Source organism: Phacochoerus africanus, chromosome 8, assembly GCF_016906955.1.
Source record: "Phacochoerus africanus isolate WHEZ1 chromosome 8, ROS_Pafr_v1, whole genome shotgun sequence".
Taxonomy (NCBI): Eukaryota; Metazoa; Chordata; class Mammalia; order Artiodactyla; family Suidae; genus Phacochoerus; species Phacochoerus africanus.
The window spans coordinates 158990607-159113325 of record NC_062551.1 but is presented as its reverse complement, the minus strand read 5'-3'; the positions used below and the strand labels follow the sequence as shown (position 1 = coordinate 159113325).

Here is a 122719-nt window from a genome sequence, read left to right as displayed (position 1 = left end):
CTCATTCTGTAACTTACTTTTGCACAACACACCATATTTTTCCAGATCTACCTCTGCTACTATGTGTATCTTTAGTTAGTTTTCTCTAACAGTTCCCTAGGATTAAAGAACTGGATTGACAATCCAATGCCATAGAAAGTGCTCTACCACGGACTGGAGAGACTTCAGCTATCGCCTCTGCCTCTCTGCTAACTTGGACATGAATTTGGGCAAGCCCCTTCCCCTAGTTGAGTCTTAGCTCCCCCACTTATAAAATCGGAGGTGCCTTCTACCTCTAACCCTCCATGCAATCTGCCTTATTTTACACACAAGAAACTCTGGTCCTGAGAGTGAGAGTGACTTGATCAAAGTCACACAACAGTTATCAAGAGTTCGATTCAGTTTGGCCCACATTTATTGAGTGCCAGGCATGATACTAAGTGCTTTGGATACTTAAATAAGTAAGCCCTATTGCGTCCCTCCTCCCAAGGCCTTTAAACAGAGCCGTGTTAATTTTCTAAGAGCAGGTGCAAAGATAGCCTGTGGGCACCAGTCAGATGCAGTTGAGATATTAATAGGACATAGCCTCAGCTAGAATCTAAGGCAGTACCTCTACCACTCCAAACAGGCCCCACAACATTCCTGGCCTCTAGAAAAGGAAAGAGGTTGGGTACCCAGCTTCCTATTCATAAAAGGTTATTTATTGCCATAGCATTAACCAACAAAAACCTGATCTGAAAGAGTAAGACAAAAAGCCCTTATCTGTATGTCTAACATTATACAACAGTAATCACAGGATAAACAAAATTTTATATTCTGCTCTTTAAAAATACTTTTGTTGGGAGGCTCTCCTCCCCTCTTCCAGCACACATAGGAGCTATTTGCTTTTCTTTAAAAAAAGACTTTGCAGAGTTCCCCTCGTGGCGCAGTGGTTAACGAATCCAACTGGGAACCATGAGGGTTCAATCCTTGGCCTTGCTCAGTGGGCTAAGGATCCGGGGTTGCCGCGAGCTGTGTCGTAGGTTGCAGACACAGCTCGGATCCCGCGTTGCTGTGGCTGTGGCATAGGCCGGGCGGCTATAGCTCAGATTAGACCCTTCCCTCCATATGCCGAGGGAAGTGGCCCTAGAAAAAGGCAAAAAGACAAAAAGACAAGGAAAGAAAAAAAAAAGACTTTGCTTGCTTGCAAAAAATAATAATAACAATACTTTTGTTGTTGAACAATAAAACAGCTGGTTTTTATAACTGTGTATTAGCACTTTATATATGTCAGTTTATTTAATCTTCATTACAATCCCAAGAGGTAGGAGTACTATTATTATCCCCATTTTATTTTCATGGCCACACCCATGGCATATGGAAGTTCCTGGGCCAGGGACTGAATCTGAGCCAGATCAATTTACTGCAGGATCCTTTAAACCACTGCACTGGGCCAGGGATTGAACCTGTGCCTCCACAGCGACCGGATCCACTGCAGTCAGACTCCCACCCACCATGCCATGGCAGGAACTCCTTATTATCCCCATTTTAAAGATAAAACAGGAGTTCTCTTGTGGCTTAGCAGGTGAAGGATCCAGCACTGTCACTGTAGCAGCTTGCGTCACTGCTGTGGTGCAGATTTGATCCTTGGCCGGGGAAATTCCACATGCTGCCAGTGCAGCCCAAAAAAAGTCCTGAGATAATAACACACTGTAATAAATTTAATAACTTTATTTATTTATTTTGTCTTTTTGCTATTTCTTTGGGCCACTCCCGCAGCATATGGAGGTTCCCAGGCTAGGGGTCGAATCGGAGCTGTAGCCACCGGCCTACGCCAGAGCCACAGCAACGCGGGATCCGAGCCGCGTCTGCAACCTACACCACAGCTCACGGCAACGCCGGATCGTTAACCTACCGAGCAAGGCCAGGGATTGAACCCGCAACCTCATGGTTCCGAGTCGGATTCATTAACTTTATTTTTAAAAGATAGGAGTTCCTGTCGTGGCTCAGTGGTTAACGAATCCGACTAGGAACCATGAGGTTGCGGGTTCAGTCCCTGCGCTTGCTCAGTGGGTTAACGATCCGGCGTTGCCGTGAGCTGTGGTGTAGGTTGCAGACGCGGCTCGGATCCCGCGTTGCTGTGGCTCTGGTGTAGGCCGGTGGCTACAGCTCCGATTCGACCCCTAGCCTGGGAACCTCTATATGCCTCAGATGCGGCCCCAGAAAAGACAAAAAAATAAAAAATAAAAAGATAAAACAGAAGCCCAGGAGTTCTATTACTTGTCCTAGGTCAGTAGATTTCAAGCACTTTGAATGCAACCCATAGTAGAAACATGGTTTCCACTGTAATTTGGATCACACACACCTGTTTCACAATATTATATTAACCCTTACTATATGGGACCCATTCTGATATTTTCAATTCAGTTCTCTTTTTTCCCATGCTGCTCTGAGACCCTATATTGATTCTATGACCTACTAATGAATTCCAACACAGAGCCTAAAAAAAAAAAAGCCCTATGTAGAGAAAAGGGAACCCTTCTAAACTGTTGGTGGAAATGTAAATTGGTCCAGCCACCATGTAGAACGGTATGGAGGTTCCTTAAAAAACTAAAATTAGAACTACTCTATGATCCAGCAATCCCACTCCTGGGCATATATCCAGAGAAAACCATAACTTGAAAAGACATATGCACCCCAGTGTTCATTGCAGCACTATTTATAACAGCCAAGACATGGACGTAACCTAAGTGTCCATTGACAGAAACGGATAAAGCAGATGTGGTACATATATACAATGGAAGCTTACTCAGCCATAAAGAGAATGAAATAATGCTATTAGCGGGAACATGGGTGGTCCTAAAGATTATCATCCTAAGTGAAGACAGAAAAAGACAAATATATGATATCACTTACATGTGAAATCCAAAAAAAAGATACCAATGAACTTGCTTTACAAGTCAGAAACAGACTCACAGCCTTCAAAAATAAACTTATGGTTACCAAAGCAAAAAGGTGGGTGGAGTGATAAATTAGAAGCTTCAGATTAACATATATACAGTGCTATATATAAAACAGATAATCAACAGGGACCTACTGTATAGCACAGGGAACTCGACTTGGTATTCCGTAATTACCTCCATGGGTAAAGAATCTGAAAACGAATAGATATATGAATATGTATGACTGAATCACTTTGCTGTACCCTTCAAACTAACACCACATTGTAAATCAATTATACCTCAATAAAAAATAAAAATTAAAAAAGCAAACAAGGCCCTCACTGGTGTATATACCACAATCCTAACAAGACTACATACAATGTGAAGTCCTCATGCTCTTTAAGGCCCTGGGTCAGGTTCCGTACTCCATGAAGACGTGGGTTTGAGTCGGACATAGTCCTGCACTCAAAGCGCTCATACGCCTCAAGGACACACAGGTGGGCAGGCACTGAGAGCACAGCAGTGGTTCTCAATCCTGCCTGCATCTTAGAATCACCTGGAGGATGCTTTTGCTTTTTTTAGGGCCGCACTTGCGGCATTTGGAGGTTCCCAGGCAAGGGGTCAAATTGGAGCTACAGCTGCTGGCCAACGCCACAGCCACAGCAACGCAGGATCTGAGCTGCGTCTGCGACCTACACCACAGCTCACGGCAACGCCAGATCCTTAACTCACTGAGCGAGGCTAGGGATTGAACCTGAAACCTCATGGTTCCTAGTCAGATTTGTTTCCACTGCACCACAGTGGGAACTCCTGGAGGATTTTTTTAAGCACTAATTATTGTTGAGGCCCTATTTCCAGACTTTCTGATTCCATTGGTCTAGGATGGAACCTGGATATTAGCATTTTTTAGAAGTTCCCAGGTGATTCTCAGATGCAGCAGAGACTGAGGATCACTGCTATACAGCATAAGTGCTTCGTTAAAGGGAAGCATAAATTAGGGGTACCTGACTAACTAGATGTGTTGAGAAAAACCTCAGAGAGAAGCTGTTTTTGGAGCTGGGTTTGTGTGCTACAGACCTTCTGTTTGGTCCTTTGTTTATTTTATTATTATTATTTGTCTTTTTAGGACTGCACCCAAGGCATAGTTTCCAGGCTAGGGGTTGAATCGGAGCTGCAGCTGCCAGCCTATACCACAGCGACAGCAATGCCAGTTCTGAGCCACATCCGAGCTTGCAGCAATGCCAGATCCTTATTGAACCTACATCCTCGTGGGTACCAGTTGGGTTCTTAACCCGCTAAGCCACAACAGGAACTCTTGTTTGGTCCTTCAGATCCACGGTCCACCCACTATGGGCCCAGTACACTGAAGGCCTGCAGAGTAAGTCAATGTACTCCTTTGCAGAGTTCCCGTCGTGGCTCAGTGGTTAACGAATCTGACTAGGAACCATGAGGTTTCGGGTTCTATCCCTAGCCTTGCTCAGTGGGTTAAGGATCCGGTGTTGCCATGAGCTGTGGGGTAGGTTGCAGACTTGGCATGGATCCTGCATTGCTGTGGCTCTGGTGTAGGCCAGCGGCTACAGCTCCGATTAGACCCATCCCCTGTCTTCCTCTACACTCCACCCATATGTTTGAAATTAGTCCCCTTATAAATAAACCTTTGTCTAATTATCCTGATCTGAGTGTGTCATCTGTTTCCTTTTGAGGCGCTGACTGACAAAGCCTAGAAGCAGGATGGAAGCTTGCTATCAGGATAAAGAAGGGGGGAAAAAAAAAAAGCAAAACCCAGGCAGCGGGAGCAGTGTAAGTAAAGGCAAAGAGGCATGAAAATACTGTATTTTTGTTTGTTTAGCTTCTTTTATTGGCGGAGGACAAACTGCTAAATCCAGTGTTCCCGTTGCCCGTCCTGATCTTGCTGGATTTATCAGCAACATCTAATCTATGCACGGCTCTCTTCTTGGAACACATTTGCCACTTGGCCTCCAGAACACTGCCCTCTTTTGGTTCTTGTTCTTCCTCTGGCTACTCTTTTTCAGTCTCCTCTTCTGGTTCCCTCTCATTTTCCTGATGTCTTCATCGCCCTGAAGCTGAATGTGGAGTTCAGGGAATGGCTGTGGTTTCCCTGTCTACACCAATTCTCCATCATCATCCAGTATCATGGCTTTACATGCTGTCCACTCCTAAATTTCTATCTTCGAGCTAGATTTCTCCTCCAAGCCCAGACTCAGATATCCAACCTAGCTAGAGATAGGAGTGATGTCTGGAGTTGGCTCTTAGGGCCAATCATTACATCTTCAGAAAATCTGTCAGCCTCTTGTTAAAAACATCCATCACTAAAATGGGTGAAAGAGTTGTATGATTTGAAGAAGGCCCAGGTGTTAAACATAGCCATTACTTACAATTAAATTATGTAAACTCAAATTATATTTTTAAAAAGCAACATTAAAAACTCATCACTTTCTAACTATTTTACTCGATTTTATTATCTTTATACTCTTGGAGTTACATCTATTCTGCCTGTATCATGGAAATACTGTATAATGGTATAATGCTACTCCTGCATCCCTTCCTAACTCCGTGTTCTGTGACATCGTGTTGGTAGCTTGAAATCAGTCACAGTGAGACTAATTCACCACAGAAATTGGCTCACCACAGAAATTGACAAATGCTATCAGTAAGTTTGATTTACTATTTATTGATTGCCTAGACTTAAGAAAGTGAAGGAGAAATATTAATAATGCAGAATAAATTTACAGTGTATTGTATCATAGCTATTACCTCACAAATAACATTAAAAACTTGAGGAAATACTCTTCCAGTATTGGAAAACTACTGTCCAATTCAGCAAAGAAGTCACTTCTGTCATTGACTAGTGAAGTTCCCACCTATGTCTTTATTGTTTCACGTTCATCTTTCTATTAATGTAAATGAAAATATCAACCAACATTCATCCTGAAACTATACTTGTTCAGCAATTGCAACCAAGAGTTGGCTACTGATACAAGTTTGACAAAAATTGATTAAAGCATTCTGTGAGAATAAATTGGCCATGTGGAATTTACAGGGAGACTAGTGTATGTTTTATTATTATTTGCGATCATGTGCTATACATCAGTAAACTTTATGATAAACTTATGTGGGTACACACACACACACACACACACACACACACACACACCTTTTTTTCCTTAGAGAGCCAGTTGTTAACCATTTACCAGGATACCACTGCTAACAGGCAACTCAAACTTAGCATGTCCAAAACTGAACTCTCTATTTCCCATTCCAAACTGGGTGTCCCTGCTAAATGAAGATGGGGTCTTCATCTCAATTAATCGCAACTTCATTCTTCAAGTTACTCTGGCCAAAAGCTTAGAAGTCATCCATGACTCCTCTACTTCCCTCATACCCTACATCCAACACAGCAGGAAACCCCTTTGCCTCTACTTTCAAAATATGTTCAGAATCTGACTACATCCCACCACTTCCTCTGCCATCACTTTGGTCTAAGCCTACATGTTCCCTCACGTGGATTATTGCAGTAGCCTTCTGAGTGGTCTCCTGATTTCACTACTGAAGTCAGAGTGATTCTGTTAAAATATAAATTAGTGGGGTTAAGGTTGGGTTGCTGGGAAGGTGTGGGTTTGATCCCTTGCTTGGGACCTTCCACATGTCAGGTGTGGGGCTGAGGGGGAATATATATATATAATTAGAAATGTCATTCCCCTGCTTAAAATTCTTCAGTGGTGGAGTTCCTGCTGTGGCACAACAGGATCAGGGGTGTCTCTGCAGTGCCAGGACACAGGTTCCATCCCTGGCCAGGCACAAAAGGATAAAGCATCCAGCACTGCTACCACTTTGGTGTAGGTCACAACTGCAGCCTGGATCCGATCCCTGGCCCTGGCCTGAGCACTCCATGTGCCATGGAGTGGCCAAAAAACAAAAACAAAAAACAACCTCTTCATTGGCTTCCCACCTTACTCAGATCCAAGCCTATGTCGTAACAATGGCTTCTAAGTCTCTGCTCCTACCCTCCCAGCCATTACCTCTTTAAGGTCCTGCTACCCCCCCACACACACCTTTTTTTTTGGTCTGCTCACAGCAAGCAGAAGTTCCCGGGCCAGGGAGTGAACCCATGCTGCAGCAGTGACGAAACCAAATCTCCTTTAGCGCTGGACCACCAGAGAACTACATTCCCTTCCGCTCTTCCCCTCACTCACCCCTGCAGCTACCCACTGCCTCCTTGCTGCTCTCCAAACACATCACTTTCTGCCTCCGGCCTCTGACTTATTTCCTCTACCTGGAATGTACTTTTCTCTCAGTTTTCCCCATTGTCTGCTTGCTTTCTTTTGAGCTTTGCGCAAATGCCACCATCTCGGGGAGGTTTCTTTTTGTTTCGTTTTGTTTTGGGGGGTTTTGGGGGGGCTTTTTTGGTCACACCAAACCTGTGCCACAGTAATGACCCAGGCCACAGCAGTGACAACACCAGATCCTTAACGGCTAGGCCACCAGGGCCTCCTCAGTGAGGATTCTTGGCCATTTGAATTAAGGTCGCAATCCCCACCCCCACCACATTCTCTAGCCTTCTCTCTTGGTTACCCCTAGCTAACATACTATATATTCCATATTATAAATTTTAGTTATTATCCTTTCCTGCCCCCACTAGAATGTAAGTTCAAGAATTTTTGTCTGTTTTATTAACTACTACATTCTTGGCCTTTAAATTAGTGTCTTGTACACAGTAGATGCTCAATAATTTGTTGAATGGACAAAACATTAATAGGTGTTCTAAATGCCCACAAAAGGCTTCTCTGAGCTTACTATGGGAAAGAGGCGTATGAGGGATCCAGGACTGAGTCTTCTATTCCAGGTGCTTAGCTGAGAATAGTGTGTATTTGTCTGTGCCTAGAGGTCTTATCTCTGTGTGGATGGACCATCTGGAAAGAGCTGTGCTCTTTCAGAAACATCAAAAATTCATAGTTCAGTTCCCATTGTGCCTCAGCAGAAACAAATCTGACTAGCACCCATGAGGACACAGGTTCAATCCCTGGCCACGATCAGTGGGTTAAGGATCCAGCGTTGCTGTGAGCTATGGTGTAGGTCACAGACTTGGCTAGGATCTGGCATTGCTGTGGCTGTGGGGTAGGCCAGTGGCTACAGCTTTGATTCCACCCCTAGCCTAAGAACTTCCATATGCCGTGGCTGCAGCCCTGAAAACAGAAAAGAAGAGAAGAGAAGAGAAAAGAAAAGAAAGAAAGAAAGAAAGAAAGAAAGAAAGAAAGAAAGAAAAGAAAGATCATAGTGGACCGAAAATTAAATGACAGAATATGCACTGCTGGCTAATATCACCATTTCGTATTAGATTCTGGCATAGACAAGTCTTAAGAGCCACTAAAACGCTGAAGGAGAATGAGAATTACAGAGCAGCTAGTGTGTGCCAGGGGGCACACAAATGATTCGGGTACAGTCCTGCCCGCCCCCAGGGAGCTCACAGTATGGTGGGGGAGACAGGGCACGGAAACAGACAACTATGCAGTATTATCATCAGCTCCCTAAGAGGAAACCGTACTGAGGACAAAGGCAACCAAGGGGAGCGAGTGATTTCGTGGAGCAGCAGAGGGGCGACATCTGAGCTGGGTTCTGAAGCATGAAGAGGGAGGAGGGAAGGGCCCAGTGAGAAATGCACAAGTGGGAGACACTCCACTGCAGTATTTCCCCCTGTTTACTAGAAATGCCTGCCTGTCCGGATGTTAACAAGAAATAGCTTGGCCAAGCTTGCAAAACTCCACGTGGTGTGGAGCAGAATCTGAGAACCCCTGATTATTGGGGCTCACAAGGAATGGCTGAGTGAAAGGGACAGATGGCAGGAAGGGAGGCCAAAAAGTTCATGAGAGCAGAGCGGAGAAGGAATCATTTAATTCCACAGGACCCGTCACAGGCTCAAGACTCGCACAGGAGAGGTGGGAGGAAGGAGTCTGAAGGGCAGGAGCCCTGTATTTCGGCCTTGGTCCTTTGCCCAGAGCGCCCTTCTTCCTGTTCTCCATCTCGCCTTAAGAAAAGAGAGGCTGCCTTGGTAGCACAGAAAGATCTTATATTCTGGATCTGAAGGCCTGGCTTTGAGTCCTACTAACTGTAGGACTTGCGTCCAGCTTCAAGACCTTTGCTCACCACAGTCTAGAGAGGGAAGTCCAGGCTCCTTGACTTGGCCCTCAACATCCTTCTCCATCTGGCCTCACCTACCCGCTACCCCTTCTCACCCCACAGCCAAGCACTTCTCTTGGGCTCTGTGTCTTCACACTGTTCCCTCACCTGACATCTTTGCCCTCCTCCTTCCCAAACTAGAGAATTCCCACTTCTCTTCCAAGACATGACTTTGGTGTTACCACCTCAGAGAGGCTTTTTCTGATGGCTAGTTAGCTATGGCCTCACAACCCCAGAGCATCCTCTACCCCAGCATCTGGAGCACATTTGCTCTTGCCCCTTCCTATCTGCTATCTACAGAACAGCCGGAGGAATCATAGGACTCACCGCCTCTTCCTCACTGTAAAAAAGAAAGAAGCTTCATTTCTTGCCTTAAGGACCATAGTCTTTACCATGGCCTGCCAGGTCTCTGTGACTTCCCTCCTGCCTGCCTCTCTACCCCCCCTCACTCTGCTCTCTCTGCTTCACCCAAACTAGCCGCCTTTGTTTCTCAGCGCACCATGTCTCTCTCCCAGAGTCTTTGCACTTGCTTAAAGCTGGCTAATTTCTACTCGTTCTTCAAAGCTCACCTCAAACATTCTTTCTTCTGGAAAACGCTTCTTGTGTCTTGCTCGCCCAAGGCGAGTTTAGGTGATACCACGATTGCAATTTTAGAGCTATTTAGGAGTTATGTGATAACTGTCCCCCCTGCTGCCTTGTTCCTCACTGCCCGAGGGGCACCTAGAGCAGGACTTGGTGCAGAACAGATGCTCAAGAAGTGTTTGCTGAATTCCTATAGAAGTGCTTAGCCCTTGGGGCACTACATGAGAGTTCCAGTTTTCTCATGCCAGCCTGTGAGGTCCTGGAGAACTAGTACATGCTGGGCACTTAGTGGGGCTCCACAGGGGTTTTCTGAATTTGGGAGATGCTGTGATGTGTGGTCCAGACCCCCTGTCAGTGAAGACTTGGAGCACCAGCTGCTGGGAAAGCTATCAGTGAAGAGCCTTTAACGTCAGCTCCCCCACCCCCACCGCCCCAAGACACGGCCACCTTGGCTCCTGTCCTACCCCTTCCCAGATGGCCCATATCCAATGAAAGATGAAGGCAGGGATATAAAGGCCTGGTCATCTTTTCATCTGGGGCCAACTCTGATGGGCCATTCTAGCTCTAAAGTCCCTGTGGGGCCCGCCAAGACTGTCCTGGAGTCTGCCTGGAGCTCTGGACTTTTCTGGGCCACTCCTGTTTCTTCCCCTCCCTCCCACAGGTGTTGATGGCAAGGGCACTCCCTCATAAGCACCCTGCACGGCAGTCTCCATCTCAGAACCTGCTTTCCTCAGGGACCCAACCTGAAATAGGCCCTCCCTACTCTCTCCTTCTTGCTCCCATCCCTTTCAGACAACGTGCATTCATTCACCTAAGGTTCACAGGCACCATTCAGCTGACCACACATTTCACCTTCAATTTGCTATTACTCCCATTCTATACTGTCTAGGCGCATCAGGAAAAGCCCAGATGGAGAAAGGGAGGCCCGGAGAGACGGGCCAGGCTAAGTGCACTGCACTCATTAGAAAGCTGAGTTCTCAGATGCAGTTTTCCCCTCCCTTTCTTTTCCCAGTCGCTGCATCCTGGAACAAGAGGGAGTCTCACTGAAACGAGTTCTGCTCTCAGTGGTCAGAATCCTGAAACCACGGCTGGGGCGCGGAGTGCAACAGGCCCGCACTGCAGATGGGGAGACTGAGGTCCACAGCCGGCGCTCCACCGCCCGCAGAGAAGAAGGGGGCGCGTCCGGCCCCGCGGGCTGCGCGGCGCCAGGGCCGCCCCCTCCCGCCCCCGGCGCGCGGGCCTCCCGCCTGGTCTTCGCCGTCGCCACGCCGTCCGCTCTCCGGCGAGTCATGGTGGCTGCACTCGTGGCGGCGTGGCTGCTCCTGGCGGCGGCGGCCCGCGCGCAGCGGGAGCAGGACTTCTACGACTTCAAGGCGGTCAACATCCGGGGCAAGTTGGTGTCGCTGGAGAAGTACCGCGGCTCGGTGAGTGCCGGCCCGCGGGGCCTCGGCGCCGCCGGGCCAGGGCCTAACGGGCGCGCCCGGCGGCCCAGCACCCTGCCGTGTGTGGCTCCGAGGGTCTCGGGCCGCCCGGCCACCCTGTCCCGGCTCCCGATCCCCACCCCGCATCCGCCCGGGCGCCTAGCCCCCCAGATCCTGAGCCGGGTCTGTCGCGCGACTACGTGGCACGGCCAGGCACGCAGTGAAACCCGAAACTCTCGCTGCTGCCGCTAATTTCCCGCCCAGCGATTTGGAGCACTGAGGCCCGGACCTTTCCCAGAGGCTGGACGCCCAGGCCCAGCCGCTCACGCTCCGGTGTAAAAAGTAACCCTAGCGTCCTGAGGCCATTGCCTGTCCCATCCCCAGTTTCCACGGCTGGAACAGAGGAGTTGCTGATATTAAGTCCAGTGAGAACATTGTGGGAATGTATGTTCGGTGCAGAGACAGTTATCATTTCAGATGCACGGGGATCTTACGCAGATCATCCTTTAGAGCTTACACTAAGGCCCAGAGAGGGAAGGTCAGTAGCGCTAGAAAGCACAGCGCCTGGAGGAGAACCTCCCCTGCACCTCTGGCCTACTCTAGGCAAACCCCCAAGGTGGCAGAGTTTGCTGAGATAGAAAAGCCATCCACCTAACTGCTACCTCCTTACCGAGAGGCAGTCTCAGCTCAGAGAGGACCTGAGAGAGGAAGTGTCCCTGGAGGAGTCTTTGAAACAAGCCTGAGTTTTATCAAGACCAAGCAGAGCGTTCCAGGCAAAGAAAACTGTCACTGCCAAGGCTCAGGAGTCAACAGCAAGAAGGGTGGGGAGAGGAGGGGAGGTCTTGGAGCAGTTGCCCTTGGAGGAATATAAGCATGAGGCTGAGAGTGGTGGAAAGTGACGCTGAGGAGGGTAGAGAGGGACCCTGAACACTACACTCAGACCTAGATGGCCCCCTCTGTGTGATGAAGAGCCCTCCAAGTTCACTTTGCAAGGTGGACCTGGGGCTGTGGTTTGGAAAGGGTGAGGAGTTAGTCTCTAATGGACAGGGAGCCCTGCATCCAGATTTGGATGGACCACACACAAAAATGACTGTTAGCGTTCTTTCCCCAGGAGCGAGGCCATCTTTAGTGAAGAAAGTACTAAGCCTTGAACTTCTCAACTATGCTGGGAGTATGGGAGACAGCAATTCATGTCCTGATTGTCCCCCAAGGTACTGTGAGTTTCAAAGAGATGACAGTGTGGAGGCACTAGGCAGAGTGCTCTGAGCTTCTGTTTGTTGGACTCCAGCAGGAGCCTCATCCAGGACTCAAAGCAAAGAGCCAATAAGAGCAGGGCCCATTCCCCTCAGCCTTTGCTTTCCTCCAGGGCAGCTCACCAGAGAGCCCCAGGTGTAGCACTGGACCAGTTCTGCTACTCAATAATTCATTATTATTGAGCACCTCTTGTATACTAAGTACTATGCCAGCCTTGGGGATACAACTGTGCTCAAAGCTGATGTTTCCACTGTAACAGAGCTTATATGAGATGGCGAGGAGAGAGACAATAAACAAGGAACAGAGAAACGATTAAGGTAATTCCTAATAGTAATAGGTGCTAAGACAAAAAGAAAACAAAGGCTATTTGTTTTTAGAAGTAATAAGGCATCCAGGATGTGAGGATCAGAAATCTTGAAGAAAAATTACCTGGAACGTAATCCCAAAATTCTGAGTGTTTTCATGCTCTAGGTCATTGGTAAATCCTAAAAAGCACTGCAGTGAGAGGCCAGGAAATCAATCAGAAAGAAACTGAGGAGCTCCCTGGTGGCTTGGCAGTGATCGAGTCAGTGTTGTCGCTACTGTAGCTCAGGTCACTGCTGTGGCGGGGGTTCGAAACCTGGCCAGGGACTTTCTACATGCTGCAGGTGTGGGCCCCCAAAAGAAAGAAATTAAAAAAAAAAGAAGGAATAAAGTCACACAGCTACTAAGAGATAAGAGTTAGCAGTTGAACCCAGGCAGTCCAGCTCCAGAGCCCACATCTTAATTTCCAGCTTTGGAGAGAAGCCAGGAACAGTCATTCCAGGGAAACTGTAAATGATACTGTGAGTTAACCCACCTTGGTCTGCCACTTGGGCAGTATGGCCATTCATTCACCTGCAGATAGTTGCTGGCTCATTCTGTGCAGTTTACCACAAGTGTTTTTCAAATTGGAGGGGGAAAAAAAGCACTGACTTCACAGACATCACATGCCTGCCACTGGGTCTAGGCCTGGAGACATAGCCATGACAAAATTGCATGGTTTGTGCCCTCAGGCTAGCTGGGAAGACAGTCATTTAGACCAGTGTTGAGTGTGGAGGCATGGGTGACCCTTGGGAAAGTCCTTGCTTGTACTTGTAGGCCTGAGTGTAGTGTGTGTGTGAGTGGTTTGTCGGCTTCTGTGTACACATCTGAGTCTGCCTCTCTGCTGATATATGTGCATATGGAAGTTAACTGTATGTTCTGCATTTTAGTCACTTTAACGATAAGCTTTTTGGATTCAAGCATGAAACTAGGAGGATTTCCCTCCTTCCAAAAGTATGGGCAGACACTCAAGATGTAGGCTTAAAAATAAACAACCTTTAGTGTTCTCAATGCCCAGGGATCCAGCAGAGAAAAGGAAGACCCCTACCTATAAAGGGAGTTAAGGGTCCCAGTTTCTCACTGCCACAGGCACAGTGGGCATATGCTGACGAAATGGGGGAGGTTGTTCTAACAGCCTGTGGCCCCAAGGAATGGGTGAAGGAGTTACAGCTCAGTGATTCTCATTATCTAGCCCAGTGGTTCCCAGCTAGCTGTGATCTTTCTCCCCAGGGGCCACCTGACAAAATATCCCCTGAGACATTTTTGATTGTTAAGACTAGGCATCTAGTGGGTAGAGGCCAGGGATGCTGCTGAATATTCTACAATGAACGGGATAGCCACCTCACAACAAAGAATTGCTCAGCCCCAAATGTCAATAGCGCTGAGGTTGAGAAGTTGGTGGCTGTGCATGTCCAGTGCCCCAGGCTGCCCCTTGGAGGTGGCCCTCTTTATGGAGCCAGCCGGTATAATCCCGCCTCTTCTAAAAAAGTGGCCAGCGAGATACGGCTGGGCTGCCCAGACACAGGTAAGATTTTAAATCCTTTAATAATATGTAACTAGAAGCTAAAATCATAGCATTGGTGCCAAAATTGTAATTGCAGTAATATAATAGAGTTCCATCAGCCAGCTTTATATTTATCACCTAAAGGCAATAAATACATTCATTATAAAGCAATAATAATTTGAGTGAGTCTAGTGGTAGAAGAGAATGGTATTTCCTGGAGAGTGAAGGGCAAAAAGGGATTGCCCTGAGGTTCTTGGGATCCCTTTATCAAGAAAACCATTTCTGGGAGTTCCCTGGTGGCCTAGTGCTTAAGGACTCGGTGTTGTCACTGCTGTGGTTTGGGTCACCTCTGTGGCTTGGGTTCAGGAGCTTCCCATTGCTGCGGGCATAGCCAAAAAAGAAAAACCCCCCAAAAACAAGAAAAGAAAACCATGTCAGGGAGTTCCTGCTGTGGCTCAGCAGTAACGAACCCAGCTAGTATCCTGAGGAAGTTGTAATGAACACATGCACACACACAAAAACATCCAGTATTAACAAGAACAGGAGCTCCCGTCATGGCCCAGCAGTAATGAACCCGACTGGTATCCATGAGGACGCAGGTTCGATCCCTGGCCTTGCTCAGTGGGCGAAGGATCCAGCGTTGCTCTGAGTTGTGGTGTAGGTTGCAGACTCGGCTCAGGTCTGGTGTGGCTGTGGCTGTGGTGTAGGCCAGTTCCCATTTAATCCCTCGCCCGGGAACTTCCATGTGCCCCGGGTGCGGCCCTAAAAAGACAAACAACAACAACAAAACCCCATGTCTGTCTGTGTACCCAGTCAGGTGATCACATACACGTGGACACTCCCTCACTCATTCAGCACATGACTGTCTAAGACTTTTCCATACGTCAGACCTAGCAGTGAAGTGGACACAGCTCCCGCGCTCATCCCAGAAGGGAGAGCCACACGCATATAGGCAACTTGGGTGTCGAATGACGAGTGCTAGTTGACTGAGCCAGCAATTGAACCCAGGCCTGCCGTTTCCCTCTCCTGTGTCACCTCCTGATGTGAGCGCATCAGTATGTGTGCCTCTCTCTGTGCCTTGTGTTCTGTGTTTGTGGGCATGTGTGATGTGTGCTAATGTGTCTCTGAATCATGGGGCAGAGGCATAACCCCTGATGTGTATCATATGCTTATTCTCATGAGTCTCATAAGCCCCTGCACACCTGACTTCATTTGTGCCTGTGTGCATGTGTTCGTGTGGATGTGAGAGCATTGTACACACGTTTGCATGTGTGTCCATTGCGTTCTTAACTGTTGTGGGGAGTCACACATGTGGGCTTGTCAGGACACGTACAAGGGCGTGCCTCTTCCCGGGGTTGTGTATGTGTCTGGGTTTTGCTTCTGTCACCCAGGTGTCCCTTGTGGTGAATGTGGCTAGCGAGTGTGGCTTCACAGACCAGCACTACCGCGCCCTGCAGCAGCTGCAGCGGGACCTGGGGCCCCACCACTTCAACGTGCTCGCCTTCCCCTGCAACCAGTTTGGTCAGCAGGAGCCGGACAGCAACAAGGAGATCGAGAGCTTCGCCCGTCGCACCTACAGTGTCTCTTTCCCCATGTTCAGCAAGATCGCAGTCACAGGCACAGGGGCCCACCCTGCCTTCAAGTACCTGACCCGTGAGTCCCGAGCCTTCCCTCCCCTCCCCTCTGCTGGCTGAGGCCTGGGCTCCCTGGGCGGTGGAAGCTTCTGGCTGGCTGGGTGACCTGGGGCCCCGTCCAGACCCCGCACGTGGGTCGATGGTCTGTTCTCGCGCTCATCTTCGAGGATGGGCCGCCTAAGAACATCGCCACCCCTGCTGCCTCGCGGTTCTCCCTCAGAGTCACTCTAGTAGACTTCTCTGGGCTCTCCTTTCCCTCTGGGGGAGCTCCTAGAAGGAGACTGGGCCCTCAGATTTTAGGCAAAATGGAGGGGTTGAGTTTGTGGACTTAGCTGCAGACAGGGGACACCACATGCCTGGAGAAGACTGGCAGGTATCACCTGTCCTGAGTCAGAGGCAACATCTACAGGCCACAGGAGGTAAACCTTCTGAGCCAGGATACCAGATCTTTTCTTTTTTCTTTTTAGGGCCACACCTGCAGCATATGAAGCTCTCCGTCTAGGGGGCGAATTGGAGCTGCATCTGCCAGCCTACCCACAGCCACAAGCAATGCCCGATCCGAGCCTCATCTGTGACCTATGCCTGCAGCTCACGGCAACACCCAGATGCTTAACCCACTGAGCAAGCCCTATGGATTGAATCTGCGTCCTCATGGATACTGGTTGGGTTCTTAACCCACTGAGCCAAAACAGGAACTCCACCAGATCTTTTTTTCTTTTTAGGGTCCCACCCATGGCATATAGAAGTTCCCAGGCTTGGGGCCGAATCGGAGCTATAGCTGCCGGCCTACGCCATAGCCACAGCAACGTGGGATCCAAGCAGCATCTGCATTGTACACCACAGCTCATGGCAACACCAGATCCTTAATCCCCTGAGCGAGGCCAGGGATCAAATCTGTGTCCTCAGGGATATTATTTGGGTTCGTTACCACTGAGCCATGATGGGAACTCCTGACCAGGGCTTAATATTTAAGAAATAGATCCCTTCTCCAGAAGCCTCAAAACCACGAAATGGGGTCACTGGCCAAGCTTATCATTAAGTCCTATTTCCCTTCTCAAGCCTTTCCCTTCCTTTCGGGGTCCATTTTTGCCCTCTCTCACCTCCCACTCCGTGCTTCTGGTTGCTGTCATACCCCTCACCCCTATCACCAGCCCATTCACCTGGGAGAGTAAACGACGGCAGTGTAGCAAACAAAAGGTCCCTTACTGAGGCAATTTGAATTTTGCTCTGTGGGTCAACCCTAATATTTGCTTTTTTTTCTCTGTGTGTTTTTATTAGTTCCTTCCCAGTTATAGATCAAACCTGGCCGTGCTTCAGAAGCACCTGGGGAGCTCTTTAAAATGCATTAGCCTGAGACCTACTGAAGCAGAGCCCGAGAATCTATTTTAGGCACACCCTCCACCAGCACCAGCACCACCACCACCAGCACAATTCAGATGCAATTAGTTCATGAACTAACGTCTGGAAACCATTAGCAAAGAATAGGGCACAGACTGTTCAGTAATTTGAGGTCATTAATAAAGGAAATCTGATATTGCCTTATCAAGCACTTCACAGAATCCTAAAAAAGTAGTTCTCAGCGTTGGCAACAGATTGGAATCTCCAGGAAGCTTTTGAAAAATACTGATACCTGAGTCTTACCCCAGAGATGCTTACATAAGTGGTCTAGGGGTATGGACTGGGCATTGGGATTTTAAAAAGTTCTCCAGTTCATTCTAACTAATAGAACTACTACTTCAAGGGAGGGATGGACACCAATGGTGGGATTCCAGGAGAGGGGACACAGAGAAGCACACTTTGCTCTCCTTCTTCCTTTTCTCTAGAGACTTCCGGGAAGGAGCCCACCTGGAACTTCTGGAAGTACCTCGTGGCCCCAGATGGAAAGGTAGTAGGGGCTTGGGACCCAACCGTGTCGGTGGAGGAGATCAGGCCTCAGATTACGGCGCTCGTGAGGAAGCTCATCCTGAAGAAGCGAGAAGACTTGTAACCACTTTCCCTTCCTCTCCCACTGCCCCCTACCCCATGCACAAGTGACCAAAGCAAACGCAAATGGTGCTACAAAGGGAGAGACTACTGACTCTCCTTTCTCCTCTCTTATCCCCCCACCCCATCACTCCCGTGGGCGGAAAAGTCTAGCAGTTGGATTGCTTGCATCTTGGAGCACCGTCTCGGAACTCCTGACCAGTGAGAGCTCTTGACCAGTGATTCACCAGCCAATAAGAACCTCTAGCGCATGAACACATGTGCCTAACAAGTCTTTCAAGCAATCATCTCCTACCTGTTAAGAACTCTGCAAAATGAAGCCGACTCCTACCTCACAGGGCTGTTGTGAGGATGAGGTTGAAAGACCTGTGAAAGTGCCAGGGGCAGGGCCAGCTAACTAGAAGGAATTCAATAAATGTTCTGCATATGAACCAAAAAATAACTTGTGATCAAAAAAACCTTGCACCCAACATGAATTTCTAGCCATAATGATCCGGGCCAACCATTTATTTGTTGTTAGTATGTTCCTGTGTATTTTTTTAAAATTACAGAAGTCATACAATGTCATTATAAAAGATGCTACAAAATAAAAATGAAAGAATCCCCCCTCATTGTCTATACTCTCACTCCCTGAAGGTAAACACTGTTAGAAATTTCGTACGAAATCTTCCCAGACTTTTTTTTCATCAAGCCAGTCATTATTGCCCACTAAGAATTCAATGACCGAAAGTACACTACAGTTACAAACAAGCAGAAGAATATAGATGGATAATAAGAATATGAAAAGATGTCCAGCCTCATTCAGTTGGGAAGATTGTTTTAAAATGATAATACCTATTGTTGGTAAGGGTTGTAGGGAAATGGGTATTCACTTCGACTGTTGTCAGGACAGTAAACTGGCACAAGTTTTTAGAGGATGATTTGTCACTATCTTTTAAAACAAAATATTTATATTCTTTGATCCATCATTCCTCCTTTAAAAGACTCCCAAACTGTGCAAATATGTGGGTATAATAATATGTATGTACATTGTTCATAATAGTGAAAATTCAAAACAACCTTTGTGTCCACGTTGATCATTATGGTTTGGTTAATAAATTATGGTACAAATCCCAGTGATACACTAATACAGTTATTTTCAATGAATTAATTAACTTCTGTATTACCATAGAAAGTTGTCCAAAAGTGAAAAAAGGGCAAGTTGTAATGGACACCTGCACACACACAAAAGCATCCAGTTTTAACAAGAACAGGAGTTCCCATCATGGCCCAGCGGTAATGAACCCGGCTAGTATCCATGAGGATGCAGGTTCCATCCCTGGCCTTGCTTAGTGGCTTAAGGATCCAGCATTGCTGTGAGCTGTGGTGTAGGTTACAGACGTGGCTCAGATCCCACAGTGTGGCTGTGGCTCTGGTGTAGGCTGGCAGCTGCAGCTCCAATCAGACCCTTAGCCTGAGAACTTCCATATGCCATGGGTGTAGGCCCTAAAAAGCAAAAAAAAAAAAAAAAAAAAGAATTTACAATGTTAGAAGGAGAGAGAAAGGGAGAGAGAGAGATGAAATTTAATGGTGGTTGTCTATGGGGTGAATGGGGTAGGATAACAGGGTTATTCACTTTGTTATTTCTGTAATGTTTGAATTTTATATGTAAAATATGTATTTCACTTTTATATAAATATAAAGAGAGGCAGCTAAAAACTGAGGTGATAAGCAAAGTCACTGATAATTCATTTGCCAATGAGAATTTCATGTCTGCTTTTCTCAGGGTCACTCTCTAGAAGAAGGAGATTCAGATTCAAGTCCTGACTATGCCCTTGACTCGGACTTTGCAAATTGTTCCCTCTCTGCTGTCTACTGCTTTCCCACTGGACAGTGAAAGGGTTGAAATGTGCTCACGATTCTCAAAGCCGCCCTTAATGGTCTCTCCTAAAAGCTGCCAGAGTAAATGGAGGCTCTTTGCAAGGTGACCACAAACCACAGTGGCCTCCAGCCTGTCTGTGCACGCCCTGCTCCCAGCTCTAGTTCTGCACATGTTCATTTGCACATGTGCACACATGCGTGTCCCCCACACACACACACAATGAAACGCAGCTATCGCAGACATTATTGTGATAGACATCTGGGAACCACATTCTCAATGGCCAGCTCTCCCGCCTCATCCTGCTTGACCTGTCGGCCACATCTGCCCTTGCTGACCATGCTCTTCTCCCTGGCACAGTCTCTTCCCTTAGCTTTCACGCCCCTGTCTTCCTGGGTTCCCCCCATCTCTCTGAGTGCTCCTTCCTCCTCAGTGTCTCTCGATGTCTCTTCCTCCTCTTCCCACTCCTTCCCTGTTGGGCTTCTTGGGCTTCTAGGCTGGTCCGTTTTCTCACTCCATATACCCTGCTGCAACCATCTCGTTCTTTTTCATGGCTCTGACCACCACCTGCACCCTGATGACACCCAAATCTCTACCTTGTATCTATGCCAGACCCACATCCACCTGCCTGTTGGGCAGGACTAGAGACACCTCAATTCAGGGTCCCCAGAACGAACTCATCCCCTCTCCCTGACACACCTGCACACACACTTCTACCCAGCCTTCGCAAACCCCCAAGCCTCTCCTTTCACACGCCTCTCACTCACTCATGACGCCATTCTCACTGTTGAAGCAACTGCTTTCCCCTCTCTGCGGTCAGCACAGGGCCTGGCCGGGAGCAGATTAAACTTAATTATATGGGAACTGGGCACTGGCTCCATGCCGTCCCTGCCTGGACCCGACCTGGAAAGCCAAAGACAAGCAAACGGTTCCCCCCAGAAGTGCAGAGTCCAGCTGAGGAGTTTGCGCTCCCAACGAGATCTGCATTCCTAGGCTTTGCGAGCTGTCTGCTGTTCCCAATCCCCTCTAAGGTACAAGAGTCCCACTAGGAGAAATCTCACCTTAAACTGTTATCAACTCTTATCCCAGTCATTGGTTAAGAAGTATCTGCCAACAACTTAGTTTTAAATTAATCTCTTGGTTATCAGCTAACACTTGAATAGTCTACTAATGTCTTAATTAGCTTTTAACAATTTACTTATAGGCCAGCTACTTTATTTATTAGGTTATATCTTAGTAGTTTAGCTATTTGCCAACCCTTAATTATTAATCAATATTTTAGTTGTCTGCTTAAATCATATCACTGATCCCCTAGCTCTTTGCTATTAGAGTTGATTAGCAAGCCAGGGACCACCAGTCAGGAGTTTGGGGAAGGGCTCATCTCTCACTGCAGATATGATAAAGCCCTTTGTCTTTTGCTGAGCTCTCTTTTTACCCTTAGATGATTCTCATTCACTATCAACTGATCCCAGGTCCTCAGAGAAAGGGCGAGCCCATCCTAACTGCTTATTCACGTCTCTGAGCTGAGCTGGAGTGTGGAGGGAGGAGAACATGACTATGGGGGACTTTCTGGGAAATTATGGTTGGAAGAGACATTCATTCATCAACAAATATTTCTGGAGCATTGCCAATGTGTCAGGTTCTCCATTAGGTTCTAGGGATACATCAGTGAACAAAACACACGTTCCAAGATGTCATGGTGCCCACAGAGACTGAGAAAGCCAAATAATAAAGAAATAATTACACCAATTATTATATGATTACAATTATGATAAGCACCAGCAAGAAGTGTGAGGAACCAGGAGCATGTTTTTGGTTTTTTTGTTTTGTTATTGTCTTTTTGCCTTTTCTAGGGCCGCTCCTGCAGCATATGGAGGTTCCCAGGCTAGGGGTCTAATAGGAGCTGTAGCTGCCAGCCTACACCAGAGCCACAGCAACGCGGGATCCGAGCCGCATCTGCAACCTACACCACAGCTCATGGCAACGCTGGATCCTTAACCCACTGAGCAAGGCCAGGGACCGAACCCGAAACCTCATGGTTCCTAGTCAGATTCGTTAACCACTGCACCATGATGGGAACTCCAGGTGCATGTTTATTTTTATTTTTTCTGTCTTTTTGCTATTTCTTGGGCCGCTCCCGTGGCATATGGAAGTTTCCAGGCTAGGGGTCTAATCGGAGCTGTGGCCACAGGCCTACGCCAGAACCACAGCAACGCGGGATCCGAGCCGAGTCTGCAACCTACACCACAGCTCATGGCAACGCCGGATCCTTAACCCACTGAGCAAGGCCAGGGACTGAACCCGCCACCTCATGGTTCCTAGTCGGATTCGTTAACCACTGCGCCACGACGGGAACTCCCCAGGTGCATGTTTAAAAGTGGCATTGGACATATTCTGGAGTTCAGAGGAGGCGTCCCTGAGAAAGGACATTCAAGCTGAGAGCTCAAATTTTAACAAGAGTTAGGGGAAAGATGTTGTGGGTGGGGAATGGTTCCTAAACAGAAGCAGTGGTTTGAACAAAGGCCCTAACAAGAGAAGATGCTCAAAAGGATGGAGCCAGTATGGAGCAAAGTATTTAGGAGAAGGGCCCAAGAGGTAGGCAGGGGCCAGATCCTTCAGGGTCTTGTGAGGTCCAGGTAAGGAATGATAGAGACCTGACCTAGCATGAGAGTTTGTTTTCAGTCCTAAATATGAAGGCCAGAAGTAAACCCTGGGGCAGAGGTAGACACTGAACTAATTGGAGAAGTAGATGGCTCTGGGGCTACCTGGAGCTCCAGTCACATGGAGACACCTGTAGAATGCAAGCAGCTCCAGCAGGGCCAGCCTGGGGTTGCTGGAGGGAACTGCTGAGGACTGGATTGCTACACATCCCCAAGCTGCCTGCCCAGATTCCTGGGTCCCAGAGAGATTACATTGCAGGGAATCCATAGGCCACATTTCACGAAACAAACACTGCCTTGAGTATCACAAAAAACTCTGCAGCTTCCTCACCTTCCCACGTCTCCTTCAGTCCCTACACCTTAGCTCTCACCTGTGATTTTTACCACTTTTGTGTCAGGATAGAGATCTGACAGCTAGAAGAGGAACCCAAAGTAAACATGGCCTCAAAAAAAGTTTTTACTCTCCCACGTAAAAGCTGGACCTTTACTGTGCTCCACGAGTGAGTCAGGGGCCACTCTTACGGCTCTGCCATCCCTAAGGTGTTATCACCATCTGCATGACCCAAGATAGCTCATCGCCTCAACTCTATTCCTTTAAGGGCAATATATCATATTCTATAAGTCAGAAGAACTTGATCTTATAGCCACACCCAAGTTATTTCCATAAGGAAATCAAGTTTTTATTCTGTATGGCCATGGGCCTATATGAAAATTAGGAGTTCTATTAGCCTAAAAGGAAAGAAGAGATGTTGGAGGGGCAGAGACAAAGAGCCATCTCTGTTCCACATCTTCATATTTTTCTTTCTTTCTTTTTTTTTTTTTGGTCTTTTTGCCTTTTCTAGGGCCTCTTCCGCGGCATATGGAGATTCCCAGGCTAGGGGTCAAATCGGAGCCGTAGCCACCGGCCTACACCAGAGCCACAGCAATGCGGGATCTGAGCCGCATCTGCGACCTACACCACAGCTCACGGCAACAGTGGATCCTTAACCCACTGAGCAAGGCCAGGGATTGAACCTGCAACCTCATGGTTCCTAGTCGGATTCGTTAACCACTGCGCCACGGCGGGAACTCCTCATATTTTTCAAATCTCTATCCGCTCCTTCTTTCTGCTGTGACTATGCTAACTCAGGATTTATCATCTTTCTGGCTCATATACTTGGCCCCAATCCCCCTTTAACCCTCCTTCATGTCACAAGCTGAATGATATTCCAAAAAGCAGACCTGAGCATATCACCTTCTGCTTCAGGGCGCCCCGAACCCTTATCCTCAGAATAAAGGCCCGGCTCCTTAACCTGCCATTCAGAATCCTGTGCCTCATCCTCCTCCATCTCTAACCTTTGGTGTTGCTGTATTCTCTTTCACTCCTTCCTCCCACTTGTCCAGTTTCTTCCTTTCCCTGATAGTGCTGGGTACCTTCCCTCTGCTGTAATCTTTGAGCACAAGAAGTGCCTGGCCCATAGTAGGTGTGCAGAAGGCACATATTGACTGACTGACCTCGATGTCATCATCTGTGTCTGTTTCTGAATGTCCTAGAGACTATCTCAGCCCCTGCTATCAGCTAGTTTTCCCCTGAAAGGCTCAAATCCTCCCATGGAAGGGGTGACCAGTCTCTGTGAGTGGGAGAGCAGAGTCAGAAGGCCCTTCCTCTAACCCCCTGGAATATAAGTGCTCCCCTCTGATCACATGGCCAACTGAGCCCTGCTGCTCATTCTCCAGAGGGAGTCCCAGGGCCACTGTCATCCCTGGCATTTGGGACAACTGGATGGGATATACTTATATTTTAAAAATTACTCCTTGTTTATCTGTCATTCAAATTTAAATAGCCATCCTGCATTTTATCTGGCAACTCTAAACTGGGGATTGAATGCCATGCAGTAGGGAGTTGAACTAGATGGCCTCTAGGATTCTTTCAACTCTAGGAAACAAAGATTCTAACTCTTCTGATTCACCCTGCAACTCCCAGTGAAAGCAGAGACCCAGGATTAAAGCAGAAGAGCTGAGAACAATAATTATCAGGCTAATCAACATGACAGTTGACAAAATCCCTGTACTAGCTGTGTAACTTTGGGACAGTCACTTAATCTTCCTGAACCTCCATCACTTCACCTAGCCAATAAAAGGAAGCCAAGATTTCACCCAATAGGTGTCAGGCGCTATGCTGGATACTTCTGTGTATGTGCTATCTCCCCTGGAGTGTTCAGACAAGCTCATGTGTGCAAAGGCACTTTGAAAGTGGAAGTGGGCTAAAACACATACGAAACAGTGTTAGCATCAGTACCTCTCTGCAGTTGATTTCCTTTACTGAAACCTTGAGGAGAACGGCTTCCTAGCTTGGCCACATGGTAGAGGAAAAATTGCCTAGGACTCTTGTGTCCAGAGCAACAATTTTTTTTGGGGGGGGGTCTTTTTAGGGCCACATCCACAGCATATGGACGTTCCTAGACTAGGGTCAAATCAGAGCTGCAGCTGCCGGTCTACACCACAGCCACGCAATGTCAGATCTGAGCTGCTTCTGCGAACTACACCACAGCTCATGGCAAGGCCAGGGATTGAAACTTCATCCTCATGGATACGAGTCAGATTCGTTTCCACTGAGCCATGACGGGAACTCTTAGAGCAGCAAGTCTTAATTCAGGATGATTTTGCTCACCAGGGGACATTTGGCAATGTCTGGGGACATTTTTGGTTGTCAGAACTGGGTAATGGGTACTACTGGCATCTAGTTGATAGAAGCCAGGGATGCTGCTAAACACCCTACAGTCCACAGCACTGTCCCCTCCAACAAAGAATTACCTGGCTTAAAATGTCAGCAGGTTGAAGAGTTCCTGTCGTGGCGCAGCAGAAACAAATCCGACTAGGAACCATGAGGTTGCGTGTTCGATCCCTGGCCTCACTCAGTGGGTTAAGGATCTGACGTTGCTGTGGGCTGTGGTATAGGTTGCAGAGGCGGCTCAGTTCTGTTGTTCTGTGGCTGTGGTGCAGGCTGGCAGCTATAGCTCCAACTGGACCCCTGGCCTGGGGAAAAAAAAAAAAAAAAAGTCAGTAGATTAAGAAATCTGCCATCTAGATTTATGTCTAGTAAATCTACCTCCAGTAAATCTAGTGCATCTAGATGGTCTAGAGTGTAGCAAAGCAGGATTTATATCCCAGCTCTGCCACTTAGCAGCTGGTTGGCTCATGGCTTTTATTCATTTGTTGTTTCTAATTTTTTTCTATAAGTGGGTTTGTTGTTTTTGTTTGCTTTTTTAGGGCTGTACCCATGGTATATGGAGTTTTCCAGGCTGGGGGTTGAATCAGAGCTACAACTGCCAGCCTACACTACAGCCACTGCAACTTGGGATCCAGCCGTGTCTGCAACCTACACCACAGCTCACGGCTACACTGGATCCCTGACCCACTGAGGCAAGGGATCAAACCCAGGTCCTCATGGATAGTAGCTGGATTCGTTTCCGCTGCATCCACAACGGGAACTCCTCTATAAGTTTTTTTGGTTTTTTTTTTTTTTGTCTTTTGTCTTGTTGTTGTTGTTGTTGCTATTTCTTGGGCCGCATCCACGGCATATGGAGGTTCCCAGGCTAGGGGTTGAATCGGAGCTGTAGCCACCGGCCTACGCCAGAGCCACAGCAACGTGGGATCCGAGCCGCGTCTGCAACCTACACCACAGCTCACGGCAACGCCGGATCCTTAACCCACTGAGCAAGGCCAGGGATCTAACCCGCCACCTCATGGTTCCTAGTCGGATTCGTTAACCACTGCGCCACGACGGGAACTCCTATAAGTTTTTAATTTAAATCACAGACTCATGGACTTTACCTCTTTGGGCCTTGCTGTCTTCTTCTGGGACATCAGAGATGTTAACTTACCTCATATAGGCCTATTATGAAGATTAAATAAAAATACACCCATGAAGTACTGGGATACCTGATACATAGGAAGCATTCAGTAAATGATGGCTCTTTTTGTAGTTATTTAAGTATTACTGTTCTCACTTAAAAAAGTAGGAAACTGATGCTCAGAGAGGGGGACAGACGTGCCCAAGGTCAAGAGAAAAAGTAGTTCTAGTCATGGGCTTGACATACTTCACCCAGAATCTTCTGTAGCAAAGGCTGCAGTTTTCTTGTGTGTGGACCTAACAGGAGACACCATCCTTGCTCTTAGCAAAGTGGAAGGAAAAGGGGAACTAATTCTACTGACTGCTCACATAACTGTATCTCATCCCTACCAGGTCAGTATTATGACTTCCATTTTACAGATGAGACTAAGTGAGAAGTTCAAAGTCTCCCAACAAGTCAACTGTCAAGTAGCGACTGACATCCAGGCTGATCTGGTACCAAAGTCCTCGCCCCTCCCTCTATTCTCTGCTTCCTGGACGCTAGTAACACTCCAGCAGGGACAGAGAGGGTTTAGGGTTGGAGACACTGATCCTGAGAGAAAGCCATTCACTCCAGGGTGCAGAAGTCTTGGAGCAAATTCCAGAAGGGGCTGATGTGAGGCTGAAAAAGAACGGTGAGTATGAAAAATGCTTAATGACCAATAAAGTGCTGGACTCATGTTGAGACCAGAGAAGGAGGTAGGAAAAGGCAGTGTTTCCTTGAACATAAGGTACTGGCAGACTCAGCACAAATTCCAGTCTTTGCTATTTCTGGCTGGGTCCTTGAGTGAAAAACTTAACCTGAGCCTCAATACCTTTATATAAAATATCTATATTTCAGAATAATTTGCTCAATTCTTAATTCTTTCTCCTCCTTTGACCCATATGGCTATGCAGATTTTGAAGGTGTCCAACAGAAGGGACAATGAGGAATTGAAATCTAGCCTGAACTCTACTTACCCAGCCTTGCCTTTGGCAAAGAGCTACCTCTGGCCAGAGCAAGGGGCATTTTTTTTCTGATTTGCACAAAAGCATACAAAGGAAAAAAGGTGACACAAAGCAGCAGCCTTGCCTTGGAGAACCAGGCACTAGGCTGAGTATGTGGTAAAACCAGCACCAAAGCAGGTACAACTTCTGTCCTAGAGGAGCCCATAGTCTGAAGCTGTGATTCTTAAGTGAGACGATGGCAGCTGGAAATGGTCAATGAATGGTACATGTACACAGAACAGCAGGTGCTACAAGAAAGAATGATGCCCTGAGTGTTGGTCAGAGAATGGCTTCCTGCAGGAGGGGTTTCTTCAAGATGGAGCTTGAAGAGTACAGAGGATTTAGATAAGCAGAATGAGGGAACTGCATGGGCAGAAACTTAGGAGAGGAGGCTCCATTCCCAGGTCAGATTGGCTGAATCAGAGGCTTCCTTCAGGAAAGAAGCAGCAGATATAGTTGGAGAGGTATAGAGAGTTCAGATTTTAGAAGGCAGCCTGTAACCACGAGGGCTACTTCAACAGCTCAGGTCAAGCCTTCAGAGGATCTCTCTGTTGATAAGCGCCTGATGGAAAAGAATCAGGTGCAGAGAAAAAAGAAGCTGACTCTGCTTCAAAAGTCAGAATTCTCTTCAACATTATACTGGAAATCCTAGACAATGTAACAAAGCAAGAAAAAAAAAAGGCATTAACTGGAAAGGAAAAGTAAAGCCACCTTTATTCAGGAAATTTGTTTTTTATGTTAATATAAAAAAATCAGAGTTCCTGTCATGGCTCAGTGGAAACAAATCTGACCAGAATCCATGAGGACACAGGTCGATCCCTGGCCTCCCTCAGTGGGTTAAGGATCTGGCATTGCCATGAGCGGACGCAGCTCAGATCTGGCGTTGCTGTGGCTGTGGTGTAGGCCTGCGACTATAGCTCTGATTCTCAACCCCTAGCCCGGGAATCTCCACAAGCATGGGGTAAGGTCCTAAAAAGACAAAAGACAGAAGACAAAAAAAATTCCTAAGTAATCTATTAAAAAAGCTACTAGAATTTAACAAGATCTCAGGAGTTCCCATCGTGGCACAGACGAATCTGACTAAGAACCATGAGGTTGCGGGTTCGATCCCTGGCCTTGCTTAGTGGATTAAGGATCCGGCTTGGATCCCGCGTTGCTGTGGCTCTGGCGTAGGCCGGTGGCTACAGCTCCGATTCAACCCCTAGCCTGGGAATCTCCATATGCTGTGAGAGCGGCCCAAGAAATGGCAAAAAGACCAAAAAAAAAAAAAGAATTTAACAAGATCTCAGAAAAGAAGGACAATACACAAAAAAATAAGTTGTATTTCTATATATTGGCAACAAAAATTGGAAAATTAAGAGCTTCCGTCGTGGCACAGTGGTTAACGAATATGACTAGGAACCACGAGGTTTCGGGTTCAGTCCTTGGTCTTGCTCAGTGAGTTAAGGACTCAGATGTGGTGTAGGTTGCAGACACAGCTCAGATCCCACGTTGCTGTGGCTCTGACATAGGCTAGCAGCTATAGCTCCGATTAGACCCCTAGCCTGGGAACCTCTATATGCCTCAGATGTGGCCCTAGAAAAGACAAAAAGACAAAAAATATATATATTAAAAATTTCATTTAGAGTTCCTGTTCTGGTTCAGCAGGTTAAGAAACGGATGTGGGTTTGATCCCCAGCCTCACTCAGTGGGTTAAGGATCTGGCATTGCCACAAGCTGTGAGCTGCAGTGTAGGTCACAGATGCAGCTCAGATCTGGTGTTGCTGTGGCTGTGGTTTAGGCAGGTGGCTGCAGCTCCAATTTAACCCCTAGACTGGGAACTTCCATACGCCACAGGTGCAGCCCCAAAAAGAAAAATAAAAAGAATTTCATTATAATAGCAAAAACTAAGAAAAAACAGATAAATTTTATAAAATGTGTATAAGACCTGCACACAGAGTAGTATAAAACATTGCTGAGAGAAATTAACAACTAAACAAATGATGAGATATAATATATTCATGGATTGGGAAACTTAATATTAAGATGTTAAGTTTCTCCAAATTAACCTATTGATTCAATGCAATCCTAAGCAAAATCCAAGCAAGATTTTGGGAGGCAGAAATTGACAAGCAGATTCTAAAATGTATATGGAAATGTAAAGGACCTAGAACCACTAAAACAATTTTGAAAAATAAGAACAAAGTTAGAGGACTTATACTACCTGATTTCAAGACTTACTTCTGAAGCCACAGTAATTAAGACAGAGTGGAACTAGTGTAAGGATGCAGATCAGGTCAATGAAACAGAACAGAGAATCCAGAAATAAATCCACACACACATGGTTAATTAAGTTTTGCCAAAGGTGTCAAGTTAATTGGATTGAGAAAGGATAGTCCTTTCAAAGGATAGTTTTGAAACAACTTCTGCTTCACACTTGACACAAATTAACTGAAAATGGATCAGAGGCATAAATGTTAAAGCTAAAGCTATAAAACTTTTGGAAGAACAAGTGTGAAAATCTTTGTGATCACGGAATATGCAGTTTTTTGTTTTTTGGGTTTCTTTTAGGGCCACACCTTCAGCATATGGAGGTTCCCAGGCTAGGGGTCGAATCCAAGCTGTAGCCGCTGACCTACGCCACAGCCACAGCAATGCCAGATCTGAGCTGCGTCTGCGACCTACGCCACAGCTCGCGGCAATGCTGGATTCTTAACCCACTGAGCAAGGCCAGGGATTGAACCTGTGTCCTCATGGATGCTAGTCAGATTAGTTTCTGCTGAGCCACGACAGGAACTCCCTGAACTATCAAATTTTTAAATTTCTGCTTTTCAAAAAACATCTTTAGGGAGTTCCCATCGTGGCACAGTGGTTAATGAATCCAACTAGGAATCCCTGAGGTTGCAGGTTCAATCCCTGGCCTTGCTCAGTGGGTTAAGGATCCAGGGTTGCCATGAGCTGTGGTGTAGGTCGCAGACGCAGCTCGGATCTGCTGTTGCTGTGGCTGCGGTGTAGGCTGGCAGCAAGCGCTTTGATTCAACCCCTAGCCTGGAAACCTCCATATGTTGTGGGAGCTGCCCTAAAAAGAAAAAAGACAAAAAAAAAAGGCAAAACAGACATTTTGCCGAAGATACTATGAATGGTTAATGAGCACATGAAAAGATATTCATCATTAGTCATTAGGAAAAAAAACAATATTAAAGCCACAATGAGATACTACTTCACACCTATAAGAACAACCAAAATAAAAAATACTGGCAATACCAAGTGCTGGTGGGGGTGCAAAATGGTACAGACACTCTGGAAAACAGTTTGGCAACTTATAAAGTTAAACACACATCTACCCTATTACCCAAAAATTCTACTCCTAGGATTCACCCAAGGAAAATGAGAACCTAGTCATGAAAAAAGCATATATGCAAAAATCTTTAGAGCAACTTCATTCCTGACAGTCCCCAACTGGAAGCAACCCAAATTCCTATTAACAGCTAAATGTACAAAATTGTAGTATTTCATAAAATGAGTATATTTCCACGTACTCAGCAATAGAAAGGAAGGAACTGCTTGTACACACAACAACTTCTGTGTATCTCAAAGGCATTGTGAGCCAAAGAAGTCAGGCACAAAAGAGGACATATTATCTGATTCCATTAAGACAAAAATTCAAGAACAGGCAGAACTAATCTATAAGGAGGGAGAACAGAAGCAAGACTAGGCAAGACCCGCCTAAGGCAAAATTAGGGGTGGAGAGGAGAGCTGATTATAAAGGCACACAAAGAATGGTGATAGGTCATAGAAATGTGTGACATCTTGACGGTTGTGGTGGTTATATAAGTATAAATTCACCAAGCTGTACACTTACTCGATTTTAAAAGAAAAAAAACTTGAGAAACAACACTGTATAGCAATAAAAGAAATTGGAAAGCATCTAAACATCAAAGAAAATGGATAAAAAATCATCACATACCTACTGTGTAGCACAGGGAAATATACCGAGTCTCTTGGAATAGACCATGATGTGTATATACACACGCACACATTCTTTGGTCACTTTGCTATACAGCAGAAATTGGATCAACACTATAAATCAACCATTGTTTGATAAACATTTTTTAAAAATCATCATAAATTCACTAGGTGGGAAACTATGTAGCAGTAAAAATGAATGAACCAGACTGAGCATACACATCAGTATAGACAAAGCTCAAAAACATAAGCCTGAGTGAAAAACAAAAACAAACAAAAATGCAGGCTCCAGAAGAATACAGGTAGTATGATGCTATTTATTTAAGATGTAATCACATATAAAGCAATTCCACACATTGTTCAAAGATCCATACATATGTGACAAAAGCACAAATAAGAGTATGGGAATGATAAACACCAAATTCAGAAGAATGGTTGTGCGGGGAGGTGAGCTGAAAGGAATACCAAGCACAGATTGATCAAATTTTTTTATTTCTTAAATTTGAGTAGAGAGTACATAGCTGGTTCCTGTATAATCCTTTATGTCATTTGTGTGTTTTAAAGATTTCATTGGAAAACAAACAACAAACTAACGAAACATTTAAACCAAAAGGGTGATCACCTAGAGTTGGAGGAAAATCTGACTGGTATCAAGGGATCTGAGCCTCAGTCCGATTTGTCCCTGGATTCCATGTTCCAACATGGCAAAGGCACTTCTTGCAGGATGAGACGCAAGGGCATCATCCTGGAAAAGAAGGGAAAGAATCCATCTTGGGCATCAGGAGAGAGACCGACCGACCTGTCGACCGACCGTGCAAGGAACCGGCACTTAGAGCAACTTCATGCACGTGGTCGGTATAATTTTCTTGCTTCTCCAGCCACGGCGGGGGGCCTGGGGGAGGGGAGTCAGGGGGGCACAGCTGGCGACAGTAAGGTCGTGGGCCAGGGGACTGTGTTCAGAGTCCAGGGCCTCGGGGGCGGACCACCCAGTAAGCAGAATGGAGCCTTCACCGCAGATGTTCAGCACCCCTGGGCTGCAGCGTTTCTTTCTACACCCTGAGGCCCCCGCTCCCTCCCAGAGCAAGTCTGCCGAGGTCCAGAGCATGGTTTTGAGGGCAGAAGCGTCTTCCAGTCACTCAGGTCTTTGAGGGCAGAAGCATCTTCCAGTGGCTCACAGGTGCCAGGCTTCCTGCTCTTCCATCTTAACTACTGTCCTAACGCAGAGAGGGAAAGTGACAGCCTGAGGCCACACCGCAGGTGACTGGAGCTTAACTACTTGTATATCCTTGGGCAAGTTACCTAATCTCTGTCCAGTTTTCCTGTGGGCAGAAGGGGTGCAAAATTGTGTGTGTGTGTGCGTATCTGGAAGATGCCACGCTGAAGTATTAATAGACATTTCTGTGTGGTGAGGTTATGGGTGATTATTATTTTTTCTTTTGGTTTATCTGGGTTTTCTAGTTTGTTGTTTTATAATGAACATGCACATATTTAGTTAAATTTTTTTTTGCCTTTTTAGGGCCGCACCTTCGGCATATAGGGGTTCCAGGCTAAGGGTCAAATCGGAGCCGTAGCCACTGGCCTACACCACAGCCACAGCAACGCAGGATCTGAGCCGATTCTGCGACCTACACCACAGCTCACAGCAATACTGGATCCTTAGCCACCTGGACGAGGCCAAGGATGGAACCTGCGTCCTCATGGATGCTAGTCAGATTTGTTTCTGCTGAGCCACGACCGGAATGCCCTAGTTAATTTCTTGAAGAGAGTAACACTGCGCAGAGTTGTGAGGAATGAAGGAGATAATGGAAAGCACAGAGCACAATTTCTATTTCACGGTGTGTTCTCCATAAACGTAAGTCCTCCCGCCCTACTCTTCCCTCCTATATGTTCCTTCCCTTCTGGTGTTGGAGACTCTAGTCCTCAGACCTCGGGTAAGGAGGAAGTAATTGGTGGTACAGGACTCTGACCACTTACTGGCTGTGTGGCTTTGGGTAAATCACTTAACCTCTCTGAATCTCAGTTACCCTGTCTTCAAAATGGGAAGAAAAATCCCTACCTCAAAGGAAGTTTTCAAGGACTATATGACGTACAAAATGGGAAACTGCCTGGCACATAATAGGTCTGCAGCGTCTGTAGGAAGAAACGTGGTGCACATGATGAAGGAACAAACATTACAGTAGATGCTAGAGCAGAAGTGGTAGAAGGTTTTCACATAGATTCCATAGAGCCTCAGGGGTCCACCGATAGAGTACAATCTGGAGGAGGTCCATGTATTTGGATTGAAAAAACTGACATCCTTGTTTTCACCAACCACTAACTCAAATGGAGCACTTCCTCTCTCATGCAGGTAAGCAACAAGTCACAGTAGTGTTAGCAGAACCTGTGACAGTCCCCAATAGAAACCAGTTATTTTTTATTGCTTTACAGTAGCAATATCCTGAAACACTGTTTACACTCATTCACCACCTCAAAATTACCATAGTTAATAGACGAATCTCTAAAGCTCGTTATTTAATGTTTTAAAAGGACTAATTCATAAAATATTTTTATAATGATTCTACATAACTGGTATCTTTCATAATCCTCAGCAATTTACTTTTTGTAGTTAAAAATATTCTTCTGGGAGTTCCTGTTCGTGGCTCAGCGATTAGCGAACCTGACTAGCATTCATGAGGATGTGGGTTTGCTCCATGGCCTCGCTCAGTGGGTTGGGGATCCCGTGTTGCCATGAGCTATGGTGTGGGTCGCAGATCCCGCGTTGCTGTGGCTGTGGCTGTGGTGTAGGCCAGCGGCTACAGTTTCTATTGGACCCCTAGCCTGGGAACCTCCATATGCCAGCAGGTGCAGTCTTAAAAGACAAAAAGACCAAAAAAAACCCAAAATCTTCTGAATAGGGGTCAATAATCTTTATCAGACTGCCAAGGGGGACCCTTGGCTAGACACACCTGGGTACCAGTCCTGTCCTGGGCCATTGGCTGCTTTGTGACATTGGGCTTGTTATTTCTCAGGGGCACAGTCATCTCTGCTTGTTCACCCCACAGTGTTGCTGAAAGGAACAAATTAATTCTTGGCTTGGAAACTGTTGGCAGGTTCCCCGTTTTGCCAGAAGCCAGAGCAGAGTGCTTTGTCCTCACAACTAAACCCCATGTCTCCAAAACACCTCTCTCCTTTCCACAGGATTCCACCTTCTTCTTTACTCTTCATCTGATAATTCAAGAGACCAAACTGCACCTCCATTAGAGTATGTCATCCAGTTCCCAGTTTGCAGAGACCACAGCTCAGGGGAGAGATTTTCTGGAGGATAATAGTGGTTCCTCCCAGGTTTCATATTGGACCTTACAGTGACCCTTGAAGAGACTACCCCTTAAAACTCTTTCCTGCTCCTTCGTGGTGATCCCTCTCTGGCCATGATGACGCTTTTTCCCCCTTCACTGCCCTAGTCTGTCTAACTCCCCCATCATACTGTGTTTCTCAAAGGCAGACCCAGATCTGACCTCTGTCAGGGAGCCTGGTGCTCTGGTCAAGGGTACGGTACCTACTAGGATCTGAGAAGCTAGCCTGGATAAAGAAAAGGAGCTTGAAGCACAGAGAGAAAAAGCAGAGAAAGGGTAAGGCTCATAGGGCTTCAGTCCAGATCCCCTGATGCCCATGATTTATCCCATACACACTGAAAGCAAGGGATGGAGGAATAGGGAGTCCCAGGGCATCCCATTAACTATTTCCCATTCTACCCACTGCTGTGAGAAATGAGGAGAGCTAAAGATTTTGTAATCTTGAGCTAGTCCCTGCCCATCTGTACAATGGGAGGTGTTAGATGCAGTGGCTTTCAAACCTATCTGACCTGACTCAAAGGAAGAAATGCATTTCACATTGTGCTCTGGTCCACATAATACATACGTACATAACTGAAACAAATATTTTATGAACGAATACTTGGCTTTAGTATTTGCAGTGCACTTTTTCTATTCCATTTTATTATTATTATTATTATTATTATTATTATTAAATACTAGCTGTAACTCAGTAACTCATTACATGACCCACAGTTCCCTTTCAGCCCCAGCACCCTATGATTGGCCAAATGGGAATCACTGACCAGGGAAGGACAGTAGTCCCTGGTCCTAACTCAATCAGTGTAATTGGGCCAAACTGCGCACCTCTCAGAGCCTGGGTTTTCCCAGCATACCCTGAAAACAGAGACGGGCTTCATTCAGCTCCTTCAGACTGTGGTCCTCTGATCCTAGTGAGAACACTGACCTTGAGATCTGGAAGTGATGTCTGGGAATACAGAGGTATGCTGGGTTGGCTTCCCGGTGGGTGGAATTACCATCTGGACATCCCAGTGGCCCCTGAGTCCTAGGCCATTGCTGCAGGGAGTGTGAAGAAAGGAGTGTGTGGTCGGGAGTGTGAGTGCATGAGCTAGCTGCTCAGGAAAGGAAGTGGCCGGCAAGGAAGCCAGCAGATGAGAACACTTAAGTCACTGGAAAAGAGGCCATGTGGGAGCAAGGGCTTGGGAACAAAACAGACCCAGCTAGGTTAAAATCCCATGCGCTAAGAGCCCAGGAAAATGACTTTCATCTGACCCTTAGCTCTCATCTATAAAATGAGTTAAGATGGTCCTGCGTTGCTGTGAAGGTTAAGTGAGGGCGTGTATGAATCATCCCCGTAGCGACCCTACTGCGTGCTCAATGGCAGGTCCCTCATCAGTGTCCCGCACTAGCCGGAACTGCCCTGAGGTTCCCGGCGTCCTCACAGCGCCTAGCACCACGGCTGGGGCTCAACGCAAGTGTGGAATCCAAAGTGGTGGCTTTAATTCCCGCTCTGCCATCCTGGACCTGGGCTGTCTCTCTGAGCACCCAGCGCCCTCGTGCACAAACGGGTAACGCAGTGGGGCGGGCGGAGGGCCGGGGCCAAGACGCGCGCCCGGCTGCTCCTCGGCTCCCTCCTCCCGGTTCCGCCGGCCGCCCCCCGCCCCGCGCTCCGGCGCCGCGCCGGCTCCCGCCCGTTTTCCCGCCGCTCTCCACGCTCCCCGGCCCTCCTCCTCCCTCCTCCCCCTCCCCGGCTCCCCTCCCGCCCAGCCCAGTCCGCGTACCTGGTCGCCTCCCTCGGGGACGCCAGGTCTCTAACCGCGGCGTCTCCGCGCCTCTTGTGTCTTTCTCCGTCTCTGCGTCAATCTCGGTCTCTCTGCTTAGCTCTGCTTCGCGCTCTTCCTCGGGCTTCGTTCTGTCTCCGTCCGGCCGTCTCTCGCCGGCCGTCTGGTGGCCCGAGGTGGCGGCGGGCCCGACGCGGGACACGATGAGCGGCGCCTGCACGAGCTACGTGAGCGCCGAGCAGGAGGTGGTGCGCGGCTTCAGCTGCCCGCGGCCGGGGGGCGAAGCGGCCGCCGTCTTCTGCTGCGGCTTCCGCGACCACAAGTACTGCTGCGACGATCCGCACAGCTTCTTCCCCTACGAGCACAGCTACATGTGGTGGCTCAGGTACCGGCCCTGGCCCTCACCCCACCTGGAACCCCACTCCGTCTTAGGCCCCTCGCCCCATCCTCGGCCCGACCCGGTACTGAACCCTCAGTCCTCCCCCAGGTGCCCGGCCAATGTCAGCAGCGACCCCCGCCCAGCCTTGACCCGCCCGGGCTCTGGCGGCCGGCCACCAACCGGCTCTGCGGCTGCCGCTTCGCAGCTCCAGTCCCCCATCCTGACCCAACCATTATTCAAATCCATCCTTGACCCTCACCCCAACTCCACCCTGAAAAACCTTCACTCACCCTAACCCAACCTCAGATTGCATAACCACCCCCACCCTCACAGCAAACTCCCATCTTGTAACATTCGCAGGACTCCGGAACTCCTCCCTTGTGAGAGTGTTCTCCAGGGCCCCTTTCCAGTAGCGACCTCATCCCTGACCTTACCCACTCCCCAGTGCTGCTCCCGGCCCTTACTCTCTCACCAGCCCCAACCTCCCCCTCGGTCCTCCCTGCAAGCCCACCTCAGCTCTCCTTGCTCACCTGGACTGCAAACATTATCCAGACCTACATTCAAACCTCACCCTCAAGCCTTAATACCCCACCTGATGCTACACCCCAGCCGCAGCCCAACCAAAGTTATTTTCTTCCCCCTCATATTTAGTTATTATTTCAGCCACCCCTTCCCCAGAACTTAGCAATGCCAGGCCCTGGAGTGAGTTCCAAGCAAAGGCAGAAGACCAAAGATGCACAGTTGCCTCCAAGCTCATCCTGAGACAATGACATAATCCCACAGCAGAAGCCAGATCAGTGTAATGTGGGTGAATCCCTACCCACCAGACCTCAGTTTCCCCAGCAGTTCACAGAAGAGGGTGGTCAAGCCAGTGCTGACATTCCTGGACCCTAGAGCAGGACTGACAAGGCAATGGGTCTCATTCTCTCTGGGTCTCCGAAGTCCCCACCCAGAAAACAGGGCCTGAGCCTGAGCCTGCTCTGGGAAACAGGCATCAGCAAAAATGGAGTGGGCTCTCTCCATAGACAATGCTCTTCCTGCCCCCGGAGGTATGTGACCAGAGACTGCATGCCCTGTAGGTGGGGAGGCACAGCCTAGCTCTAAAACCTCTCTGAGCCTCTGTCTCTCCATCTATCAAATGGGGAGGATGATTTCTGACTGGGACAAGTTCCAAATGAGATCACGAGGTAGAATCAACTCAGCACATCCATTAGCAATTAGAGATATTACTGCTTTTTCCAGACTGCTTCATCTGTAATTCCAAAGGATTTTCAGATGGCCAGGTTTTCAGATCCTCTGCATTTGACTTATGATACCTGGGGAATGACATTAATTTATTCTCTGTTCATCTATATTTTCATTCATTCATTCATTGATTATGGCCTTTGCTTTGTGCCAAATGCTATGCTAGGTACTAGAGACACTGAAATCAATTATTCCCTCCTTGAAGGGAGCTCACAGTCCATTTAAAGAGATATGACATGCATCTAAAGAATAACAATGGAGGAGTTCCCGTCGTGGCGCAGTGGTTAACGAATCCGACTAGGAACCATGAGGTTGCGGGTTCGGTCCCTGCCCTTGCTCAGTGGGTTAACGATCCGGCGATGCCGTGAGCTGTGGTGTAGGTTGCAGACACGGCTCGGATCCCGCATTGCTGTGGCTCTGGCGTAGGCTGGTGGCTCCAGCTCCGATTTGACCCCTAGCCTGGGAACCTCCATGTGCCGCGGGAGCGGCCCAAGAAATAGCAACAAAAACAACAACAACAACAAAAGACAAAAGACAAAAAAAAAAAAAAGAATAACAATGGAGTATTTGTTGAAGACCCACTGTGTACTTAGTACTGAGCTGAATACTGAAATATGATAGGGCTGATCTTTGAGTTATGCAGTGTGGAGTTTGGAGGCTGGTTAGAACCTAGTCCAAACTTTAGCTCTGTCACTTACTAGCTATGTGAATTTGGAAAAATCTCCAAGTCTCTTTTGTCTTTCAAATGGCAATAGCAATACCTGTCTCATGGAATTGGTATGAGGATTAAGTGCAATAATGCATGTGGAAGGGACTAGTGCATATGGTTTGTGCTCAGTAAAAGGGAGTTCCCATTCCTTGGTTCATAGATGGGGAAAGTGAATCTCAGAATACGGAAGTGAACTGTCCAAGATCTTCCAGCAATGTCATGGCAGACTGAGAGTCAAAGAACTTTACCTAGCACCATCCAAGGGCTGGATGCAGTCACACATTCCCAGCTCTGGCCTGTCTTCCCTCCATTTTACAGATAAGAAAACTTGAAAATGGGTCAGTTACTATCTAGGAGTACCCTAGTGAGAGCAAGTGGCAGAACTGGGATGAAAACTCAAGCCTGTCTGGTTCCAAGCCCAGGCTTGACCTGCTGCACAACTGTCTAAATCTAGCCTGGCTGGCTCTCTTATAATCTGTTCTACTCAGACCACTTGAAAAAATATTCACTGGGAGTTCCCGCTGTGGCTCAGCTTGCTGTTGGAGGGATGGGTTCAATCCCCAGCCTGGCAATGGGTTAAAGAATCTGATGATGCCACAGCTGCAGCATAAGTCACAGCTGCAGTTTGATTCAATCCCTGGCCCAGGAATTTCCATATGCCACGAGTATAAACAAAAACAAAAGCAACAACAGAAAAACACTCACTGGGAGTTCCCATTGTGGCGCAGAGGAAATAAATCCAACTAGGAACCATGAGGATGCGGGTTCAATCCCTGGCCTCATTCAGTGGGTTGGGGATCCAGCACTGCCGTGAGCTGTGGTGCAGGTTGCAGATGCGACTCGGATCCCACGTTGCTGTGCCTGTGGTGTAGGCTGGCAGCTGTAGCTCCGAATCGACCCCTAGCCTGGGAACCTCCATATGCTGCCGGTATGGCCCTCCCCCCAAAACAAAACACTTACCCTCTACTGTCTTCAAAGCACACACAGATGAGTAAACCCCTCAGCCAGGATCCAGTCCTGCTCCTACCACCTCCTTTCCTATATACCACTTGTGGCTTCTCTCCTTGCTTCGGACCCTCCCGAGGCATGGGCTGCTTTGGTGGCTCAGACAATGAGGTACAGGGTTGGATGGGGTCACCTCTGAGGCCACACTGCATGTCAATTTACTTCCATTCTAGAACCCCAAGGACTGCTGAAAGGTTCTAGCCCACAGGGCTGACTCCTCCCAGGCTTGGATATAACTGTCTACCTAAACATCACAGACAACTGCAAAGTAGAAGAGGGGAACCGGGGTCCTCAGCACATCCAGGTGGTCAGTGTATCCCAAACCCTGAAGCAACGCTTCTGGCACGTACCTGTCAGAGCCCTGCTATGGCCGTGGGGGAGACTGTTTCGCCCGGGACTCCATTTGGCCCGTTTCATGAAAGCCGGTCCTGAAAAACATAAAAATCTGCAGGTAAACACTGTCTCCTTGGATAGGGCTCAAGGAGAATTGCTGTCTTTAAAACCTGCCTCAGGAAATGAAGACTCCCTGGGGAGAAGCAGCTGGTGCTCTCACAGGTCTGGTCAACTTTCCCAACACCCTTTTCAGGACTTCTGTTTCTTATCAGGATGTGAGCCAAAAGGCAGCAGCCCTGCTGGAGGGTGGAACCGGCGGGTCAAGCGCTGTGTATACACTATCTCATTTAGTCTTATGGACACCTGGTGAGACAGGACCTTTTATGAATGAAGAAAATGAAGATCAAAAGGTGAAAGATTTTTCAACCTCTATCTGAGAGAACCAGGATTCAGACTTAGAATTGCCTGATTCAAAAACCCTAACAAATAACAGACCACCCCTACAGTTTCCTAGATGTCACAGTGAGTTAGCTATCTTTCAGAGTCATAGATCTGTGAAATCCTAGGCTAGTGGCTCTTTAATCCAACTTCCCACTGGAGGCAGGAGTCTCTTCATTGAAAGGTGGAGTCATTCAAGTATTCTGTGCAAACCTGTCCAATAATAGAAAACACACCACCTCTTGAGGCAGTACATCCGCTGTGGGACAACTCTGATCTTTTCAAGTTCATCTTGTACTACGGACAGATTTTCCTCCCGGACGCTCCCCTGTTGTTCCCAGCTGTCCTTGGGAGCTGGTTCCTCTGTCCCCAGAGACACTACCAGGGTAGTGCCCACTCCCTGACTGACTGCTGATCTGGAATATATCTCCCCCCACTACTCCAAGGACCCTACTTTTATTTAATTAATTATTTAATCTTTATATGGCCGCACCAGCAGCATATGGAAGTTTCCAGGCCAAGGATTGAATCCAAGCCGCAGCTGTGACCCACACCACAGGTGTGGCAACATTGGATCCTTAACCCACTGTGCTGAGCCAGGAATCAAACATGTGTCTCCACTGCAACTCGAGCTGCTGCAGTCGGATTCTTAACCCACTGTGCCACAGTGGGAACTCCAGGACCCTACTTTTATTTTTATTTTATTTATTTATTTTTTTGTCTTTTTAGAGCCGCACCCACTGCACATGGAGGTTCCCAGGCTAGGGGTTGCCGGGCTACACCACAGCCACAGCCACGGCAATGCTGGATCTGAGCCACATCTGCGACCTACACCACAGCTCATGGCAACGCCAGATCCTTAACCCACTTGGCAAGGCCAGGGATCTAACCCACGTCCTCATGGATGCCAGCCAGGTTCGTTAACCACTGAGCCACGACGGGAACTCCCAGGACCCTACTTTTAGAGGGCCCTTTCCATCCAGATGCTTATAGATGTCCCTTGTAAAGAGTGTAGTCCCAACCTGAGCCCCACTCTTCCAGATAACAGCCTTAGAAACAAGGATTTCAGGGCAAGTAGTTTATGTGGCAAGTGATCCTAGAAAACACTGGCAGACGGCGGGCAAGTGAGAAGGGGAAGGAAGGGCGCTAGTGCTGGTGTGCACCAAACAAGTCATCACAGAGGCCACCCGAGCTTAACCCTGCTGAACCCCGCCTGCCAGGGAGTGCAGAATGGACCTCGCAGAGTCATCCCGCCTGAGGACCAAAAAGCTGGGCATTTACACACCCATTTCTGTCAGTCACTGGCTGTGGGCTGGTTGGAGAATCAAGGCACTGATTTTCCTGCCCTTTTGACCTGCTCTGTGCAGACTCTTCTGGGTCCCCTCAGGCAAAGAGATACTGATGCTGGCATTTAAAACTCCGCCCAGAATACTCCACAGTTTTAAGACCCAACGGGACGCAGACTGTGTTACACCCAGAGACAGCCTGTGTTACACCCAGAGACAGCCCTTTAGCATTGTAGTATATTTCCATCCCACCTACCTGTGTTGTATTATGTGTGTATGTGTGTGTGTGTGTGTGTGTGTGTGTGTGTGTGTGTGTGTGTGTGTGTGTGTATATATATATATGTATATGTATGTATATGTTGTGTTTATGTTTATTTAAGTTAGGGTTAAACTATATTTACTAGTGTGTCCTGCTTTGTTCACTTAACATTATCTCATCAGAATTTATTCTTGGGGAGTTCCTCTTGTGGCTCAGCAGTAAGCCAACTAGTATTCAAACCTAACTAGTATCCATGAGGATTCAGGTTCCATCCCTGTCCTCGCTCAGTGGGTTGAGGAACCAGACGTGGCTCAGATCCTGAGTTTCTGTGGCTCTGCTGCAGCTCCAATTTGACCCCTAGCCTGGGAACTTCTATAAGCCATTGGTATGGCTCTTAAAAAAAAAAAAAAAAGGAAGAATCCAGCACTGTAACTGCTGTGGCTCAGGTTCGATCCTTGGCCCAGGAAATTTCTGCATGCCTTCAGATACAGCCAAAAAAGAAAAAAAAAGAACCTTATCTTTGATCTTAAATATTATTTGAAAACATGTTTTTAACGGCTCCACACTATTCCATTGCAGGGATAGCCAATAACTTACTTAACCATGGGGAAAAAACCTTAGAGCTCCAAAGCTCTGAGGTGTTTGTATTTAGCGGAAATTAGCCATCAGCTAGCTGGGAGTGAAATCCATCAGAAATGGCAAAGACAGGAGTCTGAGGCTGAGGTCAGAGTTGAGGGGTGGTGGGCAGAAAAGCTGCAGAAGGAGTTGTAGGCAGAAAGGGCACATAAACACACCCGGCGCTACCTATCCCCTGCTATTGGAAGAACATCCCATGGTGTCTGACACAAAACAGGTACTCAGTAATAGGTCCTCTTGTGTGCTGGGGCTTGTACGAGGGGAGAGCAAAGCCACCTAAACCTGGTCGGGGTCTGCCGGCAAGGAGCAGGTGAGCAATGTGTTGACTACCACGTGCCAAGAATGTTACATGTATCATTCGTCCTCACTGCCACCTGTTCTGCTCATTCCCACTTTTCAGACAAAGAAGCTGAGGCTCAAAAGGATAAGTAATTCCATCAAGATCTCACACTGAGTTAGTCACAGACCTGGGTCCCAAAGCAGGCAGGTCTGTTACGAGTTCCAAAGCTCTTTGCTCTTTCCCTACCACACTGGGCTGTGTGACCAAGCGGGAAGTGCTAACGTCTCTGAGTTAGGTGTCCTGGCTGCGTTGGCCTGGCGTGGAGAAGAGAGAGACGACCAAGGAAAGCAGCGAGGAGGTGGCCTTAGAGATGGGCCTTCAAGAACCACTAAAATTCTGATGTGGGAGCTGATAGGAGGGATTATGGGAAACAGGAAAGACAGCGGCCCCTCAAAAGAGCCAGGAGGTAGTTGTCTGGAGACCAGGTGACCAAGACCTGCCATGGAGCAGAGGCAGAGGTCCACACTGGCCTGAGGACCCACTAGAGACTAGGTCAGAAAGTCCTTGAGACTGGGAAGGACAGCTGGTGTTCACCTAAGGCCTGATATGTGTCTTGATTTCTAAGAAACAGCAGTGTGGGGAGGGCTTTTTAAGGTCATCTCAGGAGTTCCCGTTGTGGCTCCGTGGGTTAAGAACCAGACACAGTGTCCATGAGGATGCAGGTTCCATCCCTGGCCTTGTTCAGGGGGTTAAGGATCCGGTGTTGCCACAAGCTGTGGCGTAGGTCACAGATGCAGCTTGGATCCAGTGTTACCTTGGCTGTGGTGTAGGCGGGCAGCTGCAGCTCCTATTCAACCCCAAGCCTGGGAACTTCCATGTGCTGCAGGTGCAGCCCCAAAAAGGAAAAAAAAAAGGATCATCTCTATCATCTTAGAGTGGGAGCAGGCTGAAGAAAGGAGAGGAGAAAAAAGGGAACGTACACTGCATCCCAACTACATGGTGGCATCAACTCATGCCAAGTCATGTATGTAGTGTGTGTGCCAAACACACGCTGAGGCTCAGAAAGCCTATTTAAGGCAAGTAGAGAGAGAACAAAAGTTCGAGCCAGCTGATTCCTAGAACATGTACAGAACTTCTCCTATAACATGCTGCTCCCTGTGGTCTTCTGTCTGCAGTATTGGCGCTCTCCTGGGCCTGTCCATAGCAGCCGTGGTCCTCCTGGCCTTCATTGTCACTAGCTGTGTGCTTTGCTACCTGTTCATCAGCTCAAAACCCCACACAAGGTTGGACCCAGGCTTAAGCCTACAGATCACAGGTAAGAAAGAGGTCACATGATTTCCTTGTATTCAGCAGCACCTCGCACCTTTTCTGAGGGAAGATATTTAGAAATGATCTTTGGAACATTTGCTTCGGGAGTGTGCCTGGAATACTGAGAAGCAGTAGCACATTTCTCAGGAGGATTATGATCTGAACATTTCCATCCCAAACTCTTCATGTGCTCACTGTTAATCAAAATAATTAGACATAGTCATCATTCTGTTACACAAAGATGTTATTGGAGTTCCCGTCGTGGCACAGTGGTTAACAAATCCGACTAGGAACCATGAGGTTGCGGGTTCGGTCCCTGCCCTTGCTCAGTGGGTTAACGATCCGGCGTTGCCATGAGCTGTGGTGTAGGTTGCAGATGCGGCTCGGATCCCGCATTGCTGTGGCTCTGGCGTAGGCCAGTGGCTACAGCTCCGATTCAACCCCTAGCCTGGGAACCTCCATATGCCGCGGGAGCGGCCCAAGAAATAGCAACAACAACAACAACAACAACAACAACAAAAGATGTTATTAAACATCTTATGATACAGAGAATAGCACCCTACAATAAAGAACTATTCGGAATTTCCTGGTGGCCTCGCAGTTAAGGACTCAGCATTGTCACTACTGTGGCTTGGGTTCGATCCCTGGCCAGCGAACTTCTGCATGTTGTGGGTGCAGCCAAAAAAAAAAAAAAGAATTAAGAATTATCTAACCCAGAATGTCACTAGTGCCGATGGTGAGAAACCCTAGAATAGAGTCCAGAAACAGACTAAAGTATGTTAACATGAATAAAATGTTTAATTTTAGACCTTTTTTTTTTTTGGCCATGCCCACAGCATGCAGAAGTTCCTGGGCCAGGGATGGAACGGACATCACAGCAGCAGCGACAACACTGGATCCTTAACCCACTGAGCCACCAAGGAACTCCAAAATATTTAATTTTAAAAACAAGTGAAATACTGGTACATTTGCCTACATCAAATACAAATAGGAGTTCCCATCATGGCTCAGCAGTTGATGAACCCAACTAGTATCCATGAGGATGCGGGTTCAAGCCCTGGCCTTGCTCAGTGGGTTAAGGATCTGGGCGTTGCGATGAGCTGTGGTGTAGTCGCAGACAAGGCTCAGATCCAGCGTTGCTGTGGCTGTGGTGTAGGCTGGCTGCTACAGCTCTGATTCGACCCCTAGCCTGAGAACCTCCATATGCCTCAGATGCGGCCCTAAAAAGACAAATAATAATAATAATACAAATAGACATCAAATACAAGTAATACAAAAGATACCATACATAAAGTTAAAAAATAAATGGTAGACTGCAAAGATATTATAAATACACATAGTCAAACCTCATTACTCACAGATCTCCATATTTGTGAATTTTCCTACTAGGTAGAATTAATTGGTAACCTTGAAAATCAATACTTGCAGTGTTTTTGAGGTCATTTGCAGATATAGACGTGCACAAAGCAACAAAAGCTTGAGTTGCCCTGTCAAATGCACTGCCAGCTGAGGTTAAACAAGGCTATGCTCTGCCTTCTTTTTTCTGCAGCAGGCAGTAGCTTGATGCGGGACCTCAGTTCCCAGACCAGGGATCGAACCCGGGCTGTAGCACTGAAAGCACTGAGGCCTAACCACTAGACCACCAGGGAACTCCCATCTGCCTTCTTGTTTCAGCTCTCATACTGTAAACAAGAGTCCTTTACATGGTATATTTAGTGCCATATTTTTGCATTTTTATGATTTTCGTTGGTGATTTCATTATTGAAAATGACCCTCAAATCTAGTGCTGAAGTGTTATCTAGTATTCCTCAGCACAAAAAGGCTGTCTTATGCCTTGTGGGAAAAATATATGGGCCAGATACACTTTGTTCAGGCACGGGTTGTAGTGCCATGAGTTAAATGTTAATGAATTAGCAATATATATTAAATAAGGTGTCTTTAAGGAGAAATACAAAACACAGTTATGAAACAAGAAGGTCCTACTGTACAGCACAGGAAACGATATCCAATCTCCTGGGATAGACCATGATGGAAAAGAATATAGAAAAGAATAAATCTATACACACGTACACACACACACATACACACACATATATACAAAACTGAGGCACTTTGCTATACTGCAGAAATTGGCACAACATTTAAATCAACTATTGTCATTTAAAAATTTAAATTAAAAAAAAAAACACAGTTTTTAATTGATCAGTTAACAAAATGTTGTGACCAGAAGCTGACAGGAACCTAACTTTGTATTTCCCGGAGGAGCAATGATTCCGTATTCACTAATTCAGTGTCTGTAGTGACTTCATAGAACAACATAATTACTGCGAATAATAAGAATCAACTGTATACAAAATAGAGACAGGCTTAATATCTAGAACATATAAGCACACCTTTGAACAAATGAGAAAAATAATCTGCTAAAAAACACAAATGCCCAACACGCGTGAAAAGATCTTCAACCTTACTAATAATCAGGAGAATGCAATTTCACAATGATATACCTGGTGTTCTCTTGTGGTTTAGAGGGTTAAGGATCTGGTGTTGTCACTGCTTGGATCACTGCCGTGGCGTGGGTTCAATCCCTGGACCGTGAACTTCCACATGCCATGGATATGGCCAAAAAAAAAAAAAAAAAAGAACGATATATCTTAAAAAAAAAATTGCATTGGCAAAAGTCCCAAAATGAATCATATGAATAGTGAGATGTTTCGGTGGGGAATGGATACTCTCATAGACCACGGGTAAGAGTAAGCGGATAGAAACCAGTCTGTAGAGCACCTGGGACTCTCCACTTAAACTAAAAATGTACACACCCTAGAACTCAGTAATTCCACTTCTTAATTATCTGCCTCAAAGATACAGTTGCACTCGGAGAGGATTTGTAAAGACGGATACCACGACCACCTGTCACACTGGAAACAAGCTAAATGTCCATCCATAGAGGAATGATGAAACGTGATACTGCACTTAAAAGGAATGAACGAGCTCTAAATGGACCATCTCATTTGCTCTTCACACTTACCAGGCAGAGTATAGATCTTATTACTGTCCATTGTACAGAGGAGGAAACTGAGGCCTACGTCCCCTAATGAGTAAGTGACAGAACCAACTCCACCTCCACCTTCCTTCCTTTCCCTGTCCCTACGCTGAGAAAAGGAAGGCCCTCCCACATGGCAGACACTGTTTGAAGTCATCTAACTTTCCAAACTACTGCAGTGAGGTAGGTGTTATTATCACCCATTTTACAGGTGTGAAAACCAAGTTTCAGAGCAGTTAGATGTCTTGCCCAAGGGGGTCACAGTTTGTAAACCGCAAAGCAGGAATTCAAATACGTGTTTTTTAAGGATGGGCCAGTGGCACGATGGATAACGCATCTGACTACAGATCATAAGATTCAAATACGTGTGTTCTTCAAAGTCCTACTCCTTCTGCCTTGCCAGGAGGGTGTGGGGGGTCTCTCCCCACCGATCCCTGGCAGCCTAACTCAAGGGGACGCACTTTATCTGCTGGCCCTGTGAATGAAAATGCCACCCTCCTTCACTGCTCAGCCACCAGCTAGATTATTCAGTCACCAGAGCTTGACACGGCTTGTGTTCTTGCTTTTTGCTTTTTAAGATAGAAAATACAGTTTCCTGATTTTTTTTTTTTAACTAAATGACAGCTTTCGGCTCTCTGCCTCTTGCTCAAACTCAGCTCTTCGTTCCGCCCTTTCTTCTTCATTAAGGGCTGTCCTCTCCTTCCTCTGAACCCACAGCATCAACCCAGGAGCCTCTTGTCTCCCCTGCATCTGAGACATTCACAGAGCTTTCCCTTTGCCACAGACTTTCATGTTTCTGTCTCCCTTTGCAGTAGGACATGTAAAGAGGTCATTAGCCCCATTTTATAGGAGAGAAAATCAAGGCTCAGCCAAGGGGAGTGACTTGGCTAAGTCCACACAGCTAGTGATCATGCTGCTGACGCTAAAGCCTATAATCACTGCACTGTACCTGGGGTCCTATTCTCTGAGTCTGGGGGAAAGGGTGAGAATTCTGCAAGAGCAGAATGGAATTAGCACTGAGTTTCTGAAAATAGGCTCCTTCTACTGCCCAGGTGCTCTGTACTGTCTCATCACCACCCTTCCCTCAATCCCCCAAACTTGGGATGCGACAAAGACCATAACTTTCTTATTCTTGTACTTTGTGAGGAACTGGCTTAAACAGAAGACTGACCAAGTTGCTACTTCTGTGCTAGATGCTTTGCCAAGAACTTGACATTATCCCATTTAACTTTTCAGACCTCGCCTCTTCCAGGTGGTCATTATCAACTCTATTTTGCAGATGAGGTGAGTGAGTTAAGTGTGGAGTTGATATTCCAACTTAGGTACATTTTATAAGAGGCTAAAAAGTGAGGGAGAAAAAATAAAGACAAGAGTTCAGTTCTCATCCTCCTCTGAAAAGTATTGGTGGTGATACCATTAATCAGCCATTCTCACTGACTCACAAGCTCCTAGGAATCAAGTCTGATGTTCTCACTGTATCAGTGGGGAGCTGAGCCCCAGAAAGGGAGGTTTCTTGTGCCCAAGATCACCCAGCCAACTAGCCAAGCCTTCGCCTTCTGAGCCAAGTCAATCCACCTCAATTTACTCTGTAAAATGTGCACCCACTAAGACAGCTGTAAAAACTAGAGGTGATGCTTATATAGGAGCTAATTAGCCTCTGATACACAGTAGGCTTTTAACAATGAGGAATCCTCATTTTCATTATTATTAGGCACTCAAAAATTTTTTTTTCTTCTTCTTTTTAGGGCTGTACCTGTGGCATATAGAAGTTCCTGGGCTAGGGGTTAAATCGGAGCTGCAGGTGCCAGCCTATACCACAGCCACAGCCACACAGGATCCGAGCCAAATCTGCTATCTACACCACAGTTTGTGGCAACACCGAATCCTTAACAGACTGAGGGAGGCCAGGGATCGAACTTGAATCCTCATGAATACTAGTCGGGTTCTTAACCTGCTGAGCCGTGACGGGAACTCCTTAGGCACTTAGATTTTTATATGTTAGTCTCCTCAAATAGTCTGTTAATATCTCAAAGATAGGAGCCATGTCTTAAATGCCTTTATACCTCCAGAACCTAGCAAAGTTTCTAACCTATACTAAGGGTATGCTTGCTCTATGGAAAGAGCCCAAACTTTGGAATCAAGCAGAATGAAAAGTATATCCTGGATCCAATACTTAATAGCTGTGTCAGTGTTACCTTTCTCTGTCTGAGCTTCAGCTATTTATCTACAACATGGAATAACAACACCCACCTCAGAGAGTTGTTAGAAGAATCAGGTAAGATTGTTGTACCAGCATGTTTCAGCCAAACATGAATCTTCTTTGTGTGTGTGTGTGTGTGTGTCTTTTTGCCTTTTCTAGGGCCGCTCCCGTGGCATATGGAGGTTCCCAGGCTAGGGGTTGAATCGGAGTTGTAGCCACCGGCCTACACCAGAGCCACAGCAACGCGGGGATCCGAGCCGCGTCTGCGACCCACAACACAGCTCACAGCAATGCCAGATCCTTAACCCACTAAGCAAGGCCAGGGATCGAACCCACAATCTCATGGTTGCTAGTCGGATTCATTAACCACTGAGCCATGATGGGAACTCCAAACATGAATCTTCGTATTGTAACTTGAAAATTGAAATTTTTTTCTCTTTATGGTCACATCTGCAGCATAATGGAAGTTCCTGGGCTAGGGGTCAAATTGGAGTTGCAGTTGCCAGCCTACGCCACAGCCACAGCAACACTGGATCCGAGGTGCATCTGTGAACTACACTGCAACTTGTGACAACGCCAGATCCTTAACCCACTAAGGAAGGCCAGCGATCGAATCTGCATCCTCACAGAGACAACCTCAGGTCCTTAACCCACTGAGCCACAAGGGAAACTCAGACAATTGAATCTTTTTTTTTTTGTCCTTTTTTTTTTTTCTTTTTTGCCTTTTCTGGAGCCACTCCTGTGGCATATGGAGGTTCCCAGGCTAGGGGTCGAATCAGAACTGTAGCCACTGGCCTATGCCAGAGCCACAGCAACACAGGATCGGAGCCGCGTCTGTGACCTATACCACAGCTCACAGCAACGCCGGATCCTTAACCCACTGAGCAAGGCCAGGGATCGAACCCACAACCTCATGGTTCCTAGTCGGATTTGTTAACCATTGAGCCATGACAGGAACGCCTGAACTTTTTATATTTACCGCTTGGACATCCTCCTCTTCAAGTGTCTCTTGGCTATAGCACTTTTATAAGACGGAGCCCCCTCCTCCAGGCTTCAGGCACCATTGAGGGACTTTTTTTTTTTTTTTTGTCAGGCTTGCAACATGTGCAAGTTCCAGGCCGGGGATCAAACCTACACCACAGCAGCAACCCAAGCCACTGCAGTGACAATGCTGGTCCTTAACCTTAACCTTAACTTTCATCATGTATTAGAGGAAGAGGCAGAAATATGTGTAAGCAGGAGTTGGACCACTGCCTATTCTGCTGGTTTCCCTGGAAGGCTAGGGTGGTGGAAGTGAAAGCCCTGGGATACACATGTGAGGGGATCCCTGGAGTCTGGGAAAGAGAGTTGTAAAAAAAGACATGGGTCCACAAGCTCAGTGGGAACCAACACTGTGATGTGTCTGCCCCGAAAAAGGGGGCGGGGGGGGGGCATGAGTGGAATCTCAGGTTGCGTTAACAGAATGATAGAGTCTGGAAATGAGAGTGATGGTCCTTCTTTACTTCCAACTGAATAGAACACACCAGCCATCACATCTCAGAGGGACCATTTCAGCATCCACTCCACAGGTTCCCAATTCTGGATTCCAAAGATATCATCAAGGGCCCCCAAATACAGCAATGAAGATTCCTGAGCAATTCCCAGTATTTCAAAGGTTTTTACCAGGACCAAGTTTCTTTGCTTTGAGCTAGAATTATCTTTGTCCAAGAGGGGTAATTAGCACAAGCTCTTTCCAGCTAATCAGAACTCTGATGAATAGAACATGGGGTGGAGGGTGTTAGTACCTAATAAATGCAGTCTATTATACAGACAGAATCCTTTACAATTTATCTATCAAGGGAAAGGAAATAGACAAATGAGACCAGTCCTACTTTCTACCCCTTTTTATGGAATAGTGACTGAGATCTAGAGAGGTGAAAGGGTTAGCAAAAGATAGCACAATGATTTAATATCAGAATGAGGATCTGAGTCAAGGTTTTACAGCTCCTAGAAGCCAAAGGATTAGCCCTGAGCCCTGCCTATTGTTGTTCCTCCCCACAATTCAAGGGGAGCTTAGACCAGTCAGAAGGTGATGAGAGGAAGGTAACCAGCTAGGTCTGAAAACTAGATTATGTGAATATCAGCTGAAGAGTGTGGGGATATTTGGTCTTGAGCAAAGGATTCTCAGGAATCACAGCTTAGGGCATCAGGTCTCTGCAGGGCTGTCCTAGGGCACAAGGAAGAGACATTTTGTGAGAGAATAGTGTTCCCCCAGTGGGGGAAGCCACAGGGAGGCAGATGTTGATTCCATAAAAATAGGTCTTTCTTGGAATAAGATCTGAAGTACTCTTAAAAGAGCACCTTCATCACTGTGGGTGACATTTGGTCATCAGTCTGTAACTCTTCATTTAAAAAAAGAGCACTGGAGTTCCCGTGTGGCTCAGCAGGTTAAGGATCCAGCACTGTCACTGCAGTGGCTTAGGTTGCTGCTGTGGTTCGGGCTGGACAGTGTGGTACTGGAGGAGAGACAGACACATAGATCAAGAGAGAGCAACAGGAGACCCACACCATACATATGTCCCACAGATTTTTGACAGAAGTATAAAAGCAATTCAATGGGGGAAGAATAGTCTTGTCTTTTCTTTCTTTCTTTCTTTCTTTCTTTCTTTCTTTCTTTCTTTCTTTCTTTCTTTCTTTCTTTCTTTCTTTCTTTCTTTCTCTTTCTTTCTTTTAAAGAATAGTCTTTTCTTTTTATCTTTTTCTTTTCCATATGGCTGAGCCTGTGGCATATGGAAGTTCCCAGGCCAGGGACTGAATCCGAGCCACAGCTGCAACCTATGTCACAGCTGCAGCAACACAAGATCCTTTTACCACTGCACCGGGCTGGGGATCAAACCTGAACCTCCGCAGCGACCAAAGTCACTGCAGTCCGGATCTTAACCTACTGTGCCACAGCAGGAACTCCAAGAATATTCTTTTTAATAAAGGGTGTTCCCTGGTGACCTAACAGTTAAGGACTTGGTGTTGTCACTGCTATGGCTTGGGTTCAATCCCTGGCTTGGAAACTGCCACATGCCACAATGTGGCCAAAAAATAAAAATAAAATTTTACCTAAACCTCACATTTTATATAAACATTAAATCGAGTTCCCTAGTGGCTTAGTGGGTTGAGGATCCAGCATTGTCACTGCTGTGGCTTGGGTCACTGCTGTGGTACAGGTTTGATCCCTGGCCACTGAACTTTCATATGCCACAGGCACAGACCCAAAAAAAAGGAAGAAAATTCTGCAGTATGCTACAACATGGATGAACCTTGAGGGAATTATGCTAAGTGAAATGAACTAGTTCTAGAAAGACAAATATTGCATAACTATAAGAGGTATCTAGAATTGTCAGAGTTCCCACTGTGCCACGGTGGGTTAAGGATCCAGCATTGTCTCTGCAGCAGCACAGATTTGATCCCCAGCCTGGCTCATTGGGTTGAGGATCCAGCATTGCTGCAGATGTGGTGTAGGTCACAGCTGCGGCTTGGATTTGACCCCTGGCCTGGGAACTTCCATATGATGCCGGTATGGCTGAAAAAGAAAATAAACAAACAAGTAAATAAAACTGTCAAATCTGTAGAATGAGAGAGAAGAATGATTAATTGCCAGGGGCTGGGCAGTAGGAACAACTGGGAGTTACTAACCAAGGGCATAAAGTTTCAGTATGCAAGATTAATAAGCTCTTAGAAATCTGCTGTACAGCACTGCACATTGTACCTATGGTCAATAATATATCTGTACCCTTAAAAATTTGTTAAGAGGGAGCTCCCTTCATGGCTTAGCAGTTAGCGAGCCCGACTAGGAACTGTGAGGATGTGGGTTTGATCCCTGGCCTTGCTCAGAGGATTAAGCCTCTGGCGTTGCCATGAGCTGTGGTATAGATCACCGGTGTGGCTCAGACCCCACATTGCTGTGGCTGTAGCATAGGCTGGCAGCAGTAGCTACGATTCGGTCCCTAGTCTGGGAACTTTCATATGCGGTGGGTGTGGCCCTAAAAAGCAAAAAAAAAAAAATCGTTAAAGGGTAAATCTCATCTATACATGTGATAAACTTTCATAGTACTATACACCAAAAAAAAAAAATCCATATTAAAAATGGGTAAAATTGAATAGGATTCCAAAGTTTGGTCAATTGTACTCTATCACTGTCAGTCTCCTAGTTTCAAAATTACTCCATCGTTAGGTAAGATGTTATCACTGGGGAAAGCTAGGTGAAGGGTACAGTGGAAATCTCTGTACCTTTTTTGTAACATCTTCTGAGCCTTAAATTATTAAAAAATAGAAAGTTCAAAATAAAACAAAACAAAAAAGGAAATGCATTGGCTCTGTTGGTTCAAAGTCCAAAAGTAGGGTGAGCTTTAGGAATGGTTTCAGTAAAGTTCACAACGTCCTCAGGCTTGTGGCTCCACTGTCTGAAATCCTCTCAGCTCTGCCCTCTATCCTGTGTTGCCTTTCTCCTCTGACTGATTTTTCCCGTGGTAGTAGGTTGGCTGCCGGCAGGTCCTGGGACTGTGTGTTTTTCACTCCCATCTAGCTAGGAGGAGAAAGAGGGAGCTCTTTCTCCAACCAAGGGGGAAAAAAAAGCCTGAGCTGGAGTTCCCGTCGTGGCACAGTGGTTAACCGAATCCGACTAGGAACCATGAGGTTGCGGGTTCGGTCCCTGCCCTTGCTCAGTGGGTTAACGATCCAGCGTTGCCATGAGCTGTGGTGTAGGTTGCAGACGCGGCTCGGATCCCGCGTTGCTGTGGCTCTGGCGTAGGCCGGTGGCTACAGCTCCGATTGGACCCCTAGCCTGGGAACCTCCATATGCCGCGGGAGCGGTCAAAGAAATAGCAACAACAAAAAAAGACAAAAAAAAAAAAGCCTGAGCTGTACTCTGATTGGACCTCCTTAGGTCATGTGCCCAACCTAAACCATCACTGTACCCAGGAAAATGCTAAGTATTGACTGCCCATTCCTGTAGCAAAGGAACAAGACTACTTGATGGGCTCAGATCAATCAGGACCCATTCCTGGAGCTGAGATGGGACCAATTTTACCCAAACATAATTGCTATTACTGGGTGGGACAAGGTGGATGGATGTTGTTTAGCCAATTCCAATGTCCAGTACAACTTGATTCTTGAAATTCACTCTTCCCTTGGTTTCAGAAGCACCATTCTTCCTGGGTAGCTTCCATCAATGGGTTTTAAAGCCTAGGAATTTTCTAGACAAGAAGGTATAAAATTTATTCCAAGAGTTCCCGCCATGGCACAAAGGGATCTGTGGTATCTCTGTAGTGCCAGGATGTAGGTTCAATCCCCGGCCAGCACGTGGGTTAAAGGATCTGGTGCTGATGCAGCTGCGGCTTAGTCTGCAATTGCAACTCAGATCTAATCCCTGCCCTGGGAATTCCACATGCCTCGGGGTAGCCAAAAAATAAAAAATAAAACGATAGGTAAAATGTCATTCTCTGCAGAACCAATCAGTAACAGCAGAGACCCAAAGACGTGAAGGAATGGACGCATCCAGGGAACAATGAAATGTTGGTGCAATAAAACAGAGTTCTTGAGGGAAGAGCAGTAGTTAGCAGTTTCAGAATTAAAGAGAAGCAATGGGGCTAGTACTTGAAGAACCTTGAATATCACCTCAAGGATCAGGAATGGGAAGGCAGAAAGAGCAGTACAGGGACTCATTTGACCTGAGAAAGATTTCTGGCTATAGCTTGGAAGATGGACTGGAGGGGCCCCAACTGTTTTGTCTGGACAGAAGGAAATGAAAGCCTGACCCAGTGGGGTGGCCCTGAGGATGGAGAGAATGCATGGATACGCAGATGGTGATTTGGTGGAATCAACAGGACCTGGTGAGGAGTTCCTGTCATGGCACAGTGGTTAATGAACCCGACTAGCATCCATGAGGACGGAGGTTCAATCCCTGGCCTCACTCAGTGGGTTAAGGATCCGGCATTGCTGTGAGCTGTGGTGTAGGTTGCAAACATGGCTCGGATCTAGCATTGCTGTGGCTGTGGTGTAGGCCGGCAGCTACAGCTCTGATTGGGCCTGGGAATCTCCATATGCCACAGGAGCAGCCCTTAAAAACAAAACAAAAACAAAAACAAAACAAAACAAAAAACAGGATCTGGTGAATTGCTTGATTTTGGAAAGAGATGGGGGGAGGAGACGTGAGAGTTGACTTACATTTTTGGCTTGAACACTTGATAGACACACTTTTTTTTGTTTTTGTTTTTTGGTTTCATGTTCCTCTTGATGTGACCTCCTCTTTGTCTTCTGGAGTAGGATGACAGACACACTTTTTATCCAAAAAGGCAGGAATTGTGTCCAACGCTCCTGAAAAGCCAAGGGAGACAATGATTTATAAGTAACCATGGGATTTAGTGTCCAAAAGCTTCAAGTTCTCTTGGGGGCAGAAACTGAGTAAATTGCAGCAGAATAAGTCATGAATGGGAAGAGGGAAATAATAAGGACAAGGGAGCTTCCTATCATGCTCAGATATAAAAGGAGGAGAGGATAAACCATTATGTGAAGAGAGTCATGGAATCTATTCTTTTCTTCATGTCCATTGTTTTTATTATTTTTTATTTTATTGAAGCATAGTTGATTTGCAATATCATATTAGTCTCAGATGTACAGCACAGTGATTCAGTTATACATACATATATTTATGTATATATGTATATTCTTTTTAGATTATTTTCCCTCACAGGATTATTGCAAAGTATTGAGTAGAGTTCCTTGTGCTCCCCAGTGGGTCCTTACTGGTTATCTATTTTATATGTAGTCATGTGTATGTGTTAATCCCAACCTCCTAACTGTCCCTCCCACTCTTCCCCTTTAGGAACCATTAAGCTTGTTTTCTATGTCTGTGGATCTATTTCTGTTTTTTAAACAAGTTCATTTGCATGGAATCTATTCTTTTTTTTTTGTCTTTTGTCTTTTGTCTTTTTGAGGGCTGCAAGGCATAGGGAGGCTCCCAGGCTAGGGGTCTAATAGGAGCTACAGCTGCCAGCCTACACCACAGCCACAGCCACATCAGATCCGAGCCATGTCTGCCACCTACACCACAGCTCACGGCAACGCCAGATCCTTAACCCACTGAGCAAGGCCAGGGATTGAACCCACGACCTCATGGTTCCTAGTTGGATTCATTTCCACTATGCCACGATGGGAACTCCTGGAATCTATTCTTAAAGAAGAGAATAATATGATTTTAAGATTTCCAGCACTTTCCTACGGGCTAGCTGTGTGGTAAGCCTGTATCTTCATCTATAAAATGTGGGGGGGGGGGGTTGGCCACATGTGGAAGCTCCCGGGCTAGGGACCTGAGCTGCTGCAGTGACAATGCTGGATCCTTAACCTGCTGCACCACAAGGGAACTCCTATAAAATGAGTTTTTAACAGTATCTACTGTATAGGTTTCTGAGGAAGGTGAAGTCTTCATATCACCTAACAACTGTTTATCTCCCCAAGCTCATGAGCACACTGAGTTCATGAGTTCAAGTTCATGAGAAAGACTGACCGCTCCTAGTTCACAATGGTGTATATTGTTAACGAATATTTGTTAAATGAATGATGCATTTAAGACTCTGAGCACAACCTTGCCCAAGGCAAGTGCTCAGGGAAGTCAGCCAAGGTGGGTGATCCTGATGGAAGAAAGGGCTGCGGGAGGAAGCCCCACACCCTTGGCTTTTCGTTTTCCAGCCCCCGATGAAGTACCCCCTGACTGTCAAGGTGGGAACACTGGCGATTCAGTGGAGGTGCCAGGAGTGAGCCCTCTCGGGCAGGGTCACCCCTTCTTGAACCCATGGCTGGACTGCAATGAGAAGCAGGCTATGGACTCCAAATGCCTCCTCTAGCACCACGTCATGGCTACAGTGACTGCCAGTGACATTCCGGGCAGCCCTGAGGAGCCCCCGTCCCCAAACTAGATGTATCCCCATAAACATCCAATAAATGTCTCTACATCATCCTCTTCTGGACACTCCTTTTGGTAAAAACACAGGGGTGGGAATAATTAAGGGAACTTTGGAGCCCAGCAGCATAAATGAGGGCTTTTCCTAGCAAACCCACTCGGATCCCATTGCAGACCCAGCTACAGTGCTCTGCCTGGCTCACTGAGGGCCAAAAGGAGTTGGGACATGGGCCCCAGTAAAATGGTCCTAAGAGCTCCATGTGGTCGAGGGAGAAGCCTGGGGCCTCTAGAGACTCAGAGGAGCTCCTGGCCCAAACTGCAGAGTCAGAGGATTCTGACTTGGTTCCTGCCATGGAGCAGATGTACTTAGGAAACCTGGGGAAGATGACTAGGACCCAGGGCAGGCGACTCCTGCCTCTCCAGCAGCGCTGTGTCCCTCCTGGAGTGAGCCCCTTGCCAAGGAGCAGAATGAGAGGGAGCGTGGAGCACACACACGGGGCCCAGCCGTGTTTAATATCATTCAGTTTCTCAGGAGAATGAGTGATCAAGTGAGTGAGGGAATGAATGGTTAACAGACCGAACACAAGCTCCACAGTGTGGACTCCTGGTCCTGTGTGGCCTTGACAAAGTCCCTTAGTCTCCCTGAGCTTCAGTTCCCTTGGAAGGTTATGGTGAATGTTCAATGAGATGATGGATATAGACTTTCTTCCTAAACATGAAAATACTACAAAGACTTTTATTTTGTCTTTTTAGGGCCACACCTGCGAAATATGGAAGTTCCCGGGCTAGGGGTCGAATCAGAGCTGCAGTTGCCAGTCTACACCACAGCCACAGCAACACACGGTCCGAGTCTTGTCTTCGACCTACAACACAGCTCACAGCAATGCTGGATCCTTAACCCACTGAGCGAGGCCAGGGATTGAACTCACAATCTAATGGTTACTAGTCGGGTTCATTTCCACCGCACCACAACGGGAACTCCCTACAGAGACTTCTAAAAAATTACAGATGGGGGAGTTCCTGTTGTGGCTCAGTGGGTTAAGAACCCAACGTAGTGTCCGTGAGGATGTGGGTTTGATCCCTGGTTAAGGATCCAGCATTGCCACAAGCTGCGGTGTAGGTCGCAGATGTGGCTCGGATCTGGTATGGGCTGTGGTATAGCTGTGGTTTGGGCATCCAATTTGGACCCCTAGCTTGGAAACTCCCCTATGCTACAGGTGGGGCCACAAAAAGAATTTTTTAAAAATGCAGATGAGGGAGTTCCCGTCGTGGCGCAGTGGTTAACGAATCCGACCAGGAACCATGAGGTTGCGGGTTCGGTCCCTGCCCTTGCTCAATGGGTTAACGATCCGGCGTTGCCGTGAGCTGTGGTGTAGGTTGCAGACGCGGCTCGGATCCCGCGTTGCTGTGGCTCTGGCGTAGGCCGGTGGCTACAGCTCCAATTCAACCCCTAGCCTGGGAACCTCCATATGCCGCGGGAGCGGCCCAAGAAATAGCAATAACAACAACAACAAAAAAGACAAAAAGACAAAAAAAATGCAGATGAGTGTTTCTTGATATGACTTAGGGATTAAGAGATTCTGGAGCCAAATGCCTGGTTCAAATCCTATTCCTGCCCTTACTTGCTAAGTAACATCTGCGTTTAATCATCTGTATGAGCAGGGGTAGTGGTAATACCTACCTCTGAAAGTTTAGGGGAGGATTACTTAGAACAGTGTCAGCAAATGGAAAGCACTGTTTTAGCTAAGTTTTTTTTTTCTTTTTTGGACCGCACCTGTGGCATATGAAAGTTCCCTGGCTAGGGGTTGAATAGGAGCTACAGCTGCCAACCTACACCACAGCCACAATGGGAACTTCCCGTTTTAGCTACTAAGTTTTTGAAATATTATTAATCCGATAGCAGAGGAATCTTAGGGCAGGATGCTGGCACCCTCTCTCCCAGCTGCTCTCCTTAACTTTGGCAATAGCTTTAGGCTTTGACTTGGGGGCGCAAGGCAAGGATGAGGAGACTCAGTAGCCACTGAAAGCAGTTCTTGACATTTATGGCAATGATATGACCCACTGCTGGATTTGGCAACAGTGAAATGGTCACTCTTAGATATTTGTGTATGGGGCCTGAACTAGCCAAGGCCACATGGTGGGGATGACAAGACAGGGTGAATCACCCTCAGAAGAGCCCTAGGCTGCAAATCAAGAGACCTCAGTTCTGGCCTTGCTATATTTGTAGTCGCACCCGCATGCGCGTGTGTGTGTGTGTGTGTGTGTGTGTGTGTGTGTTTGTGTGTGTGTGCTTTCAGCACTCTCTACCCGGCACCTCTGTCCCCTTATTGTACATTCAGTGCTGCCTATCCTGTGCCAGGATCTGTGCAGGTGACCAGAAACAAGAGGGAATTAGCCACAGCTCCTGTCCTCCAGGCACTCATATGGAGGATGAGGTGGGCACACAAAAGGACAGTCAGCCCAAAGGTGGCCTTTCATGCAGCTTGAAGGAGGAATAAGTGATGTCTGAGCTGAATCATCAAAGATGAGTCAAAGTTTCCAGGTGAGAGAGAGTCAGAAGAAATTATGGCCAGAGTACAATCTGTACAAAAACAGAACCTAGCACAGCCCAGAAACCGCAAGTCATTTGTTGTAAAGAGAGCTTAGGGTGTGTGTGTGTGTGTGTGTGTGTGTGTGTGTGTGTGTGTGTTAGGGTGTGTGTGTGTGTGTGTGTGTGTGTGTGTGTGTGAGAGAGAGAGAGATATGACAGGCAAGTTTTGTCACTGATGCTCTACATGACCTTTCACAGGACACATCCTCAGTATTCCAATCAGTAAAATTCAGCTTTTCTCTGAACACTTTCTGTGCTGGCCTTCTGGCAGGTTACAGGAAGAATTCTCTAAGGACCTTACCTGCAGGCTGCTCATGGTCTGTTACAGGGAGACGATCCGTAAATTTCAAAAAACTCAAGTGGTCAGTGGCCTAAGGCCATGGTTCTCAAACTTCAGCCTACACCAGAATCAGGTCGAGGCTTGTTTAACACACAGATTGCTGGGCTCCCCTCTCTCTGCCCTCAGAGAGTCTGATAGGGCAGGTCTGGAGGAAGTCCCCAGAATGTGCATTTCTAACTAGTTCCAGGTGACGCTGAGCTGCTGGCCCGGGGACCACCATTTGAGCATGACAGGCCAGGAAGAAGAAAGAGAATCCAGAGCTGGGCAAGTTAGGAGACCTCCCACTGAGCAGGGCCCCAGACTTGGTAGATTTTCCCCAACCAGAGCCTGTGGGGATACGGTGGGGAAAGATGGAAACAGACTCACGTGCTGCATTTGCGGACCAACACTTCCCGAGGCCCATAAAGCTCCTCCCATTCCCCTTGTTTGGCTTCCCTCCTTTTAATTCAGTCAGTCCTCAGAGCTGGCTCGCACTGGGGTTGGTTTGCCTCCGTCTAGGTCAGAAACAAACTGCCAGCCCTGTGCAGTGGGAACCCCCCTCCCTGGGGGCAGCCAAGGAGGAAGGAAGCAGGGCGGGCTGACGCACAGAAAGAAAGAATCTGAGCTCACCGCTGCGCCCAACACACATCGACCAGCAATTATTTCTTGTAAATTGCTTTCTTGGTTATGTTCAGAACATGCACACGTGCCAGCGAGGGCACTGAGTGGAGGTGGCTTGCTGGGGAGTGGACTCCCAATGGAGTAGAGCCCAAGTCTGAATCTTCAGCCAAGGATTAGGGAACCGGTGAATCTTAGAAATATTAGAACTTCCCACTCGCCTTTATAGGACTCCTGTCGGTGGTTTTCCAGGCCTTCCTTAAACAAGCCTGTTTGTTTGTTCCTTCGACATCGCTTAACAATGATGCTCTGCCTGGATCTGGACTAAATGAGGTCCCAGCGCCCATCCTCAAGGATCTTGTCGATATGACGTCTGCAGGAGAGCCCTAAGCCAGCCAAGAGCTTCAGGGAAGGCTGCTTGGAGGAGTGATGCCTGAATTAAGTCGTGAATAACCCACGGATGCAGAAAAGGGGGTTTGTGGTATCAGATGGGGAACCAACACACAAAGACCCAGAAATGAGACGGCATATGGTGATTGTGAAGACAAATCAGTAGTTTAGTTTGGGGGACTTTGGTCAAGGTGAGGGATGAAGCTGGAGAGGTATTCGGGCCAAATCCTGAAGCCTTTGTCACATCAAGGGGCTTGGGCTTTATCCTCCAGGCAAGAGAGAGCCATGGGAAAGGGTTTATTTTATTTATTTATTTATTTATTTAGTCTTTTTGCTATTTCTTTGGGCAGCTCCCGCGGCATATGGAGGTTCCCAGGCTAGGGGTCGAATCGGAGCTGTAGCCACTAGCCAACACCAGAGCCACAGCAACGCGGGATCCGAGCTGTGTCTGCAACCTACACCACAGCTCACGGCAACGCTGGATCGTTAACCCACTGAGCAAGGGCAGGGACCGAACCCGCAACCTCATGGTTCCTAGTCAGATTCGTTAACCACTGCGCCACAACGGGAACTCCAGGAAAGGGTTTAAAGGAACTCGGCACCTTGTGTGATAGCTTTTCCTTGTGTTCTTCATGACACTGAAGTGAAATGTGCCACACGGGAGCTCTGTGTTTGGGGCCTATTCAACACCCATCCCTCTGATTCCTGAAAAGTCAGAAGTGTGACAGATAGCAACGGCTCCTGTGCCCACAAGAAATGGCTCAAGCCAGGGACATCTCCTCTCAGGGGACACCACTGCACTGCCATTTAGGACACTGCCCTTCCTGGTCTATGTCCAGTCAGCTCAGTGGCCAGGGTACAGGCAGCCAAGGCTTGGGCCATAGGCCCAGGAGAACAACGTGCCTCGCTCTGTCCTAAGACCCGGGAGGCTCTCCTGTGCAGAGCACTCACGAGGGTGTGAATGGCTCCCACACGCCTTCTACATACCTCATGGGACCAAGGCCACCCAGAGCGCGTGGTCCATTCAGGGAGTGTTGTACTGTGGGCCCAGCACTGTGACAAGCCCTTAGGGACAAAAGATGTAGCCCTGCCCTTAGGGACTTAGGGATGAAAAGTCGGTTTGACCCGTGAAACCCCTAGACAGCAATTAGAGTTCAAAAGCCAATGACAAGCTGCTAAGAGTTGCAGAGATTCTAAAACAGGCGAAAAGAAGTAGGCTGCAAGCCTTTGAGGAAGTGGGGGTTGAATTTGACTTTGATGGGCCATGGCAATATCTGAGGGGTCTCAGTGAAGTAGAGAAAGGGCTCTATTAACGCCAACTTTATATGTAAAGAGAGTACCACTTGTGGCTCCAAGGGCTCCGGACAAGTAGACCATTCATCAGCCCCACCCCTGGCCACAGTCATTCAACAAACATACACTTAATGTTTTGTGTGTCAGGCCTTGCCCTAAGCTCCAGGAACAGAACACAGTGTCACCATGTAAGGAAGCCTGAGCCTGCCTGCTGGCAGATGAGACCATGTAGGACATGCGTGAACTCTCCACTGAGGCCCCCAGGCCAACCAGCTCCCAGACAAGCTACCAGATGACTGCAGCTACTCAGTGACCCCCGGTGAGATCAGCAGAAGAACCACCCGCTACACCAATCGACAGACTCATGAGCAAGTAAATGGTTATGTTTCAAGCCAAATGTTTGGGGGTAGTTTGTCACACAGCAATAGATTACTGGTATAGCTCTTTTCACATAATGTCATTACAGTTGTGAATATACCTGTCTTCATTCGTTGGTGAGCTCCTCCTTAGGGGAAAGAAACATCTTTGTGCTGAATATCTTGTTTACCACTCCTAACCTTGCTCTGAATCTTGGAAGGATGATTTGTGTAATTTGCAACAAGGGGCTACTATGCCCTTTGGATTTTGGTAGGGTTTGGTCACAAGTCCCAGCAGAGTATAAATTCCCCTAGTTCCCTCCCACATGGGCTAACCTCATGGGCTAGCTGCATCTCTGTTCCAAGGACATCAGGCTGTCCTTACCACTGTTCTGACTCCAGATTCTGGTAATTGCTTCCTCCTTGTTCCTTTAGGCCCAAGGGTAGTGACAAGTGCCCTAACATTACTTGCCTTAGAGTGTTGCCTTATTCCTTGTCCCTATAACTCATAATCCCTTCATTAAACACTTCTCAAATTGCCCAGGTGGAGAAAGGCCATCTATTTCCTCCTGACACCCTGATTGATAGTATCTTATCAGTTAATCTAGCCCAGCGGCCACCTAGCTCATGCTATATGCTTCATAAACATCACTTGGTGAAGGAATGGACATTCCAAGGGATGTGCCATTGAGGTTATACTTTGGTCAAAAAGACTTGGGTCTGGACCTTGGCTCTGTGGCTTCCTAGCTGTGTGGCCTCAGGTGAATTTCTTCACTCCCCTGAGCCTCAGTTCCCTCTTAAGTAACAAATACCAACACTGCAGGACTGTTGTTCAGATTATAGATGTTTGTGAAATGCGTGGATCACAGTAAATGATTCATATGACTTTAGTGAAGAGGTAGGAAGGATTTCATAACCATTTTCCCATTTGATTCTCACTATACCACTACGAATATCACTATCTCTAGTTTTTGTGTTTTTTGTTTTGTTTTGTTTTGTTTTTTTAGAGTCTGATCTCCTGGGATCAAATCCAAGCTATACCACATTAGTAAGTTAATCACACACAGCCTGTTTCCTGAGAACAAGGATACCTACATTTTACAGCCTAGGTTTTTTGTTTTTTTGTTTTTTTGTCTTTTTGCTATTTTTTTGTCTTTTTGCTATTTTTTTGCTATTCTTGGGCTGCTCGCGTGCGGCATATGGAGGTTCCCAGGCTAGGGGTCGAATTGGAGCTGTAGCCACTGGCCTACGCTAGAGCCACAGCAACTCGGGATCCAAGCCGCGTCTGCAACCTACACCACAGCTCACGGCAACACCCGGATCGTTAACCCACTGAGCAAGGACAAGGGCAGGGACCGAACCCGCAACCTCATGGTTCCTAGTCAGATTCGTTAACCACTGCGCCACAACAGGAACTCCCTGTTTTTGTTTTTTTTAAGCAAAGAAAGACCAGGGAAGAAAAACAACATGCTCGAGGCCACACACGGAGCTGGAGGTAGAGTCAGAATTTGAATCCAGGCCTTGGTCTCCCAGTTCAGTGCTGGTTTTACCATACCAAGTGAGGAAGAAGCGTGACCTCAACACCTCTTCCCTCCTATAAGTCGGCTGGGAAAGAAAACAAAAAACAAAGTGGGCCCTCCCAGCAGGGGCCACCTGCCCCACCCTCTTCTGCAACGGAACTTTTTGAGCTTTTCCAAGAAAAGGTTTTGGCCCAGCTGCCTGCCTCGCTGCCCAGCAGGAGCCTTGAGAATGTCCTTCTGGAGACCAGGCTGGGGAGAACTCATGCTTAGCAGGAAGTGCCAGGATGGGAATGCGGCACAAGGCACTAGAGTTCTCTCTTGGACCTGCGCCCACCTAGGCACCCCCTTCCCTCACCCTGGGCTTCCTCCTCCTGCCAGGCTGAAGCCCTCAGTGAGTGAGCCTTTCTCTGAACTATCATAGTACCTGGCACATAGTAGGTGCCCTTTAAACCTTGTCGAACAGAAGAATGAGTGGGTTCATTTGCATAAACATTCCTTCCACAAATACCAAATGTCCCTTCTGTGCCTCCCCCGCGTTGGGTGGGGGACCAAGAGACAAACCAGCCAAGCCTCACAAACTGTGTGACCCTCATCTTAGTGTTCACCATCTCTGGTGCATTTGCTAGGAGTCTGACCCAACACTGTCAGAGCTCAGAGGACCCTTGGAAACCCACTCCTTTCAACTGTCACATTGTACAGATGGGGAGACCAAGGTTCCGAGAAACAGCATTCTGGTACAGAAAGGAGCCTGGATCAGGGGTCAGGACAGCTCAATTAGAAGGTCTGCCCTTCCAGTGACTTGCTGGGGACCCGGATCTCTCTCTGGACCTGTCCCCCGGGGCTGTAACATGGGGTAAGAAACTAAGTGCCCTCGGCCCTGAGGGCTGTTTGAGTGTAGAGCTCCGTCTCCAAGAAGGCCTTTCTCCAGGGAACGGGGAGCTCTCTTTGTGAAACCTTCATTTTCAAAATCTCCTGCTGAGGATTCTCAAACCCCGCCTCCTCTCCTGGCTGCCGGGTGTTACCACGGAGACCACAAGCCCCTAGCAGCTCCCTGCTGCTCCTCTCCCCTCCCCCTCCCCCCTCTCTTCGCTCCTTCTCTGGTGGCTGCAGATCTCCCCCAGGGCTGATACATTCCCCCACTTTCCCAGGACATGAATTATTCTCCCCATGTAAAATGGGGGGCAAGCTGCGACCCAGAGAAGGCAGGGTTTTGCCCCAAGTTACCGACCAACAGCCTCTTCGCCGTGGAATCATAAACACAGCTTTCCTCTGCAAGCGAGCACACCCCTCCCTCCCCGCGACCATCCTTCTGGGTGGCCTTATGTGCTCCTACCCAGGGAGGTTTACGTCCTCTTTTCTCTTCTTTCTGCATTTTTGGTAGTTTAACTTTTTATTCTAAGAAGATCAGAACACGTTCTGACTAAACCTAGAGTGACGTGAAGTTCAGTCTTTACATTAGCGACTTTAAATCTATTCTTGGATATGTTGTTTAAGTCCTTTGTTCACTGAAAATAGTGCTGGATGATAAAACCTGCCAAAAAGCTATCGCAGAATGTACCAGCCCTGATTATGCTGATGCAACAAGGATAATCACATTTGAGAGCAATGCAGCATGCCAGAATGCATTAAGAAAAACGGTACGTGACCGTGCAGAATTTACACAACAAACCTCCAAAAATTTGGACACATTATACCAATAGTTAAAAGTGTTTCTACAACTCTTGAAGACAAGGGTATCAAAACTTTGGCATATGAAAAATAGAATTTATTCTGCAAAGCTGGATTCCAGTCCCAACTGGCTCGGTTTGATCTTCTGCACATGACTTAACTTGAAGGTAGAATACCACCCACTGCAGGGTGATGGCTGCCCTGATGGGAAAGGGCTTTGGAAGCTGTGATATGTTCAACAGATGTTATTTATTGTTATTAAAAGGAGGTTGGAGAAGGATCGCCTAAATTTTCTCCAAGGGTCTCCAATTGTCAAACAATTAGGTTCCAAAATTTTCTATGACTAACATATGTGAGGCTAAACGTCTATGATTCTAGAATCCTGAGCTTGACACTAATCCTAGAATCCTGTGGTTCTGACCTCTGATTCCATAAAAGTGTGAAGTCAAGGTCTGAAGGCCAAGAAGGGATGGAGACCCAGGTCGGCAAGATGTTCTTAGGGCAGCGTGGCTGTCCCTGCTGTCCGCCTTCTGGGCCCACCCCATGCAGCCTTAGCCTAATTCCATTAGACCGGTCTTCAGTTCCTCACCCTTCCTCCAGCCAGCTTTTGTTGGGGCCTCGATGCGTGTATGATCCATATTCATCACGTATCTTCTTCCATGAGGCCCAATTAAGCCATTTAGCCAACACTAAATGACTCCACCTCCCCACCCTCACCCTGTACCCCAAAGACCTTTACTCCCTCACCCCTGAGATCAGCGCAGTGGCTCAAGGTGCATTCCTTTCTGTAGGTTCTGGTACGTGGTGTTCCCCCCACTGCTGGCCTCGGATGCAGCTGCCAACTCACCCCAGGTCGCTAATGTACCAGGTATCAATGGATTCAGATGGGGCTGCTTCACAGGATACAGCAGCGCATGGACATGGGACTTCACGTGTGTAGACACCACCAGAGCACCAGTCCTGGGCACATGAGTTCCAGGTCTCTACTCTTTACAGGGTCACAGTGAAGTAGTACCTTCCTCTCTATTTAAAAAGAGTACTCTGGTCCTGTGGACCTCATGGGGGTGTTTTAGGCTTTTGAACCAGTGTATCAACGACAAACTGTTCAACAATAATAAGTGAGGGAAAGTGATACATAAATACATTGTACCACTAAGACATTCGTAGTCAGTCCCATACAAGCACCACTGCTGTGTGACCTCAGGCAGGTTATTTTACTTCCCTGAACCTTAGTTTCTGTGTGTGTGTGTGTGTGTGTGTGTGTGTGTGTGTGTGTGTGTAGTTTTTTTGAGTGTTTACCATATCCTGGGCACTGTATCTGCCATGTTACAAGATTTACTCCACCCCAGTTAAGATTCTCTGTTGCAAACAACTGAAACCATCTCCGGCAAAACTAGGCAAATATGAGCTTTATCCAAAGGCTACGGGATGGCTCACTGAAATGACAGGGAGACTGGGCAGCTGGACAGGAGCCAGAGGAAGCTGGGCACAGCCAGAGTTCTGCCAGAGGAACTGTTTAGGACAGACTCCCCATCAATGCGGGGCTCTTGTCCCCACTGCAGCCTCCTTCTGAAGTCATCTCTGGCGGTCCTCACCTCCTCTAACTCCCATCAGGCCAGACTCCCACCAGCTTGGCCCAGCCCAGACTCACATGCAGCAGGGGAAGAGCAGCTGCCCCCTTCAGCTTCCATGTAGCTTGGAATTCCTCCCAACTGGCAAAATGTTGGGATGCTGAGCAGCCAAAAGTAGTCATGTCCACTAGAGCCTTCGGCCATCTTGGGTCAGATAATAATACACTTACAGATGAAAGACTGAGTCTCTGAAGGGTTTATTTACTGCCCACCCAGCTAATAGGTGGGTACACTAACACCCATCGCACAGGAATTTAAGACACAAACGGATGGGGGTAGTCAGCAAGGATTAATTCCCTTTCCTCTTTGGCAATAGCTCAGCTATGAGGAAGGCCTTTAAAACCTTGTTCCTATTCCCCGTGACTCTGGAGCTGACCCCTCACTTTCCGGTTACATGCATAATTGGAATTTATTCCAAGAGACTGACTGCTATGCAGACAGATCATCATCACAGGCTCCTCGTCACAACGACCACCATCACCATTTATCGTGATGCTTTTAGCTCATTAGAGCCTCACGAAAGCCTGTGAAATAGGCCTTATCTCAGTTGAATGAGTAACGTCAAATGAGAAAACTGGGACTCAGACAGGCCTGGTGATTGTCCCAAGCTCACAGAGCAAATCAGAGCCTGAATCATGTCTAGGTCTCCTGCCTTCATAGTCTGATTTCAAAGAAGCAGACTGAGGAGTTCCCATTGTGGCACAGTGGAAACAAATTCAACTAGTAACCATGAGGTTTGGGGTTCGATCCTTGGCCTTGATCAGTGGGTTAAGGATCTGGCATTGCCATGAGCTGTGGTGTAGGTCGCAGACACGGCTCAGATCCCGAGTTGCTGTGGCTGTGGCTGTGGCATAGGCCAGCAGCTACAGCTCCGATTTGACCCCCAACTTGGGAACTTCCATATGCCACGTGTGTGGCCCTAAAAAGCAAATGCCAAAAAAAAAAGAAGCAGGCTGAAAGCTGGGCATCCAAGACTCCTTTAAAAAAATAAAATCCATGCTCATTCTCCCCAGAATAAATACGTATACCTAAACTTTGCAGACATTGCAGCTTGTCAATGACTATCAGCAAGGTAGACTCTAAGACCTGTTCGATTTTACCCTACCCTAATCCAGAGAGACATTTAAGTAAAACAGGGTCATTAAGCTGAAGACAGGACCAGATAAGATTGAGAAAAACACGGCAGGGACAAAGTGGAGCTTGGAATGATGCAAAAAGTGCAGAACATAGTGACCCGCACAGCTAAATTTGTGTCCCGTGTATTTAGCTCTAAGACTTCCAGCAGCCAAGACAAAAAGGGAAACCTGTTCACTTACACAGTTCACTGTGTTCATGAAATAAAAACAAACCACTTACTCCCCAGGAGAACATACAACTATTCTTGGTATGAAGACCAGATAAGAATTTCTCCTGAGAGCCTCATAAAGAATGATATATAGTGGACCATGGCCTCAACAGCCTCAGAGATGCTTTATGTGATAGAGAGAGACCAACTCGTTGTACTCCTCCTGGGACTTGCTCGGTTTTGGCACTCAAAGTCTCATATCCAAGGAACCCCCTTCGTCCCAGACAAACTGAGATGGTTGGTCACCTTATTTGTGAGTTAAAAGTTCAACTTATCTGGGCTAAGGTTCTAAAAAATTGTGTGTCATTAAAATTATCTTGGGAAAGGCTTTCAATCACCCATCAAGTAGAGTACAGAGCCACCTCTTATCAGCAGAGCCAATTTGACCTCTAGCAATGGAACAGACTGCCGTTTCTTTGGTGAGGTATCTCACGAAGGGATTGGCTTGCTTGGGAGCAAGAAATACTAGAATCACAGGCAGTGTGTCTGAGGCACACAGGCACTGATACCGACGGAGGAAACAGCAGATTTAGCCCACGACACACTCATCCTGCGGCATAGGCTGAGTGAGTGAAATATTTACTATGTTATTAGGCTTTCTCTTTCCATCTCCCTTTATATTCCCAGCAAGTTAAATTAAAAACAGGACCTACCTCCTAGGGCTTGTGAGAGAACTGAAAGAGTTAATGTTTACAAAGCACTTAACACCCAACACAGAGTGAGTGCTTGCTCTTATGCTAATATAGAGACGTGGCACTCTACTGATTTCTGGCCTACAGTAATCCTGGGTATAAACTGGGCAACTGCGGGAAAGATATCCTGTGGCAGGGGTGTTTTAGGGCCCCAGCCCTCTGTAGTTGGAACTTCATGGAGGGATACTCTCTAAGACTAGAGAGGCTGAGGACCTGCCTTCAGACAATCATCCCCGAGCACTGGTTCTGAATTCAGGATCTTAATTAAGCGTGAGTGGCGGTAAACACTCTGGTGAGGGTCTGCTGGCCTCTGTCAGTCCACTCCTTGCCTTAGAAGATCCCCAGATGCCACCCAGAGAGCAGGAACCACCAAGCTCCCGGATGTGTCCAGACTGCATACCCGTTCCCATGCAGTCTGCTTTGGCCCTGGGGCAGGTAGCCCTGGCGGGCTGGGATCAGTTCAGAGGCCTGCACAATGCAAAATGCTTTGCAGATGTGAGAGACCAGGGTTAGTAAGCAACAGTGCTAAATTCAAAGTCCAGAGGAATGATGAGACTGACCTTGGGCAATGCCCATGGGCAATTAATTCATGCTTGATAATTATGCAGAGGCCAAGGACTGGTTAAGAAATCTAAGACAACTGGGTTCCTGAATCCTCTTCCAGCAAAGCACACATTTCCCAGAGGCTTAATATCTCAGAAATGAAAAGAATAATAATTGATTAATTTAATAAAAACCAACTAGATACCTACTCTGGCCTAAGCAGTGGGCTAATGGTCGTGAAGCCTGACCTAACTCCTAAGGTGGAAGTTGAAACTTCCTTGATTACTGGCCAAATCCTAGCTCCAACTTACCAACACGGGTTAACAAGCTACAGATCTTTCCTAAGGCTCATTTTACATATCTATTTAAATGAGAATAGTGCTAAATAATACCTATATTATATAGGACTGTCTTGAGAATTAACTAGAACAATAACTAACAAACGCTTAGACACAAGTATATGTCAAACACTGTTCCAGTGTTTTCTATATGTCAATTTATTTAATAACAATAATGCCAGGAAATAGGTACCATTCTTATCACCATTTTCCAAATGATGACAGGGAGGCACAGAGAGGTCAACTAACTTGCCCCAAGTCACACAGCCAACAAGTGGTGGAGCCAGGATTGAACCTAGGCTGTATGGCTCTAGAGCCTGTATTCGTGACCACTCTGCTATCTTCTATATTTTCTCTTCTTTTCTGGCCGCCCACAGCATATGGAGTTCTATATCTGAGCTGCAGTTGCAACTTAGGCCGATGCAGCTGTAACAACACCTGATCCTTTAACACACTGTGCCAGGCCAGGGATTGAACCTGAGTCCTGGTGCTGCATAGATGCTGCCAATCCCGTTGAGCCACAGCAGCAACTCCTGCCTCTATATTTTCAGTGAGGTGCTTAGCACAATTCCTTGCATATTTATGTAAACACCTAGCGAATGTTAACTGCCAGTATTATGATTATATTTTAACAATTTTATTGAGGTATATCTTACATATTAGGGTTACATTTTGACTATGAGAAAAGCCTTTCTCACACTGATCGGAAATGCCCCTCAGGTCATGCCCCTTCTCTGTGGTTTCCTATTCTACCCCTAGAACCTCCTTAGAGCTGGTCTTTCCTTTGCCTGGTTACAGCCTCTTAAGAGATTCGCAGTCACAGGTCAGACCTGTTATGGTGAGACTTGGCCTGGCTTCTTGTTCTGCTGGTGACTCAGCCATTGGCCCATAGGATTGACACGTCTCTGACAAGTCCCAGGGCCACTGCAGGTTAGGGGTGGCTGCCTCCCACCCCAGAGCACAGCACCTATACAAATGAACTACAAACTGTGTGGAGTATCATGGAATGAAAGTGAAAATGCAAGGCCCCTTGTTCAAAAATTAAGAATTTCAAGACAGTGGAGTTCCCGTTGTGGCACAGTGGAAACGAATCCAACTAGGAATCGTGAGGTTGCGGGTTCCATCCCTGGCCTCACTCAGTGGGTTAAGGATCTGGTGTCGCCATGAGCTGTGGTGTAGGTCGCAGATGCAGCTCGGATCTGGTGTTGCTGTGGCTGTGGTATAGGCTGGCAGCTGCAGCTCTGAATTGACTCCTAGCCTGGGAACTTCCATGTGCCGGTGCAGACCTAAAAAGACAAAAAAAAAAAAAAAGAATTTGAAGGCAGTAATAGCAGAGCATTAACCTGAGTATGGGGCCCTGTGCAAATACATAGGTGGCACGTCCATGAAGCCTCTCTGGAACAGCGCCCTGCATCTTCAGCTCTTCATGACCCCCATGCCCCCCACCCCCACAGCCCATCCTATCGTGTGTCCTTTGGAGCCAGGGAAGCTCCTGGCACACCTGAGAAATACAGGAAGCATTTGGTACCAAGAGGGTTAGAGCCCACTTGGGTTCTGGAGTCTACCAAGATTTGAACGGACCTTGAACCTCACTGGCTGGAAGATGCCGTCTCTCCCCCTCCCTCCTTGGCTCCCTCTGTCAGACAGCCCTCTGGTTTAGTAGGTGGTGGTACAAACATCTGACTAGGAACTGGGAACTTACCACTGCCTTGCTAGACAACCGGAGGCATTCCACACGCTCTCTGGTGTCAGTTTCTTTACCTATTAAATGAAATGGTTGAATTCAGTATCATATGAAATATTTTTTCACTGAATACTGACCGGGCAAGTTCACACTAGAATAATCATATCATTAAACTGACTACTGATATTCCAGACAGCATTATATTACCAGATATATGACCCCACTGTATATTCCTCCTTTTAACCCCCATGACAATCCTATGAGGTATTTTTCTAGAACTCTAAACACAAACTTGACAGGTAGTGATTTTTGTCTGCTTTTTTCTTTTTAAAATTTTATGATTATTTGCCTTCTTTTTTCACTGATGTATCCCCAGTTGCTAGAACAATGTCTGGCACACAGTAGGTGCTCAGAAGCTATGTGTGGAACAGATGACTGAGGAAACAGGCTCAGAGAGGCTGGAGTGTGGTTTGTCCAAGGTCTTATCATTAGGAAACACCAGAGCCAGGATTCTAATCCTGCCTGGCTCCAAAGTCTATGCTTATGCTTATTCACCTGCTGTGTGTGTGTGTGTGATTCTCATTTTACAGATGAGGAAATAGGCTCTAGTGAATGGGGATCTCTGCTGGCTCTCAAATCCTGCGTTTCTAAGCACATGGGCCCCACTTTGCAGGAATAACAATTCTTTGAAAGCTGATGTCACTTGTCGCCTCTGCCCAAGACTCTTCTGAGGTCTCCAGAGTACCATTCTCACAGAAGCAAGGTCACTGGCAAGGGCATACCAGGCTCAAGGCCTGCTCCGTTCATATTCACTGCAACCTTAGGCAAGTTCTCTCTCTCTGAGCCCCAATTTCTTCATCTGTAAAATGGGCTCCATACGCCCTAGACCTCCCTCCAAGGAATTTCCCTCTTCTAGGAGGGGCTATGCACACGATAGGCCCTTAATAAAGGTGGCTGTTATTACCCTACCCCAGAGCAGCTTCAAGGTCAAAGCTTGCTGCCACTGACAGCCAGAGCCTGCCGGGGCCTCCTGGAACCTGATCGGAGCGCACCGGCTCAGGGAGAGTAGGGTCAGCTGCTGCTATTCCTGGAGCTGATGGAACGCAGCCAGGTTTCAAGTTCCCTCAGGGAGCCCCAGCCCAGGCAGTTCAGCTGGTCATGTGCGCAGTGAGCTCTGACCTCAGCATGTTCTGGGCCCTGCACACAGCCCAGGCTGGAGAGAACCCTGAAGCACAGCGTGTGCTGCCGGGAGACACGTCCTCCTGAAGCTGACCTCAGCCATTCAACTATGTTCACAAGCATCTGCTGGGTGCCCAGAAGGGCTTTGGGTGCTATTTGGGGAATCTCCCAGAGACTGCAAAGAATCTTCAACATCTGGATGACAGGCAGCCTTAGACAGAGGAAAGAGGGATTAGGAGCCAGGCAGAACTAAATTTTAATCCCAGCTGTACTACTTGCTGGGTCTATGTCTCTTTACAAACTGCCCTATCTGGGCTTCAGTAGGTCTGAAAAAGAGTGAGAATAAAAACTGCCTTAGAAGGGTGTTGAGAGAATTAGAGCTTCTGCCACACAGTAGATGCTTGGGAAATGATCACTATTTAGACTGTGAGCTCATGGAGTTCCCATTGTAGCTCACTGCTAATGAACCCAACGAGAATCTATGAGAACGCAAGTCCGATCCCTGGCCTTGCTCCTTGGGTTGAGGAACAGGTGTTGCCATGAGCTGCCGGGTAGGTTGCAGACTTGGCTCTGATCTGGCATTGCTATGGCTGTGATGTAAGCCAGCAGCTGTAGCTCAGATTAGACCCCTGGCCTGGGAACTTCCATATGCTGCAAGTGCAGCCCTAAAAAGCAAAAAAAAAAAAAAAAGACTGTGAACTCAGAAATGACAGGCAACCTGACAGATTCAGCTGTGTCCAGTGCCCAATCTAGGGCCGGCCAACAGGGGACTCTCAGTGTTGGTTGAGTGAATGATGAATTACAGAGGTACTGAATGGAGATGCCTCATGGGGTGCCCAGCTTTTGCTACACTCACACCTTTACCCCCAACTTCCTTACTGTTATAAGGGACAAGAAGTCTTTGCAGGATTTCAAAGAGGATAGAATTCTTGGTGCCTGTCTTTCGAACCTCATAGATTAACTGGGGAGACAAAGATGAAAATAAGTAATTACAACGATGAGCAAAGACCATTAGTTCTTAGAATTTCAAGACATTCCTTTTTTTTTTTTTGCTTCTTAGGGCCACACCCCGTGGCATACGGAGGTTCCCAGGCTAGGGGTCCAATTGGAGCTACAGCTGCCAGCGTATACTACAGCCACAGCAATGCCAGATCTGAGCTACATCTGCAACCTACACCACAGCTCACAGCAACACTGGATCCTTAACCCACTGAGCAAGGCCAGGGATTGAACCCGCAACCTCATGGTTCCTAGTCGGATTCATTTCCACTGTACCACAACGGGAACTCAAGATATTCTTAGTATTCCAAGAAAAAAAAATGTGGCACACTTGGGCTTGTGATTTATAGTCATGTGGATATTAATATTGGTTTGTTGGCATTAAGTTGTAGTGAAATGTATTTTAGGGTACCAGGGTGTTAGGTTCTTCTTTCATTGTTTCAAAACACCTTTTATAAAAAGACATCTTCCTAAATAGAAGCCAAGAAAGAGTACTGATCCTTTCATATGCCAGCTCCAGCTTAGACAGGAGCTTTTGTTTTGTTTTCGTTTTTTTTTTTTAGGGCCACACCCAAGGCATATGGAGGTTCCCAGGCTAGGGGTCCAATTGGAGTACTGCTATCAGCCTATGCCAGAGCCACAACAATGTGGGATCCTTAACCCACTGAGCGAGGCCAGGGATCAAACCCAAAACCTCCTGGTTCCTAGTCAGATTCTTTTCTGCTGCGCCACAACAGCAACTCCGACAGGAGCTTTTCTTTTCTTTTTTTTTTTTTTCTTTTGTTGTTGTTGTTGCTATTTCTTGGGCCGCTCCCGCGGCATATGGAGGTTCCCAGGCTAGGGGTTGAATCGGAGCTGTAGCCACCGGCCTACGCCAGAGCCACAGCAACGCGGGATCCGAGCCACGTCTGCAACCTACACCACAGCAACGCCGGATCGTTAACCCACTGAGCAAGGGCAGGGACCGAACCCACAACCTCATGGTTCCTAGTCGGATTCGTTAACCACTGCGCCGTGACGGGAACTCCAAACTTTTTTTTTTTTTTTAGGAGCTTTTCTTAATAAACCAGTCCAGCCCTGCAGCTTACACCAGTCCTTGGATGTGCAGGGGCCTGGGTATGATTTGTCTTGAGGCCAAGATGCCACTCTGTGCTGTTCATCTCAGCAAGCAGCCACTGATGGCCTAGCACATGCCCAGGCTCAGGCCGCTGTTCTCAAGGTACTCAGGAGTTTTGTGTGATGTGGAGAGCATAAATACACAAACAACACACTGTGATGGATGGAAACTCGGGGCACTAGAGGGCAGCGAAAGCTGCTAACCTGGCCTGGGGGTGAAGGGAATGCTTCTAGAACCTTAAAAGATGAAAAGCATTCTACTTAAGGTAGAAAGGCATTCCAGACAGCAGAACCAGAAAACCAAAAAGCATGTCAGTAAAAAGCAGCCTGGGTGTTTTTCTTGTAACTTGAGGGGGGTGGGTGGAGTGCAGAATCTATAAGCAGTTCCCTGTTGCAAAAGCCTGTTGGGAAGAAGATGGGGCTAAATACAGAGGACGGACTGTACCATGGGGGTGGGGAGACACACGTTAGGGAAAGAATTTTGGCCTTTCCCTTTGAGACAGTGGGGAAGCCTGATTTATAAACTGTAATACAATCACTCTTCCTCAAGCCTGGGGAGGGGCACCAGCTGGGAATAGTTTCCACTCTGGGCCCCCAGCAGGTGCAAGTCTTCTCAGTGACTCTCTCCCCACTGGGGCAGCGGAGAAGGGAAGAGGCAGGAGGCAGGAGGCAGGAGGCAGGCCCACCCCCACCCCTCACCAGGCCTGCCTCCTGCAGCTGTTTGATGCCCTGTGAACCCCCGGAGTGCTGAGGCCCATCAGCCCCCTGGATGTGAAAACAGTGACAGCAAAGGCAGCCTATTTTAAAAGCCAGACTGCCTCTCAAGCTAACACTGCCACTTGGAGAGAAAACAGCTATCTAACTGTAAAATCTGGTCCCCTAAAAATCTTCTTCAAGAAATGGTTATCCTATGATAGGAGTTCCTATTTAATCTTCCCAACAACCCAAGTAGAAGGAGTTATTATCCCTACACGAGAGGTGACAAAATCGAGACCTGGAAGGTTGGGTAACTTGCCCAAGGTCACACGGTCAGCGAAAGGCAAAACCCAGGTTGGAAGGCAGGTCAAAACCTTTAGACCTGGTGTTTTCTTGTGGCTGCGTGCATTGTCACTGCAGCGGCATGGGTTGCTACTGCGCTGTGGGTTCGATGCCTGGCCTGAGAACTTCCGCACGCTGTTAAGACATTTAGACCTAAGAAATGGAAAAAGTCTGGTGCTCCCAGCCTTAATGTAGATTTCAAAATAGAAGAGATCTAAACTCCAATATGAATGTCAAGAAGCCAAGTAAGTTTTGAATTTTTTCCCCAAAGTGAATACTTGATACTTTTTAAAAACATAAAATTATTTTTTAATTTGTATCTTCTCATTCTTTAATACTCATACTTGTTATTCTTTGACTAAGTCAGAGTTGCCAACATACACAGGATCTGAAGCCTATGCATTTTTCCTCTGCCAGGTTGCCTTTCACAAAATATTTTAGGCAATTTCATAAAACTTTGACAAAATGTAAAAATATTTCTAAATTAAAAAGAACTTTTTTGTTCCCACTTTGAACTCAGGCTCCCAGTCAATAGGAATGGCTCCCCCTGTCCACCTCAGTGGCCAAGCTAAAGAAATCTGGGGGTTTTTTAATCTCATGCTTGACTCCACTCTTCTACTCCCACATACGGCTCTTTAATCCATTTTCCACACCACGGTGAGCTCATTTCCAAACGTGATCATTGCATTCTACTGCTCCGAACCTGTCAGTGACTCCGCATGACCACAAGATAAAACCCAAAGCTCTAGACACCCCTGCCTTCCCCTCCCACTGTGGGACCCCTGCTTCCCTTTCTTTCTCACAGCACCAAGCAATGCACCGTGAGACTTAGTGAGAACACAAACCACTAGTCAATTATGAAACTCCTTCTCCATTAGACCATCCAGCCCAAGCCTGGAACAGAGAAAAAGTATTGGAAAATTGTTACCCGCTGGCCAGAAGACAGAGTCATGATACTGCTCACTGTGACCACAGTGTGAAAACCCTTTTTCAAACCTTGCCTCAAAGGTTGCACAAAAGTGAGAAACTCAGCCATTCTGGCTCTAACAATCTATTTCTTCCCATGGCAACCTAGATGTGAAATGGCCTTGGACCTTGCTGGACAGTGTATTGCTATCCTCTGCATTTTAACAGCCTTTGTGAAGCATAACATTTGGAGACTGTTCATGCTCACTCCATCGTTCCCAGCCCCACCTAAGTGTGTGATGCAAGGGAGGCTGGCACCACGGGTCCCAGGCAGGAACTGGTCCATAAAAAAATAACCCAGCACATCTGCCACCAAAAATCAAGTTAACCCAATTCTTCAAAATTACAAAATCCATTATTCCACTGAAAAGATGTGATTCTTAAAAAAACAGTTAAACAACAGCATATTTGGGCCGAAATATGCTGATAGGTGGTAAAAGACAGTGAGGGTTAAGTGTTTCTTCTTCCATGCTCCAAACTGCATCTCATGAGAACATATTACTTTTAGAACCAAAACCATCGTTTTGCATTTTTACAAAATTTGTTTACCAAAAAAAAATTAGTTTTTTTAAATTCTGGTAAAATACACATTAACATAAAATTTATCATCTTCATGTTAAAAATACAGTTTGGGTGTTTCCCGGTGGCTTAGTGGGTAAGGATCCTGTGTTGTCACTGCTATGGCTTGGGTTCCTGCTGTGGCATGGATTCAATCCTGGCCCAGGAACTTCTGCAAGCCATGGATGCAACCAATTTAAAAAAAAAAAAAAGAACCACAGTTCAGTATTGTTAAGAATATTCACATTTTTGTGTAGGTTAATCTCTAGAACTTCATCTTGCAAAATTTAAACACTACACTCATTAACAACTCCTCATTCCTCCCCTCCCCTTGCCATGCGGCAACCACCATCCTACTTTCAGTCTATGAATTAGGTACTTATGACGTTTAAACAACTAAGTGAAATCATATAATATTTGTCTTTTTATCACACTTATTTCACTTAGCGTAATGTCTTCAAGGTTCATCCATTTCTTAGTTTCCTTCTTTCAAGGCTGAATAACATTCCCTTTTATGTTTGAACATAAACATATGTTTATCTGTTCATCCATTTATAAACATTTGGGTTGTTTCCATCTTTCGGCTTTTGTGATTGCTGCTTTGAAGACGGGTATACAAATGTTTCTTGGAGACCCTGTTACTAATTCTTTTGGATATATACCCTGAAGTGGAATTACTGGACCATATGGTAATCCTGTTTAATTTTTTGAGGAACTGCCATATGGTTTTCCACAGTGGCTGCACCATTTTACATTCCCACCAACAATGGATAAGGCTTCTAATTTCTCCGTATCATCTCCAATACATGCCTTTTTTTTTTTCTTTTTGGTAACAGCCATCCTGATGGGTGTGAGGTAGTTATCTCGTTGCGGTTTTGATTCGCGATGTTGAGGGTTTTTTAATATTCTTGCGGTCTGTCTACACAGTTTATCTTAAACACTATGAAAGTTACTTTACATTTTAAAAATAAACTCACTTCTGAAACTTCTTCTCTGCTCTTAGGAAAGTCTCTGATTTCGCTCAACTTGAGAAGCTTGCAGGCTGTCCGTACAAGTACCTTCATCTACACAGCGAGCCTTCCTCCTAGGACAGCTGCAAAACTGAAAGCCCCAAAGTATTAAGTGGTGACAGAATTACTGATCGTGTCATCAGCAGGAAAACGACAAGCTCGCCCCCTAGTGTACGTAAGGAAGATAACAGAGAAAACAAACATTCTTAAAAGGCACCATGAAGAACATAATATCCACCCAACCCAGAATCTGGAGAGAACACTAATACCATAAACTACTAATCAATCAAAATGGTTTATTTGTAAGAACAAAATGGGCTACAAAGCCCTTGTTTATAAATCCCCAGTTGAAGTTACCTTGGGAATAAGCAGTGCCAGATGAGTGGCTTGGGGATGCGAACTTTTAACGTGTGAATGTCTCCACTAAAGGCAGACGTGTTTTATCCTCTTCAGCTACCCTGAAGCATAATGGTCTTTACATCACATAGAACTCTCAATCTCTGAATCTGGTGAAAGATCTGACTCTAAAGGCAAAAAGGAAGTCCACACCAGTGGTTATATACGTCAGAAGGTGGCAGTCATACTATTTAACTGTTCTTAGTTCCTTAAACCTGCTATTATGTAAAGCAAGATACTTTCTGATTTCTGAAACTCCCTCTGTGGCACTGTGGGTTCAGGATCTGGTGTTGCTGCAGCTATGGTGTAGGTTGCAGCTGTAGCTGCAGCTTGGATTTGATCCTTGACCCAGGAACGTCCACACGCCATGGGTGCAGCTGAAAAAGGAAAAAAAAAAAGAAACTTTCTGATTTTCAAGCCCTCTAAACTAAAACAATGTTGATGATGATGTCTGACTCCTTCAGGCCCTGTGGCTGCTCATTTTTCCAACGTCCTGCTCTTTGTCTCTCCTTTCCATCCCCACAATCTCTCTGGCTCACTAGTTTGCAGTTGTTTTTCACAGAACTCCAAGAGCTTGAGAACCAAGATTCCATAAATGTGGATGTCTTCACAGAAACCACCAGATAAAGGAATCCCAATTGAAATAAATATTTCAGGCTATATGTCAGTAGGTGACACTCTGGGGCAATGTGTCTGTGTAACCAGGCCCATTAAGTTCCAAGTCTTTCTGTTCCAGCAGGTCGACCTCCAAAGGCTGCATCAGAAATAGGAGGTGCCAGCCTCAAGCTGTCTGTTGCACAGCAGGGTGGCTACACTACCCAAACGTTAAAGGCTGGACACTTTTCTGCTGTTCTTTGTGTAGCTGCCGGGCTCGATTTTTTAGCTCCTCAGCTTTAGCTTCGTCCTTATCAACACCATCCCCTAGCCTGTACATGCGGCTGGCATTGGCACAGGCCCAGACATGGCCCAGGTCACAGGCTTTCATTGAGTATTTACATGCTAGGCCCATGTCCTTGGGAAAGCCAGGGGCCCCCTGAAGGAACATGGTACTGAGGTTGAAGCAGCTGGAGGCATAGTTGCCATCACAGGCCCTTGTATAGTAGTCTCTGGCCCTCGGCAGATCAGGCTGGCCATCCTCATTGACCTGTCCATCATGTGCCAGGAGCCCAACGTTGTGACATGCCTCCACAGACTTCTTTCCTGGCTTCTCACATGCCATCAGAAAGCAGCTGGAGGCAGCTTTCAGATCCTGGGTTAGTCCACCTGGGAGGAAGGGAAAAAAGTCAATCCAAGCCTGGGCAGAATGTGAATGTCTCAGGCCAAAGTTAGGAAGCAATGTCCTTTTTTTTTTTTTTTTTTTTGCTTTTTAGGGCCACACCCGCTGCATATGAAAGTTCCCAGGTTAGCGGTCAAATCGGAGCCACAGCCGCCGGCCTACACCACAGCCACACCAGATCCAAGCCGAGTCTGTGACCTACACCACAGCTCACAGCAATGCCAGATCCTTAACCCACCAAGAGGGGTCAGGGATCAACGTGGCATCCTCATGGATCCTACATTGGGTTTGTTACCACTGAGCCACAATGAGAACTCCAGGAAGCAATTTCTGAATAAAATTTACATACTTTTAAGTTAAGGCAACATGAAAGGAAGATGGCCTGGTATAGTACACAGACCTTTCAGCTTTTTTGGAATCTTTTGTTCAAGTGGTATCTAATAAGGAAGCCTAAATAGGAAAAGAAGGTGAAATAATAATATCTCCCTCTGGAGATAACAACAAAATCATGGCGTCTTATAAGTACCTTGTTAAATGTTTGTTAATTTAAATATATACTGGATTATATTATTTGCCAACTATTATGCCAAGTTCTGAGGAACAAACATACACTGTCCCTGTCCTAGTGAATCTTGTGGTCTAATGAGACAGGCATTAAAAAGCCACATGAGTAAATGTATGATTAAGGGTGACAAGCATATGGAGAGAAAGTATAGGATGCTGTAAGAATGTTTTAGGGCTCTGGGCCTAGAGTAGGAAGTGAGGTCAAGGAAAGCTTCCCCCAAAGAAGTGATGTCTGAGCTAGGATATAATGGGAAAAAAGAAAACATGGGGGGGCGGGGAGAGAAGGAAAAGAAAAGGCAGCAGGAATAGGCTACAGAGAGAAAAAGAGCCTGTGTGCTTAAACTCAGAAATCAGTAAGGAAGGGAGGCTGGAGGGGCAGGCAGGGGCCCGAGTATGCAGGGTCTGAAGCATCTGTTAAGGACCTTGTACTTGATCCTGGAAGTCCTGGGAACCTGCTAAGGCGTCATCTTAAGCAGAGATGTTGACAGGGCTCACTTTTTATTTTTTCTTTTTTAAAATAGAACACTTCAAACCCCCCATTCTCAAAAAGAGAAACATATTAACTATCTTGACATTAGTTTTTAAAGAAGTCACTCCAAATATACCACCTAGAAATAACCAACATTATCATGAAGAGAACACCATTCCATCCATCTTTGTAGGATGCGTGCAGATTAAAGGTTGGCTGGCTGAATGGACAGCTGGACAGAAACACAGCTGACCCTTGAACAGTGTGGGAGTTAGGGACGCCCACTCTCCACATAGCCAAAAATCCGAGAATAATTTAAGAGTCAGCCCTCGCTAAATGTGGTTTCTCTGCAGCCACAGATTCAACAGAGGGTGGTGCAGTACTACTGCAGTATTTATCACTGAAAAAACCCATGTGTAAGGGGACCTGCGTAGTTCAAACCCCTGTTATTCAAGAGTCAACTGTACTTTAAAAAACTGGTTTAGACCTCCTATGTGTAAATAAAAAAGCTAATTTGGATTTTACTCCAATTTATCATTAAGACAATCAAACTGAAGCGAAACTGAAGAAAACTGCTAAATATCAAATGCCTATTTCAACAGATAAATTTCCTAAATGAATCCCTAGTTATAGATTACTCTGTTATAAATTTAGAGACACTGGTTTTCTTTCTTTTAACCACATTTCAGACAGTATCGAGTCACAACTATAGAAGGTGAAGACACTGTCACCTCACACTTCTCCCCACCTCTCTTCCCAGCCTCATGCTTTTATCAGATGTGTTATTTCAACTCAGGGAGATGCAGAGCTCTGTGGTTCATGGAGCCTGGGCTCTGCCGCCAGACAACCTAGACTCCAGTCCTGCTCCTTACTTGCTGGCAGTGTGGCCTTAGACACGTTACTTAAACTCTACAAAGCCTCGGTTTTCCTCATCTGTGAAATAAGAACAGCATCTACTTCATATTCTGAAACTTAAACGTGTTACTACAAAGAGCCTGGCTACATAATGGTATACAGTAAGTACTCAGTAAATGCTGTAGTGTTTTTCCACCATAAAAGTTTATATAATTTACATTCTAATCAATAACCCTAATTAGCCCAATATTCCTTCTAAATGGGATTCTGTTCATCACCAGTCTTTTCATAAAAGATTCACCATTCCTGAATTATTTTCCTTGATTCTCTACTGGTTATCAGATAGATTTTTATAGGAAAAAAAAAAAAGATTTTATAGCCTCTGAGTTCTTTCGGTTTTGAGAATGTATTCTTCCCACCCTTTCTATTTAAACAGTATATGGTTAGGTCTTGCTTTTATATCCAGCTGATAATCTATGCTTTTACTGGAGCGTTTACTTACATTTGATGCAATTACTGATAGAGCTGGGTTTAAGTCTACAATCTTGTTTGTTTCCCATTTGTCCCAAATGTTTTTCTTCCTTTTTCCCCTTTCTTACAGTTTTTGTGAAAAAAAAAAAAAATATATATATATATATATATATCCCTTTTTTTTTTTGCTTTTCAGGTCTGCACCCATAGCATGCAGAAGTTCCCATAGCATGAAACCTGGGACCCAAGCTGCTGCAGTGACGATGCCAGATCCTTAATCCACTGAGCCACAAGAGAATTCCTTCCTTCAGTCCTTCAAAGACATTAAGAAATGAGAAAAGGGAGTTCCCGTCGTGGCGCAGTGGTTGACGAATCCGACTAGGAACCATGAGGTTGCGGGTTCAGTCCCTGCCCTTGCTCAGTGGGTTAACGATCTGGCGTTGCCGTGAGCTGTGGTGTAGGTTGCAGACGTGGCTCGGATCCCGCGTTGCTGTGGCTCTGGTGTAGGCCAGTGGCTACAGCTCCGATTCGACCCCTAGCCTGGGAATCTCCATATGCCACGAGAGTGGCCCAAGAAATAGCAAAAAAGACAAAAAAAAAAAAAAGAAATGAGAAAAAAGAAATTCCCGTCATGGCTCAGGGGTAACAAACACTACTAGTATCCATGAGGACGAGGGTTCAATTTTTGGCCTATAGCCATGAGCTGGGGTATAGGTTGCAGACGAGGCTTGGATCTGGTGTGGCTGTGGCTGTGGTGTAGGCCGGCAGCTGTAGCTCTAATTCGACGCCTAGCCTAGGAACTTCCATATGCCACAGGTGAGGCCCTCAAAAGCAAAAAAAGCAAAAGAAACGAGGAAAGAAGTCATATTTACACATATATTCTAGTGTGCCTTCTTCTTTCGTATAGATCCTCATTTCCATCTTTTATCATTTTTGTTTTTTTTTTTTTTTTGTCTTTTGAGGGCCACGCCTGTGGCATATGGAGGTTCCCAGGGCTGAGGTCAAATCAGAGCTGTAGCCGCTGGCCTAGCAATGTGGGATCCGAGCCACATCTGCCACAGCTCACAGCAACACTGGATCCTTAACCCACTAATCGAGGGCAGAGATCGAACCCGATGGATGCTAGTCAGGTTTGTTAACCACTGAGCCATGACGGGAGCTCCCCCATCTTTTATCATTTTCCTTCAACCCAAACAATTTTTCCTAACTTTTCTTGTGACGTAGGTCTGCCAGCAACTCATTTGCTCGACTTTTACCTAAAACTGAATTTTTTTGTGTCTTTTTAGGGCTGCACTCACAGCACATGGAGGTTACCAGGCTAGGGGTCTAATTGGAGCTGTAGCTGTTAACCTACACCACTGCCATAGCAACGCTAGATCTCAGCTGCGTCTGCGACCTACACCACAGCTCAGGGCAACGCCAGCTTCTTAACCCACTGAGCAAGGCCAGGGATCAAACCTTCATCCTCAAGGATACTAATCAGATTCATTTCCACTGAGCCACGATGGGAACTCCTAAAACTGAACTTTTTTTTATCTTAAATAAAAAATATATTTTTACTAAAGTAGAATTCAAATTTGACAGTTTTTTTCTTTCAACATTTAAAAGATGTTGTTCTTTGAGTTCCCTGGTGGCCTAGCAGGTTAAGTATTTGGCATTGTCACTGCTATGGCGTGGGTTTGATTCCTGGTCCAGGAATTTCCACATGTCACAGGTGCAGCCAAAAAAAGAGATACTGTTCTTTGGTCTTCTGGCTTATGTTGCTTCAGATGAGAAGTCAGTAGTTATTCTCACCAAGTTTCCCCTCATCGTGTGATTTTCTCTGACTTTTTAATATTTTCTCTTTGGAGTTACCATCATGGCACAGCAGAAAAATCCCACTAGGAACCATGAGGTTTTGGGTTTCATCTCCTGCCACACTCAGTGGGTTAAGGATCCGGTGTTGCCATGAGCTGTGGTACAGGTCGAAGATGTGGTTTCGATCCTGCACTGCTGTGGCTGTGATGTAGGCTGGCGGTTACAGCTCCAATTCGACCCCTAGTCTGGTAACCTCAATATGCCTCGGGTGCAACCCTAAAAGGCAAAAAAAAAAAAAAAAAAGTCCTCTTTCTCTCTAGCTTTCAGCAAAATGGTAATGTGTCTAAGCGTGATTTTGATTGGTTATCCTGTTTGGGTTCACTGAGCTTCATGGACTATGGAGTGATGTTTTTCATAAAATTTGGAAGTTTTATACTGTTATTTCTTCAAGTATTTTTTTCTGGCCCCAATCTCTTTTCCCTCTGGACTCTCATGCATGTTATATTAGATTAAAAGATACTGAACTACACACGTTGAGGCTCCATGGTTCTGTTTTTCTTTTCTTTATTTTTCTCTCAGTGCTTCAGTTTCGATAATATCTACAATCCTGTCTTCCATTCACTGATCTTTCAAATTAAAAGACTGCTTCCTTCTGCAGTGTCCAATTTGCTGTTAACCCCGTCCAGTGATTTTTTTCATTTCAATTTTTTTTTTCGGTCTTCTGTCTTTTCAGGGCCATACCCGTGGCATATGGCGGTTCCCTCACTAGGGGTCAAATCAGAGCTGTAGCTGCTGGCCTACACCACAGCCAAAGCAATGTGGGATGCGAGCTGCATCTTCGACCTACACCACAGCTCATGGCAATGCCGGATCCTTAACCCACTGAGTGAGGGCAGGGATGGAACCTGAGTCCTCATGGAAACTAGTCAGGTTCGTTAACCACTGAGCCATGATGGGAACTCCTCAAATATGTTTTTCAATTGCAGGATTTCATTTGGTTCTTTCTAAGTTTCAATTTTTCTAATGAGATTTCCCATTGGTTCATTCTCTGTGTCCACCTTTTATTTAAGCCTTTTAACATATTTATTATACTTGTTTAAAAATATTTGACTGTTCATTCCAATATCCCTGTCACATCCGACTTTGTTTCTATTGACCGCTTTTTTCAGTTTAGTAATTTCTAATTTTATGCTAGATACTGCAGATGACACTTTGTTCAGTCTGGGTTTTGTTGTAGCCATGTGAAGACTGTTATACTCTGGTTTCTCTTCAGATCACATAAAGGTTTCGCCCTCTATTCAAGACTATTGAGTTTTGTCCCGGTGAATCATTTTGAGGCTTCTCAGTTTCGAAACCTTTCTGGAGGCTCAGGTGAATGTCTGTGGTATTCAGGGAGATCGCTCCACTTTGGCTGGTGGAATTCAAACCACTCCAAACACTGTGAAACCTCTGGAATCTCTTTTAAGTCTACAGCTCCCCAGGGGCTTTTCACTGCAAGGTCTCTCAGAGCTTCCCACTATGCATGTGCAGCTTAACACCGGGCCAAAGACTTAAGAGTACCCCTCTGTGGATATCTGGAGTGCCTTCTCTGTACAGCTCCTTATCTGGTATCCTGTCCTATAAACTCCAGCAGCCTCAGTGGCCAGACACTCTGATTTCTGCTCATCAGGTCAGTAAGACTATCATACTCTACCTGGTCTCAACTTCTCTGTGCCTAGTCTGGAAAGGATCCAGGCAGAAAGCCAAAGTAATCAGGTATCAGGATCCTCCTGTGTGTCCGCCTTTTCTCAGGGGTCACAGTGCTGCACTGCCTATTCTTCTAATGTCTGAAAACCGTTTCTTCATATATTTTATTGAATTCATGGCTTATATCCTTAAAAGTTCATTTTAGTCAACTTATGGAAAGAAGACTGGAGCCCTTTATTAATCTTCTAAGGACAATGAAGCAGGAGACAGGGGTGGCTTGGATAAGTTGGGTAACAAGAAAAGGAGAGATGGGACAGATTTGAAATAAAATGGCCAGGAGCTACTAGGTAGATATCACTTGCTAAACTGGAAGATAACAGGGGTATAATAATCTGGGAGAAAAAGAAAACAATTAAGAATTTCATGCTGGATTTGTTAAGTTTTGAGATGCCTGTAAGATCTCCAAGTCAAATTTTCCAGTAAGCAGTCAGCTATATGCAGCCTGGCATTCACAAGAGTGGTTTTTTGACTATACATAAAGATTTGTTTGCAATTATCATCACTAATTAACATCCACTGGGGCCACATCCTAGAGACCATCATTTAATTTGTGGTGTATTTCCTCTTAGTACCTTTTCTATATAGTCTGGTCTTACTTTCACATGTAATCATAAACTTTCTTCACTCCCCATTAGGAACCCTTCTTAACATGTTTCATTGGCTGCATAATATTTGACCAAAGAGATATATCAGACTTACTTTCCACTTCCTTTCATAAGACTTTTTTTTTTTTTTGGCTGTGCCTGTGGCATGCAGAAGTCCCCCAGGTCAGGGACAGAACCTGTGCCACAGCTGTAACCAGAGCCACAGCAGTGACAATGCCAGATTCTTAACCTGCTGAGACATGAGGGAACTCCCCCTTTCATAACACATTCAGATGGCTTCACAAAAATAGTTCAAAGCTGATGTCATATATGAAAACATCTAGGCAAGGGAGTTCCCATCGTGGCACAGCAGAAATGAATCCAACTAGGAACCATGAGGTTTCGAGTTTGATCCCTGGCCTCGCTCAATGGGTTAAGGATTCAGCATTGCCGTGAGCTGTGGCATAAGTTGCAGACTCGGCTCCGATGTGATGTTTCTGTGGCTGTGGTATATGCTAGCGGCTGAAGCTCCGATTCGACCCCTAGCCTGGGAACCTCTGTATGCCACGGGTGCAGCCCTAAAAAGCAAAAAAAAAAACTGGGCAAAATATTCCTTGGATCACTCTAAGTGTGCCCAATCCAAAGTAACCTCTGCAGCAACAATACAAACCAGATCTGTTCACATTGATAGAATATGTTTTACAATTTAACAAAGCAGTCATTTGATGCTCAGAAAAATCCTATGAATAAGGTATGAGCTGACCTTATTACTCCGATTTTGTCATTGACATATTTGGAGCTCAGGGAAGGAAAATGCCTTGTCCGATGCCACAGTGTCAATTAATGCTCAGGCTAAAAAGTAGATTCTTTGACCTTCCACTCTCCACCCTGCCCCAAGCTATCCTTGATAAAAGGAGAGTTATTAGCCAGTTTTTGTCAAGAAAGGACACTGGCTATGTTTTCAGAAGAGAGGGCAAATTCTCTGGCTCAGAACTGGGCAGGAGAAGTCAAAAGTATTGGCTTTTAGGAGTTCCTGTCATGGCTCAGTGGTTAACGAATCTGACTGGGAACCATGAGGTTGCAGGTTAGATCCCTGGCCTTGCTCAGTGGGTTAAGGATCCCACGTTACTGTGACTGTGGTGTAGGCCAGTGGCTACAGTTCCGATTCGACACCTAGCCTGGGAAACTTCATATGCTGCAGGTGCAGCCCCAAAAAGACAAAGAGACCAAAAAAAAAAAAAACAGTATTGGCTTTTAGTATGGCATGGCCCAAGGTCTGCTAAACAACAATTCAAAAGGATTTGAGTAGCAAAGATCGGCTAATGGGATATCCAGTAATCACACTGGACCTGGAGAAATTATTTAAGGTCAGCTTAACAGAGGACTAAGTACTGTTCTCTAGACACTCTGTGTTCCTTCACCTACTCACCTTCTCTCTGCTGGAGACACAACTATTCTACCTCCACTAAATAAAGTCTGCCCTGTTCTTTAAGAACCAGTTCCAATGCTTCCTCCTCTATGACAGCACTTCCTTTTGATGATATGCCCCAGAACTGAACCCCTCAAGTACTTTATATGTCTCTCTTTGAAGATACTTATCAAACCCTTTCAGGTTAACAGGTATTAGTATAAAAATTTCTTTCCCAGGGAGAGAGTGAAAAAAAAATTCCTTCCCTGACACTGGTCCATATCTAATCTTTGCTTCACTGTACACAGTAAACACTAAAAGTCTGCTAAACAAAGGAGCACTTAAGCAAAAAAAAGAAAAAAAGAAAAAGTTTCAGTGCACAATCATTAATCACATAAGTTTGCCTAGTAAGAGTAGGGAAAATAATTTCACAACTTCTCTCATTCACTCTAATTCAAGAAGGAACTCGGAGTTCCCACTGAATCAGCAGTAACGAACCTGACTAGTATCCATGAGGATGCGGGTTTGATCCCTGGCCTCGCTCAGTGCGTAAAGGACCCGGTGTTGCCAGGAGCAGCAGGGTAGGTCTGGGACGCGCCTCAGATCTAGCACTGCTGTGGTACAGGCTGCTCAGTTTTGACCCCTAGCCTGGGAACTTCCATATGCCACAGGTGTGGTCCTAAAAATAAAAAAAATTAAAAATTTTTAAAAAAGAAGGAACTCAAAAGACCTTGTGGAGAAAACAGGAAAATATGATATAAAAGCAAAAGGAACCCTAAACTTTACCAAGACACAAATCCAGAGACTAAACAGCTGGGAATATTTTTGTTCATATATAATTTTGTGCTAAGGCTTTTTTATTGAATTATATCATCAACTTTTTCTGAAACATTTAATGGGCTAATTAACATTCCAGCTGATGGAAGTAACATCATTTAACTTAACTTCTACTGTTGGCACATAGGTTTTTTCTTTTTTGGGGGGATGTACCTGCAACATGAGGAGGTTCCTGGACTAGGGATTGAATCCGAGACACCACAGGTACCAGAGCCACAGCAGTAACAATGCCAGATCCTTAACTCACTGAGCCACCAGGGAACTCCAGCATACAGGTTTTTTTAAAAGACAATAAATATAACAAAGTTATGTATTACTTACAAATTAATGAAAATAAAATTTTGGAGTTCCCACTGTGGCGCAGTAGGTTAATGATCTAGCTTGTCTATATGGTGGTATCAGTTTGATCCTCAGCCCAGCACAGTAAGTTAATGATCTGGTGTTTCCACAGCTATGGCTTGGATTCAATCCCTGGCCTGGGAACTTTCACACAGCGCATGGGCAGCCGAAAAGAGAAAAGAAAAGGAAAAAGAAGAGAAAAGGAAAGGAAAGGAAAAACAAGAAAATTTTGCTAGATAATGCTGGGGTGAGTATCTTTACATATAATCTTTATTTACATTTCCAGTTATTTCCTTAGGAAAAGACAGTAGGAGAATTGCTAGGTCAAAGAAATGCCCCTCTGCTCCAGCAAGGGAACTTGATATTCTTGTTAATGCTAAACTTTCTTCGAATTAGATACTTTCACAGACCCCATGTCCCTTGTGAAGGCAGAAATAGCCCACACAGCTCCAGAGATTTAAAAAGACCACCTCTTCCTCAAACTTGCACTGAACACCTTTTTTTTTTTTTTTTTTTAATCTTTTTGCTATTTCTCTGGGCTGCTCCCGCGGCATATGGAGGTTCCCAGGCTAGGGGTTGAATCGGAGCTGTAGCCGCTGGCCTACGCCAGAGCCACAGCAACGCGGGATCCGAGCCGCATCTGCAACCTACACCACAGCTCACGGCAACGCCGGATCGTCAACCCACTGAGCAAGGGCAGGGACCGAACCCGTAACCTCATAGTTCCTAGTCGGATTCGTTAAGCACTGCGCCATGACGGGAACTCCCAACTGAACACCTTCTATCCAGGCATCTCTGGGCCTTCCGAACAAGGGAAGAATGGTTTAGTGAGGAAAAAAGGAGCTGCCTGTTGAAGATCAAATTCCCTATTTGTGATAGTTTTAAAATATGCCCATAAAGCCTTTTTTTTTTTTTTTTTTTTTTGCCACAGCATGCAGTAGCTTGATCTGGGATCTCTGTTCCCAGACCAGGGACTGAACCTGAGCTGCAGCAATGAAAACACCAAGTCCTAACCACTAGATCGTCAAGTAACTCTCTGCCCATACATTCTCCATATTTCTTCCTTCAAGAGGAGGAATTTAAGTTTTCTCCAATTAGTGTACACTAAACTTACTGACTCACTTCTGACAAATATAATGTGATAGAAATGCAAAGTGTGTGACTTTCAAGGGTAGGTTATCAAAGACACTATGGATTCCATCTTGCTCTCTCTTTCAGATCACTTACTCTGGAGAAAACCAGATGCCAGGTCATGAGGACATACAAGCAGCCCATGGAGAAATCCATGTCACAGACTCTGAGGTCTCCTGACAACAACCAGCAAGGAACAGAAGCCTTCACCAACAGCCATGTGAGTGTGCCAGCTTAGAATTGGGAACTCCAGCTCCAGTCAAGCCTTCGAATAACTACGGCCCTGGCTCCCTGGTTAGCATCTTGACTGCAACCTCACTGAGAGACCCTGAGGCACACAGCCCAGCCATCCCCAAATTCCTGACCCACAAAAACTTTGTGAAATAATAGGTTTGTTGGGATAATTTGTTATTAAGCAACAGCCAACTCAAACACTACTCGTTACCAACTGCAATTCTCCTCAAACGCATGAGGAGAAAAGACAGATGGAAAGGAAGTGATTATTGGCCCCCTTCCTCTATGCCAGGCACGTGCTCGTGCCTTGACTTACATTATCCTATTTCATCCTCAAATCAACCCTGTGAAGCAAGTACTATTTTTTTTCCTCCATTTTACAGGTGATATAACTGAGACCCAGCGTTAACATGACCGGCTCAAGGTGCCACTACTTGCAAAGAGATTCACTAAGGTCTGTTTAACCTGAAAGGTTGTACTCTTTCCCCCACCACTTTGCTAAACTCTTGATGTCAGATTTTCCCAAAACATGCCTTCCCCATGCCTGCGAGGAGCCTTCTGCAAAGGGGGCGCAGTACAAGCCTCAGGATGTGACATCAGCACTACCATCAACGATAAGGACCAAAGAAAGGAGGGGCTCCCCCCTTACCTTTTCCAGTCACATAATAGGCCCCCAGTTTGTAGCAGCTATCACTGTGTTTGTTCTCTTCGCAGTTGAACTTCAGCACCTTGGCAGCCTCGTTAAAATTCTTCTGGATCCCTTCCAAATAGTCCACCAGTCTATAGCAACCTGTGAGGAAAGGGCAAAAGCTGTCTGGGGCACCAGGGCAGGTCCAGGTGGGGCAGGCCAGATGTGCCTTTTATTTAGGATCAGTCTCTCTCCTCCTGAGGTGTGGCAGCAAGGTGACCTCACCACAAAGAATGCAGGTAGTTTTCAGCCACTCCTACAAATGGCATATCCACCCTTAGGCTGGAACTGAAGAATATACAGAAGGGAGAGACCTTGGCCCCTACACTGAGTCCACCACTCACCAGTCCTTCTGGTAGCACCCTTCTGCTCCCTGCCAATAAGGCCCAAAGATCCACTCACTTTCATGATTGAAACTTTGCTAATTTTGGAACTTCTTGCAAAGTTCAGCAGTAAAACACTGAAAACCAACAGAGCCCATAGGGTGGTCTTTATAGCAGCAAGACAGGGGTACTTTGATGACCATATCTTAATCCTTGGTCAGCCTGGATACGTGAAGACCAAAGAAAGAATCAAAATGGCAGCTACCAAGTGAGTTATAGACTCCCTTTCCTTGGCAGTCCAGAAAGCCTCTCCTTACTATCTCTTTCCTCTGCCCTTTTTCTTCACCTACAATAACGTCTATCTCGTGTTCATTTCCACTCAATGAACATCTGAGCATCTGCTTGCATCAATGTACAAGACACTGCTTTAGTTGCTGGGAATACAGTCACTTGCCCTCCTAAAAATTCTAGAGGAGGGAATACAATAATCGGTGAACAAGATGCATTAAGACAGTAATAAGTATTATGTGTGAAGTAAAACAGGATGATAAGATGGGTTTGCTGTGCATGGTGGGGGAATGGTTAACACACACCAGTGATCAGGGAGGGCCTCACTGAGGATTGTGAGGTATGAGCTGAGAGGGAACAAAAATGAACTAGCTGGGGAGTTTCAGTGGAAATGAATCTGACTAGTATCCATGAGGATGCAGGTTCGAGCCCTGGCCTTGCTCAGTGGGTTATGGATCCAGTGTTGCTGTGAGCTGTGGTGTAGGTTGCAGATGTGGCTCGGATCCCTTGTTGCTGTGGCTGTGGCGTAGGCCAGCAGCTATAGCTCCAATTGTACCCCTAGCCTGGGAATCTTCCATATGCCACAGGTGCGGCTCTAAAAAAAAAAGGCAAAAAAAAGGAAAAAGAAAGAAAAGAACTAGCTGTTTAAAGACAAGGAAATGGAAAGGAGGCCAAAAGTCTCCAGCACAAGGAATAGTACATAAAAAAACCCAAAAGAGGGAATAAGCTTGGCACAAGTATAATATGGCTGGACCCAGAGGAAAGGGACAGGAAACGAGGAGGAGAAGGCAGGGACCAATCACAAGGCCTTGTAGAAGATTGGAAGAAATTAGGATTTTATTTCAAGTCAGTGGCAAACTACTGGGTTTAAAGAAGGCAAGTGGTATTGAATCTATTTGCTTTTATTTTTTTTTTAGTGGTACCCATAGCATACAGAAGTTCCCAGGCCAGGGACTGAACCCACGTCACAAAAGTGACCCTAGCCACATCAGTGACAACACCAGATCCTTAACCCACTGAGCCACTAGGTAAGTCCCCAATTTGCATTTTTAAAAGGTCACTCTAGTATATATGTTTGCCTGTGTCAGGATGAATATGGAGAAAGATAAGTGTGAGGGGACACACTCCAACACTGATAACAACAGAAGTGTTATTTGTGTAATTCCAAAATGTAATAAGCATTTAATATAGCAAAATAATATATTAAATTACCAGAAGTTCCCGCTATGGCACAGGGGGTTAAGGATCTGGCATTGTCTCTAACGCAGCTCAGGGCACTGCTGAGATGCGGGTTTGAACCCCGGCCCAGCATAGTGGATTAAGGATCCACCATTGCTGCAGCTGTGGCATAGATCACAGCTGCAGCTTGGATTCCATCCCAGGATCCATAACGTCCATACCTGGCCCAGGAACTTCCTTCCATATGCTGCAGGTGCAGCAAAAAAAAAATACAATACAATATCATTTTTGTGAGTAAAGAACAGAATTTAAGGGAGTGGGGGTGCAGATGGAGAGTCAAGTTAGAAAGTTATTTCAGTAATCCAGGTGAGAAATGATGATTTTGAAGTCTACTACAGAAGCAGTTATGTTAACCACAGCATCCTCTCAGGCTCGCCTAACGTGCCACAGCCAGTCTTTCTTAAACATCCACACTCCCTACTTCACTGCTTGCTTCATCTCCAGAGTACAAAAACATATATGGCTCTCCATTCATTGCCTACAGAATAAAGACTAAACGCCTTACCCCAGGCACTGGCACTGTGTCCCAGGGTTCCTCGTTAATCTTATTTCTGAATACATTCTAACTTCAACCTTCCCAAGAACAGCATTTTTTTCTCTCCTGCTCTGTTAAATCAGCACTACTTGCCTATTCCTCTCAACATTTTCCAGATGTCTTCCCAACCATTCTGCTCCTCAGTGACTCCACTCCTGTGAATTCTCCTTCTCCCTACACTTAGGACATGAACTAGCCTTACTGAACAACCCTGGCTTCTTAAGATTTAAGCCATCACACTGCAAAGCAACTCTGTGTAGTTGATCAGCTTCAAGCTAGACTCCAAGCTGTTGATCAGCATGGGAGTCTTGACCTGCTCTGTGTCCCACCTGGGCCAGTTCATTCCTCCTTAGGCAACCCGGTGGTCTCCCATTCCTGGGAAGTCACCATATTGATCCCAAACTTAGTGTGGACATCTGATCCACATGGCACACTGTAGCCCAGAACTCCTGGGCTCAAGGGATCCTCCAGCCTCAGCCTCCCAAAGTAACTCCTGGGACTACAGGTTCATGCCACAGCGTGCAGCTAGACTGCAAGCTACTATAAGACAGGCCCAGTGCCTTTTTTTTTTTTTTTCTTTTATAAAAATAAAGTAGGCAGGAGTTCCCTGGTGGCACAGTGGATTAAGGATCCAGCACTGCCACGCTGTGGCTCTGGTTACTGCTGTGGTGGAGGTTCAACCCACGGCCCTGGAACTTCCGTGTGCCACAGACGAGCCGCCCCCCTCCCCCCAAAAAAAAGTAGGAAGAAGAAAACCACTCCAAAGGTACTGGCTGCTCTGGGCGGCCTCTCCTGCACATCGCCCACACAGGGAAGTCAACTCATGTTCCCAGAACACACTGAGCACACTCACCTCTCTGAGCCTTTTCACTGGGCCTAGCTCTGCCTGGCATGGAACTCCTTTACCTTCTACACTTTGTTCAAATGTCACTCTCACGATTCTCCCTAATCACTCGATTTAAAACTGCCTTCCTGAATTCTGGTACCTCTCAGCCAGCTTCTTTTCCCACTGCACTTATTAATTTCTAACATGCTACACATGTGTTTCTCTGTGTTTACTGTCCAGTACCCCCCACTAGAATGTAAGCTCCATGAGGACGCGGCTTTTTATCCGATCACTGATGTAGCCCCAGGGGCTCTCCTCCACGTGCCCAAACGCTTCTTTTCCTTCCCGCCCGGCCTCCAGGCAGAGCATTCTCCCGCAGCGAGCCCAGCAAGTCCTTGCGGAAGCCAACCGACCCCTCCCCGCCCCTCCACAAGGCCGTCTGTGTCCCACACACCCCGTCTCCCCGGCCGGTGACCCCTTCCAGATCCCCTCAGAGATCCCTCACGTGACCCGTCCAACTCCCGCCCCTGCGTCCGGAGCCCCCACGTGAACCTAGGCCGTGCTGGCGGCGCTCACCGTCCGGGTCCTTCTCCTGATAGCACTGGTAATTGCACTCCACCTCCATGTTCTCCAGAAAGGACTTCACCTGCTCCTCGTCCTGGAAGTCCACGAGGCCCGCCATGGCTCTCCCTCGGTCAGTCAAAATCACCCCGCGGCTCCGCCCCGAGCGCGCGCCGCACGCCCGCCCAGGTCACGTGAGCGGGCGGAGGGGCGGGGCTTAGGCGGGGCTTGCCGCCGAGGTCCGCCGCTCCCTCCGGCGGCTTGAAAGCCTGGCGCGCCGGGAGCCTGGGCTTTTCCTCTGCCCTCTGGCTGTTAGGCTTTGGCTGTCTCACCTTTTCTTCAGGTCTGGTAGCAGTCTTTCTGTAGCACTTTACTGTGCCAGTCTTGTGGCTTTAATGCTTCTCCGCTTCTGGTCATTTATCTCTCCATCTGTCCGCTCTTTCGTTAATTCGGTGTTGCCCAGGCGCCTACCATATGCCTCACCAAGTGCTTGGTGCTAGTAATACAACAGCGAGGAAGTATGGGTCCTGCCATTAAAGGGCTTGCAGTTTAGAAGGAAAGCTTTTGTTTATCCATTCAGCAAGTATTTTGAGCACCCATTATGGGCCAGCTGTAGCTGGACAAACCAATATTCTTAAGTCGCTGCAAGTGCAGTGAAAAGTCTGATTCATCTCTCTTTTCCTCCCATTCCCACCTTCTGCCTCCAACATGAGTGACCCAAGGAATGAATGGCTGTGGAAGATGATAGCCGGATCACAGTAGCAGTAATAATACTGTTATAATAGCTAATGCTTAAACAGGGCTAAACTTTGTTTCAGATTCTATTTGAAGAATTTCCTCATTTAATTCTCATGAAGGCACTCATTGTGGGTAGGAGTTATTCCCCCCATTCTGCTGATGAGGAAAGAAACTGAGGTACAGAGAGTAAATTGTCCAAAGGTCACACAGGAAATACGAGATTTGCTGTGCAATGAATATTTTTTTAATAAAAGAATGAACTACAAAAGGAAAAGTCAAGGATATGGGAAAGAAAAGAGGAACTTAAGCTGGTTTTTGCTTTTTCTTCTTAGAATCATCAGTTCCATAAAGCCTAGACTGAACGCTCTCCAAAGACAGTCAGTTCCTCTTTCTCTTTGAGTCCCAGCCAGCCCTCGCCTATGTCCCTGAGGGGAGCTCAAGTCCTTGGTTTCCCAGCACCTCTAGCATTGCTTCCAAATGGCTCCACTATTAACCTATCCTTAAGGGCATCAGAGAATGGACCACTTCCAACCACGTCCTTGTTAGAGAGTAGCTTGCTGAACCTGGGAAACGTCTTCGAAATTCCAGTTTTATTTTAAAGATTTAAATGATTTTACACTCAAGTCCATAACACATCTTTCATAGGTTAACACATTCCAGTTGTCATTCCACATTTACTAGTGGTTTCTTAAACACCTGATCACCTTGGGAGATCCTTTAGTACATCTCTCATATAGAGAAGCCCCAACCTTTGATTTTGAGATCACCTCTCTTTGCCTGGTCTCCAAGACCCTCCAAATGCAATCTGACTCTAGCCTTATCTCCTGCCTCTTCTCCCGCATACCTCACCCAACTTTCTGTTCTCTGGATAGGTCCCAGATTTGTGTCCGTTTACTAGTGCTCTTGACACTTGGACTACTCTTCCCAAATCAGAGATCTTCTCTGTGAAGTCTTCCCGGAAGCAACAGCCATACACTCCTAAAATAGATTTAGATGCTCTCACTTCAGTGTTCACTCCACTTGGTCTATTCTGATCTAATGTAGTAGGAAATGACTGGCTTCAGAGAGCAGACAGATCTTAGTCAGAATCCATGTCCTGGGAGTTCCTGTTGTGGCTCAGTGGTTAACGAATCTGACTAGGACCCATGAGGTTGCAGGTTCGTTCCCTGGCCTTGTTCAGTGTGTTGAGGTCTGGCATTGCCATGAGCTGTGGTATAGGTCACAGATGCGGCTCGGATCCTGCATTGCTGTGGCTCTGGCGTAGGCCGGCAGCTACAGCTCCGACTAGACACCTAACCTGGGAACCTCCATATGCCAAGGGAATGGCCCTACAAAAGGCAAAAAGACAAAAAAAAAAAAAAAGAATCCATGTCCCATGTTTACTAAATTGTGACCTTGAACCAATCACATTTATGAGCTTGATTCCTTTCCTGTAAATGCAGATCCCTGGTACGACTGTCGGTAGGACTAAAATTTCATGTATGCAGTTATGCTTAGCATAGTACCTAGCTCAGAGTCATTCCTGTTCTAGAACTGTTTCTTATCAAGCCCCAAAAGGCATGAAAGACTGTGTCCTTCACCAGACTCTGAGCTCTGTGTCCCTTGTGTTGGTCACAGAGCCAAAAACAGAGCAGAGCTTGGTGAGAGTAATGTAGATAACTAAAGTCAGGGACCGGGTGGCAAATATGTAATACTTTTCCCTTAATCATATTTGAACCGCAATGAGACAATCCGAGCAATAGAGGGCGATAGAGTTGGGGGAAAGATGGAAAGAGGTTGGGCCAAGTATGAAGTCACATATTTTTAAATGAAATTGAAGGTCATCAAAAAGGTACAGCTTCTTTTTTCAGTACTGGCCTTATCTTTGTAGTTTTATTTCCCCTCTGTTCTTCTTTTTGGCCCCACCCACAACACATGGAAGTTCCCAGGCCAGGGATCAAACCCGAGCCACAGCAGTGACTCAAGCCACTGCAGTGACAATGCTGGATACTGAACCCACTGAACTACATGGAACTCCATCTCCTCTATCCTTATAGATGTTTGCATTAGTTTTGTTTTGTTTTTCTTTTTTGGCCGCCCCACAGCATGTGGAGTTCCCTGGCCAGGGATCAGATCGAGCTTCAGTTGGAGCCTAAGCCACAGCTGCAGCAATGCTGGATCCCCAACCCACTGTGCTGGGCTGGGGATTGAACCTACGAGCCAGCGCTCCCAGGACACTGCTGATCCCTTTGTGCTACATGGGGAACTCCTCCTTTTTTCCAAATATAAATTTTATTGCAGTATAGTTATCTTACAAAGTTGTGTTGGCTTCAGTGTACAAATAAGCTATACATATACATACGTATATTCTTTTTCAGGTTCTTTTCCCATACAGGTTATTACACAGTATTGAGTAGATTACCCTGTGCTATAACTATACCTATACCTGTGCTATACTACAGATTATCCTGCTATGCCTTGTTACCTATCTATTTTATATATAGTATTCTGTCAATCCCAAATATCTGTTTAGATCTTCTGACCATTTTTATTTGGATTGGGGGTTTTTTGGTATGAAGCCCTATGAGATGTTTATTTATACTGGAGATGAATCTCTCATCAGTTTCTTTGCAAAGATTTTCTTCCATTCTGTGGATTGTCTTGTCATTTTATTTATAGTTTCCTTTGCTGTGCAAACGTTTTAAGCTTGATTAGGTCCCATTTGTTTATTTTTGTTTTACTTTCATTACTCTAGGAGGTGGATCAAACAAGACGATTTTTAGTTTGATGTATTTTCACGTTTATTTTTGTTTTTGTTGCCTATGCTTTTTGTGTTAGTAAAATGTGCTTCTTATTTTTTTCTGTTTTTTTTTTGTTTTTTTTTTTTCTCTTTTTGGGGCAGCACCCTTGGCATATGGAAGTTCCCAGGCTAGGGGTCAAATTGGGGCTATAGCTGTCAGCCTACACCACAGCCACAGTAACACGGGATCTGAGCCGCATCTGTGTGGCGTCTGCAACTTAACACCACAGCTCACAGCAATGACAGATCCTTAACCCACTGAGTGAGGCCAGGGATCGAAACCAGTCCTCATAGATACTAGTCAGATTAGTTACTGCTGAGCCACAACAGAAACTCCAAAATGTGCTTACATTTTTGACCCAGAAATTCAACTTCCAAAAATGTATCCTCCAGAAATTCTTACACAAACAAATAGTTGCTGCAGTTTTTGATGTGTTTTTTATTTTCTAGGGCCACTCCTGTGGCATATGGAGGTTCCCAGGCTAGGGGTCTAATCGGAGCTGTAGCTCCCATCCTACACCACAGCTCACAGCAACGCTGGATCCTTAACCCACTGAGCAAGGCCAGGGATTGAACCCACAACCTCATGGTTCTTGGTCGGATTCGTTAACCACTGCACCACGACGGGAACTCCGATGTTGTTTTGCTGTATAATAGAAAAAAAAAAAAAAAATCCAAGAATCAGGGCTTTGAATACAGTGCAGACATTTTTTTTAGTCTGAAATAAGTCTTTCTTTCTTTTTCTTTTTTGGCTGCCCTGCAACATATGGAGTTCCCTGGCCATATGAATTTGAGATGGAGCTTCGACCCACACCACGGTTGTGGCAAAGCCGGATCCTTAACCCACTGCGCAGGGTTAGTGATTGAACCCTCCTCCCTGTCGCTGCAGAGACACCGTCAATCCTCTTTTGCCACAGCAGAAACTTGGAAATAGGTCTTTTCTTTTTCTTTTTTTCTTTTTTTTTTTAAATCTTTTTGCCATTTCTTGGGCCACTCCCGTGGCATATGGAGGTTCCCAGGCTAGGGGTCTAATGGGAGCTGTAGCCACCAGCCTATGCCAGAGCCACAGCAACGCGGGATCCGAGCCGCGTCTGCAACCTACACCACAGCTCACGGCAACACCGGATCATTAACCCACTGAGCAAGGGCAGGGATCGAACCCGCAACCTCATGGTTCCTAGTCGGATTTGCTAACCACTGCGCCACGACGGGAACTCTGGAAATAGGTCTTTTCAATACCAACATTGAAAGATGCTTAAAAACATTGTTAAGTGAGAAAACAGTTGTATAGAATAAATTCATTTTTGTTTAAAAATAACCTTTTGTATATGCAGAGGGAAAAAAAAACCTAGGTGAGAATACACTAAACTGTTCATAGTTAACTACGGTCTGGGAAGAAGGGAGGGAATAGTGTACAGGGAATTTCCGGTGTTTCTATTTTATCTTTATTTTTATAATCCTTTATTGCTTTTGTAAGGAGATGAAACAATAAAAGAAAATTTTAAGGAGATGATGTCTTCATTAGACCTATTCCCCATCTTATGGGTCATTTTAAAATAGATATAAATACAGCCCTTTCATAAACGAGGTTCAGGGAAGTAAAGGGTTTTTTTCAAGGTCACACAGCCTGCCACTTCTCCCCCAGAGGTCACTTGACAGTGAGCTGACAGGACCTGCCCTGTGCAGAGAGACAGGACCAATCGCATTTGCCATGAGGTCACTGCAAAGGCCGGGGATTGGTGCCGGTGTCTAAGCTGAGCCAGGCAGTCCTCAGCAGCCCGTGTAGCCCTGGGTGGCAGGAGGCTCAGGATGACTGTGCTTTCCCAGCGTTGCTTCAGGAGCACCAGGTCTCTGTCCTGTATGATTCCCTGGGGGATGCTCAGCATTGGGTGGGTTAGCCATGGAGATGCCCTGCCCTTCTTGCTGTAGCCAATCAACCCCCCAAGCCCATGCCTGCAGAGCCTATGGCCACCCACCCTGCATCTCTCCCACCCAACACAGGGAAAAGCTGTGACAGGTGCCAGTCCTGCTCAGAGTCCTGTTTCAGCAGCAGTGATTGCACATCACAAAGTTCTAGCATGACCTGCCTGGCTTCGAGCCAGCACAGGCGATCAGCGACAGGCTTCAGTGCAACGTCTACTTCTCTGCCTGTCTTTGAGATGCCCAGGCTGTGCTGCAAGCTGGAGAGGCCCCTGCTTTACAGAGAAGAAGAGAGAGGGAGGTCCAGAGAGAGGAATGGGTTTGGCCAGGGCACAGAGCAAGTTAATGACAAAGCCACAGACCCTTCCTTCAGGGCAGCACGTTGGATAGTTTGCTTTTCAACTTTATTTTCATTTCCTCCTGGTACGTACCCTCATTCTTCTCTGCCTCTGGCTTCTTCTGTGTCTCGTGCCCAAAAGCATCATCTGAAGCAGCAAGGTTTTTTTGTTTGTTTGTTTTGTCTTTTGTATTTTTAGGGCTGCACCCACAGCATATGGAGGTTCACAGGCTAGGGATCTAATCGGAGCTGTAACCGCTGGCCTAAACCACAGCCACAGCGACGCCAGATCCGAGACTGCATCAAAGACCCACACCACAGCTCATGGCAACACCAGATCCTTAACCCACCGAGCAAGGCCAGGGATCGAACCCAAGTCCTCATGGATATTCGTTGGGTTCGTTAACCACTGAGCCACAATGGGAACTCCTGAAGCAGCAAGGTTTGTCGAGAATGGTAAGGAATTCAGAATCACACTAACCTTGGATCCCACACTTGCTGTGGGGCCTTGGATTTCCTAGCCTTATTTTCCTCTCTTCCATGCAATATTAATCTCTTCTCTACCTTATAAAATAAATGAGACTTCAAAAAGATATATGCACCCCTATGTTCACTGTAGCACTATCCACAATAGCCAAGACATGGAAACAACTAAATGCCCATCAACAGATGAATGGATTAAGAAGATGTGGTACATATGTACAATGTGTTACTTCAGCCATAAAAAAAAAATGAAATAATGCCATTTGCAGCAACATGGATGCAAACAGAGATTCTCATGCTAAGTGAAGTCAGAAAAAGAAAGACATAGGATATCACTTATATGTGGAATCCAAAATATGGCACAAATGAACCTATCTACAAAACAGAAACAGATTCACAGGCATAGAGAATAGACTTGTAGCCGAGGGGGAATGGGGAGGGAATGGGATGGACTGGGAGATTGGGGTTAGTAGATGAAAACAATTACACTTAGAATGAATAAGGAATGAGGTCCTACTGTATAGCACAGGGAACTATATCCTATCTCTTGGATAGAACATGATGGAAGACAATGTGAGAAGAAGAATGTATATATATTATGATTGGGTCATTTCGCTGTACAGCAGAAATTGGCACAACATTGTAAATCAACTATACATTAATTTTAAAAAATGTTAAAAAATAAATAGGAGTTCCCATTGTGGTGCAATTGAAACGAATCTGACTAGTAACCATGAGGTGACAGGTTCTATTCCTGGCCTCGCTTATTGGGTTAAGGATCCTACGTTGCTGTGGCTGTGGTGTAGACCAGCAGCTGTAGCTCCAATTTGACCCCTAGCCTGGGAACCGCCGTATGTCGCCGGTGTGGTCCTAAAAAGCAAAAAAAAAAAAAAAAAAAAAAGGATAAATGGGAAATTGGGAGACAGTTTGATACAGAGCAGTGGATTTTACAGTATGATTTCTAGATCATCAGCATCAGAATCATCTGGGAGTTTGTTAGAAATGAATGTTCTCCAACCCTACTCCCTATCACCTGAGTCAAAAACTTTGTGGCCCAGCAATCTATGTTTTACAAACTCTCCAGATGATTCTGATGCACGCTAAAGATTGAGAACGACTAGGATAAAAGGGTAAAACTACTGAGTTTGGAGTCAGACAGTTATGGGTTCCTGTAAAATTGTCTTCCTTCTGCCTTTTACTCTTTGGGAGTCCTCAAGCAACGCATTTCCCCTACATGCTCCTTAGTTTACGCATCTGTGAAATGGAGATAACAGTTGTATCTACATAATAGTGCTATTTATTCATTCACTCAACAATTTTTTTGAGTACCCATTATGTGGCAATCACTCTCCTAGGTTCTAGGGATACAACAGTGAACAAAACAGACAAAATCTCTAATCTCATGTAACGTACATTCTTTTTTTTTTCTTTTTTCTTTTTTTTTTTAGGGCCACACTTGCAGCATATGGAAGTTCCCAGGCTAGGGGTCGAATTGGAGCACCAGCTGCAGGCCTATGCCACAGACATGGCAGCACCAGATCCAAGCCACATCTTTGACCTACACTATAGCTCATGGCAATGCCAGATCCTTAACCCACTGAGACCAGGGATTGACCTGCATCCTCATGGATACTAGTCAGGTTCACTACCGCTGAGCCACAACAGAAACTCCTGTAATGTACATTCTAATAAGACTTTTGAGGATTAATTAATATAATTATGATAGTTATAAAGCCTAGCACAATACAAGCACATATTAAGCCCTTAGCAAATGGTAGCTATTATAAATGATGGGGGAAGTGCTTGTAAGCAGTGGTGGAATGCTCTGTTAGACTAAGTTGTGAGGTTCTAAGAATCATCTGATTCATGCCCGTGTCATCAGAATCTAACATAAGACCTGGTGCTGAGTAGGGCTTGGTAAATATTTAATGAATGTTTGTACAAAAGTCAGAGATTAATGATCTCTCTTATTTGAATGGGTTTCCTTTATAATCTTTTAGAGCTGACAGGTCACTAATAAGCCACACTCTCCATAAACCTTCCTCTCTCCCTATTCTTGTATATTTCACTCATTCCAGTTATTGAAAGGTAACTTTCTCCACATTCATAGTTGTGATGGCTCTGAAATGTAGTTGGTATATATAAATCTGTATTGAGCGAATGAGTGGTTGCTGGAAGAAGGATAAAAATGTACCAGAAATGGCACTGGAATAGGAGTCAGGAGGCTTCACTTCTTTTTTAAAAAATATATTTTATATATATATATATATATATATTTTTTTTTTTTTTTTCACTGCACCAGCAGCTTGAGGAAGTTCCTGGGCCAGAGACTGAATCTGCACCACAGCAGTGACCCAACACACAGCAGTGACAATACTGGATCCAAATATATATTTTTTGGTTGCATGTAGCATGTGGAAGTTCTTGGGCCAGGGATCATACCCAGACCACAGAAGTGACCCAAGCCACAGCAGTGACAACACCTTATCCTCAATCCACTAAGCCACCAGAGAACTCCAGCAAGTTCCACTTCTAATTCCTGTCCTGCCAGTTCTATAGTGCTTGGCCTTAGCTCACCCCATGTTCTTTGCAGATCTTTAATCTCTTCATCTGTAAAATGGAATTTACAATCCCTATCCCACCACAGGCTGGGAGGAGCAGCGTAACGTTAGTACATAAGTTGGAAGGATGCCTCGCTCAACCATGAAGGTCTTGTCTCCGAATCTTAACTTCTCAAGAAGAGTTGCTGAAAGCAGGAAAGGAGATGATGGATACCTCCGTGCAAACCTTAAATCCCTGTAAAAATCAAGCAAGATACTATTTCAAATCAGATAATCAGAATTTATAGTTTGGAAACATCTCCTAATCCTTACTCCTAAAAGTGTGATCTGCAGCATTGGCACCGTTTGAGTTCGTGGTAGAAATGCAGGCTGTTTGGCCCCATCCAGACCAACTAAACCAGAATCTTCATTTTAACAACATCCCCAGGTGGTTCAAATGCACAACAAAGTTTGAGAAGCACTGCTGTAAATCAGACTCATAGGACATATGCATTGAAAGATTTTTGGGAAATTCCCTTGTGGTGCAGTGGCTTAAGAAGCCGGCATTGCCGCAGATGCAGTGCAAGCAACTGCAGTGGGAGTTCAATCCCTGGCCCAGGAACTTCCACAAGCTGCAGGTGCAGCCAAATAAAGAGAAGAATTTTTTTTTTTTTTTGTCTTTTTGCCATTTCTTGGGCCGCTCCTGTGGCATATGGGAGGTTCCCAGGCTGGGGGTCTAATCAGAGCTGTAGCCACCAGCCTACGCCAGAGCCACAGCAACACGGGATCCGAGCCGCGTCTGCAACCTACGCCACAGCTCACGGCAACACCGGATCATTAACCCACTGAGCAAGGGCAGGGATCGAACCCGCAACCTCATGGTTCCTAGTCGGATTCGTTAACCACTGCGCCACGACGGGAACTCCCAAGAGAAGAATTTTTAAGATCATCTTCAATTCCCTCCCTTTACAGATGAGTACACTGGAGCTCAGCAATGAAAGGGACGTGTCTTTCTAAAAGCAGATCTGACATTGTCACCCTCCACATTGGAAACCAATGGTTCCACATTGCCCGCACCCTTAGCTCAGCAATTAAGGCCCTTGCATGTGGCTGCTGTTGATCCTTCCACCCGACACTTCCCCACATATACTAGACAACCCCTCTCTCTGACCCACTCCTCTGCTCTGAACCCCTGAAGTTATCTTCTCTGTGTGGGCTACCTTTCTCACTTCTCTCCAGCCTCTTGACACCAGCTTAGACTAAGACACCCCATCCTTGTCGAGGGCACCTTCCTAACCTTTACTGCTTGGCAATGGGCACCACTAGCCAGCTGAGATCTCCTCTACCTCCTGAAGCACTGTGGTGGTTACCTGTTTTTTACATTCTTGTTTTCCTGGACTGTGAGCTCTTTACGGATAGAACACAGGTCTCAGGTCCCAGCACAGACTCAAGCTTTGTAAGAGCTCAATTTATCCCACATGACTAATGATTTCCAATATGTTTTCCTTTTTTTTTTTTCCGCTTTTTTTTTTAGGGCTGCACCTGCAACATATGGACATTCCCAAGCTAGGGTCTAATTGGAGGTGTAGCCGCCGGCCTACACCAGAACCACAGCAACGCCAGATCCAAGCCTCGTCTGTGATCTACACCACAGCTCACGGCAACGCCAGATCCTTTGCGAGGCCAGGGATCGAACCCGCAACCTCTCGGTTCTTAGCTGGATTCATTTCCACTGCGCCACGACGGAAGCTCCTCCAACATGTTTTCTAGGTCTAACTGTCTGCATTTTTAGACAGCGAAACCGCAGAGAGCAGGGACTTGCTACTCTCTTCCTTTCCCTTCTCACTCATGAGGCTGCATGTGCCTGAGCACAGGACACACACTTACGCACCACCCAGGCTGACTGGTTGAGCTGTTGTGCTAATAGCCCTTCCCATAAGGTGTCCCAAGGCCTGCTTCACTGCAGCATGCTCAGGGACATCCACATGACCCAGCAGGTTGCAACATCAAGGAGAGGGAAGGGATCAGGTTTCAGGGTAAATTATTTCAAGTCTGGGATGAGATTTAGTGTCTTCCAAAAACACTCACAAGGAAATGGAACCCTCCTACACTGTTGGTGGAAATGTAAATTGGTACAGCCAGTATGGAAAACAGTATGGAGGTTCTTTAAAAAACTAAAAATAGAGTTGCCATTGTGGGCTTAAAATATTCAGTAAACTATGTTGTCAACAGATGTGCTGTCATCCAAGCTTTGTTGTTCCATTTATAGAACACAGGCAGGGCAGATTTAACATAATCCTTAAGGGCCCTCAGATTTTTGGAACAGTACATGACATCAGCTTCAACTTCAAGTCACCAGCTGCACTGGCCGCTAACAGGAGAGTCAGCCCGGCCTTTGAAACTTTGCAGATGGGCATTGATTCTCTCCAGCTGTGAAAGCCCTAGAGGGTATCTCCTTCCACTCTATGACTGTTTTGTCTACACTGAAAATCTATTGTTCAGTGTAGCCACCTTCATTATTTTAGCTAGCTCATCTGGGTCGCTTGTTGTTGCTTCTACATCAGCATTTGCTGCTTCATTTGCACTTTTCTGTTATTGAGATGCTTTCTTTCTTTCAACCTCATGAACACACCTCTGCGAGCTTCAGACTTTTCTTCTGGAGCTTCTTCGAGTATCTCAAGCTTTATAGAATTGAAGAGACTTGGGACCTTGCTTTGGATTAGCCTTTGGATTTGGGAATGTTGTGGCTGGTGTGAACTTGTATCCAGACCATGAAACTTTCTCCATACCAGCAATATGGCTGTTTTGCTTTCTTATTATTTGTGTGTTCACTTCTAATTTCCTTCAAGAATGTTTTCTTTGCATTCATAGCTTGGCTGACTGGTGCAAGAGCTTCGAGCAGATCTGAGCTCTCAATGTTTCTTCTGCACTAAACTTAATCATTTCTAGCTTTTGATTTAAAGTGAGAGATATGCGACTCTTCCTTTCACTTGAACACATAGAGGCATTGTAAGGTTCTTAATTTGCCTAATATCAAAATTATTGTGTCTCAGGGAATAGAGAGGCCCAAAGAGAGGTAGAGACAAGGAAACTTCCGGTAGTAGGTGGACCAGTCACACACAACATTCAATTAAGTTTGCTATCGGAGTTCCCATCGTGGCTCAGTGATTAACAAATTCGACAAGGAGCCATGAGGTTGTGGGTTCGATCCCTGGCCTTGCTCAGTGGGTTAAAGATCTGGCGTTGCCTTGAGCTGTGGCGTAGGTTGCAGATGTGGCTCAGATCCTGTGTTGCTGTGGCTGTGGTATAGGCCGGCAGCTACAGCTCCCATTAGACCCCTAGCCTAGGAACCTCCATGTGCCACGGGAGCAGCCCTAGAAGAGACAAAACAAAAATTGTTTGCCATCTTATATGGGCACAGTTCAAGGCACCCCAAGACAATTACAACAGTAATATCAAAGATCACAGATCACCACAACAAATATAACAATAGTGAAAAATTCTCAAATATTGCAAAAGTTACTAAAAAATGAGACACACAAATGAGGTGAGCAAATGCTTTTGGAAAAATGGCGCCAATAGACTTGCTTGACACAGGGTTGTCACAAACCTTCAATTTATAAAGACTATCTACAGGAGTTCCCGTCGTGGCTCAGTGGTTAATAAATTCGACTAGGAACCAGGAGGTTGCAGGTTCGATCCCTGGCCTTGCTCGGTGCGTTAAGTATCCGGCGTTGCCATGAGCTGTGGCGTAGGTCGCAGATGCGGCTCGGATCCCACGTTGCTGTGGCTGTGGTGTAGGTCGGCAGCTACAGCTCAGATTAGACCCCTAGCTTGGGAACCTCCATATGCCGCAGGAGCAGCCCAAGAAATGGCAAAAAAAAAAGACAAAAAAAGACTATCTACAAAGTACAGTAAAGTGAAAGACAATAAAAATAATAATAATAATAAGAGTTGCCATGTGATCCAGCAATCCCACTGCTAGGAGTATATCCAGAGAAACCTATAATTTGAAAAGATACATGAATGTGCTATATTCACAGCAGCACTATTTACAATAGCCAAGAGGTGAAGTGACCTAAACATCCATCAGCAGGAGAGCTTTGAGAAGATATGGTACGTAGATACAACGGAATAGTGCTCAGCTAGTGAAAGACTGAAATGATGCCATTTGCAGGAACATGGATGCAACTAGAGATTCTCATACCAAGTGAAGTAAGTCAGAAAGAGGAAGATAAATACTGTGTGATTCCACATATAAGTGGAATATGATACAAATAAACTTATTTATGAAACAAGGACAATTTCAAGACATCTAAAACAAACTTATGGTTACCAAAGGAGAAAGGGAGTAGGGAGGGATGAATTAGAATTTGTACTGTATACAAAATAGAGAAACAACAAGGTTCTACTGTAGAGCACAGGGAAACACAGTCAATATCCTATAATAAACCATAATGGAAAAGAATACGTGTGAATATATATATATATATATATATAACTGAATCACTTTGCTGTACACCAGAAAGTAACACAACATTGTAAATCAATTATACTTCAATTAAAAATAAAAAAATAAATGTACAGGGAGTTCCCGTTGTGGCGCGGTGGTTAACGAATCGGACTAGGAACCATGAGGTTGCGGGTTCAGTCCCTGCCCTTGCTCAGTGGGTTAAGGACCCAGCGTTGCTGTGAGCTGTGGTATAGGTTGCAGACGCGGCTCTGAATCCTGCGTTGCTGTGGCGCTGGCATAGGCTGGCAGCTACAGCTCCAATTCCACCCCTAGCCTGGGAACCTCCATATGCCGTGGGAGAGGCCCAAGAAATAGGAAAAAAAAAAGTGCAAAATAAAGTTATATACTTTATCAAAAAGATAAATAAATTTTTTAAAAACATTCACAAGATTTCAAGCTGTCCCCCTAATTCAATTTCTGAGGCCTCTTGTCCCTACATAAGAACTAAGTGCTTTTGAAGGGAGAATAAATAGATGAATGGGTAAATTAACCTGGACTTCCGAATGTAACCAAATGCCGTCAATATAGCCTTAAAGATGAATGATATTTTGGTGGTGGTGGTGGTAGTGGTGAATTTCTACTTCCCCAGGCATCCTTGCCTGTCATTTACTATTCACTGTCCAAGCCCTTTGCTAGGTCATATGCATACAAATAAATTTATTCTTCCACTAATATTTTAAAAAAAGGAGTTTCCTTATGGTGCAGCGAGTTAAAGCTCTTGGCATTGTCACTGCAGTTTGGGTCACTGCAGTGGCATGGGTTCAATCCCTAACCTGGGTACTTACCTATGCCTCGAGTGTGACCGAAAAAATCAAAATAAAGATGAAGTACATTCCTTACCTTTGCCCACAGGCCCTGGTGTAATCTGGCCCGGCTTGCCTTTCCAGCTTTGTCTCTTCCCCTCCCACACGTACTCTTTGTGCCTCATCCCAAACTATGTGCAGACCTCAACACGTCATCTGGTTTCATGCTCCAGTGCCTTTGCACATACTAGAGTACTTTTTCTTCCCTCTTAAACTAGGTAATTCTTCCTTGTCTTTCAAAGTCTAGTGGTACCTCTTCCAGGAATCCTGCTCTGACCGCTCAACTGGGCTAGATGCCTTCTCTGTGCTCTGGTAGGTGGCATGCTTTTGTTTCCTCTATTTTTTTTTTTTCTTTTGCCTGCATTGAGGCCAGAGATTGAATCCAAGCCACAGATATGACCTATGCCACAGCTGTGGCAATGCTGGGTCCTTAACCCACTGCACCACAGCAGGAACTCCACCATAAGATTTCTGATCATATTTTTTTTGCTGTTGTCTACCTTTTTCCTCCAAAGACTTGAGCACCTTGAGGGCAGGGGCTAGGTCTTATTTCCTTCTGTGTTCTCAGTATCCAGCATATGACATGACACAAAAGAGAGGTGCTTACTGGGCACATTATCCAGTGGAAAGAATGGAGAGTGAAAGAGTTATCATTATCAGGGAATTTGCCACCCACAGAATTCCAAGTTTAAGCAGGGTTTTGAGGAGTTCCCTCGTGGCTCAGGGGTTTAGGGATCTGGTGTTGTCACTGCTGAGGACTCTGGTTATAGCTGTGGCGTAGGTCGACCCCTAGCCCAGGAATTTCCACATGCTGCAGGTGTGGGAAAAAAAAATGGGGGGGGGGCTTTGTAAAGCCTCATTTAATATTTATTTTTGTTTTTGTTTTGTTTTGGCCAGATGTGTGGCATGTGGAAATTCCCAGGCCAGGGATCAAACCAGCACCATAGCAGTGACCTGGGCTGCTGCGGTGACAATGCTGGATCCTTAACCCACTGAGCCACAAAGGAACCCCTTTTATTTTATTTTATTTCATTTTATTTTATTTTATTTTATTTTATTTTTTAAATACTTGTTGAAGAATAAATTATTTACTTGCATATGTCCTCCTAAAAACAGACTTGGACGGTGAATAGCAAATGACAGGCAAGGAGGCCTAGGGAAATAGAATTTCACTACCACCACCACCACCTCCACCCCCTTGTCTATAGCAGATGCATGAGCAGTGGGACTAGGACAGATGACCCTCCACGGAAGGGTACGCCGGAGACACGGCCCCAACAGTCTGACTGGGATGCCTATTCCAAACAAGCTGCCACTTTTTCCTTTCTCCTACTCTGCTTGGACTGAAGGGTCCCCTGAAGTATGAGATCTGGATCCGTGACCAGACCAGGGAATCAAGTTAATTCTCTAACCTGGGGAAATTCATTCCTCTAAGCTTCAGTTTCCTCATTGTAAAATAGGAACAATAATATCTAGCAAAAAAAAAAAAAAAAAAAAAGGAGTTCCTGTCGTGGCGCAGTGGTTAACGAATCCGACTAGGAACCATGAGGTTGCGGGTTCGGTCCCTGCCCTTGCTCAGTGGGTTAAGGATCCGGCGTTGCTGTGAGCTGTGGCGTAGGTTGCAGACGCGGCTCGGATCCCACGTTGCTGTGGCTCTGGTGTAGGCCGGTGACTACAGCTCCGATTCAACCCCTAGCCTGGGAACCTCCATATGCCGCGGGAGCGGCCCAAGAAATAGCAACAACAACAACAACAACAAATAATAATAATAATAATATCTAGCATGTAGCATTGGCCGGGGAATTTTATAATAATAGTTAATGTTTATATAACACATATCTGTTCTAATACATATATACCTATATTATTGCATATTATATATATAGACTCAATTAATCCTCACTAGCACTCTATGAGGTAAGTACAATTTTCATACCAATTGTATAGATAAACTGACATACAGAAACATTGCATACATTTTCCAAGATCGTACAGCTTGTACGATGTATGCAAATGTATGCAATGTACAGTACGTATGGAGCTGGGAGCAAAACCCAGGCAGACTGGCTTGCTCCAGAGTCTATGCTCTTGACAAGTACTGTAATCTATTTTCCTCTTCAATGTGATAATTTTGTGAGGAGTTCCTGTTGTGGTGTCGCAGAAGCGAATCCGACTAGAATCCATGAAGATGCAGGTTTGATCCCCAGCCTTGCTCAGTGGATTAAGGATCTGGCATTGCCATGAGTTGTGGTGTAGGTTGCAGATGTGGCTCAGATCTGGAGTTGTCATGAGCTGTGGTGTAGGCCAGCAGCTGTAGCTCCAATTTGATCCCTAGCCTGGGCTGCCATGAGTGCAGCCCTAAAAATAAAAATACAAATAAATAAAAAAGATAATTGTGTGAGAGGGAAGGTGTTTGGCCTATAATAGTACGTAGGGAACAAAGTAATCCAATACCTGTAGCTGATGAGATGGAATAACATGGCTTAATATTAAGGGGTATAATACTACCCTATTACTCTTTAAAAAATGTCCATGTCCTATGTTTGAACTATTACATGCTCCTATGATTGGAAGAAGTTTTTCTGTTTGAATGGTCTTGGCTATTTTAAGATGCCCTAAAGGTAGCCTGGCTTTGCCTTCTCCCGAGGAACTGGAACAAATTCTTAGCACATCAGCCAGAGGGCATTTGAAAGACGTGACAATTCCGTGAAACTGATTCCTCTAGTCAGGTCCCGAAGACAGAGACAGATTGAATCCCGTCAATTCTCTCAAGGATCTCACAGCCAAACTGCGGAGGCGAAGAAAAGAGACCACCCCAATCTAGCACTGCTGTGGAGGGAGGCTTGTAAAGGACATCTACATTTAGGGACAGAGGGACCAGGAGAGGCCTTTCGGGGGCGGGGGGGGGGGGGAACATGTGAACCTAGTACAAAAGGCAAGAGGAAGACATATGTGAAGAAAAAAAGAAGGGGTTTATTGGCAGAGAAAATGCTGTGAGCAAACACAGAGGAACCTGCAAGAGCATTATCCATTCTAAGAACTCCACGTAGTTCAGTATGGCTAGAACAGAGCTAGGAGACGTGGAAAGGTAGTACCGAGACACAGGCAGAAGCCAGATGGGGACGTGCCTCAGTTGTCACATGAAGGGGTTTGGACCTAATCCTGTAGGTGATGTATAGCTGTTGAGTCAAGTTTCAAACAGAAGATGTAATATGGTTTAAAAAGATAACCTTGGGAGTTCCAGCTGTGGCTCAGTGGGTTAGGAACCCGACATAGTGTCTATGAGGATGCCTAGCCTCACTCAGTGGATTAAGGGTCTGGCATAGGTTGCAGATGCGGCTAGGAACTGGCATGGCTGTGGCTGTGGTGTAGGTCAGAAGCTGCAGCTCTGATTAGACCCCTAGCCTGGAAACTCTCTTATGCCGCAGATGCAGCCATAAAAAAGAAAAGAAAAAAAAGATAATCTTCGTAACAAAAGGGTGTTGAATTAGAGGTTTAAGACTAGAGACAGCATGTTTTTTTCTTGGACACAACTGAGCATGTGGAAGTTCCCAGGCCAGGGATTAAACCCACACCACAGCAGCAACCTGAGCCACAGCAGTGACAATGCCAGATCCTTAACCCACTGAGTCACCCAGGAACTTCTCTCCAAGTTTTTGAATACCCTAAAAACTACTGAATTGAATAAAAAAGGGTAAGTTTTATGGCATATGACATATTGAAAATAAGACTAGTGACAAAGTGACCAGTGAGGCTACTGAAATGGCCCAAGCAGCAGACTTCTAATGGGAATCCACACCCCTGGAGTTTCGTGAAGATTTTCCAGGGGCCACACATGCATAAACAATTTTTTTTTTGTCTTTTTCTCTTTTCTAGGGCCACTTCTGTGGCACATAGAGATTCCCAGGCTAGGGGTCTAATCAGAGCTGTAGCCACCAGCCTACACCAGAGCCACAGCAACCTGGGACCCGTGCTGAGGCTGCAACCTACACCACAGCTCACGACAATGCCAGATCCTTAACCCACTGAGCAAAGCCAGGGACTGAACCCGAAACCTCATGGTTCCTAGTCGGATTCGTTAACCACTGTGTCACAACGGGAACTGCAATAATTTCTATATCCCTAAGTTTTTTGTGTACATTCTTTTCTAAAATTAATCAGCCTGATAATGTGCCCTCTATTTCTCCTCCTTTACAATAGCTTTTCTCTCATCTTTGAAGGAACGATATGCCACTGAACTATCTTGACCATTACTATGAGAGCATTGCCCTGGGGGTAAAAATGTCTAGCGCATCTCTGAAAGGATGATTTGAATACACACGGCTTCTGATGGAGAGTCCCAGGAGAGCAAAGCAAGAATGTTCAGCATTTATTAAACTGATAATAAAAACATAAATGTCAAATTAAGAATATATGAGGAGGATCATAGTTTCTCAGAATTCTCCTAGAGGGGAACAAAGGAGAAATTCTAAAATTAGCTTTACCCAGAGTTCCTGTTGTGGCTCAGAGGGAACGAAGCCAACCAGTATCCATGAAGGTGCAGGTTGGATCCCTGGCCTCACTCAGTGGGTTAAGGATCCGACATTGCTGTGAGCTGTGGTGTAGGTCGCAGATGCGACTCAGATCCCTAGTTGCTGTGCCTTCGGTGTAGGCTAGCAGCTGTAGCTCTGATTCGACTCCTAGCCTGGGAACTTCCATATGCTGTGGGTGTGGCCCTAAAAAGCAAACCAAAAAAAAAAAAAAAGCAAAAAAATAACTAAAATTAACTTTCCCTTAGAATCACCTAGGGTACATAACATAAAAAACATCACTTTTGTGGTACATCCACACAGTGTAACATTATTTAGCACTAAAATAAATGAGCTATTAAGTCATAAAAAAGCATGGAAGAAATGTAAAAGTTTATTAAAAGAAGCCAACTTAAAAAGCCTATATATACTGTACGATTCAAATTCTATGACATTCTGGAAAAGCCAAAGCTATGGAGATAGTAAAAACATCAGTGGTTGTCAAGGGTTGAGAAGAGGGAGGGCAGAGTGCAGAAGATTTGGGGGCCGTGAAACTGCTCTGTACGATAAAGGTGCATACACGTCATTACACATTTGTCCAAACCCATAGAATATTCAGCACCAGGAGTGAACCCTAACATAAACTATGGACTTCTGGTGATTATGATGCATCAATGTAGGTTCATCAATTATAAAACATGTACCACTCTGGTGTGAGATTTGATAATGGGTGAGGCCAGGCATACATGTAAAGGTAGTGGGTATTTGGGAAATTCTCTCAATTTTACTGTAAATTGAAAACGTCTCTAAACAAAAGAATCTTTGAAAACAAAAACAAAAAAAACCCCTCCTATTCTGGAGGCCCAGCCCAATCAAGTTAAATTATGTTAATTGGGTGATGGGCAAAGGCCTTATAGTTTTGAAACCCTCCTAAGTGATTCAAAATTGAAGTCAGGGTTGAGAACCACAGAGGAAGTTCCCATTGTGGCTCAGTCAGGAAATGAACCTGACTAGTATCCATGAGGATGCAGGTTCAATCCCTGACTCCACTCAGTGGGTTAAGGATCTAGCATTGCCATGAGCTGTGGTGTAGGTTGCAGACGAGGCTTTGATCTGGTGTGGTTGTGACTGTGGTGTAGGCCGGCACACTGTAGCTCTGATTCAACCCCTAGCCTGGGAACTTCTATATGCTTCACTAAAAAAAAAAAAAAAAAAAAAAAAAAGGAGGAGTTCCCGTCGTGGCTCAGTGGTCAACGAATCCAACTAGGAACCATGAGGTTGCAGGTTCGATCCCTGGCCTTGCTCAGTGGGTTAAGGATCCAGCGTTGCCGTGAGCTGTGGTGTAGGTCGCAGACGCAGCTTGGATCCCACATTGCTATGGCTGTAGTGTAGGACGGTGGCTACAGCTCCGATTAGACCCCTAGCCTGGGAACCTCCATATGCCTCAGGAGCAGCCCTAGAAAAGGCAAAAAGACAAAATAATAATAATAATAATAATAAATAAATTTTTAACAAGAAAAAGAAAAAAAGAGAGAACTACAGAGGCACTGGTGATAGGGAAATCAAAGTGGGAACAGATTTGAGAAATCATCCATGGAATTATTGGTTTGGGAAGGGCTTTATAAAGCCTAATTATTTGTTGAAGAATAAATTGATAATTTGCATATGACCTCCTTGGAGGTAAATTGATGGAATTTAGGTGATTGGTTTCTTTCTTTTTTTTTTTTTTCTTTTTTGGCCATGCCCATGTCAGGGATGAAACCCATGCCTTAGCAGTGACTCAAGCCACAGCAGTGACAACACCAGATCCTTAACTCAGTGAGCCACGAGGGAACTCCTTGCTTGGTTTCAGTTGGTAAAGGAGCGGAAGGTGTCATGAATGACTCTCAGATCACCCTTAAAAACTCATTTGTGGGCATTTGCTTCTGAGTACAAAAGGGGAACAAGTTTTGAAGAAAGGCAGGGAGTTAACTTTGGGCCTGTTGCTGAGACACCAGTGGGATATCCAAGTGGAGCCTGCATTTGGCATTAGAAGTGGAGGCCTGGAGTTTGGGAGGAAGACTTGGGAGAAAAATTTTGGCCTTATCAGAATATAGAGCTGGCCTCTCTCTCTGTCTGTGTAAAGCCATCGGAGAGTTTGCCTGTATTCAAGAAAAGCATAGAGACTACAAAGAGATTGTGATGCAGGTGTAGGATGTTTCTAGACTTCATACATGAAGGAATTTTGAATGTGACAGGATTCAGCATGCAGCCATAGCATGAGTGGCTGAAGTGGAGGGGGTCACTAGAATTGAGGTCAAGAAGGAGAGAGGAGTTCCTGTTGTGGCTCAGTGGAAAAGAATCTGACCGGTAACCATGAGGACACAGGTTTGATCCCTTGCCTCACTCAGTGGGTTAAGACATTGTTGTGGCTGTGATGTAGGCTGGCAGCTACAGCTTTGATTCAACCCCTGGCCTGGGAACTTCCATATGCCACGGTGTGGCCCTAAAAAGACAAAAAAAGAAAAAAAAGGAGAGAGGCCAGCGAGATGGATGGGCCATTAAGGTGAATTTAGAGTCACCCACGTTGTTGCAGGATTGCAATTAGCCTAGTGGCTCTCAAACTTTCATGTGGATCAGAATCAGCTGGAAGCCTTGTAAATCATAGATTTCTGGGCCTCACACCCAGCGTTTCTGATTTAGTTGGTCTCCATGGGCCAAGAATTTGCATGTATAACAAGTTCCCAGGTGAGGCTGATACTGGTGGTCTGGGGACCACACATTGACCATTACTGCAATAGAGTGGAGACTGGGTCAGGTGCCAGGGTCTTTGATGAAGGTGTTTAGTTGGTGAAGGCAATGAACAGGAGGTGATGCCAACCCTCAAGAACTGATTTCGAATGTGGCTCTGACACTTGCAGACGTCACCTGATGGTCTTTTCTTTGCCCATCTTGGGCGCATCGTTCTCCCTACCACCTAAACCAGAAGCTTGGGCAGCCTTCATCTCCCCTCTTTGGTTTAAAGATTAAGTGCCCACCTCCTAGGGCTTGGATTTCTTGTTTGAATCGGGCAAGTGCATGAACTATACTTCACCTTGATGTTTGAATCAGAAATAACCAGAGGCACCTTTATTCTAAAAGCAACAGCTTCAGGGGACTACAGAAGACTAAACGGCCAAACTGCTTTCTGACCTTAGAGGTTTTGCTGTGTGTTGGGAAACAAAAAGAAAACACGACAGAGATTATTTATAGAACAATAGCAGGTATGTTTCTCAAACTAATGCTCTTTCTCACGATAAACATGTTTGGGGCCTTTAGGAGACTCTAGGAAACATACTTTACCAGCTTTAGAAGTTAATCTTATCTATTCACATTAAAATACAGGAAGGACCCAGAATTTTTTTATTCTTTCTCTTTTGGGCCCCACCTGTGGCACATGGAAGTTCCCAGGCTAGGGGTTGAATCAGAGATGGAGCTGCCAGCCTACATCACAGCCACGGCAACACCCGATCTGAGCCACATCTGTGACCTACGGCACAGCTTGAGGCAACGCCAGATTCTCAACCTACTGATAGAGGCCAGGGATCAGACCCCCATCCTCATGGATACTAGTCGGGTTCTTAACCCCCTGAGCCGCAAGGGAAACACTGAGGACTCGTAACTTTGAATAAAGGAGCAAGATAAAAATACAATCTTACTGGTTAGTCACCTAAGAAACTGACTATATCCCTGTGCCTATAGGTCCAAGGAGTTCGTTTCCTTTTCAAACAACATTTCTGTTCATTGTTCCTTTTTAATTAAGACAGGACAAGAAGATACCTAATTGATTTTTAATCCATATCTCTCTTCGTTGGAGACATAATTTCTGATTCCACTGTCAGGACTTTTTGCCAGTTCCCCCGTGAGGGCTTGGAGCCATCATGTACATTCTCATTTTTCAGAGTTCCTGTGGTCCATGTTAAATATTACCAATTCTTTGTCTACCCTGGAGTCCTAGGTATCTAGGGAAATCACGACTCTGGCTAGATACATAGGGAGACAGAATATTGGAACTGGTAGAGGGACCTTGGAGTTCGCTCTTGCTGAGCATTTATCCTTTCAGGACATTTTACAGATGATCCAGGTGAGCCCCAGAGAGAGGAAAGAATCGCCTGAGGCCTCAGCATCTCAGGGTTCCAAATGGCCTTAAAAGTATCCAAGCCCACCTCCCCGGTGTCGGAGCCAGGGAGTGGAACTCAACTCTTCTGACTCCTGGCACAGTGCTTCTCAGTCTCAGCCTGAGAATACACTTGTGTCCAGCAGGAGTCCAGAGAAGTATAATGTCCTCCTATTTTTCTGCTCAAAAACCATCCCCATTTGCCTTCTGGCACCTGATAAAAGATGCTAGGAAGGAAGGACAGAGTGGGAGAGTGACTCTCTCCATGTCTTCCTGGACCAGCATCTCCTGGAAAGCTAGTGATGCAAAATCGTGAGCCCCAAGCTAGACCTAATGGATCAGAAACTCTAGGGGAAACACTAGGAAATTGCTTTAACAAGTGCTCCAGCTGATTCTGATAGACCCTGAAGTTTACAATGGATTACGGTAGAAAACTAATTCCACATTAGAAAAACCTCCTGTTCACCAGGTCTTTCCTATCCTAGAGAGAAATTCCAATTTTCTCCAAGGCAGTGAGGTAGTGGAATGAGCTCTGTGGTCAGAATTAGCTCTTACATGGCTGACTCGTGAGGTTTCCTATCTCTGAGCTTGTGTTTTCTCATCTATCAAATGGGATAGTCACGGCTTCTACCAGTCCCAGGGGATTGTTGTAAGGATTGAATGTGAGGCTGGCTGATAAACTGCTTTCTAAAAGACTGCTGTGACTTTATTTTGGTTTTTGCTTGTTTGTTTGCTAGAGTTAATATTTGGATTGCTACTTACAGCCTGAAAAAAAATCCCTCTGCTCCTGCCTAGCTCTACAGAGAGGCTAGTCTGTGCACCATCTAGGATGGACTTCTCTTTTAATAGATAACACTTATTGGAAATGTTTGCCCTTAGTCTTGGGTTCTGATGAGTGGTAGAATGGAGCCCAGCACCTCATGCTCAGGAGTAGTCAGATGAAATTTCGTCATATCCAGTAAGTTTGTTTTCTACCTTATTAAATTGTTAAGGTGGAAGGTGTTTATCTCTAACTGGGAGTCTTTTTCCAACAGAGTAATACAAAAGATAGGAGACCTTTAGAATGGTCCCCTCCCTTAAAGATTCAAGTCCCTGACGATTAAAAATAACAGGAAATCCTGCTTTGGAAATAAGTGAGTTGAACTGAAATTCCTACCCCTTTGCTTTTGTCTTCTCCCATTTAACTTCCTTGAACCACTGACTTTTAGAATCAGAAGGCAACTGATGATCACCAAATCCATTTTAAAACTCATTATAGAACTCCGTCTATCATATCCCCATTTTTTGCCTATAGGTTCCTTTTTGTACATTTCTAGTGACCAAGAGTTTATTACCTCACAAGTACACAGCCATGTAAAATAATTCTCAGTCTTAGAAAGTTCTCCATCATCCCCCCCCCCCTGTTTTTTGGTGGTGCCCTTGGGCATGTGGAAGTTCTGAGGTTAGAGATCAAACCCACACCACAGCAGTGACCTGAGCCACAGCAGTGACAACGTAGGATCCTTAACTGGTAGGCCACCAGGGAATTCTGAGCCCCTCCCTATTTTGAGCTAAAAAATCTACCTTCCAATAGTTTCCCATCCTCTTTTTGACTCTAGCTTTGCCTTCTAGATCAAAATGGAACACATTCATATTCTCATAATAACAGAATATTATTAAGAATATTATTTAATAGTAAGAATATTATTTAATGTCAAGAATATTAAAGGAGGAGTTCCTGTCGTGGTGCAGCAGAAACGAATCCCACTAGGAACCATGAGGTTGTGGGTTTGATCCCTGGCCTCCATCAGTAGGTTAAGCATCCAGCATTACCGTGAGCTGCAGTGTGAGTCACAGATTCAGCTCAGATCTGGCATTGCTGTGGCTGTGGTGTAGGTCAACAGCTATAGCTCTGATTAGACTCTAGTCTGAGAACCTCCATGTGCCACGGGTTTGGCCCTAAAAAGCAAAAAAAAAAAAAAAAAGAAGAAGAAGAATAGTGTATAATTATATACCATTTATCACTGAATTTAAGTTAAAGCTGTACTTTGAATCTTTCCTCATGGAGTTGAGTTCTCATGTTTATAAAAGAGAGCCTCCCAATAATATTAAAAGGTTTATTTTAATAGTTCCAAAGATTCTTGACCTGTAATCTTGAGATTATGAGTTGTTGTAGGAAAATACGTTTGCTGTAGAAAATGACATTTGTTCTCTTAAAGTTGTAAACTCTGTTTGCCAAAGGAGGCTGCCAAACATGATGAGTAACTACTGATCTTGTTCTATTTAACTCAACAATGATGACTGTACAGAATCTCTTAAAATTAGAAACATCGATAAAGTCATTCCTCATTGTAAAAAAAACAACATGTTTTAATTGTAAAATAAGTGGATTTAAATCTTTTAAATGTTATTTATTTTCCTTTATAATAGGTAGCACATTCTCATGATTAAAAAAATCATAAGATAAAAAAGGATATTCTCTCTCGCTCTCTCTTTTTTTTTTTTTTTTTCGGCCATGCCCATGGCATGTGGAACTTCTTGGGCCAGGGATGGAACCTGTGCCACAGCAGCAACCCAAGCCACAGCAGTGACAATGCTGGTTCCTTAACCCCCTGAGCCACCAGGGAATTCCCCTAAAAGGCTATTCTATAAAGAGTCTCTCTTCTGTTTCTGGCCATCCAGCTATCCTCCCTAGCTGCAATCAGACAATTATTGATGATGTAAGTTTTTCCAGGGATGTTTTCTGCATATAGAATCAATCATGAATGTATATTACTACCACCACTTCTGCTGGAACAATAGTATGCAATATTATACATTTCTCAGGACCTTGCTTTTCACTTAACAATAGACCTTGAAGATCATTCTGTCTTAGAGAACCTCCTTCTTCTTTTCATGGCTGCAGAGTAAGATTTGTAGGAATATAGTATTACTGTATTTTACTGATATATTTGTTTCATTTATTTATTTATTTATTTTCCTTTTTTTAAAGTTGCACCTGTGGCATATGGAGGTTCCCAGGCTCGGGGTCAAATTGGAGCTGCAGCCACCGGCCTGAGCCAGGGCCACAGCAACGTGGGATCCGAGCCACTTCTTTGAACTACGCAACAGCTCACTGCAACACAGGATCCTTAACCCACTGAGTGAAGCCAGGGATCAAACCCGCATCCTTATGAATCCTAATTGGGTTCGTTAACCACTGAGCCGAAAAGGGAACTCCAATTTTTAACCAATTTATTAATAGATTGTATATAAATGTTTATGAATGGACATTTGTTTCTAATCTTGCTATTACAAAAGCTGTACATATGCTTGAGCATATGTGCAGATTAAAATTTTAGAAGTGGAATTGCTGGGTCAAAGGGGGTGTGCATTTAAAAATTTGAGAAATATCATCATCAAATTGTTCTCTATAAAAGTTAGAATTTTGTTGTCCTACCAACAAAATACAACAGTATTTGTTAAAACCACCACTACCACCACCACACAGTGTCTTATCAATCTTGAAAATCTTTGCCAATCTGATAGGCAAAAAATAATATTTCAAAGACATTCTAATGTGCATTTCTCACTATGGACAAGAGGGAGCATTTAAGAGCCATTGCTATTTCTTTCTCATGTCTTTTGCACCTTTTCCAGTTGGATTTATTTATTTTTGTCTTTTTGTAGGGCCCTACTCGCGACATGTGGAAGTTCCCAGGCTAGGGGTCTAATCAGAGCTGTAGCTGCCGGCCTATACCACAGCCATAGCAACGCCAGAACCGAGCCGAGTCTGCAACCTACACCACAGCTCATGGCAAGGCTGGATCCTTAACCCTATGAGTGAGGCCAGGTATCGAACTTGAAACGTCATGGTTCCTAGTTGGATTTGTTTCCACTGTGCCACAATGGGAACTCCTCCAGTTGGATTTTTGTTCTTATAGATTTCAGCTCTGTATGTAAATATGAAAATTACCCATGTTTCTATGATATGAAGTGTAAACATATATAAACATACAGTCATTTTCTTTTCTTTTTGGCCACGCCTTTCGAATTGGAGCTATGGCTGCCGGCCTACACCAGAGCCACTGCAGTGCCAGATCCAAGCAGCATCTTCGACCTACACCACAGCTCACAGCAACGCTGGATCCTTAACCCACTGAGCAAGGCCAAGGATCGAACCTAAAACCTCATGGTTCCTAGTTGGATTCATTTCCGCTGTGCCATGATGGGAACTCCTCCTATTGATCTTTTCTTTTATAGCATTTAAGTTTTGTTCTGAACTTTATTTTATTATTTTATTTTTGGCCAA

At 45.8% G+C, this 122719-nt stretch overlaps 3 protein-coding genes and 2 long non-coding RNA genes across 8 annotated transcripts; 2 read left to right on the top strand and 3 right to left on the bottom strand.

Moving 5' to 3' along the window:
• Positions 1-10896: 10896 nt before the first annotated feature.
• GPX7 (glutathione peroxidase 7) lies at positions 10897-18925 on the top strand. The gene is made up of 3 exons (XM_047789096.1): positions 10897-11101; positions 15590-15851; positions 17656-18925. The coding sequence occupies exons 1-3, from the start codon at positions 10967-10969 to the stop codon at positions 17817-17819; spliced, it is 561 nt and encodes a 186-aa protein (XP_047645052.1). The 5' UTR covers positions 10897-10966; the 3' UTR covers positions 17820-18925.
• Positions 18926-31609: 12684 nt separating this feature from the next.
• LOC125132176 (uncharacterized) lies at positions 31610-36315 on the bottom strand. The gene is made up of 2 exons (XR_007136155.1): positions 36229-36315; positions 31610-32455 (listed from the first exon to the last, which is right to left on the bottom strand). It is a non-coding gene; the product is annotated as an uncharacterized LOC125132176 (long non-coding RNA).
• Positions 36316-36425: 110 nt separating this feature from the next.
• SHISAL2A (shisa like 2A) lies at positions 36426-62874 on the top strand. 2 transcript variants are annotated; one of them, XM_047789089.1, is made up of 3 exons: positions 36426-36613; positions 43974-44113; positions 62631-62874. In XM_047789089.1, the coding sequence occupies exons 1-3, from the start codon at positions 36432-36434 to the stop codon at positions 62777-62779; spliced, it is 471 nt and encodes a 156-aa protein (XP_047645045.1). In that variant the 5' UTR covers positions 36426-36431; the 3' UTR covers positions 62780-62874. The 2 variants fall into 2 exon arrangements, with proteins under 2 accessions (XP_047645045.1, XP_047645043.1); XM_047789087.1 differs by lacking the exon at positions 62631-62874 and adding an exon at positions 57063-57328.
• On the bottom strand, positions 36494-72342 carry LOC125132177 (uncharacterized). Of its 3 annotated transcripts, none has more exons than XR_007136156.1 (4): positions 60570-60714; positions 55542-55691; positions 39917-39994; positions 36494-37923 (listed from the first exon to the last, which is right to left on the bottom strand). It is a non-coding gene; the product is annotated as an uncharacterized LOC125132177 (long non-coding RNA). The 3 variants fall into 3 exon arrangements; XR_007136157.1 differs by lacking the exon at positions 60570-60714 and adding an exon at positions 72279-72342 and having other exon boundaries at positions 36527-37923; XR_007136158.1 differs by having other exon boundaries at positions 36528-36583.
• A 7060-nt stretch (positions 72343-79402) lies between these two features.
• LOC125132174 (cytochrome c oxidase assembly factor 7) lies at positions 79403-95881 on the bottom strand. Its single transcript, XM_047789086.1, has 3 exons — positions 95709-95881; positions 91883-92023; positions 79403-80785 (listed from the first exon to the last, which is right to left on the bottom strand). Exons 1-3 carry the CDS (start codon positions 95812-95814, stop codon positions 80337-80339), a joined length of 696 nt encoding a protein of 231 aa, XP_047645042.1. The 5' UTR covers positions 95815-95881; the 3' UTR covers positions 79403-80336.
• Positions 95882-122719: the final 26838 nt, after the last annotated feature.

Excerpts from the sequence above, each read along its gene's own strand:
- GPX7 (XM_047789096.1), top strand. The coding sequence starts at position 10,967 with ATGGTGGCTGCACTCGTGGCGGCGTGGCTGCTCCTGGCGGCGGCGGCC. Across the intron at positions 11,102-15,589 it reads TGGAGAAGTACCGCGGCTCG|GTGTCCCTTGTGGTGAATGT; the intron begins GTGAGTGCCGGC and ends TCTGTCACCCAG. Across the intron at positions 15,852-17,655 it reads TGCCTTCAAGTACCTGACCC|AGACTTCCGGGAAGGAGCCC; the intron begins GTGAGTCCCGAG and ends CCTTTTCTCTAG.
- SHISAL2A (XM_047789087.1), top strand. The coding sequence starts at position 36,432 with ATGAGCGGCGCCTGCACGAGCTACGTGAGCGCCGAGCAGGAGGTGGTG. Across the intron at positions 36,614-43,973 it reads AGCTACATGTGGTGGCTCAG|TATTGGCGCTCTCCTGGGCC; the intron begins GTACCGGCCCTG and ends TTCTGTCTGCAG. Across the intron at positions 44,114-57,062 it reads CTTAAGCCTACAGATCACAG|CCCCCGATGAAGTACCCCCT; the intron begins GTAAGAAAGAGG and ends TTCGTTTTCCAG.
- LOC125132174 (XM_047789086.1), bottom strand. The coding sequence starts at position 95,814 with ATGGCGGGCCTCGTGGACTTCCAGGACGAGGAGCAGGTGAAGTCCTTT. Across the intron at positions 92,024-95,708 it reads TCAGGAGAAGGACCCGGACG|GTTGCTATAGACTGGTGGAC; the intron begins GTGAGCGCCGCC and ends CTTTCCTCACAG. Across the intron at positions 80,786-91,882 it reads CTATTATGTGACTGGAAAAG|GTGGACTAACCCAGGATCTG; the intron begins GTAAGGGGGGAG and ends CCTTCCTCCCAG.